Here is a 121,520-nt window from a genome sequence, read left to right as displayed (position 1 = left end):
TCCCACCCAGCAGGGAGCGGTTATTCGGGCAGAAAGGCTGCGGCAGGGTCCTCCTGGGGAATCTCATTAGGATGCCTCGGAAGTCTGCAGACTTGAGCCGCACCTACCGTGAGGCCCTTCAGCTATGGGAAGCCCTTCCATCCTGGGAAGATGGAACGGATGAAGGTCCAGGAGGTCCCTGAGAGCACAGGCTAGCCCTGACAGTGCTGAAAATTCAAAGTCATTGAGACCAGGGTCACACAAAGAGTCTCAAGTTCTCTTGCCAGTGGGTAGAGAAGCCAGGTTTTGTCAGCGTGGCAGTGGGATCCTAGAGACCATTCCCAATGTCCAAATTTGTATATTTCCCTGGGCAGGTACCTTTGCGCTATTAGGGCTCACAGCTTCGGGTTGATCTACTAGCCCATCAGCACCACCTTGGGTTAGTTCATTAGCTTATCAAGGCGTTGTCCTGGAACAGGCTCCTATCTGAGCCTGCCAGGGGCTTGCCTCAGAGGCCCAGCTCTTATCAGAGCTACCAGATGGCAAACCCAAACTTCGTATGATTTCAAATGCCATAAAAATGGCTTTTGAGTTGCACAAAATGGTACAGAAGTACAGACTTTTTTTTTTTTAGTTGTTTGACATCCTCTTGTTACTACTCTTTTATTATCTAACAGCGGAACCCAGTTTTTATTTGGTTTAGTTTTGGTGGAGAGGGTGGCACAAGGCTTCCTGTTGCTTTATCTTTGCCTCCTTGGTTTTGCGGGCACTCGGGGGTTCTACCAGCAAACTCAGTTTCATTCTCACCGGTGAGCTAGGGTCAGTGTTACAAAGGACTCCAATCCAATGTGACACAGTCTGGAGAGGCTCCCCACCATCTGGCAGACCCTCTGCCAGTTTCCCTGACCCTCGGCTTCCTCAGTTGATAGGCATCTCCTGAGAGCCTGCCAGGAGCCGGGCACCAGGTCAGAGCAGGGAGTGTTCTGATGGAAAAATACCAGTCCAAACGTGAGCCGTGTGCAATCCCAGAGGAAGCAGGAGCCCGGAGCCCATGCAAGATGACACTGAGAAAATACTACAGAGATGAGACAAGAAAAGAGAAGCTGGGGTTAGTTCCAGGAGCTGGACCTGGGGACATTCCAGTAGGGAGGACCAGTGGCATAGTCGGCGACCATATGGCAGTGGCTCTCCTGGGTCAGGTTGAGATGAGGAATTGGAGCGGAGCTCACTGGCAGGGTTTGGAGCTGATGGGGTCATATATTGACTTGTGATAGGTCACAATGGCCTCAACAGGGAGCGAGCCTGTACAGGTTGTGTGTGTGTGTGTGTGTGTGTGTGTGTGTGTGTGTGGCTCTGCAGTAGGGTGCTCTCCTAGGGAGTAAAGATTCGGGGGAGAGGCCCCCAACTGAGTACATGCTGGTTGAGCTCAGCAGCTGCACCATGCCCTCTGAATTCCTAGTCCTCCCTGCCTCTCACCACAGCTCTACCACAGTGCCTCGGAGGCAGCTCCATAAAGTTGTGGCTTTTCTTTCTTTCTTCCTTCCTTTCTTTGCTTTGTGTTGGCCTCTGAGGGTTGTTTAAGAAACACTGCTTTTGCCAGGCCTGGTGGTGGCACACGCCTTTAATCCCAGTACTCAGGAGGCAGAGGCAGGTGGATCTCTGAGCATGAGGCCAGCCTGGTCTACAAAGCAAGTTCCAGGACAGCCAAGGCTATGGAGAGGAGCCCTGTCTCAAAAAACCCACTACTTTGGGGAGTACAGAGCTATTTCAACATTGAAGAGATTTACTGCTCTTGCAAAGTACCTGAGTTCAATTCCCAGCACCCACATGGTGGCTCACAACTCTCTGTAACTCTAATTCCCGGGGATCTGATGCCCTCTTCTGGCTTCCTCACCATCAGGAATGAACACAGTACATAGACATACATGAAGGCAAAACAAAAATAAGAGTAAAAGAAACACGGCTTGGCTTTATTTATCTGTTCGGCCGTCCATGCATTTCTGAGACAGGGTCTCCTGTGGCCCAGGCTGGCCTTGGTCACCTTACGTTACGAAGGAGAACATCTGGTCCTTGTGCCTTCATGATCTCAAGTACTGGGGTTACAAATATGCCAACAGCCCCATTCCTTGGATGCTGGGGCTCAAACCCAAGGCTTTAATATGTGGTAGGCAAGCCCTCTACCACGTGTGCTACATCCCTAATCTCTTTAAACAACTGTTAACTGGTTCAAATTCATGACTTTGTGTTTAAACTATTATCAGAAAAGCCCTAACCCTCAGATAGCATTGGTGTGCAGTAGAATTTAGGGACTTAAACCCTGGCACATTGCTGCCACCTGGTGGCCAAATTCCTGCAGCCCCGCCCAGCGCCTCCTGCTACTGATGTGAACTATCAGGTTTTGTTCTGTTTTTTTTTTTTTTTTGTTTTTGTTTTTGTTTTGTTTTTGTTTTTTTCTGTTGAACAGTCACATTACAGTGGCATAGGTTGGTAGAAATCTCATTTTAATCTCCTGCCGCAGCCTCTCAAATATCGAAATTGCAGATATGAGCCACCATACCAGTTCAATGAGCCTTAAACACACACACAAACACACATACTTATTTGCTTTTGTTTTTGTTTTGAGACAGGGTTTCTCTGTGTACACCTGGCTGTCCTGGAACTCGCTCTGTAGACCAGGCTGGCCTCAGACTCAGAGATTCACCTGCCTCAGCCTCTTGAGTGCTGGAGCTAAAGGCATGTTTTGGTGGTGGTGGTGATGGTTTTCTAATGGGTATTTGTGAGTCTCTCTGAATAGCCTTGGCTGGAACTTGCAGAGATCTACCTCAGCCTCCAAGTGCCGGAACTTCAGGCGTGTGCTACCAGACCTAGCTTCAAACTCTTGCTTGTTTTCAAGGCAGGGTTTTTCTTTGTACCTGGCTGTCCCGGAACTCACTGCCTGCATCTGCCTCCCTGAGTGCTGGGATGAAGGCCTGAGCCACTACGCCTGCCCAAACTGTTTTCTTAAAAGGCTCTTCCAGTCTTCAATTCCATTCTTAGTGAATGGGGGGGGGGGGGGTCACAGGGTCACAGGTCACTTGACAATGGAGATTTCGGTTCAAAAAAAATTAGAAAAATATATCAGGAGGGGAAGGCCCTCCTCATTTTACGCTCTAAGCTCTCCGCTTCAGTGACCTGCCCTCCGAGTGGCCATTTCGCAACCTCTGCCCGGACATTCTCATTAGTCAGCTTTTCACCCCGGATCCACCAAAATGTCACAGCCTCAGAAAAGGGCCCTATCCCTGTGGATGACGATCGTAACAGCTCTAGGCACCACGTCCCCTACGAAAGCCCGTTAGGATCAGGATGAGCCAAGGAACGGCAGGAGGAGTGGGGCCGAGACAAGACGCGGACGAACAACGCCTCCTGGCCGGGGAAAAGGGGACAGACGAGGGCCCCGCTAAGCTTCGCAGGGCCGGCGACGCCTGGCACCCTCCGCCGCAGAGCGAGGCGGGGCCGCTCGGCTTCGTTCTGCGCAGCCGCAACGCGGGGGGGCGGAGCGGCGCGTGCGCGGGGAGGGCGGGGCCGACCCGGTCCCCGCGCACGCGCGCGCCGGCCGCGGCGTTTGGCGGGTTTTTTCCCCGGCGGCGCTCCTCGCGGAGAGGCTAGGCGGCGGCTCTTGGGAGGGAGCGTTCTCTGTGACCCGGTGGCTTCGGCCGCGGGGTCTCGTGGCGTGTCCCCGTGGCCTTCCCGCGAAGCTGAGCAGACTTGAGCCGAGGTCCGAGCCCGGCGGCCCCCTCCCGGGTCACCATGGCCGTGTCCACCCAGCAGCTGGCGGAGGAGCTACAGATCTTCGGCCTGGACTGCGAGGACTCCCTGATGGAGAAGCGTGAGTCCGGAACGGAGGGGGTTGCTGCCAAGTGTCCTACGCTCGTGGGGTACCGCTTGGGTCCTGATTGACCGACGGGTGGCATTGCCAGGAGGTGACGTTGGAGCCGTTTGCAGCTCACACCTAGTCATAGGCTGATCTGACTTTCCTCAATTAGAGATTTTTAAAGACAGAGGCTCGCCATGTACCCTGGCTGTCCCAGAACTCACTATGTGGACCCCTGGGCTGGTCTCGGACCCACAGCTCTATCTCCTACCCCTGTTTGCGAGTTCCAGGCATGAGCCACACACCCAGCTCTATGAACCTAACGTGTACAGACTTCAGACCAAGATGCCTGCTGCTTCCGTCTGGATAGGATTATGTTGGCAACGCAGTTGGAACTGTAGACTTTACGCTCAAATCCTTAAGTTCTGTGGAACACCAGTGTTGCCTGACAGTCCTGGTCTGTTCCTGTTTATTCTCCTGGAGTGCTAGGGACTGGTTTTCCCTTTCTCCTTGAACAGCAGGTGAATGTATTTCCTATTTCACTAAGAAAGTAGAAACATTAAAAGCCTTCCAGCCCAGCTTTAATCCTGGCACTTGGGAGCCAGAGGCAGGCTGGTCACTGTACATTCCAGGACAGCCAGGGCTACACAGAGAAACCCTGTCCTTGAAAAACCAAATCAAAACCCAAGAGAAAACAAAACTTCCCTTAGTGGCCTCCTTTTTGTCTGTGCCACATACCTAGAACCTATTGAAATGAAAAAAAAAAAAAAACAAAAAACCACACCCCTACAGACATCACTCCAGGAATTCACCCCCTAAGTAGTTAATATTCTAGTTTTATTTCTTATGTAAGACGTTGAAATCTTTTGACGATTTTGGGCCTCTGGGCTGGAGAGATCCTCCGAGGTTGACAGCACTTAACTGCTTTGCAGAGGACCGGCATTGACTTCCCAGCACCCTAAGGGTCTGCAACTCCCGTTCCGGGGGATCCAGTGCCCTCTTCTGGCCACCACAGGCACTGCATGCACCTTGTACACTTAAATGCAGGCAAAGTACTTGTGCATATAAAGTTTTGATTTTTTTTTTTTAAACCCTATGCCTTTGAAGCTTAGAGGTGTGTTTCCTGCTTTTTTCTGTTGCTCTTGCTGCTGAGTTGCAGTCTCACAGCTGAAGGCAGGCGCCGCCGCAACTGGCAGAAACATGTCTTTTGCCTGAAGTGCTTTGTTGACCCCAAGCCTGAATCCTCTCCTTTCCGGTTACAACAGGCCTCTTCGGAAGGGTTGTGTGTGCTTGATGTATTAGTTTCTCTTCGTAAGTCCTTCTTGTAGCTTTTCTGTCCTCACAAATTTAGGGAACTACTGGGCAAAGCCAGGGATAATGTCTTAGTTTTTATTTTCAGTTATCAGCAGGATTGGCCACTGTTCATTGTTTCCTCTTCTTTAAAAGAGAGAGAGAGAGGAGGAGAGATTTCTCTTTGCACTTTCCTCCGCCGTCGTGCACCAAAAACACCTGATTGGGCCTCTTGCCATGTCTTCTCACAAGACTTTCCAAATCAAGCAATTCCTGGCCGAGAGGCAGAAGCAAAATTGTCCTATTCCTCAATGGATTCAGATGAAACGAGTAACAAAATTATGTCCAACTCCAAGAGAAGACACCGAGGAGAATAAAGCTGGGTCTGTACGGATTCATAGGATGGCTGAGGGTTCATACTAAAGCTGGTCATCGGTCCATCCTGCCAGATGGAGTTCAACATTTGGAGACTTGGTCCTGTCTTAATTGGGGGCGTGATTTGTCCATCTTTCAAAAACAGAGATGTGTATATACTTCATGTGGACAAGTGTTCGCCTGCGAGACAGAGGTGCACCATAGGTATGCATAACCCTCCAAAGCCGGAAGAGGGAGTCAGAGCCAGAGTCAGAGGGAGTCCGGAACCAGAGCTACTGCCGCTTGTGTACCATCAGGAGCACATTTTTGCTGTAGCTTCGCGGCCGCCGCCGCTCCTCGGCCTCTTTTGGATTTGCTTGCCAGCAATTCTCAGCCCTTGGAGATCCATTTTCATCTTCACATGAATGGCCAGGACTCAGAACCAAAACCTCTTCGTGCTGGATGCATTCGTTCCATTGGTGACCCACTCTGTCCTCCTTGAGCACTCTTCATCTTCTATATTGAGGCAGGGACCCCCATCGCTGTTTCAGCTGATCTGTCTAGTTAGCTTGCTTCAGGCATTCCCTGTCTGCCTTCCACACTGTGGGCTTTACAGACATGCTACTGTGCCTCCTGTACTCCTGTCTTCAGGCTTGTGTGGCAAGCACTTTACCTGCTGGGGCATCTCCCTGGCCCCTCGTATTTTACATTGCCAGCCTCTCCCGAGCTCTCTGATCCCTTCCCCCAACTTCTTCGGGCTACATGGCACCTTTGTGTGTCTAAAGTATTATATACTTCCTTGTTCTGTCTTCACCCAATAATGAGCTCCCTGTGAACAAGAACGACTCTTGTTTTTATGCACTGCTCTGCTCCCAGGGCCTGTGGATGCTGGATAACAGAGGTCTGTTTGGCCTGTCAGGATGAAAGTGGTAATAAACGAACCAGGTTCTTACCTATCCGATTTCTCTCCCTACAGTGGCAGAGCTGTGTGTTCAATACAGACAGACTGAGGAGGGGATGGTAAGCGAGCTTATCGCCTTCTGCACCAGCACGGGGAAAATGTACCTTACTTCAGAGATCCTGCACTCTTTTGAACACGAGGTAAGAGAAAATGCAAGGACATTTTTTAATTAAGGACATTCTGCTGATGGAGGTGTGCAGTGTATGAAAAGAGGCAGGCTTTGGAGTGTGACCTGGATTCCTGTTCCAGTGTGGGGTTGGCCTGCGCCTTCCTTCCCTTCTGTGTTTCTTTCTATCATAGTGTCTTTGTGTTTTTGTATGTTTGTTTATTATTGTGCATGTGCATGCACACCCGTGCTGCAGAGGTTAGAGGACAGCTATAAGAAATTGGTTCTAGCTGGGTGGCCCATACCTTTAATCCCAGCACTCAGGAGGCAGAGGCAGGTGGAGCTCTTGAGTTTGAAGCCAGCCTAGTCTGCATAGTGAGTTCCAGGACAGAGTGGGACATTGTCTTGAAAAAGAGAGAAAAAAAAAAGGTGGTTCTCTTCTTTTACTGAGTGGGTTCTAGGATCCAAACTCAGCTCAGGCCATTAGGCTTAGCAGAAAGTGCCTTTCCCCACTGAGCCATGTCATTGGTTCCCTATTTACTATTTCTGAGACTTGGCTTTGTTTCTATTTTCTGTCAGGCTCTAATAACCTGTGTTTTTAATGCATTATCAGTATTAAATGAGGGTGTATATAGAGCTCCTACAGCTGCCTGGTAGATGGTCGGCGTGAAAGAGAATCATAGTTGTGTGTTGTCGGCAGACAGTAAGTTTTAATATTTATTTTATTGTTATTCTAATTGTGTGTGGGTTATGTGCATGAACAGGGGTAGCTGCAGAGGCCAGAGGCGCCACATGCCCTGGAGCTGTAGTTACAGGAGGTGTGAGCTGCCTAAGGTGGGTGGGTGCTAGGAATCAAACTCAGGTCCTCTAGAAGAGCACTCTGCCTTTAACCACTGAGCTGTCCCTCCAGTTCCTATGGGCAAAGCTTTTATTTTCAGTGTGTGCGTGCTTGTGCACGTGTGTGTGATCCTGATCCTGCTGTCCCCCAAATGCTAGGGTGACAGGCAAATTCCACCATGCCTAGCCTGTCATGTTTTTGTTTGTTTTAGAGACAGGGTCTCACCATGTACATCAGGCTGCCCTTGAAGTCAGAGATCCACGTACTTCTGCCTCCTTGTGCTGGCATTAAAGGTGGGAGTGGGGTGACAGTGGGATTGAACCCAAGGCCTCATCCATGCCTGGCAAGACCTCTGCCTTTCTCTGCTTACGTCTTGATGCCTGTTACTTCAAATGGGAAATGCCTTCCCCATTATCAGACTATGGAATAATATATTTACCATCTTCTTCTATTCCATTCCTCAGGTTCTGAACAAAAAATTATCCAAAGCTTGGCACAGTGCCTCCAAAAACAGTGGGCATGCAGGAGCGAGAGACATTGTTTCCATCCAAGAGCTGTATCCTTTTCTGCTGAAAGTCATTGCACCAAGCCACATGTGTATTTTCTAACTTCTCAGTAGTTGCATATACAATTTAAAGACAAAATTTTAAGTTGGGTGCAGTGGCGCACAGCTGTAATCCCAACACTCGGGAAGGCAGAGGCAGGTTGGCCTCTGTGAGTGCAAGATCAGCCTGTTCTTCAAAGTGAGTCCAGAACAGCCAAGGCTACACAGACAAACCCTGTCTCAAAAAACCAATAAAATAAAATACCTAACATTCAGTTTGTCACTTAGTCTCATGTAATTACTCTTCTTGACCAGTGCTTTCAGAATTGAAGCAGAGGAAGAAGAGGAGACGCTTTTGAACTCTTACACCACACCCTCTAAGGTGAGCACGAGGAGTCTAGGAATTGCATCCTACAAGTAACATTCTTAAAACTGTATTGTGGAGCTGAGCATGGTAGTGCACAGTCCCAGTACTTGAGAGGCAGAGGCAGGGGGATCTCTGTGAGTTTCAGGACAGCCTGGTCTCACCAAACAAAGAAGTTCACAACCCCCTGTGATTTTCCCTGCTCAGGTTCACAGTGTGAACCAGTAGTGCGAGCAGAGGAGATGTCTGACGTGGTCCTGCCTGGGTCCTCTCTTTCCTCTTCTCTCACACTTGTCTTCTTGCTTGGTCTTCAGGCATATCAAACATACGCTTGCTTACCTGGTGGCCTCCTGTGCTTACCTGGTGGCCTCCTTTGGGGGTGTGGGGGGCGGTAGGAGGACTACCCTGTTTAAAGTGGCAGCCTCCTGTCTTTTCCTCTCCTGGGTCTATTTTCTGCCTTATTTATCACCATGGACCTTAATTTTGGTCATTTTGCTCTGTCACAGAAGGCCCCTTCGTTCACTGTTCTTTCCCTAGGACCTGGCTCATGATAGCTGCAGATTTAGTGCACTGGAGGAATTTTTGGAAAGTTGCTGGAGAAACCCTAATGTCCTGTTTACCCTCTGCCTTAATCATTCTTCCTAGTGAACATCTCCTGGGATCTAGGAGCGTGGCCAAGGGTACATGGTACATGTTTAGTGTGCACAAGGCCCTGCAGTCCATTCCCAGCGGCCCCTAAAATGTCTGAGCAAATGATCCAGAGCATAGAATGATGCGTGATGCTGTACATCAGAGCTATTTATAATCAAGAAATTAAAAATTACCTATAACCTAGCAGTAGAGGAGGCGTAGAAATTTTCAGAAATTCAATCAGATAACTCGGGGACCGAGGATACAGATTATACCAGTGTAAGAAAATGCATATAAAATTTAAAAGTCAGTATGTAAAATACTGTAAGTTTTATGTTTAAATTAGGATAACTATTTTAGTTTATATATTTAATTGAAGGATAGTAAACTACAATTAAGGAATGTTTAAGACTGGTTTAATTTAGCCACATGGTGGCCCATGACTCTACTAGCAGGACTTGGGAGGCAGAGCTGGAAGGATCTCTGAATTCATGGGTAGCCTGGTCTGCATAGTTCCGGGAAGCCAGGATTGCACAGAGAGACTGTCATTTTGGAGGAGTATACAGTGGCTACTTTAGAGGACCCGTGGGTAAAGACACTTTCAGTGCAAGCCTGATGACCTGGCTTCCATCTCCAGAACCCAGGTAAAGGTGGATGGAGAAAACCAACTCCACCACGTTGTCCTCTGACAATGTCCGTTTGCACCAGGGCACGCACCCTAAGAAGTGTGTTCATAGAAAAATTAAAGATAGAAAACGTAGAATCTAGTTTGAAAACCAGATGCAGTGCTGCACAGCTGTAATTGTGAGGAGGAGACAGGCAGATCAGGAGCTAGAGGCCAGCCTCAGCTCCATAGTGGGTTCAAGATCTGGCTGCTCTTGCAGAGTGCCCCAAGTTCCGTTCTCAGCACCTACACCATCCAGCCTCCCCGGGCACCTTCACCTGCAGGCACATGCTCACGCAAAACACAAATAAGATATTTAAATGAATACATAAAACCACAAATATTTAGAACTCTAGTTTCCAGGGCAGCTTTTCTTTTTTTTGTTTGTTTGTTTGTTTTGTTTTTTAAGTCAGGGTCTAACTGTGTAGTCCAGGCTGGCCCAAAAGTCGGGAAACCTTTGAATTGCAATTTCCCAAAAGTTAGAATTTGAGGTATGAGCCATCACGCCTATCTATGTTAGTGATATTTGTTCTCACCTCGGGTCCCTCTGGCTCTACCAGTTGGTAGCTTGTTGACATTTCTTTAAATGCACCAACAGGAGGAGCCCTTGAGTCAGAAAAGTTTGTGCCTCTGAGATGGAGAAGTTGTGCTGGGCAAGACATTTGTCTTTCCTGTTAATCTCCCATTATCCTAGGCTTTTGGGAAAGTGAGGTCCTGTGATTGGGTTTCATCCTTAATTCTGGACTTATCTTTGGCTTCTATAGATAAGCAAAGGAGTAGAAAAGAAAAGGTTAAAAACGACCAGATGTGACCATTAGTGAGGTGATTGCCGACTACTCCCTCCAAGTATGAGCTCAACCACCTTATCTGCCTGGACTTATTCCAGGCCATAATTTGGAAAATGTGTGGTAGACTTGGCCAAAAGAAGTGTAATGTGGTCCCATCCCTTCTCAGGAGAATGTGTGCACGCAGGTCAAAGCTGTGCACTGCCAAGCTCCCGGTCTTCCCTGAGAGCAGAAAGTGGCAGGGGTGGGAGGTGCCAGTGCAGGTCGACAGTTCAGGCGGCAGCTGTCAGAGTGGCAGGAGTGGGGTGGTCCTGTTGCTGTTGCAGGTCTGTGTGGTCACTGCTGGAGGTGGTCCCTGAGGACCCCAGCCCTGCCCCGTGTCCTTTATTGTGACTGGGATTTCGTTCTTCCTCTCCTTTCTAGGGTTCCTGTAAGCGAGCTAGCAGCGCCCTAGAAACCCCCCTAACAAAGAGGAGTGTCTCTGCCCTCAGCCCACATCAGCTTCTCTCACCATCAAGCTTCTCCCCAAGGTATGTAGCATCATCGATGCAGGTGCCAAGAGAGCCCCGCCCCACCCCCCTCTGCTGACAAGGCAAGCTACGAGTAACTTATTAACAGCTGTAGGAGCGGAGCAGCCGCCTGCTGCGAGCTGGCTGTAAAGCCTGCACTTCTCTTCCTTGTGGAAAATTACTGTTTCGTACAGTAATTAAGGAAACTTGCTTCCCACCCACTTCTCTAGGGCTCCTCTCCTAGATAGGGAACTGATATCTTCTATTGAAAACAGCCTGGCTATTCAGAAGCCCAGGCGTCTGGTGAGTCGGGCCAGTCAGGGCAAATAGGCTCTCACCTGCTTCTACTGTTTGTGTTTACTTGGTTTTTTGCTTTTTTGTAATCTGAACGGTTTTTGAAAGGGAAAGCATGCACCTTTGTTCAAAGCATTGCATAACCTGTTCGTCCCATGCTCAGGTGACAGCTGGTTTCTGAACATTTGTCACTGAGTTTCTTCAGGGGCTTACTTGATACTTCCTCATGGCTGCCGCCCCTATGCATACATCTGCAGAGATCACGTGGGACTCATGATCCATAAATGATAGGTGTCCATTAGAGAGCCCCACAAGTGAGCCCTTGGCTGAGGGGATGTGTTTGTAGGACTGTCCCATCAGGATGGGTCTCAGGAACAGCATCTGAACCGTTTAGGGACATACCAACCTCTGGATCCCTTCTGAACACCAGAATGTAGGCTTCTCAGTTCTGTCACTTCAGAGGCGGTGATGGAGCCTAAAGCAGTCGAGAGCACTTGCTGCTCTTACAGAGAACACAGTTCAATTCTCAGCCTCTACATCATGTCCCCACAACCATTTGTAACCCCAATTCCATGGGCTCTATGAGCTCTTCTGGCCTCTGCAAACACCAGGCACACACACGTACACACAGGCAGAATACTTCATACACATAAAATGCAGATCTTAAAAAGCAGAGGAGCGGTGACAAGCTCTGCAGTCATCGGCCATTGGCGGTCATTACATCCTGAAGAACAGTTTGTTTTCACTGTCCTCTGCCTGGTTCAGCGAGATCTCAAACCTGCTTTCCGAATGAATTTCCTAGATTTGAAAGGATGCCTCTGAAACCTGTGAGGGTTTGAATAGTTGTTGCAGAGCCATTGTGAGGGTTAGGCTTTCTAAGCAGGAAGCCCTTTAAATCGTAATTTACAAAAGGAATCTAAGTTATTTAGGAAGAGGCAGCCCCAGAGACATCATTGAGCTCATTTTCTGTAGCTTGTCTGGTAAGAAGAGGTGTTGGCAACAATTACGATCATGCCCCCTGTGAGGTGAGTTCCTGCGGGGGTTTTAATGTGCTGGGAGTAATGGGTTTCTAGGCCTCCCTATAAGCAGTGTTCGCAGCAGGAAGATTAGAAGCTTCCAAGCAGACCAGCAACACCCATCTGTTCTTGGAGGTGTGGTTCACCAGTCAGAGAGGACAAGGAATTTGTCAGCCTCGGGGTGCTGTGAGGGGCTGCTTGCTCCCTGTTAACTGCTCACTCCTTGCATCTCCACCTCCACAGAGGCAAGGGAAAGTTTTGTTGGTTCTGTCAAACTTTTATTTTAGTGTTGTTTGTGCTCTGCACTGCATTGTGAGTTTTTTTATTTGTTTGGGGTTTTTTTGTTTTTGAGATAGGTCTTATATAGCCTCGGCTGTCCTCAGCATTAGCCGAGGATGGCCTTGAGGTCCTGTGCTGCCTTCACTTTTGCAGTGGTAGGATTGCAAATAAACCATGCCTGGCTTCAATTCTATTATAGGTTCTTGTATGTGCTCAGCAATCTCTGACCCAGTCACTGTTTCAGGATCAAATAACAGCAAGTGACTCAGAAGGAAGGAAAATACTTGAAACTTGTCATTTAGTCAGTTCAAGAGTGCATTTTGTTTTTGCTTCATTTCATTTTGATGGAGAAAATAACCTTTTTATGTTTTTGTCTTTAAACTTCTAAACTTTTGTAGTCTGGTGTTCCTCGGCACCTCATTCCCGAAATTCCTGAAAGGTCAGAGCACGCCAGCCCCAGCACATTGATTAGATCTGTAAGACAGCTTGCTTTTTTCCCTCCAGGCCTCCAAAGCCTCGCCTCGTTGTGTTCCTTGCTCAGGTAGCCACGGCTCAGTAACTCAGACCTGTTCTGCTTCCCCTCAGTGCTACCCCCTCCCAGAAGTACAACTCAAGAACCAACCGGGGAGAGGTGGTTGTCACCTTTGGCTCAGCGGAGGGCGTGTCTTGGTCCGGGAGAGGAGGTTCTGGAAGCGTCACCCTGAAGGCCATAGAGCCTCTCACTGGCACCTACAAATTTATGTTTCAGCAGCTCCCAGATGTTCGAGAAGGTGACTTGCTTTCTCTTGGGGAGTCTAGAGGGTTGAGAGCCCTGTGGAAGGACTGAGAGAGAGAAGGAGCAAAGCCTGGTTCAGCTTCAGCTTCTGAATCCAGAATTAGCCCACTTCCTCGTGGCTGCTCTGTTAGTGAAGGGGAAGGACACTGGGTAATGCTGTAATTTCCCAAGCCATGTGTCACTTCACTGAAGAGCAGACAGCCACCCTACTAATGGGTCCTGAGCTGTGAAGCTCAGCTCTTCCTGGAAAACTCTCCCAGGTTGTCCTTGACTTCCCTGCACTCTACCGAGGGGCTGGGTTTTGGTGGTGCTCTGAACCAGATTAGTAACTGTGTCAGAAAATGGACTGGACAGATGTCCATGTTCCCGGGTCCTATAGAGTGTGACGTTTAGCAGTGTGCTGCTCTTTCTCACCGAGTGAAATGTCTTAATGACAGCACCCTGTTACCTTTGGATTGCAGCTCTGATCTGTAAGATAGAAGAGCTCGGCAGCGAGCTGAAGGAGCATTACAAGATCGAGGCTTTTTCTCCTCTCCTAGTCCCAGCACAAGTAAGTCATTTGAAGAGTCTTCACTACTCCTAACTCCTGGTGTGGACAGTGCTGGCCTTGAACTGAGAAACCTGCCCATCTCCCTGAGTGCTGGCGTTAGAGGCGTGTGCCGTCATGCCCAGCTTACATTATTGCTACTCTTTGAAGTCAGTGAAGAGGCCCTTTTCCACTCACCAGTGTTCTGCTTCAGCACCAGTCTTGCTGGGCTCTGATAAAAATGGGTCCCCCCTGGAAGAAGGCAGGTGTTCCCTAGATTTTCCTTCCTCCCTCTTGGACCAGGTCTCACACATGTGTCTTACATAATCCTTAAGTGTGCTCTTGTCCCATGTTTGTTCCGCCTCCAGGGAAGAGGGACCATACACACACTTTGTCCTGTAGGAAGTTTTAGAGAAATTGAGAGGAAGTGTGGGGGCAGGGCCTCACATGAGGGAAAAATTAGACTTACTCAGTTTTCTCCCAAGAGTGGAAGTCCTACACAGGAAGCCGCTAGGAGAGATTTCAGTTCCGTCTATGAATAACTTCCTGTGGGAGTGGCAATATGATATCCTGCCTGGTATCCGGGCACTTGGGAGCCCAAGGCAGGAGGACTGGGAGTTCAAGGCCAGCCTGGGCTGTGTAGCAAGCCCCTGGGGAGAGGCAAGAGCATGAGGGTACCCAGCGGTACTGTAGCATGGCTGAGGATTTGGCTCTGGACCTAACCTCTGACCTTTGGGTCCAGACTCCACCTATTATTTGACCTTAATGAAATTACACGTGGCTCTGCTGCTTGGTGCTGGGTGCAGCCATGTCTATGTTGCGGTGGTTGTGAAGGTTGAATGAGTCATGTCAGCTAAGAACAATGTGTGGTAGGCTCAGTGACCTATTAATAGCTATGGTTTCTCAGAAGAGCTGGGGGGCCGCAGGGCTGGAGGGAATTCTCTCTGTCAGGAGTGCTCCCACTCTGGGAGCCACTCAGAGCATACCTGTTAGCAGGTGGTGGACCAGACACCCCTGAGGAGCCCTTCAGTGTCAGTGGTGATTTTGTGATCACCTCCCAAATCATACGCTGTTAGGGCTTTTGCTGTGCCCACTCTTATGTTGCCATCTTCCTTTGGCAGGAGCCTGTCACCGTACTGGGTCAGATCGGCTGTGACAGCAATGGGAGGCTGAACAGCAAGTCAGTGATTCTTGAGGGAGACCGGGAACACTCCTCAGGCACTCAGATTCCGGTGGATTTGTCTGACCTCAAGGAATATTCCCTCTTTCCTGGACAGGTGAGAATGGAGCCTTCTGGGATGCAGACCTGGGCAGCGTGCAGTGGGCAGTCCTTTCTTGTTTTCTGTCTCTTGTTGCCATGAGATCGGATTGCATAGGCCCATGATTTTAGGGACTCTTTTTTTCTCTCCTTGCTCTGACCTTAGCTCTGGGTCTAATTGCCAGGGTTCATATCCCAGCTCCACCTCCTGAGATGTATGGCTATGGGCAAGGTGCTTGACCTTCGAGGCCAAGCTGTCTTCATCCACAAAATGAAATACAAATTCTTAACTCATGGGATCGTTATGAGAATCAGGTCGTTTGTATAGAGCCTGATTGTAACTGATCTGTAACAAATGAAGGACTCCATTTGTTTTCTGGGAAATGCCCCGAAGTTTAGAATTAACAAAAGTAGTTTATCTCACACCTCTCCTTTATCTCTCCTATCTCGCTGTCTTGTGTTTCTTGTCTTTCAGGTTGTAATTATGGAAGGATTCAACACCACTGGTAGGAGATTCACTGCCACCAAACTCTATGAGGTACAGGGTGGGTCCCCTTCCCCCATTTTATGTTTGCTTCAGGCTGAGTAAATGCAGTTCTGGAGCAAGAAACTGGTCCTTTTCAGTTTCTGTATGTTTGTTAGTCATTTCTGTCACTAGGATTAGAACCCACCTCCAAGCTCTAAGTTAGCAAACTGTTTCCTCCAGAGAGCCAAGCAGCAGGTGTTTTAATCTGTGAGGCCACACATGGACCGGTAGCATTATAGCGCCAATACAGCCATAGGCCACTTATAAACAGATGACTGTGGGGAAGGCCCATGAAAACGTCATTTATAAAAATGGCCTCATCCAAATTTGTCCTCAAGCTGTAGTTTGCTTGTCTCTGCCCTTCACCGTAGTCTGCTAGAGATTCCCGTGGGATGCCAGGAGAAGTAGCTGGACTCCCTTCTCTCCCATCCTGTCTAGCATGCAAATGGCTGAGGCACCTGCTTTGCATGGGGTGGCCTGGTGTGTTGTGAGAGTCCGTCCGTGGCTTCCATTGCCTGGTCTGTGTAGTCACAGTGAGCTCTTTAGGAGAGTGGCGGGTTCTGTGGGTTGTAACTCCCAAGAGCAAGACAGAGACACATCCCCTGTGGTCCTCACAGTCCCCGCTCCGCATGCCTGTGAGCACCCAGAGCCACCCCTTACCAAAGCAATAGCAGTGGGGGGGACCTCAGCTGGCTTCCCTTCTGTTTCAGGGTGTGCTGCTTCCATTCTACCAGCCCACCGAAGAGGACGGAGGTAAATTTCGGTTCGATATTTTTCTTGCCAACAATGGAGGGGATATAATCACCCCGGCTCAAGGAGGCAACCAGAGCTGTGTGGGAGTGTGACACGCAGAGCAGCAGGGGCACAGCCGATCAGTGGGCGCACAGGCCCTTTCTTCAAGAGCTGCTAGTGGGTCTGAACCTCCTGAGCACTGGTAGTGGTGTTGTCTGGGCTCTGAAGACACAGTGTGACGCCTGACCCCTGCTTAACAGGCATGTGAAGGGCACTTGGGAAAGAGAAATGCTGTACACATCACAGCACAAGCTGGGGACCCTGGAGGAGGCAGGACACTGGTGGGGAGACCTAGGTTAGGCAGCAGCAGCACGCCAGAGTTAATTCTAGCAAGGGTGCTGTGCTGAGGGAAATGTTCACACTAGAGAGCTCTAATACAGAGAGCTCACACACAGAAGTCGGTGCCCTCTTTGTAAGTCTGCAGTTCTAAAGTCATTCCACAGTAAAGGTGTAACTGAAAAAATAATACCTGGCCAGGCATGGTGACACATGTCTGTAATCCCAGCACTCGAGAGGCGGAGGCAAGCGGATATCTGAGTCTAAGGCCAGCCTGCTCTACAGAGTAAGTTCCAGAACAGCCAGAACTACACAGAGAGACCCTGTCTCAAAAAAAAAAAAAAAAAAAAAAAAAAAGAATAAGTGATCTGGATAGGAAAACAAACAAACAAAAATAAATAAAATATAATATTTTGGGGGTGGGATTATCTAGTGCAGTCACATTGGTCCTTATGAAAATGGATGGCAGAAAGGTCGGAGTCAGGGAACAGAAACTTCAGGCTGCTGGCTTTAAAGATGGAGCACGTTTGGCCTCCAGAAGTGTTGCGGCCTGCTGATACCTTGACTTTTGGACTCACAAGTGTCCAGAGCTATAAGATAGTAAATTGTTTTAAAGCCACTAGGTTTGGAATAGTTATTCATTTCTTTATTTCATGTATTTATTCTTTTAAGACTTATTTGATTTTTTTTGTTTGTTTGCATATATGTGTATTGTGTATGAGTGTGTGCACTTGTGAGTGCAGGTACCTGTGGGGGCCAGATGAGGGTGTTGGATCTCTGGGGCAGCAGTTGTAGGCAGTTGTGAGCTGCCTGATGTGGGGGCTGGGAACCAAGCTAGGGTCCCCAGGAACAGCAATAGTAAAGTAACGCTACATATTAGAAAACTTGGGAGACTTGCGGGCAGGGTGGGGGGTTGTGTCAGCCATAGGAAACATCTCAGATAGTGACTTTAAAAACTCAAAAACCGACAGGGCTTAGAAACCTGAGCTTGGGGTAGGAACACTACCCTGGCAGCTTTACTGTCCCTGGAGGGCAGTGTCTGGCCTCCAGCAGAGCCTGCCTTTCTGGGCCTCAGTTCCCCATAGTCTCTCACCACACTGAATCTCCAGATGGTCCCTGACTTCTGCTTAGTGTGAGCGCTAAGTCATCATCTTGATCCCTTCCTTATGGCCACTCTGCTCACATGGCCCAGGGTGCACTGCCGTGGCTCCAGCTTCTCCCTGCCATTCAGTGTTGTGGGAGGGTGAGGTCCTCACCTTGAATCCCCAGACTTACACTCCTGGGCCTCAACTGTGGCATTTTCCTTTGATGGCCCTTCCCCCTCCCTCCACCTAATACCTGTTCTCTCTCTCTCCTCATGCCCTTGCCGTGCGTTTGTCTCAGATTCCGAGCAGACTGTGGTTTTAGTTGCCTGTGGACCTTATACCACCTCTGACAGCACCGCATACGAGCCCCTGCTTGATCTGATCACTGTCATCAACCGTGACAGGCCCGATGTCTGCATCCTGGTAGGTTGCCTGGGTAGCATGTGCAGGGAGGCAGTGGGGGTGGGAATGAAATCGGCCTTAAGGTTTTTAATGGTATCAAAGTTTTTAGGAAACATTGGTCTTTTGTTTTTAAATCTTAGTTTCCTTTCCTTTTGTTTTTTGTTTTGTTTTTGAGACGGAGTCTCAGTATATAGCCCTGGCTGACCTGGAACTCACAGAGATACACCTGCCTCTGCCTCTGCCTCACAAGTGCTGGGATTTTTAAAAATCTGCACCTCTGGGGGTATGTATATACTCCATAGCCGGTCATTAAGTCAAGGCCTGGCATTACTGTCATTCTTCTCTGATTTTATAAGATTCACACTCTGATTCTAAACTAATTTTTTATGACCTAAATACTACCAGTAGTGGTCTGTTGTTTTGCTAGATGTAGAAAACAAAAAAGAGACAGTGTCATTTGGGGCAACCACAGGGGTAACAGGGCCATGGGAAAGCCTCTGAGAACACAGGACTTACATGCTCCTTGGCCCATCCATCTGCTAACTCCCCAGGCTCTCCAGGCAGCTGTGGAGGGACAGGTGGACTAGGACAGGTTACTACTTTTAGACAATTTGTCTAAAAGCCTTTGTAGACATGGAAGATTCTGATTTGTCCTTTGGGTGCTTTTTTCCCCCACCTCTGCTCATTTGCAGTTTGGACCTTTCCTGGATGCTAAACATGAACAGGTGGAGGTAAGTGCCAGGGGAGGGGGGAGGGCTGGGCATTTGCATTCAGCCTAGACTCTTAGTTTTCTGTTCTGGAGTTTATCTGCAGCAGGCTTACAGCAACCCTGTAGCTAATGTGGAAATCGTCACAGGCCTTGTTGAATAAATACCTCGAATTTGAAGGCTTTATTTCAACAGTACACAAGCCTGTCTGGACACCAGGGGGAGGAATTAGAAATGAGTGGTTCCTTGGTCTACACCACTCACTGCTGAGCCAAAACAGTAACAAATGCAGGTGGGCTTCGGCCGTGGGTCCCGGCTGTGAAAGTCCCCTGTGAGACTGACACACTGCCTACTGCACTAAAGAGGCAGAAACAGAAATTCCTTTATGTGGCCACTGCCCAAAGCTCATGTCTTATGGTCCTCTGATGCATAAACCATTAATGGGATCTTGGTCAAGGGCTTGGGCCTCCTATCCTTGTCTCCTCCGAAGAAAAGAACTGAAGGAGTGTTCATCCTAGACTCTCAGCTTGCATGCAAAAGGATTAATTCTTTCCTTATCCGGACTCAGCTCCTTGCAGATGGACAGCCCGCCCCAGGCCCCGTTTTTGTTTGTTTGAGATACTAGAGCCAGGCTGGCTTAGAATTTGGTCTGTATCCTAGGCTAGTCTGGTGCTCACCCTGAGTGCTTGGGATTGCAAAGCATGAGCCCTTTTGCCTGGCTCCCATCTTTCCCGTCGCTACCCTCTGTCTACCCTGAGCCCTTCACGGTCAGCTAACAAGCTTCAGCACTGAGCAGACCTGGCTGCTCTGAGTGAGCCTCCTTTCCTTTCTTGCAGAACTGTCATTTGACAAGCCCGTTTGAAGATGTTTTCAAGCAGTGCCTGAGAACAGTTATCGAAGGAACAAGAAGGTTAGCATTCCAGATGTTGGACAGAACCTGCAACTTTCTAGGTTCTTCCAGGACATGCCAGTCGGCAACTGAAACTGTTTACAAGCCACGGTTGTTTCCTGTCCTTTCTGTCCTTTTGAACTCGGAGATCAGATAGAATTTGAACTTTGAGTGTTCAGACAGTGAGTTAAAAGGCATCTTTGCAGGTCAGATAAACAGACTTGAAAGGACGAGCTTAACACTCTCTCTTCCTTCGTTCTTTCTCTTTACTTCCTTTTCTCACTTCCCCTTGTATAAACTGTTACTCCATGGGAATATTCCCAGGGTGGGGAAGCATTTGATTGACAGTGAAATCCTGAGAGGCCCCAAACCTCTCCATTCGTGAGGAGAATGTTTTGGGGTAAGCCCAAGTTCCTTTCCCAAGTCAGTGCTTCCCCATGGTGGTGGATGGCTGGCTGCCAAGGGTGGGAGAGACTCCAGGGAGGGTGGATCCTCAACATAGCTTGGAAGAGAGGACTGAAAGGCCACAGCACTGACGTAAGTTATAGTGTGTGGGGCCTCGCGGTTCCAGTAAGAGTTTAAATCCAGGAGCAGAGAGGCCCAGGAAGCTGACCCCTCTCTTCCTATCCCTTTCATTGGGCCAGGTCAGAAAAATGGAGTAGTGGGCGGTCTCCTGGGATCTGTTGCCCGTTGCTGAACTCAGTAGTAAACAAACATCCCTGAGGCTGAGCTTTAAAAACAAACCTGTAACAAAGGTGGCTTTTACATGTCTTCCTTCCGCCTTCTGTCTCAGAAGAGATCCTAGGTTGATTAGTTGTAATACAACCTCGTGCTGGCTTCAGGCCTGGAGCTGGGAGGCTTGGGCCCTCGGCTGCTTCCTCCCTTCTCAAATGGAGGGTGACATATACCTTCCCTCTTCCCCCGGGTCTGCTAGGGCCCCAGTTGAGTTTATGAAACCTGGGGGATGCTGAGAGGCCCTCAGAAGATAAACCTCTGGCCGCCCCAAAGCAGGAACAGGCTCTGGAGTGGCACCCAGCACCAGCTGGTGCGTCCAACATGAGGTCGGATTCTGATTTTGGTTCCTCATCCCATGTGCTATTGATAGCGGTGACATAAACAAAGAATAGACCAAGCATTGTTCCCCTGGGGGCCGGTGCCCAGCACCACCAGGCACTTTCATCTGTAGCTAGTGTGAGCTGCAGAGCAGGGGAGCAGCCCCACCCCGCCAGAGCAGTATATAAATGGTGCTGGCCAGAAATGCAGAGTACCAGGCTCTCAGCAGAGCTCGGCAGATGTGCAAGAGCGCCCTTGTAGCAGTAGAGAGCCCTGGTGCACCTCACTGCTCAAGAGACAACAATGAGACCCTCCCACCATGATGTGTGAAGTTGTGCAATGCTGCACATAGTTGGAATTTTCTTCCCGGCCCCTCCCTCTAGAGCAGAGGCTGTTTCCTCCTTAACTATTGCTCTCCTGAAGCTGGTCCTGAATGGCCGCACCTCAGCCCTTTGTACCTTCAGACTTCCATTTCTAGAGCATAAGGTGTCCCTTTCAGCTCACTCCCTGGCCTGTTCAGCACGCTCTAGCGCTCACATGGTGGGCTTGGACAATGACAGTGAACTTGGTGTCAAAGAGATTGTGAATAATATGCAAAGTACCTCTGGTCTCAAGATTCTGATGGTCTGTTACTGCACACTTGTCCCCAGTGTCTGATCACATGTCAAAAGTTCCTGGACGAGGTAGAGAGACGGCTTGCAGAGGGCTGGGAGTTTGGTTCTCTGCACCCACGTCAAGCACCCCCCTGTAACTCCAGCTCCGGGGCCTCTGTACCTGTTTCACAGTTTAAGCACGAGAGGCAGGGGCTGCAAGTGAGAGCTAGGCTGGTTCCAGGCATGGCCTCCCAGCAACAATTTATGCCTGTTTGGTTTACAGTGGGCCCCTCTGCCGAGGACAGACAAGGGAACTAAAGAAGCACGTTTTCCCCTCTCTTGTGTGGCCGTGGAAACAGTTGGCTCACAGCTTTTTTTCTGCACTCCATGCTGTAACCCTGGAGACTCCTGTCCCCATCAAAGGAGCTGCTGCCTCTGCTGCTGCGCAGTGTTTCTTTCACATTAGTTTGCTGAAAAGCAGAAGCAGCTTCACCTGAGTGGAGAGAGAGTATCCCTCTGACAGCCTCTGTCTCCAGTAGACCTGGCCCAGCCCTTCAGAGTGTGAGGGCAACCTCACGATCTGAGCAGTTTGCCTCGCTCCTCCCTGGCTTCACTCGAATCACCTGAGCCATGTGTCGGGACAACTTTATTGCCCACAGCAAACTGTACCCTAGAAAACGGAGTCAGGCTTAAGCTCCAATTCCGATCCTGAGGCTTCCCCCACAAATAGGGTCTCTGGAGCTCAGGCTAGCCGCAAACTCTTGACACCTCTCTGTCCTCCCGAGGGCTAGAATTGCTATGTGTGCCTTCCTTGCTGAGCTCCAGGTCTCAGTTTCTTCCCTTTTCCCACCAGGCAAGAGTTCTCCTCTGCAGTGAGGGGCCACAGAAAGCAAGGGATGGTGTGTCCTGAGCTGTCTGCACCAAATCCAGATGGATGTGTGTATATGCCAGCAGGTCTCCTCTCCCGGGCAGGGCCCCGGGAGACAGTGTCTGGTCATAGCGGAATGTGCTCACCTTGAGCCTGTGGCCCAGTTCTGCTGGCTCAGTTCTTGTCCCTCTTGTGCTTGTATTTTTACAAAGCAGCTCTGGCTCCAACCTTGTCTTTGTCCCATCTCTGAGGGATGTACATCATGAACCAGTGTACCCACAGCCGCCCTTCACCTTCCCTGAACTGCCTCGAGAGGACAAAAAGGTACCTGGGCCCATCTCTGGCCAAGCAAGCAATAGGTGAGGTGAAGACAGTCCTGGTAGTGAGGGCAGAGAGGCCCTGTTAGGAGCAAGCACAGCCTGGCTCCTCAATCCCCAACAGAGGTGTCATGGTTTGCTGCACCATGAGGGTTGGCCCTCATGGTCTCCAGGCCCCAGGTTTGGTGGCGCGGAGTCTCCAGCTGTTTTATGCAAGTGTTCATGTCGGCTCCTTCTCATTTCAGCGAGTGAGGTTTGTGTCAGATCCCTGCAGCCTCTCCATAAATGGAGTAATGTTTGGCTTGACGTCCACAGACCTGCTGTTCCACATTGGGACCGAGGAGATCTGTAGGTGAGGAACATTCCAGGCCAGCCGCAGATAGTTGGCTCCCTGCGCCTCGTCCCTGTCATACTTTTGGATCTATTCCTCCCCCAACCCCACCCCACCCCCTTTTTTTTTTTTTTTTTTTTTTTTTTTTTTTTTTTTTTGCTTTCCCAGTTTATGACTTGAGTGCTCAAGTATTCCTCTCTAGATTTACCAGAGCAGTGACGGTGGGGTCTTCAGAGAACTGGACACCACTGGGCCTGGTGTCTAGGCTGGACTGTCCTCTTGTGTGAGATGGTGCCGGCTCCAGCACTTGGGCCTCCCATCCCCTGATTCCTGGGATTCTTCTTTCCCTCTAAGCCCTGTGCCCTGCTGCCCTGTCCTGGGAAAGAGCCAGCTGCTCTCAGTGTGTCTCCAGGCTAGCCCTGTAGTTGTGTCCTTGCTGTTCAGCTTCTCTCTAGTTGGCTTGAGTCTGAAGGTCCCCCCCCCGAAGAGAACTGACGGAGAAACCTGGTTCTGCCCCACCCCACCCCACCATTGCTCTCTGCCCTTCCTTCCCAAGCTCTTCCGGGACTTCGGACAGATTCAGCCGAATCCTCAAGCACATCCTGACACAGAGAAGGTGAGTGTGCCACCAACCCCGAAGAGCAATTGGATCAGAGCTGTGTCATGTTTGGTCGTCAGGAAATTTTGCCCTATGGTGACAAAACTGGGTGCTGGCCCCTCAAACGGAGGGAAAAAAAGCCAGCCCATAAATATGGCGGTGTGGAAGCTGGGAGTGGGGCCTCTCCCAGGGTTCCTAAATTGGCTCTTTCATCTCTGCAGCTACTACCCACTTTACCCGCCCCACGAGGACATGGCCATAGACTACGAGAACTTCTATGCCTATGCCCAGCTGCCGGTCACCCCTGATGTCTTCATAGTGCCGTCAGAGCTGAGGTACTTCGTGAAGGTGGGTTTAAACTGGCCTTTTTCCAGAGACATCAGACCTGGCTTTCTTTTTCACTCCACCTGGGTCTGCTGAAAGGTACACTGTCCTCTGGGGCCAGCACGAAGGCTGGTTACTGAGGTAGAATGAAGCAAGCAGCACACACACACCTGAGCAGAGAGTAGGGGTCAAAGAACAAGGACTTTGGGCCATGTCAAGGTGACCTGGGAACACGTTGCCCGCCTGTGTGCTTTCCCTGTGGGCTCAGCCAGCAGTACCTTAAAAGAAGCTCTTGATCTCCAGGCCCAGCTGCCTCAGGATCGAGTTCCTCGCAAGGGAGTCACGTGGGAAAACATCGAAGTGTTGGGATCCATCCTGTCCCAAGTCTGGGAGCGTCTTACCCCGCCAGGGCACTGCATTCTTTCTTCTGCCCCAGAGACTCTCCACTTACAAGAGAACATATTTGCTTGAGTGGTTGCCTTTGTTTCTGCCTTCTAAAACGCAGTCTAAGATTCTGACAACGTCACACCCAGCTGAGGGCCTCTAACCCCTGTGTCCTTTCTTTCCCAGGAAATCCTTGGCTGTGTCTGTATGAACCCCGGGCGGCTCACCAAAGGACAAGTGGGCGGCACCTTCGGCCGCCTCTACCTCAGGAGGCAGCCCATGGCTGGGGACGGCGGGGGCAGGCAGGGCCTGAGCGTGGCTGCACAGGTGGTCAGGATCTGAGCCTTCAGCCTGGGTCCCGCAGCCTCACAAACACCAGTGGCCCAGGCATGGCCATCTGATGACCAGACCGTTGGTGCGCCTGACAAGGATCTGGCCATGGGGACAGTACTGCAGGGCTAGGGCCCCATGGAGCTGTGCCTTGCCATGAACCGCGCCTCCCTCCTTGCTTCACAAGGTAGATGGGGTGTCCAGAAGTGAGCCATCTGTGGAGACTGCCTGCCCAGAAAGGCAGAAAAACTTTGCGATGTTCTGTATGAATCAAACATGGCATTTAAAGAAATAAATTTTTTTAGTATAACTGATTTTAATCTACTTTTTTTTTCTGAGTAGTGTCCTAGGAATGTTGTCTATTTGACCTATGTCTAGAGAAGGCAGAGCTTGGTCACACTGGGCTCCTCCATCCAGCCCCTTGGAGCTCTCCCAGCCTTACCCTGCATCCTCCCAAAGTCCCCAGGCTACAGTTGCTGAGGAGGAAACTGGGCTGCAGAGCGAGCAGCTGGCAGCCTGCCCGGCCCTCCCTGTGCCGAGGCTCACATGCGTGCTCTGGTCCCAGCCCCACCTCTCCATCTGGAGGAGGCAGCCTGATGAGCCCTTTGATAGCTAGTCTCTGGCCAGTCTGGCTCTCTGCCAGGTCCAGCAGTAGCGCCGACTTGCCTGTAGCCCAGCGCTCTCAGGTAAGGTCAGGGTTCGCAGGACACCCCCATGCCCCTATATTCTGGTGTTTGGGGAGAGGCTTCGGAGTTAGGTTTCACACGGGCTTCTACCCCTATATAAACAGGCTGTCCTGCTTCACCTGCCAAGGACAAAGTGGGAAAACCCCAGCTGTCAGGGCCTAGGAAGTCTTGACTGACAGAAATGGGACCTCAAAGAGCCAGCCTGGGCTCATCTCTGATGGGAAGAGGCCTCCGGGAACAGGTTGCCCACCATGAGACTGCTTCCTCTTGCCGTCTGTGAAAGTGCTTCGGAGGCTGGGCACGGCGGCCATGCTGACTGGTCTCACTTCATCTTGACACACGAACTAGAGCTATCTGCAAGGAGGGAGTCTCAGTTGTGAAGAGGTCTCCATAAGATAAGCCTGTAGGGTATTTTAGTTATGATTGGTGGCAGAGGGCCCAGCCCATTGTGGGTGGGGCCATCCCTAGGCTGGTGGTTCTGGGTTCATTAAGAAAGCAGGCTGCACAAGCCATGGGGAGCAAGACAGTAAGCAGCACCCTCCATGGCATCTGTGTCAGCTCCTGCCACCAGGTTCCTGCTCTGAGTTTCTGTCCAACTTCTTTCCTTGCGTCAGTGATGCACAGCAATATGGAATAGGAGCCAAATATACCCTTTCCTCCCCAGGTTCCTTTTTGGTCATGATGTCTCATCAATAGAAGCCCTAACCAAGACAGTGGAGCATCACTTTAATCCCAACACGAGGGAGGCAGAGGCAGGCAGATCTCTCAAGAGTTTGAGGCCAGCCTGGTCTATGTAGAGAGACCTTGTCAAAAAAAAAAAAAAAAAAAAGCCTGCAAGGAAAGATTTAGAAACAAGCTGTTGGTTTGGCATGGTGGCGCACACCTGTAATCCCAGCACTCAAGCAAAGAAAGACAGAGCTCTGTGAGTTCGAGGCCAGCCTGGCCTACAAAATGATTCCAGGATAGCCAAGGCTACACAGAAAAACCCTGTCTCGGAAAAAACACACACACACAACAACAACAAAAACAAGCAAGCCCCAACTTGGGGAGCTGATAGCCCTTGTCCTCTGGCTTCTAAACACAGGAAGCATTTAGTGGTCCACTTTGCAAGGTGACTTGTCAACCTCAGAAGTGGCACGCATGAGCTTTTGTGTTTTAACCAAGCCAGACATGAGCTCTCAGCCTGCCCCTCCCTTGCCTTAGAAGCAGGCCTGGGAGCACTAAACCACCAGGCCACGACCAACAAGCTGTAGCTACAGCCTGCTGCCTGCCCACCCTTAGCCGTTATGGGGGTCCATGAGGACCTTCTGGGGAGCTGCAGCATGTATTAATCAGCCTGTTGCTTCTGAAGGCTTGTGGAGAACAGTAATCCTGACCCTGCCCCACAGTGGACAGAGCTCTGGTCTTTTTAGTCTCAGGAAGATGTGCAGGCTTAGGTACAGATGGAGACTTAGTGGGAAGTTTCCAGTGAGTTCAGGGGGAACCCCAGAAGCAAGGGAAAGAGAAAGCAAGGGCTCCCCAGTCACTAGGCATGAATGGCAGCCCAGGACTGTTGCCCGGACCTACGCCAAATGGGGCTGGGGATGATCTGGGAAGGCCAGACAGGCATTTAAGACCCAAACAAAAAGTCTTATGAACCCAGACATGCCACCAAAAGGTTCTTGTTTGCTCTTGTCAGGAAGTTGGTGCCAAGCGACAGCCAACTCCCTTTCCTGGCCCTCACTTAATCTGCATCGCCAGCCTCCTGCAGCAGCTGGCATCCTCAGGGCTCGCCTGTGCGCCTGCGCTTGGGCATACTGGCAATGGAGGGTACAGTCTGGCAAGACCCCATCTGCCTTACAACTTCCTTTGGTGGCATCTTCCCCCCCACCCCCAGGTCTGGTCTGGAGTGTGCCCTTGACACAAGAGCTCAGGGCAAATTGATGGCTCTGAAGAAATGGTTCTGCCCCCTACCCTGGGCATAATCTTCACTCCCAGAAGGAAACTGCCACCCTCTTTTCTTTTAGGCGTGGCTGCCCTTTAGGAGTCAAGAAGTCCCTTCTCTGGGAGGTCAGAGCTGCTGAGGGGAACAAAAGCCCCTCATAGCTCCCACTCGTGGGAACTCAGTTTAGTGCCAGAAGCAAAGCTAGGGAATCGGAGCCATGAGGGGCACCCAGGGGCAGGAGGGCTGGGCCCATGCCAGGACACTGATCCTCAGAACCTTCCATTCTGTCCTGCTTTCTGGAGCCACGCTGGGTGTAGGTTTCCTTCCCTTGACCTCAGGTTCCTCGGCTCTGCCACCTCCCCTAAGCTGAGTCCTCACTTTGCTGGCCCCAGGCTTGGCTGAATCCCTTGAGTTTTTGCACACACAGGTCAGCTCCTCCCTCTGGCCCAGAGCTTCTAACTCCCAGAGAGGACCTCGCTAACTAGGAATAGGGGCAGCTTTTGTTTGTTTGTTTTGTTTTGTTTTTTTTGAGACAGGGTTTCCCTGTGTGGCCCTGGCTGTCCTGAACTCACTTTGTAGACCAGGCTGGCCTCGAACTCAGAGATCCATCTGCCTCTGCCTCTGCCTCCCAGAATGCTGGGATTCCAGGCATGTGCCACCGTGCCCAACTGGGTGTTTTAACATTTTTAGAAATTGTTTTTTAGGATATATAACAAGCTTCCACTTTTGGAGGTTTGAAAGAATATTTATTTGACATGTATGTGCCTGATATGTGTGTGCATCATGTGCAGGCATGCAGGAACAATTTTTTTTTTAACTTTTAAAACTAAACAACTGAGGCAGGTGTGGGAGTGCATGCCTTGAAGCCTAGCACTCAGAGGCAGAGGCAGGTGGTTCACAGAGTGAGTCCAGGACAGACAGGGCTGTTAAAAAAAAACAAAAACAAAAACCCAGGCGTGATGGTGCAAACCTGTAATCCCAGCACTCAGGAAGGCAGAGGCAGGTGGATCACTGTGAGTTTGAAGTCAGCCTGGTCTCCAAAACAAGTCCAGGACAGCCAAGGCTGCACAGAGAAACCCTGTCTCAAAAAACCCTAGAGAGGTGGCTCAGAGGTTAAGAGCACTGTCTGCTCTTCCAAAGGTCCTGAGTTCAATTCTCAGCAACCACATGGTGGCTCACAACCATCTTTACCGGGATCTGATGTCCTCTTCTGGTGTGCAGGTGGACATGAAGATAAAGCACTCATATACATAAAATAAATAAATATATTAAAAAACAAACAACTAAACCACTGGACTGGCCAGGCATGGTGGTGATATGATACCATATATCTGTAATCCTAGAGGATGATCAAGAATCCAAGGCCACTGGATGGTGGTGGTGGCACACACCTTTGGTCCCAGCACTCAGGAGGCAGAGGCAGGAAGATCTCTGAGTTTGAAGCCAACCTGATCTACAGAGCAAGTTCCCGGACAGCCAGGGCTATACAGAGAAACTCTGTCTCAAAAAACAAAAAAAGCTCAGGGCCAGCCTCAGCTACACAGGGAGTTCAAATTGGAAAGGATCTTCTAAGGTCCTGTTTGCTTTAGCGTGTAAGGCTGTAAGGGCAGTTTGAGGCCCCAGAACAATGTAAGCCAGGGGGCTGGAATCTGAATCATGAATCTGTCTCTTCTCATCTGTCATACACTGATGGACTCAGCCACCCCATTAGGATGGCTTGAGTCCTGGGAACCCCAGCCCTGTGCTTGGGATACCCAGAGCATACCCGGAGCTGAGAGAGTGGGACCTGGGCCTAGAAAGGGTGATGTGATGTTATTATCCTAAATCCAGCTTTGAGATAAAGATGTCCAAGAAGACAGACAGACACCAAAGAAGACAGACATCCAACACAGGCTTAATCAACTCTGTTCAGGCAACTGGCCACTGCTCACATACTCTCAATCACCCTGCTCTCTGTGGGAATGCCCTGGAAATGCCTAGGGTCCTAGAGTAGACTGTCCTCTGAGCAGACTGAGCCAAAGCCAGCTCCACATTCCCAGCCCCACCCTCCTGCTCCAGCCCCCAGGCTCCTCCCAGCCCAGAGCCTGCCTGACAGCTGAGAGCCTGCAGCTGCCCTGGCTCAGAGGCCCCTCAAAGGTCTCAAGGACAGCTGCTGCCCATGACCCCACTGACCCTGGTTCCTGGACATTACTCTCTGACATCCCAGCCAGCCCTGTCTCCACTGTCCACTCCACACTCCTGATCATGCCCAGGCCCTCCAGGGCTGTCCCAGAACACCCAGGAGCACAGACATGAGGGGGAGAGTCAGCAGCATGAGAAGCCGGTCTCCAGCCCCCGTGCTGTTCAGAGGGAGATTTCCCACCAGGCAGGAACAGTATTGGGAAGGGAAGGAGGGCTCCCCTCTGGCCCACTTGTCACCCAGAGTCTATTCTGACAGCTCTCTTAGACAGGCCAGAGGTCACCTCTCACAGGACAAGCAGAGATGGACAACAAAGTCATCCCTAACTCCAAGGAGGTTTCTCTTGAAGCCTACCGTTCCCATGAGTGCCCGAGGCCCCGTAGAACATTTCTGGTGACAGAGTTGCCCCTAGGGATATGTGTCACAGGGCTTGGAAGCACCCCCTTATCCTGTTCAAAGCTGCCCTTGAACTCTTGGTCCTCCTGAGTGCTGGGATTACATGGGTGTGTCATCACGCCCAGTTTATTCAGTCGCTAAGGATCACACACAGAGCCTCACTCATGCCGAGGAAACATTCTGACCATTGAGCTACATCACCAGCCTTATTTTCTCTTTTTACATTTATTTATTTGGGTGGGGCCTGTTTGTGCCACAGCATGCATGTAGAGGTCAGAGGGCAACTTGTGAGAGCTGGTTCTCTCCTTCTACCATGTTGGTTCTGGGGACAGAGTCCAGGTCATCAAGCTAGATAAGTGCTTTTACCCGCTGAGCCATCTCACCAGCTTTTTAAAAAAAGATTTATTTTATTTTATTTTAATAATAATAATAATTATTGTAGACCAGGCTGGCCTTGAACTCACAGAGATCCGCCTGCCTCTGCCTCCCTGAGTGCTGGGATTAAAGGTGTGTGCCACCAAGCCCAGCTCTATCTTTATTATGTTTAATTCACTTGGGGGGAGAGGGCTATGTGCATATGAGTTTAGGTACCCTAGGAGGCCAGAGGGGTCAGAACCCACTGGTGCTAGAGTTCCAGACCGTTATGAAGCACCTGACTGTGGAGGCTGGGAATTGTCAGAAGATGCTCTCAGCCACTGAGCCATCTTTCCAGCCATAATCCTGCCTTTAACAACAGAAATTATCACAACTTTCTTGCCACTTAGTTCCGGAAGTGCTCCACAGCCTGTCACTTATGCTAGTCACGCTTGATCCCCAAGGACAAGGACATTCTTGCTCACTGTTGTCTCTCCGTTCAGACAGAGCGCATGGAAACGCACCACCTCTGCAGCATGGGACCACAGTCTCGCACTGCCATGCCTGGCTGGAATTAAACTTCAACATGAGTCTCCTCAGGGGACCGTGCATATCCAAACCACAGCAAGCAGTCTGCAAAATCTATTGCCGACAGCAAACAGCAGAGGCGCCACAAAAGATGGCTTTCTCATTCCCTTCAGAGTCCTTTGTCCCCAACAGTGGGTCCTGCCTACCCTGTGACTTCCATCCGTGACTGCAAGATTTGGGGGATCAGCTTGTCTAAATATTTAGCATTTGTGTAAAAAAGATGAGAGGGGCCTGGGTTACTGGCAATTCTGGGAGTGTTTGTATAAGCTGATAATGCCGTCTTCTCTGGGAGACATGGGTGTCTGGAGGTCAGGGTGACTGGGAAACTGACCCGTGAAACTTGTGAGTTGAGCCACATGAAAAGATACCTCTTTGGAAAAGTAATTTAAAAAAAGAAATCTGAGTCTGGATTTGGCATGGGAATGCAACTTGTAAACCCAGCATTTGGGAGACAGAGGCAGGGGAGTTAATACAAGTCCAAAGCCAGTCTACATGAGGAGTATCTTACTTAGGGTTTCTGTCGCAGTGGTGATGGGACACCATGACCACAAAGCAAGTTGGAGAGGGCAAGGTTTATTTATCTTACCATTATGCATCTGGAGAAAGTAAGGACAAAAACTGAAACAGGGCGGGAACCTGGAGGCAGGAGCTGATGCAGAGGCTGTGGAGGGGTGCTGCTGACTGGCTTGCTCAGTCTGTTTTCTTATAGAACCCAGGACCACCAGCCCAGGGATGGCTCCATAATGGGCTGAGCCCTCCCCTTTCAATCAGGAATTAAACAAATGCCTGATAACTGGATCATTTTTGTTTGTTTTTTTTGAGACAGGGTTTCTCTGCATAGTCCTAGCTTTTCTGGAACTTGCTCTGTAGACCAGGCTGGCCTTGAACACAGAGATCCGCCTGCCTCTGCCTCCTGAGTGCTGGGATTAAAGGCCTGGGCCACCATTGTCTGGCTCAATAGCCAGGTCTTATAGAGGCATTTTTTTCCAATTGAGGTTTCTTTCTTTCAGATACCTCTAGCTTGTGTCAAGTTGACACTAGCCAACACAGTGAGTTTGAGCCCAGCCAGAGCTACACAGTGAGACCTTGTCTCTAAAAAACAAAAAGAATGTCTGGCATTGGTGGCCCAGCACTTGGGAGGCAGAGGCAGGAGGATCTCTGTGAGTTCGAGACCAACCTGGTCCACAAAGTGAGTTCCAGGACATCCAAGGCTACACAGAAAAAAAAAAGAAGAAGAAAAAAAGATAATGATAATTCTGATCCTAGCATACCTCTGTAGGACATCTATTGTCATTCCCAGTGCATCCAGCAACTGTCATACTATCTCTGGCCTTTAGTTATTCAATAATGAGCCTTTACTTCAGTGTCAAGTGACAGCAACCACACCAACGCCCCAATCAAAAACTGAAATTTGTTAGCTAACATAATGGAAAATGCTTTGGGTATGTCTGGGACCAGGAACATAAGCAATGCTATAGATTAATTTTCATGGCTTTGTATTCTTTATTTGGAGGGGAGTGGGGGGGGTAGGTTTTGAGTCGTCCAGGCTGACCTTGAACTCACTAGGTTGAACTCCTGATTCTCCTATCTGCACTTCCTGGGTACTGGGATTATAAGTGTGCCCCAACCCAGGAAGTTCCCCTGCTTTTCCTATGCTGCTCTCACTCTCAGGCAGGTTCTTCCTTTACAGAGGCAGAGCCTGCCACCAGCATCCCTGGCCTTGGCCTTTGGAACCCTCACAGTCTCAGGAAGTTCCCAAGCGGTGTTTACTGTTGCACCATTTCCGCCCCTGGACTGTCACTGTGGCTCAATGTGGCCAAGCACAAGCCTCAAACTCACTTTTAGAGTTTGGGGTGTGGGGTCAGTCACCCTGGAGACTGGAAAGCGGGGAAGCCACCTCTGTAGCTAGAGTGCCAGGTCCCATGCACGAAGAAAGAGCCCATCTCTTAACCCTTTCTCTGTCCTGGTTTGCTTACACTTCCAGGCCACGGTCTATCACTGAGGGAAAGTCCAGGAAGGAACTCAAGAAACCACAGAGGACTATCAGTTGGCTTTGCTATGTAGCCCGGCCCCACCTGCTGAGGGGTTGCTACCACCCAACCAATAGCCACAACAGACCGTGGAAGACATGGTATGCGCATAGGCCAATCTCATCTGAGAAATTCCTGAATTGACATTTCCTCTTCCCAGGTGATTCTGGTTTCTGTCAAGTTGAGTAACTAATACACGTTCTTACTCTGTCCCTCGTCCTTCGCCTTGCTCTCTCTATCATACCTCTCAGTTCATGGTCACACCCTGTTTGTGCCAAGTCCTCTTGGTTTTAGTGTGTCCAGGCTTCCTCCTGTTCCCTGTGAAATGTCACCCTCTAACACCTGCTCCCGCATCCCTTTCCTAGCCCTCCAGCTTTGTCTCTCCACCCCTAGCTCAAGGCAGCAAATCAATCTCTGTGGTTCTTTGTATTGTGTGTGTGTGTGTCTATGTGTCTGTGTGTGTTTTCATAGTGCACATGTGGAGGTCAGAGGACAACTTTTGAAAGCTGGTTCTTTCCCTCCACTGTCCACCATGTGTGTCCCAGGTGTTGAACTCAGGTTTCGAGGCTTGGTGACAAGCACCCTTACTCACTGAACCTTAGTGCAGGCCCCTCTTTTGTTCTTTTGATTCCCAGCCACTGACTAAGTCTCCCTGGGGGTGATTCAGACCTCGATGCTGTCCTGGGAACTGCATGATGTCACATCCATTCTGGTTTACAATCGATATTTATGTCACCTGCGGTTATCTGTCCCAGAGGTTGGGCCCAACTTGACCACTGTGTCTTCTCTAGTCCAGTGGGTCCTGAGGTAAATATCACAGGTAAAAATGGCTTTTTAGGCCAGGCATGATGGCTCTTGCTTTTTCTCAGCACTCTAGAGGCAGAGGCAGGCAGATCTCTCTGTGTGAGTTCAAGGCCAACTTGGTCTACATAATGAGTTGCAGGACAGCCAGGGGCTATGTAGAGAGACCCTGTCTCAAAATACAAAGAACAAAAAAGGTTTTTTAGAATGCATGTTGGCACACACCTACAATAGCACCATTCAGGGACAGAGGTCAGAACATTGAGAGTTTGAGAGCAGCCTGAGAAGGGGAAGGCTTTCCCTCATAATGACAAGCTACCTAAAAAGTCCTAGGCATGGGAAGTCCCGAAGGCAACCTCTGCTGATCCTGTCATTTATTTTCTAGTCCATTGAAAGCCATGGGGCCAAGACACTCCCAAAGGCTTCTGGGAGGAAGTGCCTGGGCTTGTCTGTCCTAGGACAGGACTGTCACCACTCAGAAAAACCCCATGTCACTGGGCAAGAGGCCAAAACTCAAACCTAAAGGAAAGTCCCCAGGAAGGCCCTACCACCCAATTCCCAAAGAGTGCTCGAGGGCAGAGGCCACCGTCTGGGGGTGACTCCATGGGTGACTGTTCATCTGGAACCCCGGAATTGGCTGGTCAAATTCTCTGAAAGGGGGCGAAAAGGGAGGAGGAGAGGGCAGGGTTTGGCAGGAGTCCCGGGGAGGAAGGAAACACAAAACAATCAAGGAAAAAAAAATCTAGGCCAGGCCTGGGGTGGGTTCAGGCAACAGGCACAGCAGGCCATGCTGGGCTGGGACACTAGAGGCTTCCCAGGGGTGGGCACAGCTTTTTCACCACCCCAGACACTCTGTGATCCCGGAGGGGAGCTCACACACCTCCTGAGACCGCCATCATTCCTGCCCCATGCCTTCCCTGGATGCCCCCAAGAAAATTGTTCCTGTCATCTCCCGTCATCCCACCTACCTCCCTGTACTCCCAAGAGGTGGACAGCTGGCTCCCGTACAAGGGAGGGAGCTCCCTCTTGGTCTCTCAATTCTGGCCAGCTTTGGGGGAGGGGACTCTGACTGTTTCCTCCAGGGCCCACGGAGGTCAGGGCCCACGAAGAGAGAGCAGTTTCCAGGAAGAAGTGGCAGGGATGGGAAGGAAGGACTGAGTCAGTCTCTGTGTGGTTATCTCCGTTGGGCTGGACCTAGTGGGCCAATCCTAGGCCAGGGAGGCTGTGGGCTGAGAAGGAAGACAAATTCCTGCTTCTAGTGTATCCACTGTAGCCAGCACTGTCCTCTCTATGCCCCCTGGGTCCTGCCCCTCGGCCACAGCAGTGCCCAAGAACCTACCCAATGGACACATTCCATATCCTAACTGGTATGTCCAACCTGAACACAGGGTCCAGGCTGGCACCCTTACCTGAGTGTCTCCGTGACAGAAATGCAGGCTACCCACGCTGTCCCCAAAGAATCGGGCTCTCCCAGCCTCCACCCCTACACGCACCTAGGTCTTCACACATTGCCCGAGTAGCTGTGTAAAATCTCCAGTTTAGTAACTGAAAAATCGTGTTTATTTATTTTTAACTTTCTTTTGTCTTGAGGCAGGGTATCACTTTGCAGACCAGACAGGCTGGCTTGGAACTCAAGATGTGGCACAGATTGGTTTAGAAATTATGCCAATCCTCCTGTCTCAGCCTTTTGAGTGCTGAGATTATAGGCACCTACCACAGTGCCCAACTAAAAATTCCATTCTATAAATGATTAATTGTGAGACTGTAAATGGCAACGCCAGGTGTGTACGCACGATCCCACCCACCGGCAGTCTCCCAGAGACCCTGTGTCTCTAGCGTGTTCACAAAATGGAGGGAAAGCTACGTGTCCTCCGCAAGCATTTGCCCAGGGCAGGACCCAGGGTCAGGCCATCCTGGGTCAATGGCCAGGTCATTGTCTCCGCTCAGGATAACAGCGAGAGCCAAGCAGCATGAACTGCTCTGGACAGAAGCTGTTCCCAGCCAGGGAGGCAGAAAGCAATCCGCTCAGCAGCGCCCAGCTGCTCTCTACGTGCCCTCTGCAGCCCCGCCCCCACCACCCAGAGCCCTGGGCTGCTTGCTGCCAGCGCAGCCTGGCTGGGAGGAGAGCTTAAGATTTCCCCAACTTCCACACATGTAGCTTCCTGTCTTGTTGCCGGCTCTGGTCCTGGAGGCTGGAATGTCTGGGAACATCTGGATGCCACCTGGCATCTGGTTGAAGGTCCTCATACAGTTTCATCCCGCGGCAGAAGGCACAATGGAGAGCGGGTGAACGGGGAGAGAGGGAGAGAGAGAACATGAGCTTGTACCCTCCAACCCTTCCATAGTTGGAACTAAACCGTTTGTGGGCTCAGAGCCCTCTGACCTAAACAGCCTCCAGCAGGCCCCACCTCCCGGTACTGTTGCAGTGGGGAGTGAATTTCCAACATACGCCTTTCAGGGGAAATAGTCACGAATAGCCCTCACCTATGCTGCAGTGTGTGGCCCAGGTCCCTTTCCTGGACTGTCCTCAGTTTTTCTCTAAGCCATCCAGAGCAGCCCTGACTCACCCCAGGGAGCTGTGCAAGGAGTACACACACCTTCAGTCCTGGCACTCCGGAGGCAGAGGCAGGCCACTCTCTGAGAGTTTGAGGCCAGCCTGGTCTACATAGAGAATTCCAGGCTAGCCAGGGCTACATAGCACTTTGTCTAAATAAATAAATAAATAAATAAATAAATAAATAAATAAATAGAACACACACACAAACACACACAAACAGCAGAAAAAAATTAAATTCTAAACTTCCTTTTTCTTCCCCCCCTTGATCCTGGAACAGATTAATACAAGTTTTGTGGTTTTAAACAACAGGAACTGGGCTGGACAGATGGCTTGGTGCTTGAACTTCAGGCTGCTCATTCCAAAGAGCACGAGTGTGGTCCCAGAACCCAGTGTCAAGCAGTTCTCAACCACCTGTAAGAAGGCCTGCTAGGTGCACACCACCCCGCTTACAGGCAGACATGAGCACGTGATTTAAAACAACAACGAAACCATAGAAATGCACTAACGTGTTGAGTAGGTCAGAAGTCCAGTAAGGCTAAAGTGAAGGCGTTAGCACAGCTGTTCATCCTGGAAGCTCCAGGGCAGAACCTGTTTGTCGTCATCTTCTCCAAATCAGGAGGATTCAGAGTTCCTGGGCTTGGGGTCCCTTCTTTCATCTCTAAGAATAACACCGCAGTATCTTTCTGGCTTGCCCCTTTCCTTCCTTTCATTTTGCAAATCTTATTTATTTATTTATTTATTTATTTATTTATTTATTTATTGGTGTGTGTAAAGGTCAGAAGAAAACGAGTGGAGATGGCTTCTCTCCTTCCACCATGTGAGTTCTGGGGCTCCAGCCTGGGGCCATCGGGCTTGAGGATAACATACTTTAGTTCACAGAGTGCTAATGGAGCATCCGGGAAGCCCTGGGTTCCGTCCTCGGCACTATTCAGAACAGCACGCGAGGGTGCAAGTCTGCAGTTCCAGCACTCAGAAGGCAGAGGCAGGAGGATCAGAAGCCGAACCATTTCACTAACACCCCCCCCCTTTTTTTCTCTTTTTGACACAAGGTCTCACTGTGTAGCCCTGCACAATCTGGAATTTACTGTAGACCAGACTGACCTCAGACTTGAAGTCATTGCCTCTGCCTCCCCAGCTCTCTAACGCTGAATTTCAGGCATGTGCTGCCAGGCCTGGCTTGTGATCCTTCTTTCATTCTTTTGTCTTTTTATTTTTAACGGCCATTGTAATTAAATTTGGTTCGTTCAGGACAATCTTTATTTCTTCTTTCTTTAAAAAAAATTACATTGAATCCACTTTTTTAAATTATTTTATTTTATTTACATTGGTGTTCTGCCTCCATGTATTGTCTGTGTGAGGATGTGAGATCCCCTGGAAATGAAATTACAGACAGTTGTGAATTGCCATGTGGGTGCTAGGATTTGAACCCACGTCCTTTGGAAGAGCACCCAGTTCTCTTAACCACTGAGCCATCTCTCCAGCTCCTTGAGTGCACTTATAAAGAATCATGTAGGGACTGGAGAGATGGCTCAGTGGTTAAAAGCACTGGCTGCTTTTACAGAGGACCCAGGTTCAGTTCCCAGCACCCACATGGCAGCTTACAACTGTCTATAACTCCAATCCCAGGGGATCTAACACCCTCCTTCCAATGCACAAAAAAATAAAATTAAATAAATTACATTAAAAAAGAATCATGTACATGCACCTAAAAATATGTACATGCATTTAAAAAAAATACATTGAAAGCAGAGGCAGATTAATCTCTGTGAGTTCAAGGCCAGCATGGTCAACACAGAGAACTAAAGGACAGCCAAGGTTATGTAGGAAGACCTGTCTCAAAAAATAAATGACACTGACTTTTATGGAGGTGGAGTTCCTGATCCTCCTGCCTCCACCTTCTGAGTGCTGGGATTGCAGACTTGCACCCTGACATGCGGTCTGCTCAGTGCTGGGAAAGAGTGCAGGGCCTCACGCATGCTCTGTAAGCACCCTGTGAACCAAAGTACATGCCTAGCCCAGGACATCTGTCTTTTAAAATCAACTGAGCATCAGGGCTTTTGGACCCAGCTCTCTGGGAGGTTGAGGAAGGAGGAGTGCTTGGGCCCAGGAGTTCAAGCAATCATAACTCCCTTGGTAATTGAAATTCCCTCTTCCCACCTAACAAAATGGTCATAGACTCGGGAAGTTAAATCTTGATCTAGGGGTGCGTGTGTGCGTGATCGGTGTGTGTGAGTACACACCCATGTGTGACTGGGGATTAAACAGGGGGACTAACATACAGGGAGACTCACTGAACTCCTCACAGCTGTATTCGCTAGCCCAGACTAAAGAGGTGCGTGAGTCATAATCCCTACCGTTCTCCCCTCCTTCCTGGCTTGCCTGACACACTCCCCGACCCAGCACCCTTTCCTCCTATACACACACCCCTTTTCGACATTTGCTGTCTGGAAGCCAAGCATCCTGATTCCCTTCCTCCCGGAACTGTCCACCCCTGCCTTCCCTCACTCCTCTTAGCACTAATCCACCTGGAAGGGTATCAGTCTGTAGCTGGAACCTCGAAATTCTTGAGTTTCCCTAAGCACAAGCAGACACTCAACGAATTTACTCCATTTAGCCACAAAACGGAGCAATGAGAGCTTTCCCTCGGTCTGTCTTAGCAACCTTAGGACCTGCCCTTCAAAAACTGTGATCCTGCATGAAAGAAGGACACGCTGCGCTAGCCTAAACCACCCACCTCAGAATCCACCTAGCAAACACAGGCGTGCCCACTCTCTCTCTGTCTTTTCTCCGCGGCCTCCGCCCCCGAATCTTTCTCTCTCCCTCTTTCCATCACTCTTTCTCTCTCTCCTAGGTTAGGGCAAACTCTTCAAAGCGCTCCTAAGTTTGTAAAACGCCTGCAGCCTGTAAAGCCCGACCCATTCCCGCAGAGTCACAGAATACACTTAGGCGGGCGCCTCCCGGGTCCCATTCCTTCCTACAAGGAAACCCATCCAAGGACGTTCAGAGATTTCTCAAGAATCCTCTCTTCCGGCCTCTGCTGGCCCAGTGCTTCTAGCCTAAAGTTTTGATTCCAACACGCACAGCTGGCGTGGGGAGGCTGAGGCTCTGGGAACCCAGGGCTGAGCCTCTGCTGAAAGGAGAGCCCGGGCGGTGCCGCGGTGGGCGGGCCCATATGGGCGGGGGTTGGAGAGGAGCGGCCTGGGATTGGCTCCGAGCCCCGGAGGGCGTGGCTTAGGGCCCAGAGTCCGCGCTGTAAGTTCCCAAGCCCTCCCCAGTGCTCTAGCCTAGCCGTGCAGCGCTGCAGCTTTGCCCGCGAGCCTCAAGGTGAGTTCGGGTTGGGTTTTTGCAGGCCTCTCGTGTCTCTCTGGAGAATCCCAACGAGGGTGGTGCTCGGTTCTGGCCCAGATCAGGTCCCTTCCTTACCTGGGGCCTGGGTGCCCGCTCCTCTACCCGTGACCTGCGGCAGCGCGCAAAGGCGCTGAGCTGTCACCCTCGCAGCTCCTGGCTGCACGCAGTGTTCTGTGCCGGAGCCCCGGGACTAGGGAGCATCCTCCCTCTCGGCTCGTGTCCCTGCCGTATTTTTAGAGGATGGTGAGGTGTCCTCCTATCTTTAGCTGCAGTGCTACTGAAACGGATCCGGGCTGAGCTGGGCAGCGCTTGGCTGGAGACCTGAAGGGGTCGGAGCGGGAACGCGAGCCAGCGCTGAGCAGCCGGACTCCCGGGAGGGCGGGGGCCTGCACGTCCGAAACCTGGATTTGCGCCAAGCAGACACTGGGACCTCGCCCAGGCCGGGAAGCTCGGGCAAGGCCCTTCCCAGAGATCGGAGACCCCGACATGGTCCCCGATCGTTGCCATTCTACTCTCACCACGGTCCGACCCTCACCATGGCGCGACCCAGAGAAAAAAAGGCCGTTTGGGCGATCCACCTCGGGTACTGGGGCGCGCAGCTCCTCGATGGGCGTCTGCTTGGAGCGGTTGTGCTTGGTGGGACCCTAGAACCACGGGTGATAGCAGGGGCGCGCGCGCCACCTAGCGACTATGGATCCTGGCGCTTCTCTGCACTGGGACCCAGAGAGACCGCTAGCTGGACCTGTCAGGGCTGACAGGAAAAGACCCACGCCTGGCCGGGAGGGTTCAGTTTTTGTGCTTGTTGCAACCACTACCTAGGAGGGCCGAACTGCTTGAGGGAGGCCCTGCAGATATTTGATGAATGTCCTTTGATGCGACTGTGGACTCATCTATAATGCCGTGAGGCCTCCTGTTTCCAGTATAGCAATGGGTCAGCTTATTTTAAAGACGCGGAAGGTTAAATCCAATCTTAGAGAGGAAAGGTGCGTTCGTTGCCCAGGGTCACAGAGTCCCAAGTGGAACCAGATTCCGAATTATTCCTCTTGGGCTGGCAAGATGTCTCAGCGGAAGTCGCTTCCTGAGCAAGCTTGGAGATGAGTTCCATTCCCGAAACACTTAAAGATGGAAGGAAAGAACCAACTCCACAAAGTGGTTTTCTGACCTCCACACACATGGTGTACTACACACACACACACACACACAGAGAGAGAGAGAGAGAGAGAGAGAGAGAGAGAGAGAGAGAGAGAGATCATGCATACACTTATACAATAACAATAAATAAAACCTTTTCATTTTTTTCATTTTTTTTTTAGAGGCAGTGTTTTAGTTTTTAAAAGCAGGCAGATCTCAAAAATTGACTGGCCTGGTCTACAGAGTAAGTTCCAGAACAGCCAGGGCTACTCAGAAAAAATGCTGTCTCAAAAAACCAAACACTTTTAGTAAACCTTTAGAGAAGAGGCAAAAGATTACACCTAGAGCTGGGCATGGTGGCACACTTTTTTTTCCTTTTTTTGGTTTTTTTTTTTGTGACCTGAACATTTGACAGGTTCTAGTATGTAGCTGGCTGTCCTAGAGCTCACTATGCAAACCAAGCTGGCCTCAAACTCACAGAGATCTGCCTGCCTCTGTCCTCCAAGTGTTGGGATTAAAGGCATTTATCACCATGTCTGGCTGGGTGGCCTACTCTTAATCCCAGCACTTGGGAAGTGGAAGAAGGCAGATCTCTGTGAGTTTGAGGCCAGCCTGGTCTCCATAGTGAGATCCTCTGTCAAAAAAAAAAAAAAAAGAAAAAGAAAGAAAGAAAAGAAAAGAAAAAAAAGCTCATTGGTTTTGAAGTGTGTATGGAGAGAGCAAAATTTCCATGAACATCTAAATCTACCAGAGGGGATCTGCCTCCAGGAAGTCATTTTCTCTGAGGGAGGCCCGGGGCTGCTGTCCAGGCAATGGGTAGAGCTGGGATGGCTCCCGTCAGCTCCTCCCATTGCTGGAGGAAGCTCCTCCTGGCAGCCTTACCCTAATCAGCGCTCCTTCTTATAGCTCTGCACTTGCAAGCTGGGGAAGTGGTAGCCAAGGGATATGACTATATAGAGGAAGTCCGGAGACTTGACAGTTTCTCTCCTGTTCCCATCCATATCACCACTGGTGTGGTCCACTGCCTTGGAGCCACGTGGACCAGTCTTGGTACCAGTGCCTTCCCTTGCTAGTTGGAAGACCTTGACAAAGTTCCTTAATATCTCTGTAGTTCCACTACATCAGCTATCCAGGAGAGTGCCGGCCCCCACCACCACAAGCCTGAGGGAGTTAACGTGGAAGGGACTCCATGGCAGGCTGGAGTCCCTGGTCCTGTGGTGGCCACATCTATTTAGAGTTGCTGGTTGTTATTCCCAGCTCTTCCCTGGGTGGTTGATGCTGGCCCCACCCTTCCTTTTAGCCTCTGTTCTCCTCACATCTGGATTTGGGTGGGAACATCTGGCTCAGAGTGAGACAGCAGTCAGGGAGGCCCAGTTTGCTGTGGAAACACCCAAGCTGTCTTGGAGCTCCAGTGTGATGGAGTGAGGGTAGGGGAAGGCCTAGTCCAGGCTCCGGGCTAATCTCACCAGTCAGTCCAACTCTCCCTCAGTGCAAAAGAAGGAAAAGCCACCCAGTGCTTCACACTGGCAAATTGGACAGATTAGATATGGTCAGCAGGCTTTGCCTTTGGTGTGGTGGTCAAGGGTAAACTAGTGATAAGAGGCTAAGGCTTAGGGTGTGTCTTCTCCACACACTTAGGGTGTGTTAGCTCTGCTAACTAGACTTAGCTGGAATCTACCACCGGAGAGTCATTCCTTTGTTTCCTGTTGGCTGCAGGTGCTCTGGAGGCTCGAGATGTCCAGCCTCCATGGCTCAGCATGACTGGCCTGGGGCGTCCGGTCTTGGGGGTGGGGTTTCCTGAGCAAGGGCCTGTGCTGTCATGGGAGCAGTTAGGACCGTGCCCTGCGTGCATCCTGCTGCCTCCTTCCTGCCCTTCCTGATCACCCTTAGCTTAGGCAGAGAAAATGGTGGGTACCTCTCATGCTCAGGTGCAGGCTGGCGTAGAGGAGGCTTAGTGGAGGAGGATGGGCTCTTTCGGCTTCAGTCCTGGACCTAGCCCTAGCTGCTGTGTGAGCTTGGGCAAGTTTCTTTGCCTTTTGTGCTGGATTCTGCATATGGACTCAGAGGAGCTTGCAGGGCCCTCCCTACACCAACCTCCCACCAAGGAACCAGAGGCGACACCTACTCTGCTTCCTTCTTTGTTAAATCAGCATGACACGCATTCACAGTGTATTTTTTTTCACCTTAAAAATAGCTTTTTTTTTTTTTCTGACTACATAAAAAATACTTGCATATTAAGAAACTGATGGCTGAGCCAGGCTCAGTAGCACCTGTATTCAGAGAGGCAGAGGCAGGCAGCTCTCTGTGAGTTCGAGTCCAGCCTGTTCTACAAAGTGATTCCAGGATAGCCAAGGCTACACAGAGAAACCCTATCTCAAAAACAAAACAAACAAAAAAAAAGAAAAAAAAGAAAAGAAAGAAACTGGTGATTGGGTTATAGTTGTTTTTTGTTTTTTGGATTTTTATTTGTTTTGTTTTGTGTTTTTAGACAGCTCCTCAAAAAAGAAAATTTGCATTCATATAAAATTCTGAATAAGTGTACATATACCAAGAACAGAGTACAGAGATGGTTAGTGTGGCCCCTGAGCAAAAATGACATTCAACTTTGTGAAGCACCCCACACTCTTCTTCTTCTCCTCCTTCTTTTTTGATTTCTTGAGCCTGGTGGTGGTGGTGCAAGCCTTTAGCCCCAGGAGAGGCAGGCTGATCTCTGAGTTTGAGGCCTGGTCTATAGAGTGAGTTCCAAGACAGCCAGAGAAACCCTTTCTCTCTCTCACACACACACACACACACTAAAACAAAAGGATTTCTCATTTTATTTTATGTGTATGAGTGTTTTTGGCTCTATGTATGTTTGTGTTCGTTTATGCTTGATACCTATAGAGTCCAGAAGAGGGTGTCAGATCACATGGAACTAGAGTTACAGATGCCTTATGAATAGTGTTGAGAGGAAATCCAAGTCCTCTCTTCAATGGCCCTACTGAATAATAATAATTATTATTATTTTAGGAATCTGGGTGTGGTGGCACTCACCTTTAATCTCAACACCCAGGAGGCAAGATACAAATTTTTGAGCTCCAGGCCAATCCAGCTACACAGTGAGTCTCAGTCCCTCGAAAAAAAGGTCTAAACAAGAAAGGAAAAGCCCGCCTGGAATTATACCATTACCAGCATTTTGGCGAACGCCCCTTCACAGACATGCGTCTTATACTTGTGTACTTTATTATAGCAATGGGGCAATGTGTTAACAGACCACTTCCTGGGAACACTTTTCCTTCCAAAGCAGGACCACACACCTTCTCTCTTTCCACCCATTTGATGACCTTCCTGATCCTTTCTTCTGTTAAGAGAGGACCTTATGGGGAGGGCTGGAGAGGTGGCTCAGGGGTTAAGAGCACTGGTTGCTCTTTCAGAGAACATGGGTTCAATTTTCAGCACCCACATGGAAGCTCTCACAACTTTGTGTAACTCCGGTCCCAGGATGTCTGACACACTCAATGTACAGACACACATGTAGGCAGAACACTCATAAAATAAAAATAAAGGTTAAAAAAATTAAAAGCTGAGTTGTGTTGGTGGGGTACACCTTTATTCCCATCACTCAGGAGGCAGAGGCAGGCAGCTCTCTGAGTCTAAAGAGTAAATTCCAGGAGAGCCAGGGCTACACAGAGAAACCCTGTCTCAAAAACAAACAAACAGTGCTGGAGAGATGGCTCAGAGATCAAAGAGCACTGGCTGTTCTTCCAAAGGTCCTGAGTTTAATTCCATAATGAGTCTGGTGCCCTCTTCTGGCATGCAGGCAGAATACTGTATGTATGTATGCATGTATGTATGTATGTATGTATAAATAAATAAGTAAATAAATAAATAAACAACCAAACCAAGCAAGCAAACAAACAAAACAAAAACCATTAAAAAGAAAGGTAGGAAGCTGGGCATGGTGGCACACACCTTTAACCCCAGCACTCAAGGAGGCAGAGACAGGTGAATCCTTGTGAGTTGGAAGCTAGCCTTGTCTACAAAGCAAGTCCAGGACAGCCAAGGCTACCCTGTCTTGAAACAACAACAAGAAGAACAAAATAGGATTCCACACAGGCTGGCGTATAGAGACGGAGGATGGCAGGTGCGCTGGCAGTCCATGCTTTTAATAAAGGGCACCCTCTCGGGGCCGGAGAGGTCGCTCGGTGGTGAGGACACTTGTTGCTTTTGCAGAGGCTGGGTTCCCAACACTCACACGGTGGCTCACAACCACCTGTAACTCCAGTTTCAGGGCATGCAATGCCCACTTCTGATCTGTGGGCACCAGCTATGCACGTGGCTCGCTTACATACTTGCAGGCAAAACACTGATCCACATAAATCTTAAAAAAAAAAAGAAAATTAGTGCCATCCTTTTGATCATGTTTTCACATTTTGCTTGCCTCTCTCCATAGTGACTTGTGGGAACCCAGAATGTGTCCGGTGCTTCTCACTCCCTTGTTTCATTTTGCTTCTCCAGCTGGCATGGCCTCTGCCAGGAGCTCCGTGGCAGCCACCCGAGAGTTTTAAGGTTCAAATGGGGGTCGTAGGAGTCTTGTGATAGCATGTGTTATTTGCGAAGCTCTCAGAAGAATACCAACCACCCAAAAAGCTCTTGTATGCCCAGCTCCATCTCAGTGCAGGGGCTGGGAGGAAGGTCAGACGGATACCATCAGACCCAGCCTGGCTGATAAGGACCTGACCTGAGGGAGGAGATAAAGGAAACCTCCAAGTGGGAAGAGATGGTTCCAGTGTGAGGCAATGACCATTTAGCATTGTTGACTAGACGCCTTTGTTCCCAGCTCTGTGCCAAGCCTGGGCCACAGAGGCAGTTTCCAAAGCCTCCATCCTTAGTTGAATAGGGAATTGAGAGCAATGGTGAGACTCACACACAGCGTGGTCCTTCCTTGTGGCAGCGCATTCTGATGGAGGTCAGGTATGAGAGTGAATGCCCGGGCAGAAGCAATAAGAGCCAGGGATCAGGAACAGGGGTTTGTGGTTTGTGGGGGTCTAAAGATCCACCATTCAGATTCTGGGCCTCCGTTTTCTCTCAAAAGACACTTGGGAAGGGGTGTGGTGCTTTGCGGTTTGTTTGTTTGGTTTTTGTTTTTTCAAGACAGGGTTTCTCTGGGCGGTCCTGGACTCGCTCTGTAGACCAGGCAGACCTCGAACTCACTGCCTGCCTTTGCCTCCCAAGGGAACGGGAAGGCTTAGCAGTATTCTTTAAGACACCTTGGGCCTGGGAAGATGTATACTTCCTATTGGATGTTCCCTAAAGACAGTGCTGATACAGGGAAAACAAAAAACGAAAAAGTAAACTAAGAGGGATGTCTTTTTTTTTTTTTCCATTCTTCAAGATAGAGTCTCCCTACATGTACCAGGCAGGCTGGCCTCAAAGTCAGAGATCTACCTGCCTCTGCCTCTCTCCTGCTAGGATTAAAGGTGCCATCCACCAAGCCCCACACGAGAGTTGACTTTTTTCAAAGTTATTTTTATTGTCGTTGTGTGTTTGTGGGTGAGGGCACATGCCACAGCCTGCACACAGAGGTCAGAGAACAGCTCTCGGGCTTTCACAGCAAGTGCTCTCACCCGCCAAGCCACCTCACCCACCCTTTCCCCTTCATGTCCTTGTCCCCATCTTTTGAGACAAGGCCCTGTGTATCTGAGGCTGGCTTCACAGTCAGAAGTTGGCGTGTAGCCAAGGATGGCCTTGTTCTCCTGATCTCCTTGCCTCTACCTTTCAAGTGCTGACAATACCAGCTGCACTACCATGAATGCGTTCTCGTAGTGCCGGGGACTAAACCTGGGGTCCTGCACACAGGAACTGAGCTACACCCCCAACTCTTTTTGTTGGCAGGGTCTCATGTAGCCTAGGCTGGCCTTGAACTCCTGATCCTTCCGTCTGTGCCTCTTGAGTGTCAGGATTATTGGCATGCACCTCACTTCAACCTAACAGTTGCCTTGTCTGTGGTCTTCCTGTCCCTCATTTATATGTTCCTTTGTTTCAGCTTCTCAACACTGGACTAAGGAGAGAATCTCGGAACAAGAGCAAAACACATCACATCGCTACTGACGAGACCTCACCATTCTACCTCCAGTTCTCCAAAAAGACTTTCATCCATTTGGGGAGGAAGTGGGGTGTATTCACGCACCCTGTCTTTGCTGGTCTTTAACCTAACTTTTTCTAATTCTTTGGGCCGACTCAGATCCCATTTTGCCCTCTAATCTTTGGTTTTTGACAAGCGTGGCCATCAGCCCCCCCACTCCCACCCCCGGAGCCAGTGTGTTGGGCTGAGGGTGTTGGGAGGGTACTGAGGCCTGTGTGCTGAAGTCACCATGTCCACCAAGGTCCCCATCTATCTGAAACGTGGCAGCCGCAAAGGCAAGAAGGAGAAGCTCCGGGACCTGCTGTCCTCAGACATGATCAGCCCGCCGCTTGGGGACTTCCGTCACACTATTCACATCGGTAGTGGCGGCGGTGACGACATGTTTGGGGACATCTCCTTTCTGCAGGGCAAGCTCCATCTCCTTCCGGGCACAGCGGCGGAGGAGGCCGAGGAGGACGGCAGCTTTGACCTTCCCTTCCAGTTCACTCGCACTGCCACGGTGTGCGGGCGAGAGCTCCCCGATGGCCTGTCACCTCTGCTCAAAAACGCTATCTCCCTTCCTGTCATCGGCGGCCCCCAGGCCCTCACCTTGCCCACAGCCCAGGCTCCACCTAAGCCCCCTCGCTTGCACCTGGAGTCACCACAGCCTTCTCCAAAGTCCTCCCCGCCGGAGGCAGGAAATGTGGACGTCTGGAGGATTCCAGAGGCTGGCTCGCCCCACAATGGGATGAGTACTGACCCAGAGGCCGAGGAGCCCTTCCTGTCCCATGCGAGCTCCCTGCTGTCCCTGCACGTGGACCTGGGGCCTTCTATCCTGGATGATGTCCTCCAGATTATGGATCAGGACCTAGGCCGTGTACAGATCCCCACATAGAACCCTTGGCTAACCCGGCAGGTCATCCAGGCTGTGGTGATGCCTAGAGACATCTGTGGATGTGGCCCTGAGTCAGGATCCCAGGTCCCACCTGTGGGTGCTGGCCGGTGGCTGGCATTTTGAGCCTTTGTCTTCTTCCCGCCTCCCAATGGAGAGAGTGTATCTTTGCTTTCATCTCACAGTACCCACGGGGGACCCATGCAGACGCTGCCCCAGAGACTCCTGAGCCTCTTGGGTCATTTGGACCCTCACTGCCAATTGTCCCTTTTCCCTCAAGTGCCTCCGGGGGAAGGCTCTGCCGAAATGGACCCCACCCCCTTCCCAACACCCTCCACCTCAGCATCGTTGGATCCCCTTCCCATGTGTTCTTGCGTCTTGGTCTGGGAGCATGGCATCCATAACCAGACATGTTCTGCCTTGTGACCCATCCCGTCCCCTCCTCACATGACCGGGGTATTCTGGTTGCAATAAAACATGCTGCTGCTGGTAGCTGAGTATCCGTACCCTCGTCCTGGGGTTTCCTTCCGAAGGTGGGCCAGTGGACAGTGCCTACGGGAGGATTCCATAGAGGCTGGGCCTTCCCTTCAACAGGCTGTTCTTAATTCTGCACCCACAGTGAGAAGGAAGTAGAATAGCCGGCTTTGGTTACTTTGTTGAGGTGACAAAATACCTGACAAGAACAGCTTCCGGGGAGAAGATTCATCTTGATTCCTAGTTCCTGGCTACAATACAGTCCTTTACGCTGAGTCCTGACAGCAGGACCTTGAGGCAGCTGGCCAGCTTGTGTCTACAGTCAGGAAGCCACAAGCAATGAATGTAGGTGCCCCACCCACTTTCTCTTTTATTCATTCTGGGACCCCCATCCACATCCACGGTTTTTCAACACAGGGTTTCTCTGTGTAGCCCTGTCTATCCTGGAACTCACATTGTAGACCAGGCTGACCTCAAACTTAAGAGATCCACCTGCTTTTGTCTGCTGAGTGCTGGGATTAAAGGTGTGTGCAACCACCGCCCGGCTTTCGGGGGCCCCGTCTTTCCACCATTTACTAGATGTAGAAGTTCCTTCACAGCCGCCCCCAGAGTGTTTCCATGGTGATTCTGATCTCATCAAGTTGACCACCAAGATTAACTACCACCCAAACCAAGTGTCAGTGGCATACATTGGACAGTGATTTGGGTGTTTGGCTAGGAGGGGCTGGAGAGATGGCTTACTGCGTAAGAATGAGGGCTCTTCTTACAGAGGGACTGGGTGCAGTTATGTGGCGCTATGGCTTGAACCCAGGACTTCTTGCATGCTAGGCTAGCATTCTACCAACTGAGCTATATCTCTGCCCTTCAACTAATGCTATAACATAATTTTTATATTGCAAAGGATTGAGATGAGCTGGTAAGGGAATGGCCACAGGAATGAAGAAAAATTCTGTACTTAGGAGTGGATATCATATTAATAAGACTGTTTTCTGACAAAAAGAGAGATGCAATATACAATTGGCCCTATGTATCTACCTCTCTATGGGTTCTACATTCACAAATTCAGCCAACTGTGGGTCAATATTCTTTTTAAAAATTGCAGGGACTAGAGAGAGCGCTCAGTGGTTAAGAGAATTGGCTGCTCTTCCAGAAGACCGGAGTTCAATTCCCACAACCTTCTGTAACTTCAGTTCCAGGGGATCTGATGTCCTGTCCTGTCCAATCCCCCCTCCCCAACACCAAGCACATATGTGGTGCACAGACATATCTGCAAACAAAACATCCATACACATGAAAGTTAAAAAATTAAAAAAGAAAGAAAGAAAAAAAAAAAAAACCAAACACTGCACCTGAGGACTAGACAGACGTCTCAGTGGTTAAGAGGTTTTGCTGTGGGGCTGGAGAAATGGCTCAGCGTTTAAAAGCACTGCCTGCTTTTCCAGAGGTCCCAGCAACCACATGGTGGTTCACAACCATCTATACTGGGAGCTGACGCCCTCTTCTGGCCTGCAGGTGCACATGCAGATAGAGCCCTCATGTAAAATAAAATCTTTAAAAGCCAGGTGAGGTGGTGCACTCCTGTAATCCCAGCACTCAGGGAGGCAGAGGCAAGCAGATCTCTGTGAGTTTGAGGCCAGCCTGGTCTACAAAACAAATTCAGGACAGCCAAGGCTACACAGAGAAACCCTTTCTCGAAAAAGAAAACAAAGAGTTGTTGCTGCTTTCCAGAGGGCACATATGGAATACATTCACATACACAAAGTAAATCTTTAAAACAACAACAACAAAACACTAAGTGCCTGGTAGTGGGAGTTGGGGTCATAGACAGTTGTGAACTGCCATGTGGGTGCTGGGAATTGAACCCGGGTCCTTTGGAAGAGCAGACAGTGCTCTTAACCACTGAGCCTTCTCTCCAGCCCCGAGACAAGGTTTCTCTGTGTAGCCGTGGCTGCCCTGGAAGTCACTCTGTAGATGAGGCTGGCCTCAAAGTCACAGAGATCTGCCTGCTTCTTCCTTCAGAGTCCTGGAATTAAAGGCATTCACTACCACCATTCTGCACACACCTTTAATCCCAGCACTTGAGAGAAAGAGGCAGACAGATCTCTGAGTCCAGCCTTGTCTCCTTATGTTCTAGGATAGCCAAGTCTACACAGAGAAATCCTGCCTCAAATAAAGAAAACCAGAACAAAACCAATAAAATGAAGGTAAGGCATGGTGATACATGCCTTTAATCCTAGCACTTGGGAGGCAGAGGCTGGTAGATCTCTGTGAGTTTGAAGACAACCTAGTCTACAAAGTGAGTTCCAGGACAGCCAGGGCTGTCCCTGTCTCAAAAACAAACAACAGAAAGCCCAATACAAATAAAAAAATTAAAACGACAGTATAGTGTAGGGATGCTTGACATCATTTGCTGTCCAATAAGTGCCTCTTTATACTTTGGGGCTTTCTTTTGATGATGGTATTTGAGGGACATGGTACTAACGAAGGGAGGCCATTGCTTCTATTCCTAGCTACCTCAGTATAAGGAGGTGCCTGAGCTCCGTGAGTCCAAAACCTCAGGTTACCACTCTAACAAGGGAGCCTCACAGGTGGCTGGTGTCTGACGCACGGGCCTGGAAAGTCAAGACAATGATGTCCTTTTTCTGTGGCTCCTCTAGCCTCTGCCCAGGTCTAGAGTGAGGCTGGATGAGAAAGGCTATAAGGTTGGTACCTTTCTTGCACCCCCTCCCAAACAGAAGAGAGGCCTACCTCAGCACTGAGGCTGCAGGAGAGAAAATGAAATGGCCCTTTGCTCCCTGTACTGTGTACCTCGAGGGCTCTGCCAGGGTCTGTGGCTGACACTCCATGGGGTCGGTAGCCAGGTGTAAGCTTTGGGGTCCCAGTGAGCCAGGGGCCCCCATAGTAGATCAAAAGAGAGTGTTGGGTCCTGGAGCTGGAGTGACAGGCAGTTCTGAGCCTCTGTGCAGGCTCTGGAAAGCTCCGTTGTTGCTGATGTCCTTCAGGTTTTCTGTGTAGCCCTGGTGGCCTGGAATGTGTGGCAATCCTAAACACTGGGATTACAGTACTGTGCCACCATGCCCAGCTTCTGAGGAAATGTATGTGTGTGCATGTGTGCATGTATGTGTGCATGTGCAAGCCAGAGTTCAACACTAGGGGTCACTCTCCGTGCGTGCGTGCGTGTGTGTGTGTGTGTGTGTATTTTCTGAGTTTTCCTTCCAGGCTGCTGGCATCAAACCTGAAAGTCTTAATGCTGGTGGAGGGGACACAATAAGAACTATCTCATGATTCTCACGTGTCTAAAAGGATTCTTTAAAAAGTCATTATTTTTAAAAACATTTATTTCATTTTATGTGCATTAGTGTGAAGGTGTCAGATCCCTTGGAATTTGCATTACAGACAGTTGTGAGCTGCCATGTGGGTCCTGGGAATTGAACCCTAGTCCTTTGGAAGAGCAGACAGTGCTCTCGACAACTGAGCCATCTCTCCAGCCCCTGTCCAAAACAATTTTAAGTATAGCCATGATAAAATGTGTACTGATTCTAAAATATCAAAAGAATCAGGCTGGGGATACATGCTTCTTGGATTTGGAGATATAAGGAGTGGCCGAGAGACCAACAAGGAGAAAGCTCTGAGGACTTAGATAAAGGCTGAATGGAAGGGGAAGGAGTAGCGGGTGTAGGAGGACAAGGAGGCAACAGTCAGTGGTCCATATGGGTTGGCAGGTTCAGGGTGGGTCTCTAAATCTACTGAAACAGAGGTTACGGTGACTTTGGTAGGAGCTATTTCCAAAGGTCTGGTGGGAACAGAATCACTCAGTAAGCAGAAGGGAGGCTTGGAAACAAGGCAGTACAGAATACAAATGGCGAATCTGCTTTGAAAGAGTGAAAAGAAATGGGGTCACAATGGGATGCAGATGGGCTTAAGGGAGTCCTTTTGATTTATTTTTAAAGGAGAAACACGTTTGTTCAGGATTTGTATAACTCGACACTGAAGAAGTAATAAACTGTATCAAACTAGGAGGGAGAGTTACACGAGGGAGTATTTTCAGTGTCGGGAATGTGCTTAGAAACAAGCAAAGGGCTGGGGGCATGGGTCAGCGGTTAAGGGCACTCGTCTCTAAACCTGACAACCTGACTACCACCCACAAAGTGGAAGGAAAGAACAGACTCCTTCAAGTTGCTCTCTGACCCCTACACGTACGGCATGGTTACATGCACACACATACCCCACGGTATTAGACGCACACACACCCAGAGACACACACACCAAAGGAGCGATTTTTTTTTTTTTATCAGTATCACGCGGAGCTGGAGAGTTGGCTCAATGGTTAAAAGTACTGACTGCTCTTCCAGAGGACCGGGGTTCAATTCCCAGCACCCATATGGCAGCTCACTACTGTAACTCTGGGATCTGACACCCTCACGTAGACATAAAAGCAGACAAAACACCAATGCACATACAAATAAATAAAACGTTAACAACAACAAAAAGGGTAGCACGTAAGAGACAAGAGATAGGTACCAGTGACTAGGTGCCAAGGATTAGGTGTACTGCCAGAAAGGTATGGCCATTGTCCGGACGCAAGAGTCAGACCAAAACCGCCTATTCTAGGCGTTTACTCTCCATTCTCTGAGATGGGTTGACGTTTGGGACTGGGTACCCCTCTGACCTTTCTCTACCCTCAGTCAACCCTGTGGCTAATGGTCAGCTAGGCAGGACACTGATGCCCCTTCTAACCCACCTCCGTGGCCTTTTTTCGCTTTACATTTCTCATTTTCCAACCTAGCCCGACCTCCTTTCCGAGGCTCCGCTAAGCGGAGGACGCGGGTCCCCCAGGCTGAGCAGCTGAGCGCGCGCTTCTACAGCCGCGCCTGCGCACTGCGTTTCCTGGGCTCCCCGACGCTCGTTCCCCAGAGCTCGCTCCCGTGGGCCGGTGCGTGCGCGCACCCTCGGGCTGCGCCTGCGTAGAGAGCGGAGGACCGAGTGTCCTGAGAAGGCTTAGCGCCTGCGCGTTGCGAGCTTCGGGGGCCTCCCGGCCTGAGGGAGAGGAGCTGGGAAGATGGCGGCTGTGGTGGAGAATGTCGTGAAGCTGTGAGTGTTCGCGTTTTGCTTTTGTTTCTGTTTTTAAAAATCTCTCCTGGGCCAGGGGTCATGCAAAGGAGTATGGGAGTGGAGGGGGTGGCGCGGGGAGGGACAGGACAGGGAGAAGGACACGGCCGGGAAGTCCTTGCTGTGCGACTCTCGGTAGGGAGGGCAACAGGAGACTCCGGAGGAGACGCGGGGCTTCTTTCGGAAACTTGTGGGGGCCGGGAGGGAGGCACACGAGAGCCCCCGGCGGGCGTCCTCCTCGCGGGCCGAGCCCCGAGCGGAGCTGCGGGCTGCGAGCGAGAGGCTCACGGTCCCGGCGCCTCTCCAGCCCCGCGGAGCCGAGGCCGGAGGCCCCCTGAGGTCGCGGTCCCTTCCCCGCCCACCGCCCTCCCTGGGCTCCGGGCGCCTGGGTTCCCGCCGGGATCCTAGGACTCAAGCAGCCGGGTGACATTGACCGCGAAATCCGGGGTACCCGAAACTAAACGTGTTCTTGGGAGGAATTGGTCCAAGAGCAGATGCAGAAGGAAAAACTTCGGGGAGTGGGGAACTAGACCGGAACCAGACGGCCTTCTAGTTGGCCGGAGCCCCGAGGTGGGCGTCCTCTGTACCCTAGAGGCCATTGTGCGGGTCAGATTCCCAGCAGGACTGAAGTTAACGGTTGTTGGCAAACCCTGGGAACGGGCACTGGCCTGTTAGCCGCGTCCCCTGAGTTAGAGATGTTTGGGGTTTTGATGCGTCTCCTCCGAGAGAATTTTGCAATGGGAATCCGAGAGAGTTTGGAATGGGATGGTTAATGCCCGTTGGACTTAAAGAATGACCTTCTTTTTCTTTAATGGCCACGTTGGGCGTGATGTAAGGGTAGAAAAATTGAAGTGTTGAGCTATCCAGTCAAAGCTTTGGGCTTCTGGATGACAAAGTAAAGGTTTAGGAACTATTGTGGGGGATTTTCGCAGCTCCTCATCTGTCTTTGTCGTGGGCTGAGTCCCAATCGTCCCAAGAGGCCTTTTCTTTTTCTTTTTTTTTTTTTTTTTTTTTTTAAGGTTAAGTTGCTTCTACCCTGCTGCTTAGAGCCCTTTTTTCGAGAATGCTTTCCCACTTCCATTAAGCTAAGTGCCTTCTCTTGTGGCTTTTTTTTTTTTAACTTGCTTTTGGCTTTATCCTGCTGCTTTTTTCAACCACCCCTCCTCCCAACACTATTATCTTTCTTTCTGATCTGCCCACTCCAGTTTCCCCAGCCCTCTTTAGGCTGACATTTCCCTCAATTTAGAAATGAGGCTGTTGATTTAACATTTTTATAGTTCTCCTTCTGGACTCAAATGTTAGTTCTTTGTTATCTTGCCTTTCTCTTTGTCGACCTCCCCTATTACAGTGGAAGGGGAGGTTTTTGTTTTGGTTTGTTTTTAACACAGGTTTCCAGTGAAAAGAGAAATCACAGCTTTTACCCTGGAAATCTTACCGTTCTAAAGGAATGTGCTTGCCTAGGTTTTCAGAATTACATGTTAATGGAGCTCTTAGTGTTGAAAGATGGGCTTACAGAAAATGGAGTTGCCAATGCATTGGTGTAGTACTTTAGGTCCTGGCTGCCCATTTAAATAGAGCATGGCTGTTTGTGCCGCTTTAGCAGCCTTTGGTTCCTGAGTATCAATGAGGCACTATTTGCTTCTCCCAGTTCTAGGTGTAGGAGACTGGACCACCACTAATACATGCCTCCACAGAACTTCCTTTTACAAGGCCTTTGAAAAGCCCTTGGCCTTTTATTCACCCTTAAAAGATGCTTTTCTGGTATTATTATTATTATTATTATTATTATGTGCTTAGGTCTTCTGGTAGCTGACATCACACATTGAAGGCAAGACCACTATCTCATATTTTTCCTTGTGAGAAGACTTCCTGTTTTAATTTTCTGTTTTTCTCAAATATGATGTGATGATTGAAATGGTCTTTTTTAGTGGTCTTATTAGAGTAAATACTAGTCTGAAATAACCATGGCTGCCAACTAGTTTTAAAACTTTAATGAGTTATGTAAGGTGATCCATAGAATTACAGAAGCTTAATTTTTTATTTTTTTTTGCCACAGGAGCCATGAGTTTGTTTCTCCTCTTTTGCTCTCTACACACACTCTACTTTGAAACTAAATGCCTAGTTTTATTTCTACCATCGTTTCCACTAGAGCACTTGCTTCACCTTCTAGAACCTTACCTAACCGGCAGGAGCAGGGACGAGACAGCTCAGTTGTTTCTCCAAGCCATCTTCAGCCTCCTTGCTCAGACTTTGCAGCCTTTACCCCCCCCTGGGCTGGTCCTCCCTTCCATCTGACTTGCATTGTCAGTATCAATTCCCATCAGCAGAAACAAAGGAGCTGCTGCACTCAGCCTTGTTTATCCAATTTTCCTCTGTGGTAAGAACGCGGCTGCCTCCTAAAGGCGAGTAACTGTGCCCGCTCTCTTCTGTGCTGTGCTCTCCAACACATCTGTACCTTAATTACAGTCATTACTGCTCATTGAATCGAGTCAGGCTGTACTTGTAGTGTTGCTATGTGTGGTGTGTGTCTTTCTCCATTTGCTGGGAACAAGCGAAGCCATGCAGTGGTCTCTTGCGATTGCTCAGTTAGAGTCCCCATCAGATTCTACATCCGGGCTTGTTGATGCAGCTTCAGCTGCAGGTATAGGCACAGAGGACTACTCCTCCTGCTTAGCCCTACTTTCTCCATCAGAATCCTGGTAGGTCAGAGCTCATCTCGCCTAACTGCCCCAATCTATAGGAGAGAAATAGAGGTTCATACAGGCTAATTACATGTCCCTGTCTATGTGGTGACTAAGCCAAGCCAGTCTTTTTACTTCCAAATCCATCCTGATGTGATTTAGACATCTTCATGGGTAATAGGATGCTATGGGAAAGATGTCTCCTCTGCCTTCAGAATGCTAGCTTTTTGAAGGCTAGGGATATAGCTCAGTTGGTAAGAATACTTGCTTAGCATACATGAGATCCTGGCTGGTTCCCCAGCACCACATAAAACTGGATGTGGTGGTGCATGCCCATAACCACAGCTCTGGGAGACAGAGGCAGGAAGAGCAAAAATCCAAGGTCATTGTTGACTGCATACTGGATTTGAGTCTAGTATGAGCTGCATAAGCCTCTATTAAAAAAAAAAAAAAAAGGTTGAGTATTTGTCTAGGATATAACTCAGTGGTAGAATACTCTAGCATTTAGGAAGCTCTGAGTTTGAGCCCATAACAACAAATATGTTGATTGCTTGCTTGCTTGATTGATTGATTGATTATGAGTGATTGATTATAATTACAAGTCTTTACAGTTAGTTTACTCTCCTTTACCAAAGCAAGGTTGGGTGATTAGACATGCTCAGAACCACAAAACTCCTGACTGTAGTTTCCTATCTTTTATTTTTATTTTAAGATTTGTTTTTGTATTTTATGTGTATGAGTGCTTTATCTGCATGTATGCCTGCAGGCCAGAAGAGGGCACCAGATCTCATTATAGATGGTTGTGAGCCACACCATGTGGTTGCTAGCATTGAACTTAGGACCTTGGAAAGAGCAGCCAGTGCTCTTAACCACCAAGTCATCTCTCCATCCCCTATCGTTTCTTAAAGCACTTAAGGAATCCCATTCAGATTTTAGATTGTCTCTTCCAGGGCCAGAAAATTCTGGGTGTCAGCTATGTGACAGTTAGGAAGGCCTTCGATGGTCTTTAGTGTAAACAGGTTTTCTGTTAGTAATAGCGCTTAGTAAAAGCTTTGAGGAACGTGGGGAATTTCTCCCCTGGAACACTGCAAGTTCTTATTCACCTGTGGATACATGAATGGTCATATCCTGTGGCACCCCTCAGCACTGTGCCTTTCTTTTCCCCCTAATTACTTTTGGATTGTTTGTACATGAAGAACATTAAATTTTTTTTCAATTTTTATTTTATCTGTATGAGTATTTTGCCTATATGGATGTGTACCACATGTGTGCCTGGTGCCTGGTTCCCTAGAGGTCAGAAGAGGAAATTAGATCCCTGTAACGGAAGTTAATTGATAGCTGTGAACCACTGTATGGATTTTGGGAATCAAACCTAGGCAGGGCCTCTACAAGAGCAAACACGGGGTCTCTCTATAGCATTGTCTGTCCTGGAACTCTCTCTGTAGACCAGGCTGGCCTTTAACTCAGAGATCCACCTGTGTCTGCCTCCTCAGTGCTGGGATTAAAGGCCTGTGCATCACCACCATCCAGCAAGAACAGGTGTTCTTAACCACTGAGCCATCTCTTTCTTATTTATTTGTTTTTTTTTTCATTTATTTATTTTTGAGAAAGTGATGCACCATGTAACTCTGGGTGGCCTAGAACTTGCTCTTTAGACCAGGCTGGCCTCAAACACACAGTTTCTCCTGCCTCTACCCCCTGAACAGCGGGATTAAAGGTGTGCACCACCAAGCCCAGCTCAATAATAGTTGTTGTTTGTTTTGTTTTTAGTCTCATGCGGTTCAGGCTGTCCTTGCTATCTAGCTGAGGATGACTTCTGCCTATACCTCCCATATGGTAGGATTACAAGTGTGTGCCACCATACCTGGCTATTTTGGGTTTTGAGGCAGAATTTTGCTATTTGTCTCAACTGGCCTTGAAGTCAGGGCAATATGTCTGCCTCTGTTAGAGCCATGTACCTATGCCTAGTAAGAGTTTCATTTTTTAGAACTGAGTAGCATTTTGTGGAATGGATCTACTAATAGTATGCTAGAATCTTGTGATGAGTCCTGCAGACCTTGTGTGTCCCCCGCCCCCAGTCTGTCAGAGGAAGTTGATTTCTACAGTAATGGCTGCAGCTCAGGATGCTGAGGTTAAGAGAAGTAACATTAACCAGCATGAGTTGGACACATGAGGACCACAGAATGAACAATTCATTTCTTCCCTATCCCTCCCTCCCTCAGTACTGGCAGATTGAATCCAGAGCCTTGTGTGGGCTGAGCAAGCACTCTACTGCAGAGCTATTTCCTCTGTTATTTCCACTCTGTGTGGATTAAGATTTAAGTCTGACTTGGGAAGCTGAGGCAGGATTTTCACAAGTTCAGTACCTGAGCTGCAGAATGAGAGAGACCTTGTCTCAAAACAAATATTTTAAAAGGCTTATGCCTGATAACGCACACAATAAAATCATGTGTTACCATGATTATTACCCAGGGCTCTGGCCCAGCTCATAGTAACTTGTCTTGCCTTATGTGATGGCTGAGTGAAGGTTCTTATGTCCTTTAAGGCAGAATAGGAGGCAAGTAAACGAAAAAAGAGTCTCCCAGACTCCTGAGCCTTCTAGAGAAGCAGTTGACAGGGAAGAGGGATGACTTGGCGCCCACACATCTCTGCTTTATCTTCCTGCAGCCTTGGGGAGCAGTACTACAAAGATGCCATGGAACAGTGCCACAATTATAATGCCCGCCTCTGTGCTGAGCGTAGCGTGCGCCTGCCTTTTTTGGACTCACAGACCGGAGTAGCCCAGAGCAATTGTTATATCTGGATGGAAAAGCGACACCGGGGTCCAGGTAAGTTGCAGTCGGCAGGAAAGGTGGTGCAGGAACACAAGGAAGTGTCTTTTGTCACTTAGGAGATGGGGTAGTGTGACAGTCCCTCTCCTGCTCACACTGGTAGATGAATGTGGTCTTGTGATAAGAAGTGGGGAGGATACAGCAGCAGCACCTTTGCTTTCTGGAAGCCTTTGAAGCAAGTATGATCTTCCAGAAGACTAAGTACAGCTGTGGCACTTCCGCTGACATCTGTTTGTTTTTGTTTTCCATGAAGTATCCTCCCCAGCCCCGGCTCACATGTTCTGTATCACTCCCTTGCTCTAGAACTTAGTAGAATTCTCACGCACAAAATATTTGCTATTATTTTAGGGCTTCATTGCTCTTTGTTTCACAGGATTGGCCTCTGGGCAGTTGTACTCCTACCCTGCCCGACGCTGGCGGAAAAAGCGCCGAGCCCACCCACCTGAAGATCCCAGACTTTCTTTCCCTTCTATTAAACCAGGTAGGGGCTTAGGATGTCATAGCTCCATTGCTAGAGTCCTCCCCCAGCGTGCCTAGGGTCCTGGGCTGATATCCACCTTGATATCATGGTATCACCTTGATATCATTATGTCAACTAAAAATGGTTGTGTATTCCTACATAGTAACACCATTGAGGAGGTTGAGGTAGGAGGATCATAAGTTCAGGGTCATTCTCTGCTACATAGGGAGTTAGAAACTAGCCTAGGCTACATGAAAGCCTCAAAATAAAATACATGAAATCTCAAAATAATATGGACTAGAGAGATGTCCCAGTGCTTCTTGTGTGAGCATGAGGACCTAAATGCTAATCTAGCGTTCATATAAAAAGCTGCGTGTGTCCAGCATGTCCCTGTAATCCCAAAACTGGAGTGCAGAGATGGGCTTGCTAGATGCCATTCTAGTTCAAGGTTCAGTGAGAAACTCCAAGGGAATAAGGCACAGTGTGATAGAGCAGGACATCCAATGTCCTTTTCCAACATGCGTGCCCACATCTGTTCATACACCATGCAGACATACACCACGGACACACATACAGCACCAAACTTAATAAATAAAATAATCCAGAGTAAGTAAAAAACCAAGTAAGGGGCCCACTTCCTAAGCAGGGCCATGGTCTACTGGATGACTAGAGGCTTGTGGACCACCTCTTACTCCCAGGCTCTGTGTTAGATCTTGCACATACTATAGTTTCATCCTTCAAAGAACTCACTGTCTTAGGAAAAACAGGTAAATAGCTGTATTCCAGTGCTGGCTGAACAAAGATATATTAATTTATAGAGAACAGATGTGGCTGACTTTGACTAGGCCCCAACAGGTGGAGACTCAGCTTCAGTCCTCCTGAGTTTGCTTCATTCTGTCTTATTGCAGACACGGACCAGACTCTGAAGAAAGAGGGGCTTATCTCTCAGGATGGCAGCAGTTTAGAGGCTCTGTTGCGTACTGATCCCCTGGAGAAACGAGGTGCTCCAGATCCGCGAGTTGATGATGACAGCCTTGGCGAGTTTCCCGTTACCAATAGTCGAGCACGGAAGGTATGTTATCCCTATGGCTGGAGGACTTCAATAATGACCAGCCTTTGCTTTCTGGGTGGGGAGGGTTCAGACAGTGAGCAGAACTGAAGCAGATCTATAGGAGAACACATGCTTGTTGGTGTGTAAGACCTAGCCTAAAAAGTGAAAATAGCTGAAATGGAAGCTGAGGCTGCCCTTTCAGTCCTGTGGCTCTACTGGCCACCGGCCTGTTCTGTCTAGTTTTTCACATTCCTTTCCCTTTTGTCAGTACAGGCTCGCTTACTCATTCTCTCCTACAAGGTTTTGTTAGAAACTAGATGCCTGGTGTTACGTAGATGAAGCACACCTGGTTCACACTTACCAATTGGGGAAGTTAATGCTAAGTTTAAAGATGAGAAGAGCCACAGATAAGCCAGGTACTGTGCTAAGTGTTTTTCCATAGGCGTCCTCCTGGACAGCCTTATGAGGTAGGTCCTGTGGTTCCCATTTCACGGGCAGGGAGACAGAAGCAAAGCAGTTAAGACTTCCCTCAAGGTCACACAAGTAAGCAAAACTTATTTAAATTAGAACATAAATGTTGGAAGCAGAGCAGGCAGGACAGGGCATGGCTTCCTGGGGTACCAGGGAGAGCTTTATGGAAATAGGGTGTTTGGACTCTGAGAGATGAGGGGACAGTCTTTCTAGACTAAGGGAGTGACTTGAAGAGGCACAGAGGAAAGAAAGCATTCCAGGAAGCAGGAATGGGATTGCAGGGTGAAGAGGGAGTATGGGTGAGGGTAAGCCCCTGAGAAGCTTCTGGGTAGTTCTAAGTGGCTAATTCTACATTGCTCTTTGGGATGTGCTTGACTTCTGCTCATTCAAATCCTCTGGTCCACTCAGCGAATCCTGGAACCCGATGACTTCCTAGATGACCTAGATGACGAGGACTACGAAGAAGATACTCCAAAGCGTCGGGGAAAAGGAAAATCCAAGGTGAGAAGCCAGGGTGTTACCTGAAGGCTAAAGCAGACTGGTTTATGGAGGCCAGTCTTTTTTTCTTTTTGCCTTGTGGCCTAGACACCTTAGTGAGGGAGGGCATCATGCTTTTTGCTTTTCTTGGCAGAGTAAGGGTGTAAGCAGTGCCCGGAAGAAACTGGATGCTTCCATCCTAGAGGACCGGGACAAGCCGTATGCCTGTGACAGTGAGTGCCTCCTGAGGGCAGGGTAGCTCTTGCACTGGACCCAGCTCCTGCTCTGGATGTGTGTGGGCGGGGTCATGTTCTTTCACTGAATGATAAAAACAAGCCTGGGTTTTTGTCCTGCCTGCCTACCTGGCCTTTGCTTCATTGTGGGTGGGATGTGCATGCTCTGGGAGAGATTTCTGTGGCTCCTGGGGTGGGAGGATGAGGGAACTCACAGCAGGCAGGGTTGGCCTCATAGTGGGCAGCATCCAGATCCGCTGACCCATCAAGGCAGGGCACAGGGGGCCAGCCCTGAGGGTTAGTGTCTGTCCTCTTTCCCTTTGCTTTGGCTTACCCTACTTCCGTGCCTCCAGCCTGAAGCGCCACTGCTGGGGTTCTCTCTTACTTGCTCTGTTTTCCTGCTGCTGCTGCCCTGTCTCAAATGTATCAAGGCCTTCTTCTCATGACTTTTCTTTCTGTCTTTCAGATAGTTTCAAACAAAAGCATACCTCGAAAGCGCCCCAGAGAGGTAGCTCTCTCAACTTTTCAGACTTATGGTTTTCCTGTCCCTTTTCCCTCTTCCCTTGTTCCTCCTGCCTTTCTCATTTCCTGTGATGCTAGCTTTGGAATCTGTAGCGGTATGAGGTACTGTTGCGGAATCCCGGTTGTGCATTCTCAGAGTCCTCGATGCTGTCTTAACCAGTGCTTGTCTCCCACAGACTTAGTCCTGTGGCCACTTGGCCTAGTATGTGGGGTAGCTCCAAAATCTTAACAGAAACCTATTGTGAATAGATCCATCTGACACTCCCCAAAACAGGTGGTCGGCCAGTGTTTCCACCATCATATCACAAACTCCTCCCTCCCTCCTCATTCCTTCCTGCTGGCCCCCTTGCCCCTCTTGGTGTCATTACTCAAGATAAAATGCCGTGTAATCTTTCCTTGCTGGTTGGCACGGGCTGGGCAGGCCACTAGTATGGGAATGTATTTGTTTTTTTTGGGCAAGTTAGCCTGGCTGCTCAGTTGGTAGTTGTTCCCCAAGAGACCCACCCATAGCCCTTTGTTCATTTGGGATTGGTATATACAGGGTGGCATGAGTATGCCTCATTTACACAGCAGGAAAAGTCTGATATCTCCTTGTTACCTTTCCCTTTTTGCTATAAGGCAAGACTGTAGAACTTTCCTCACCTGGAGCTCTCAGACTGTTGCTGTTTGGAGCAAGTTGATGTAGTGTGAGCTAAGACTTTCCAAAAGCCAACCTAGAAAAATGTTGGTACCTGTGGGTTTGTGTTTTAGTGTGGAAAGAAGATCCCAGAAACTAGAGAGGTCCAGGGCCTAATGCTCTTGGCTAAAGGGAAGGGGCCAACACTAAAGCTTGTCCCAAAGTAGAGATGCTGGTGGTAGAAGTGTTTCCATGGGCCTCAGTGGAGCGTCAGAGCTTGTCAGAGTGGGGAAATAGTGCCTTTGTGTCCTAACATCTCTGCAATCTTTCCACCCAGTTTGTGGAAAACGTTACAAGAACCGACCTGGCCTCAGTTACCACTATGCTCATTCCCATCTGGCTGAGGAGGAAGGAGAGGACAAGGAGGACTCCCAACCACCCACTCCTGTCTCCCAGAGGTCTGAGGAGCAGAAATGTAAGCTGAGGTGTCAGGGCAGGAAAGCAGGAGAGGAACCAGCCTGGTTAAACATCCTCTTTGTAGGGAATGTGGGGTAACCCAGAGTTCACTTGAGCATCATAAAAATTCTCTTTTTTTTTCCCCCACAGCAAAGAAAGGACCTGATGGATTGGCCCTGCCCAACAACTACTGTGACTTCTGCCTGGGAGACTCAAAAATCAACAAGAAGACAGGGCAGCCTGAGGAGCTAGTGTCCTGTTCTGACTGTGGCCGCTCAGGTACCTCCATCCTCAAAGAGCAGGTTGCACTCATGCCCAGGAAACTCTTGGCCTGCTTACTTCAGTGCTGTCACAGCCAGGCAGCCTCCCTTACCTATGCCCCACCCTGGTTGCCAGCCACGTGTTTGACTCACCTCCCCCACAGGGCACCCGTCCTGCCTGCAGTTCACCCCTGTGATGATGGCAGCTGTGAAGACCTACCGCTGGCAGTGCATCGAGTGCAAGTGCTGTAACCTCTGCGGCACCTCGGAGAATGACGTGCGTGCCATGCCCCAAGCCTGCCTGCCTCTCCCCTTAGCTCCCTCCAAAGCAAGCTTTCTGTCAGAACGCACATGCTCCTCCCTAACCTCCCCCTGAGAACTTTACACTTGTTAAAAAATTGTGTCTTGAGCACCAACAGTCAGACAGTATTCTTTGCTCTCAGGTCACTGAATAAGACAGAAAAGTTTATGCTTTTCACAAAATTTGGGTACTTGGGGAAGAATTTTGTATGATATGCCTTGAAGAAAATGAAACTAGTGATGTGCCAAAGAGTTAACTGGATACTGTTGGAGGTTTATAGTTACATTTGCTTTTGGAGGAAGTGAGATAGGTGCTGGAGCCAGTCCCAGAAGGTGTGGGCAGTCCAGAGGCCTTAAGGTAGTCAAGTTGCCTGAAATGAGGCCATTGTTACTCACTAGAACCTGTGTCAGGGAGGTGGATCAGAGAGGTGGGTATTGCTTGATGGTTGGGTCTAGGATTGGTTGCAGACAGTGAGGAATCCCAGAAATTGACCCCAGGACCTGGTACACATTATGCAGGAGCGTTGCTGATGAGCTTTACCCTGTGCTTGGACCTTGGAGATGTTGTCAGAGGCTTTTTATTAGGGGGAGTGATATGTTCTGTCTTATCTTTTCAGAAGATAACTGGCAGCTTTGTGGAGAAGAGATTGTAAGGAAACACCAGGCTTTGGGACCAGTTAGAAGCCGGATAGGTTGAGATGGACAGAGACTCTTCTCAGCTGCTACCAGTCCCTCTTGGAAGTAGCAGCAGTGTCATAACCTAGGTACATAAACTGTTGGACCTGTGTTCTCTCTCCTTCCCCTCTGCAGGACCAGCTGCTTTTCTGTGATGACTGTGACCGTGGCTACCACATGTACTGTCTCACCCCATCCATGTCTGAGCCTCCTGAAGGTAAGTGGCCCAGAGCTACTCAATATTTTATTCCAGAGGGATCCACAGCATTCAAGTAAAACATTGACATTGAGATTTGTGACTTGTTATATAGATCTGTAATTGTGTAGTTTTCAGTATTCTTATACCCAGAAACATAGATTTTATAATCAAGTGATGTATTATGGATTAAAACAAAAAATTAGTGGAGCTGGAGAGATGGCTCAGCAGTTAAGAACACTGAATGATCCTCTAGAGGACCCTGGTTCAATTTCCAGTACCCGCATGGCCATTCACCATGGTCTGTGGTTCCAGTTCCAAGGAATCTGACACTCTTTGGCCTCTGCAGACAGCAGATATGCATATGGTACACAGACATCCATACAGACAAAACACCCATACATATAAATTTAAAAAAAAAGAAGAAGAAGAAAAAGAAAAGGGTAAAAAAAAAAAAAAAAAACCTTAAGAAAAGTTAGTAACTCAGTCACCTGAGCTATAAACACTGAGCCTTTCTGCCAACACTTGAAAGCAAGATACCTTGCCTTGGCTCCTTTCATATACTTTCCTAGCATTTTAGTTTAAAGAATTTAGTGTTTGTACTTTGTCATTGGTGATACAGATAGTTCTCAGCATGAAGAAAATGACGTTGAGAAGAGAACGGTCACCCAAGTTGTCTTCCTAGTTGGTTAGTCAGGGAGAAACTCCGTTGGCAGCTTAGCTGACATCTACACTTCGGTTGTAGCCCTTCCATGCTGGTGGATCATTTCTTCCCTAACCCTTGCCCGTTTGGAGGGAGTTGACCCTGGAGCCTGGATCTTTCTGTATCTTTAGTGGTTTACTTTAATAATTTCCAAGTTTGTGGAAGTGCTACACCACCACCAGTGCTGGCTCCAAGCAGTAGTTGGGGTTTGTTGTTGTTGTTTTTCTTTTTTGGGGGAGAGGGTGGGAGGAGGGTTGAGACAAGGTTTCTCTACAGCTTTGGCTCTAGACCAATTTGTAGACCAGGCTGGCCTCAAACTCAGAGATCTGCCTGCCTCTGCCTCCCTCAGTGCTGGGATTACAGGGGTGTGCCACCACGCCTGCCTCCAAGGACTGGCTCTTTTCCACAAGTCTCCTCAAGCTATGTTCTGTGCCTAGTGCCTGCCTCAAAGGTATTGGTTCTCAACCAGTGGATCTTGGCCCTTTTGGCTTCTGTATTAGATATCTTGCATAGCAAACATTTACATTATGATCATAATAATAGCAAAATTATAGTTATGAAGTAGCAACAAAATAATTCTATGTTTGAGGGTCACCACAGCATGAGGAACTGTATTGAAGAGTCATAACGTTAGAAAGGTTAAGAATCCCTGCCCTAAGGGGTAACTCAGGGGCTTGTCTAGGAAGGCCGAGTATCCAGTAGCGCTGCTGTGCACCGATAGGAGCCAGCCTTCAAATGGGAGTAGTTTACCGTGTGCAAGCCGACTTGTAGTGTAGGTCAGACTGCTGTCAAAGAGTGAGGCCTTTAACAGCTGCCGGGGCGCACGGCACTACTGCCATGCCACGTCTCTAAATCAGCTCTGAAAGGGGTAGTGTCCTGTGTTTTGTTTAATTATCAAAGAACACTTTAGAGACAAAACTCACGGACAGCTTTCCCATTGACATTCTGTGAGATGCTGGAGTGATGGAGAGCTGCAGGCCAAGCACTCTTCTTACTGGAACATCGGCAGACTTCTGCTGTAGGTCATGGTTGGCATAATATACCTTATGGGCCACTTCCACCTATGCTAGTTCATATAGCTTGCAAGCCAACTGTGGCTTTTTAACATGTAAAAGTGAGTTTTTAAAGGAACATGAAGATAGGAGACTATGGCTTAGAAAGCTTAAATCTGTAACATCTGTCTGGCTCTTTGCAGGAACACTTGTCAACCCTTACTCATTGGCCTTAGGATTAGAAAGGCCCTTTTACATTTTTGTGTTATTTTATTGTTGTGTTTGTTTTTGTAGCACTAGGGATAGAACTCAGAGCCTGTACATGCGGGGCTAAACACTACCGCTAAGCTGTATCCACAACTCCTAAAAAAAAATATATATATATATATATATATATATTTTATTTATTTACTTATTTTTGGCTGGAGAGATGGTTCAGCCTTTAAGAGCACTGGCTGCTCCTTCAGAGAACCTGGGTTCAATTTCAGAACCCACATTGCTGCTCACAACTGTCTACAACTCCAGTTCTAGAGGATCTGGCATCTTCACACAGATATACATGCATGCACCTAAAAATAAATAAACCCTGCCTGGGTGGTGATGGCATACATCTTTAACCCCAGCACTCAGGAGGCAGAGGCAGGCTGATCTCTGTGAGCTCAAACACAGCCTGGTCTACAGAGCAAGCTCCAGAATATTCAGGGCTACACAGAGAAACCTTGTCTCTAAATAATTTTTTTTTTCTTCAGCAAGCTGGTATGATTGAACCACAGCACTTATGTAGAGGTCAGAGACAACAAGTTTTAGAAGTCAGGTCTACTTTCACCATGAGTTCTGGGAATCAAACTGAAGTCATCAGGCTTTGAGCCATCTCACAGTCCCCACATTTGTATTTTTTGTTTTGAGATAGGGCTTGCTAAGATGCCTAACTTTGCTGTGGGCTAGCTCTGTAGCCCCGGTAGCCAGCCCTTACACTTGCAGTCCTGTCTCAGCTTCCAGAACAGCTGGGTTAGGCTCAGTGCAGTCATATGTCTTTAGAGAACTAATAAAAAATACTTCCTCTGGAGTACTATCTAAACCACATACATAAAATTACGCTTATAAAATTTAAATATTAAAAGCTAGCCAAGTGGTGGTACCAAGGCTCTAATCACAGCACTCAGGAGGCTGAGGCAGGCTGATCTCGTGAGTTTGAGGCCAGCCTGATCTATAGCACTAGTTTCAGGTCAGTCAAAGCTACAAAGAGAAATCCTGTCAGCCGGGAGGTGGTGGCACACACTTTTAATTCCCAGCACTCAGGAGGTAGAGGCAGGCCATCTCTCCAGGCCTAATTCGTGGTTTTGAAGACCAAGAAGTTCTGTCAGCTCAGGATAAACATGAAACTGCTGTGGCAGAACTTGCCCTGTCCTGCCTGGGTTGAGGTCTGATGAGGAAGAAGACAGTGGATGGGATCTTTGTGGGATCCACCCTGACCCCTCTACTCCTCTGTAGGAAGTTGGAGCTGCCACCTGTGTCTGGATCTGCTGAAGGAGAAAGCATCCATCTACCAGAACCAGAACTCCTCCTGATGTGCCACCCAGCGCCCCACACATCTAAGGCTGTTGCTCTCCTCTACCTTGGTTTTCATTCCCCTTCTTCTTCCTCTTTCACGTGGTAGTGCTGCCAGCCTGCCTTTGGCAACAGCACAGGGAGGTGGCAGCCCTAACTGCCTCTGGCCCCAAGCCCTCAGGGAGTAAGGAGCAGCACACTGCCCCAGGGCTGACCTGTGGGCCCAACTTCTCTCTGCTCTCCAAGAAGTGCATTCACTCTGCTTGCCTTGGGCCCAAGTCCCTGGTGATCACAGGGTTCAAATGGGATCCTCTGAGAAGGAATATGAGAGCAGCTCACTGTCTCAAGCCTGGCCTAGGCTCCCTACTCTGGTTTCCAGGGTATTGCCCCAGAGGTGAGCCAGGCCAGGCCTTTGCTGGGAGCAGCTAGAGTGAATCAGGCTGAGGTGGCACTTGCCAGGACCTTTTCATACCCCTTGTTCTGCTTCCCTTTGCCTCCTGCCAAAGCAGTCCCACATCCTCTGTCAAGCTACATGGGGTTCTGTGCTTGAGCTGCGATGCTCTCAGGCACCTCCTGGTTCTGCCCTGTCCTGCCCAGTCCCACAAAGGGACAAGCAACTTCAACCTGTGCTTCCTGTGCTTGGCTGGCGTACTCACGGGTGCTCTCTGGCAACCCAAACATTTTCCATCCTCAGAACTTCCCATCCTCTGCCTCCTTATTCCCTTTGATTTTGTGGGGAGAGGGACGGTGTCAGGGGGCTGTGCCAGCAGCTTGGGGGCCACAGGGAGAAGTTGGATAATGTGCCTGTTTTTTAACTCGATAAAAAAAAAAAGCCTACCTCCAAAATCCCCTTTTTGTTCTTCCTGGACCTGGGCATTCAGCCTCCTGTCCTTAACTGAATTAGGAGCCTCTGCCTCCTGCCTGTGTATCCTGGCTCTCAGGTCACAGGGAGGTCCCCTTTCCATGCAAGCTAGCTTGCAGCTGGTAAGGTCTTCACACCCTGATTTTTCTGTTTCCTGCTTAGTGGCACTGACATTAAGTAGGAGGGGATAGTCCATGCCAGGATACTCTGGAGTGGCCTTCCCCCTTGGCTGTGGGCAGGCCCTAACTGTTGTTTTCTGCAAAGTTAAGGCCCCCTCCTTCCATCTTTAGTTCCTGTATTCAGAACATTAGTAAAATAAACATTTTTACAGAGCTCTCTGCTGGATGGTTTGTCTACTGAATCGTTGAAAGGCCATTTACTTTCTTAGGACAGTGGGTTTTTTGAAAAACGGAAACATTTTTTCCCCAAATCAAAGTTTTTGCTAAACTCCACCATGCAAAGCAGCTATTTAATTATTTTGCTAGTTTTGTTATGTAAATTCAAGTTTACAGCAATTATGTCAGTCATTTAAAATGGGCCCAGGAGCTTGTTTGTGGTATAAATGCAAAGAAATTAAAGCAGGACCTGGAGAGGTGGTTCAGCAGGGAAGAGGAATGCTTGCTCACTGTTCTTGCAGAGGACCAAGTTCAGTTCCCAGCACTCAAATCAAGTGGTTCACAACCACCTGTAAGTCCAGGTCAAGGGGGATCTGATGCTTCTGTAGCTGGCTCAGCCCTCTGCACTTGTGCATGTACCCACCTGCTCACCCATTTCCATACATACAAACCAATGTCGTCATGGAGCAAGGAAAGCTTTTGGACAGGTGATGAGGGCAGCCAGCGGGAGAGTATCCTCAAATCTTATCATCTGGTGTACCTTTCATTGCCTGCAGTATTGCTAAGCCTGTGCAGTGCTCCAGGGCCAGAACTGTCCAAAGTGGAGCCTTCCAGCATGCCCAGCAGACAGTGACTTCTTCCAGCCAAACCAGTACTTTGTTACGTAGTGGATCTTCTATAGTTCACTTGAGTATGTATTGACTTTTTCAGAATGTGAGCTAGCTGTGGTGGCAAAGTACTTTAGACCCAGCACTCAGGAGGCAGAGGCAGGTGGATTTCCTCACTCAAGAGCAGATCAAGTTCCAGGACAGCCAGGACTACATAGGGAGATCCTGTTTTAAGAAAAAACTATTTGTATGGCAATGTGCACATTACTGCAAAGGCCAGAGGAAGGTATCCGCTAGGGCTGAAATTATATGAAATTTTGAGCCACTGATGGGGGTGCTAGGAACTGAGCTCTGGTCTTTGTGATGGGGGGGGGGGGGGTGTTTTGTTTTTAATGAGTGTTTTGCCTGCATGTATGTACCGAGTACATGAGAGAACATGGAACTGAAGTTAAAGATGGTTTTGAGCCACCACCTGCTTGCTGGGAATAAAATCCAAGACTTGGGAAGAACATCCAAGCCTCTAAATGGCTGTGCCATGTCTTCAGCTCCTGAACTCTGGTCTCTTGGAAGAATGCTGCACCGAGCTCTGTCACCAGCCCCGGTTATAGAACTGGGTGACGGTTCAGCCAGTAAAAGCACTTTCCATTCAAGTCTGATCACCTGAATTCTGTCCCTGAAGTCAAGGTAAGACGCTGGGTGCTGCCTTGTATAACTCATCCCAGCACTCCCAGAGGGACATGGATTGGAGACAGTCTGCTGGAAGCTTAACATCCAACTGGGTTGGAGGATGCCACACTGCAAACCCCAAAAGATATTCCTGTACAACATTCCACAACAATACCGAGGCATATGTGTGTCATGGCTTTTTAAAAGATTTGTTATTTATAATACTCTGCTTGCATGTGTGCCAGGACACTAGAACAGGGCACCAGATTGCATTATAGATGGTTATGAGCCACCATGTGGTTGCTGGGAATTGAACTCGACCTCTGGAAGAACAGCCAGTCCTCTTAACCCGGAGCTGTCTCTCTAGGCCTACACACATACTTTTTAAAAAGGACTCAGGCACACAGACACACACAGATATTTGATACTGCTTTGTTTGCTGTGTAGCCTAGGATGGCCTCAAACTTGTGATCCTGCTTCACCCTCCTGGAGTGCCGGGAATAAAGGCCACCAGGCAAGGTGTAAGTGTGTGTGTGTGTGTTTTAAAGTTAAATATGTGTCACCTGAAGTGTCTTCAGATTTTTCTAGAATATGCTGAGGTAATTGTTGCCAATTGAAAAGAGACGGCTCAGTGGTTAAGCGCACTGGCTGTTCTTCCAGAGGACCCGGGTTCAATTCCCAGCACCCACATGACAGTTCATAACTGTAATTCCAGTTCCAGGGGATCTCATACTCTCACATACATGCAGGGATAAACAAAATTTTACATACAGTAAATATAAAAAAGAAAATCTGAGCCCTGGCCAGGCATGGTGGTGTGCCAGTAATCCCAGTACTCTGGGAGGCAGAAGCAGATCATCTCTGTGAGTTTAAGGCCAGCCTGGTCTACAAAGCGAGTCCATAGGTGAAACCCTGTCTCAAAAAGCCAAATTAAAAAAAAAAAAAAGCTGAGCCCTGGGCTGCTACTGCCCTCGGTAAATCAGCAGAACTCTTTGGGCTGGGATCTGAGACGCTGCCTGTCTTTGCTATGTAGGCTTGGAGCAGGCAGTTTTCCTTGGCAGCTGAGTAGTCTTTTTATTTTTTATTAATTACAATTTATTCATTTTGTATCCCAGCTGTAGCCCCCTCCCTCGACTGAGTAGTCTCGAGGGCCAACAAAAGAAACGTGCATACGAGACCACTAAAAGATTTAAGAGGAAGTGGTAGGTTCGCAGAAGACACTTGGAGAGAAAGACATGGTGGGTTCAAAACTATGGAAAAGACAGGAAAGTGGGACCCCGGCTGTTTACAGGGTGGAGAGGTTAAGTTACCTGCCATAGTTCAGGGCCAAACGTCACAAAGCAGGGAAATGCCCTAAGAATTTAGACCTTGCCGTGAGGCACCAAAGCCGGAGGCCACCGCTGTCCATGGTAACTAGTTTTGTGACTTAAAGCTTACATGCATTCATTTTCTCCTTTCATCTTGTTTCCAAAACAATTCCGGGAAGGCCTGTGTCCCTGTTTGGTAACCCATGGGGATGAGGTCGAAGCCACCTGGGTCACCGCGTTGGCACGCCCGTCGGCGAGGCGCTAGGGCCAGGTCCTCCCTGCCGGACCCTTGCTCCGGCTCCCACCCCTCCGCGCGGGAAGCTCCTCCCCCCGGAGGCCGGCAAACCGCCACTTCCACAATGTCCAATCAGACGCAGCTGGGGGCGGGACGCGTTGCCGCTGACGGCCAATCAGGTTTGCCAAGGCGGGGCGGCGGAGGGGCCGCGCCGCGCTTTTCCCAGCCCTGAGAGAGCCCGCCGCCCGAGCAGCCCCTCGGCTTGCCCTGCCCTCGGTCGGGGTCGCCGCCCCTGTCCCTCTCTGGTTCTGCCGTAGCCTAGGACACCGAGGCCTGGGAGCCTGGCTGGGGCAGGGACTGGAGCCGCGGGACAGCGCCTGGAGGTGGGTGCGGAGAGGGGTGGGCGGGCGGGCGGGCTAGGTCGACGCCTGGGTCCGTCTAGCTGACCGACTAGGGGTCCAAGCGGGGCGAGCCGGGGCGCGGAGCCCAGCTCTGGCGCTGCTGTGTCCTGGCCGCTGCTCCCTGCTCTCTGATATTCCTCCAGGCTACCACCCGACAGAGGACACTCCTCCCATTTTGCCGCCCTCAGCCTCCTCACCCGGTCGCCCTTTGTCGCCTTGGCACCTTCACTCTCGACCCTGCCCTCTACTCCCCTTCAGGCTGGACCACTGACTGAGCCTTACCACCCAGCCTCGCCAGCACCAAATTGGACTAGCGCCTTCAGACCCCATCTATCTGGCTTTGTCATCTGTACCATCTCACCTGTTCACCTCAACTCTGTCCGTTCAGTCTACCACCCGCCGTCATTCTACAGCCTCATCAAAATTCAACCCAGGTCTTCCTCCCTATCTCCTCCTGAGTCTACTCCCCGGTACCCTGAATGTCCCCTACACCTGCCCCGCTCAGCCTCAGGCCTCTGTGTTGTCGCTCCTTTGTTATCTCTACAGCTGTCTCTGGGTTGTCCTTATAGCTGTCCCTTGGCCTCTGTTCATCCTTCCACCCCGTCAATACCAAACCCCAGCCCAGAATTCCCTCTGCCTCAGACCAGAGACACCTGCCAGCTCTGTTCTGGCAGTCTTCCTGGTGGGGCCTAGCCCTCCTCCCTCAGCCAGGTCATCCTCTTTCTCTTTCAGCTGGTCTGGTCTCCCCTAGTTTTCTGCATTCTAGCTGACCGCCCTGTCCTCTCGTGTCCTGTACTCTTCTCCGATCCCTCCTGCCCTCAGCCTATGGCACCCTCTCCTACTCTTCTCCCCCAGCAGGTTCCCGGGGAGTCATGGAGCTGAACACCAAAAAGAAGCTTCATGCTCTGTCCCTGGCTGAGAAAATCCAGGTGCTGGAACTCTTGGATGAGTCCAAGATGTCCCAGTCAGAGGTGGCCCGGCGCTTCCAGGTCTCCCAGCCCCAGATCTCACGTATCTGCAAGAATAAGGAGAAGCTGCTGGCAGACTGGTGCAGTGGCACAGCCAACCACGAGCGCAAGCGGAAGCGTGAATCCAAGTACAGCGGGATCGACGAGGCCCTGCTCTGCTGGTACCACATTGCCCGAGCCAAGGCCTGGGATGTAACGGGGCCCATGCTACTTCATAAGGCCAAGGAGTTGGCCGATATCATGGGCCAGGATTTTGTGCCCAGCATCGGTTGGCTGGTCCGCTGGAAACGCCGAAACAATGTGGGTTTTGGGGCTCGCCAGGTCCTTGTCCCTCTGTTCCCTCCTGAACCACCTCCTTCAGGGCTTCCATCCCAGGCTCAGCCACCCCTTTCCCTTAAAGACTTCTCACCAGAAGATGTTTTTGGCTGTGCTGAAGTGCCCTTGTTTTATCGGGCAGTGCCTGGCAGAGTATCTGAATGTGATCGGTTTCAGGTAGTGCTGTGTGCCAACAGCAGAGGCACAGAAAAGCGAAGGGTCTTTGTGGGTGGGCTCCAGGCCGCTCCAAGATGCTTCTTTGGGGTCAACAGTGAGGCACTACCTGCTTCTTATCACCCTGACCTAGCCATCCCCTGGTCAGAGTGGCTGGCACAGTTTGACCAGGACATGGGACAGCAGGGCCGGCAGGTGGCCTTGCTGCTGGCTGCCAGAGTAGTGGAGGAATGGACCAGCCCTACTGGACTCCACCACGTGCGACTCCTGCCGCTCTCTGCCTCCAGCGACATACCTTCTCTGCCTAGCTCTGTGGTTTTGGCCTTTAAGGCCCATTATCGTTACCGCCTGCTGAGCAAACTGGCCGCCATGCAGAGTGCAAAAGAGGACAGCTCACTGCCTGAGGCCAGGGCCAGCATCACAGTTCTGGATGCTCTACATATGGCGGCTGCAGCTTGGGCCAGGGTGCCTCCTCAGCTCATTTTGAGCAGTTTCATTCAGGAAGGGCTTGCTCCGGGCAAAACACCACTGTCTCTGGACAAGGACGCTGAGATGTCACCAGTCCCTAGTGGGCTGAGCCAAGAGGAGTTTTCCCACTTTGTCGACCTGGAGGATGAGGACCCAGGACCCAGAGAGTGCAAAGAGGAGATGGGTACTGAAGATAGAGGGAGGGAAGAAGATGGCGTTGAGTCCCTGCCCACCAAAGCTGATGCCCTGAGAGCGCTGTGCACCTTGAGGAGGTGGCTTGAATGCAACAGCACGTCTCCAGAGCTCTTTGAGAAGTTCTATGACTGTGAGGTGGAGGTGGAGCAGCTCTGCTGTCTGTGAGGAAGCATGGCTACCTGCAGTCTCCCTCTCCTGTTTCCCATGGAAACGCCTCTCCAGAGGCACACTGGCTCTTTCCTGTGGAAATAGTGTGTGGAGGGTGTGAAGGGAAGGAATTTGGGACATGACGTCAAAGGTCAGGAAACATTATTCATACCTAGAGTTTCTACAGTTGGGACCTCGAGAGTGGGGATCCAGGCAGTGTAGCTGCTAGGCCCCGGTGAAAGTTCTAGGTCTTTGGGGGGAGTTAGTCTAAATAGGGTAGAACCTGGAAAGGTGGACTTCCTGACAGCGGCCCCATCCCTTGAATTTTGTGTCAAAACCAATTTTGCTTCTGGAAATAAAATGTTTAACCAGAAAGGAGGTCAGAGCATGGTTTCTCTGTTTTCTTCCTTCCTTTTGATACAAGGTCTCATGTAGCAAGCCTCGAACTTATGTGTAACTGAAGATGATTTTGAACGTCTTAATATGCTTGCCTTCCTCTCCCGAGGGCCAGGATTATAGGGATTTGCCAGCATACCCTGATTTATGTGGTGCTGGGGAGTAAGCCCAATGTAGGCCTTCATGCATGCTGAGCTAATATTGTATCAATTGAGCTAACTGCCCCTCCCCCCAAGGCATGGATTACATGAGAGAGAAAGACTCCTTTATACATGGACCCTCTTGGCCACATTTATGAGGAGACAGGTCTCAGGATGATCCAGAAATTTGGCAGCTCTTATCATTTCGGTGTCAGACTGTGTATAGTACAGTGGCCAGAGACAGGCCGGGGAAATAAAGTCTGGAAGTCATCCATTCATCATAGTTTTCCATCCATTTGTTCATCTCACCATAGTTCCTCCTATGTGGCAAGATTGCCAAAGTGACATCTCTGACAAGCAGGACCAGAAGGCAATGACAGGCTTGTGTAAGGTGCTTTGGCCCCACAAAGCCTAGGGAAACCCTGTAGAGGTGAGCTCTTTTTGTTGTTGTTTGTGGGGGAGTATTGTTTTTGTTCATGAGACAGGATCTCTGTGTACAGGCTGGCCAGAGCTCCACCTTCCTCTGCATCCTGAGTGCTGAGATTAAAGGCATGTGCCACCATGCCCAACCTTGTTGTTTTTAAATTCTAATTCTTGTGACTGAGGGGTGGGAGGAGCACGCATGCGCATGGCACACTTGCTAGCACATGTGTATGGAGGACAGAGGACAACTTTGTGGAGTTGGTTTTCTCCTTTCACCTCTGTGTGGGTTCCGGGTATCAAAGTCAGTTCTCTAGGCTTTTGTGGCAAGTGCTTTTACTGCTGGGCCCATCACTGAATAGAGAGAAAAGTGGGAAGGATGACAGGCCAAAGGTCAGCAAGCGCAGGACAACTGGGGGTGAGGGAGCGAGCGCCTGAGTGTGGAATGTATGGAGGCGAGGTGTTCTGAGAGCCGCCAGGAGGTTGAGCAGCTAGTGATCCTGTCCCAACAGTGGCTGGCTTTGGTGTTTACAGTGCGGTGCTGTGATGTGAGTCTTAACTGAGGGCCATTTGAGGTCTAGTGCTCTGACCTATGACCAGGTCACTCACTATACGGGAAACTTGTTTACACTGGCACACACCCCGTGGCTCTCGTCTGCTTCACGTCAAGTTTATCAGTCGGCGTGGCCCTGGGAGCTGGACCGCGTCCTCCCCACTGAGTGGAAAAGGCATTCTGGGGACACTGGATGCTGGTGTGACGTGTAGGAGAGCAGGTGCAGATCCGTTCATTCAGTCAGTCAGTCCACTGGGAGTGAAGCCAGGCCACCAAGCCCTTTTGTTTTTGTCTCTTTTTTTTTTTTAATTTTTTAAGATTTGAGAGGTTTTGTTAATTTTTTAAAATATTAGGCATAGGAAGGTTTTGCACACGTCTGTATGTGTACCACATTTGTGCTTGTTGGAGGCCCTGAAACTGGGGTTATAGATAGTTGGTAGCCAGGTCCTCTATAAGGGCAACCAGGGCTCTTAACGCTGCCCCTCCAGCTCAGCTTCCCATCTCACTACATGGAGGAGCGCTGGCTTCACAGATCCCATCAGGCTTCGCGTGTGTTCTAGCACCTGAGTGTCCTTACCACTGCCATCTCCACAGCCCATCTTTTGCCTTTTAAAAAAAAAACAAAACAAAAAAACATTTATTACACATACAGTGTTCTGCCTGCATGTATGCCTGCACATCAGAAGTAGGGCACCAGATCTCATTTAGATGGTTGTGAACCACCATGTGGTTTCTGGGAATTGAACTTGGGACCTTTGAAAGAGCAGCCAGTTCTCTTACCCTCTGAGCTATCTCTCCGGTCCCCATCTTTTGCCTTTTTAATTACAGCTGTTTCTAATAGAGGTGATGCAATGCCCTATTATAGTTTTCACTTCATTTCTCTTATGATTAATAATATCGAGAACCTTTTAAAATCTCTGAGTCTTTGTGTTTGACCCAAGCTAGACTTGATCATCTGGCTAGTGTCTAGACTGGTAGGTTACATGTGTGTACCGCTATGCCCAGCTCGTTTTTTGCTTTTTTGTTTGTTTGTTTAGTTGGTTGTTTTAGCTTTTGTTGTTGTTTAGAAACCTGTGGAACACATCATCAGTGGAGGCTGAGTGTAATTGCTTCTTCTGGACACAAGATGTAAAAATGTGATGTTAGCTGCTCAGAAGCTGCCTCCAGGGAGCAGGAACTCGGTTCCTCGTTCCCTCAGGGAGCCAGACCTTATCGTCTGTGGGAGAGAAGCAGTTTTCTTTTCCTCTTGCTGGTGGCTGGAGGTTTTTCAGTCTGCCCTTTTACTGTGGTAATTCCTTGAGGATCTTGGCTCGGTTTCCGAGTCTTGGACTTACCTTTTCTGAGACCTAAGAACTTGAGGGCTAGTGTGCTGTTCCTAGGTTTTCTCATGGCTTTGTGTGTCCCAGGTTGTAGAGACAGCACTTACTCCAGGAGGCAGCCCTGGCCCACAGCCTTGCCTCATGTCCCTGTTCCTGGGAATGTGGGAAGTTTCCTCACTCCTGGCTCAGTAAGCAAGTCTTTCAACTATGTATGTATTAATTACCTGGAGTTTAGTTGCTTACAGAAGATGGCTCTGTTAGATGACTGCTTTCCAGAGAGGAAACGAGGAGACCAGCATTCATTCACTCATTTATTCATTTTGTTAAAACATTTTTATTTCTGAGACAGGATCTTGCAGCCTAATCTGGCTTTGAACTTACTATCTAGCCAAGCTTGAACTTCTAACTTTTTGCCTCTTACCTACTTAGTGCTAGAGTTATAGGTGTGTGTCACTATGCTCCATGTAAGCGATACAGGGGATCAATCTGGACTTTTTGCAGGCATGGCAAGCACTCCATCAACTGAGATGCATCCCTAGACTCTCACTACTGTTTCCCCGACAACCCTCTATGCAGCTCTAGTTCTGCTGATAGGCAATAAGGAGTGGAGTGTCTGCTCCGTGGAGTTCATTAGAGAAACAGATATAATGAGGATCACACGGCAAAGGCAAAGACACTCATGTGAGGTGAGCATGTCATCACAGACCAAGGAAAAGGAGCTCTCAACCTGTGGCCCACACCTGCAGCAGCATCTGGACACTTAGGGGAGTCTACAGCCTCTTGCCCTCCAAAACCCTGCTGAGCCAGAAACTCTGAGCTTTGACTCAGCAAGCTCTACTGGAGCAAACAGGTGCTTCTGAACCATTGGTGCAGCCCAAGGAAACATATCTTGAAGGAGCCAAGAACTGAACGATGAGGGGGAGATACAAACCCCATGAGAAGAGCATGTGCGGACATCTTGTGGTGGGACAGACCCAGACGTGTTTAGCAGAAGCATGGTAGGCCACTCATCAAGAGCAAATGTCTAACGGCACCCCCTGCTGGAGGAAGGAACTCGGAGAAATGGAAGTCATGAAAGAGTGCACTGGCTGTCTGGCTGTCTATCTTTTAAGACAGGCTTTCTCTGTGTAGCCCTGGCTGTCCTGGAACTCACTCTGTAGACCAGGCTGGCCTTGAACTTAGAGATTTGTCTGCTTCTGCCTCCTGCATGCTGGGATTAAGGATGTGCACCACCACTGCCTGGCTCTCAGCCATTTTTAAAAAATATTTTTATGTTAGGTGGTGGTGGCACATGCCTTTATTTCTATTTTTGGGTTATTTGTTTTTGGCTTTTTGAGACAGGGTTTCTGTGTGGCCTCGGCTGTCCTGGATTCGATTTGTAGACCAGGCTGGCTTCAAACTCACAAAGATCCATCTGCCCCTGCCTCCTTGGGTGCTGGGATTAAAGGTGTGTACCGCCTCTCTCAGCCATTTTAAAAAATATTTTATGTTAGGCAGTGGCGCGTCTTTAATTTAGGCCAGAGCTACAGGGATAAATCCTATCTTGAACTCTCTCCAAAAATGTTTTTGCTATTTTTTTAAAGATTTTATTCATTTATTTTATATGTGAGTGTTCTAACTGCTTGTGTGCCTGCAGGCCAGAAGAGGGCATCAGATTTCAGTATAGATGGTTGTAAGCCACCATGTCGTTGCTGGGAAGTGAACTCAGGAGCTCTGGAGGAGCAGAGAGTGCTCTTATCTGCTGAGCCATGTCTGCAGACCCTTTATTGTTATTTTATGAGTAGGGGTTTTCTGCCTTCAGGTATTGGTGTGAGGTATACCATGAGCATGCAATTCCCACAGAAGCCAGAAGAGGACACCAGATCTCTCAGACCTGGAGTTACAGATGGGTGTGAGCTACCCTGTGAGTACTGGGACTTGAACCTGGGTCCTCTCGAAGAGCAGTCAGTAATCTTAAACACTCAGCCATTGCTCTAGCCCCTCAGGCAGTTTTTAATCTAATTTAGCAATTGAGATGGGTATCAGACAAACGTAAGGAAGGATGTAGGTAAGAGACAACTTGGAGAGCGGCCAGGCCATGAACATGGGGTTTGGAGGTTCAGTAGGCTTGTGTGCAGTGGGAGCAGAGACAGGAGGGTGTCCCCGGTACTGCATCAAATGAAACTTTATTGCATGCACATTCAAGAGACAGAAGTATAGCCTTGCCCACCAGACTCGCACAGACCAACTCAGAGGAGCGAAAAAGTAACCGTGAAGCACTGCACACAGCTGTGACTGAGGTAGACAGGAGGGCTGGGTTGCTGGGCACCCCACAGTCAGCACAGAGGGTCTGGGAGGGCCCCAGAGTCAGAGCTCTGCCTCTCAGATCTTGGGGGAGAGTGGGCCACTGGAGGGACAATAACAACACGCCACAGCACTCTGGGCACATGAGGGACCACAGCAGGAAGTGACAAGAGAGAGGAACACCTAATGGGCAGGACAGCCAGGAGCTGGGACCTGGGTTTCCCTGAAGGTAATGGAGAGGCAGAAGACATTCTCCTGGCCAGGGGGATGGTCTGAACCCCAGGGCTGGGCGGGGCCAGGCCAGTGGACTGGTCCCTTCAGTGATTTATTTATGCCTCGTGTGTGCCCCTGCTTCCTGGGAAGCATCCCTTGTGGTGAGGTGGGTGGGAATGGGTGTGTCTTGGAGTCTGCACAGGACCAGGCTCATTGGTTTCTTGCACTTTGGCTCCATAACTCTTTGAGTGATACAAGGCACCTCTTGGTTTGTACCTGCAAGCTGGGTGCTTTAGCTTGGCTTTCCAAGCTGCTGTCAGCCATGATCCTGCTGTGGAGTTGCTGGAATCGCCTGCCAGGTTCATCTCCACAAGCGCAGAAGATATTCGTAGCTCAGGAAGGTGGCAGCATTGACAGGAAAGGCACGGGCACTATTGAGGGTCATGCCCTTGAAAAAGACCCCTATTCCCTCTTGCTGGAAGCTGCTTGCCATACAGTCCAGCATGCCCCGGTACTTTCTCCCTTTCAGCCCGTCCATCTGCATCCGGGACTTGATCACGTCGAAAGGTGTGGCTGTGATCCAGGAGGCTATGCCTGCAAAGCCCCCTGCCACCAGTACTGTGGCTGAACCTGGGACAGAGGGAGCATCTGAGTCAGACCTTCAGCCCCTCCCTGGCCTCTGCTGTATCCCCACCCCACCCCATCTCAGCACACTTACTGGGATTCTGGCCTTCTGGTGTATACTGACGACAGAGCCCTTCATAGGTGACAAAGTACATTCCCAATGTCGGGGTGTCCCTCAGCACCAGGGCCCACGATCCTCTGAACAGTCCCTGGGGTCCTTCTTCTCTCAAGATGGAGGCTGCACAGTGCACAGGACCCCGGTATCGGGGTTCAGAGCTCCTTATCTGCATCCTTGGCTCTGTCTGGTTTTGTAGGCGGACTTTGATGAGGTCAAAAGGAGCCAGGCAGTAGGCCTGTGGAGAAAGACATGGAGGGAATTGGGTGGGGATTAGGCTTGGGAAATACAATCACAACAGGACAGAGAGGCTTCTGCCACCAACTCCTAGACTCTCACATACATGGCTGGGTTTGGCCAACTGTCTGGGTGCCGTTGAGAACAAGCTGCCCTCCTAATTATCAGGCCTGAAAGGCTCAGTAGTGGGCCCTCCTCCTGAGCTAGCAGGCACAGGCACTCAAGGACAAGCAGGAGTGGGTTACTGATTCCAGGGAGGACACATGTTTGCAGTAGCTGGGGCTCAGGAAGGGTTCAGCAGGGGCTGGGGAGATGGTTCAAAGGTTAAGAACACTGGCTGTCCTTCCCAAGGTCCTGAGTTCAATTCCCAGCAACCATGTGGTGGCTCACAACCATTTATAGTGGGGTCTGGTGCCCTGTTTTGGTGCTCAGGCATATATGCAGGCAGAACGCTGTATAAATTATAAATAAATCTTTAAAAGAAAAGGGGGGCAGGAAACAGTAAGGAGCTAATGCTGCAGGTGAAGGAGGTCACCTCATTGGCATTGTTCTAAAACAGACCCAACATCATAGAGTCTCCTGTCTCCTTCCTTCCCTTCTGCTTCATGACTTTCTGAGGCCCCAGGCAGCCCTCCCTGCCTCTGACCAAAAAGGCTTGTAAGGGTGGTAACAGGTGGGATTTGGTAGGCACTAGATCCCCCAAACAGCCAGGACACAGATCTGGCGTGGCACAGGACTGAGCTGGGAGGATGTGGAGAACAGAAGATCACCACACCAGCGAGGTTTGAGTCTGGGATGTAACTCTGTCAAGCAGCTAGCTGACCAAGGTGACACATGCCTTTAATCTTAGTGGATCTCTGTGAGTTCAAGGCCAGCTTGGTCTACATAGCAAATTCCAGACCAGCCCCTGCTATACAGTGAGACCCTGTCTCCAGAAAAACTGGGAGAAACTACTGAAGCTCAGATAAGGTTCTAGCTGGGTGTGTTGGGCTGGTGCCTGTAACTCCAGAAGCTTTGATGAGAGGGGTACGAAGAGTTCAAGGCTAGCCAAAGCTCCACAGTGAGTTCCAGGCCAGTGTGGGCTACCTAGAATGAAACCCTGTCTCCGTAAACCAGTCCTGGGGGGCTGGAGACATGGCTCAACAGTTAAAAGCACTGGCTACTCCTCCAGAGGACCCGGGTTCAGTTCCCAGCATGCACATGGTGGCTCCATTTGTTACTCCAGTTGCAGGATCCAACACCCTCTTCTGGCCTGCGCTCCAGGGCACATGGTGTGCAGACATGCATGCAGGCAAGGCATCCATACACATCAAATAATAAATATTTTAATTTAAAAACATTAAAAAGGGAGCTGGAGAGTTGGCTCAGCGGTTAAGAGCACTGGCTGCTCTTCCAGAGGTACTGAGTTCAATTCCCAGCAACCACATGGTGGCTCATGACCATCTGTAATGGAATCTGATTTTCTCTTCTGGTGTGTGTGAAAACAGAGCATTCATATACATAAAATAAATAAAAATTAAAAAAAACATTAAAAAGAAAACCAAAAGCAACCAGGGCTGGAGAGATGGCTCAGTGGATAAGAGTGTATACTGCTTGTCCAAAAGGCCTGAGTCTGGATCCCACACGGGGTAGCTCACAGCTGCCCAGAACTCCAGTTGCAGGGGATCATATGCCCTCTTCTGGCCTCTACAGGCAGAATTTAAATTTAATTTTAGAATTAATTAAAAAAATTTCAAAACTCACAGTGTCACGTACTGTCATCCTAGCCTTAGGAGGCGGAGGCAGGGTCCTGGCTGAAGCTGACCTGTCACTGGTGTGCCCTTGTTGTCTGTGTCTGGCTAGAAGCATGTGAGTTCAGCTCTAGGCCTGGTCGGTAGCAGAGGTGCTGGCAGCTCACTGGTGGTGGGCTTTAGCGGGTACAGGCCACACGGCAGGCATGCAACTGCCTCAGCTGTGGATGGAGCCCCTTTGTAACAAGAGGCCGATGCTCCTCCCACCACCTGCCAGCAGGGCTGAGCTGAGGCCATTTTGTGGGATGGGAACCATGGGGCCTAAAGAGTTACTGAGCCCCTAAGCAGGGCGGCTTCAACCAGGCCACAAGTAAAGTTTGTGCCATCGGCTGCCAGCTCTTGCCCCTTCTTCCCACTTCCTAACTGAAACACGATTGGCTCCCAGACCCTGTTGACGGATGTCCCAGGCTTCAAGCAGGTTCTTCAACCAGTCACCATGTGTGCCCTTAACAGTCCCTGGTTCTGCTTTTCAGAGAGATGAAGAGAAGGTAACTGAGAAGTGGAGTCTAGCTGGGCCCAAGTCAGGCCGCTTTCCAGTGGGTCGCTTCCTGTTTTTGAGGGGTATAGGCCTCCACATTTAAGAACTATGTGGGCACATCTCTGTATAATAAGGAACATAAAGCTTGGTTGGGCGGCATATAACCATAATCCTGCAATTTGGGGAAAAGACGAGAGGACTATTAAAAGTTTGGCGTTAGCCTGATCTACAGAAGTGACTTACAGGCCAACCAGGGCTACATAGCAAGATCTTGTTTTGAAAACACTAGAGGGAAGGGGGGTTGGAGAGATGGTGCAGTGGTTAAGAACACTCACTGAGGGCTGGAGAGATGGCTCAGCTGTTAAAGGCTAGGCTCACAACCATAAATAGAAGAACAGTCACTGCCCTTGCAGAGGACTGGAGTTCAGTTCCCAGCACCCGCCTGGTAGCTCAAAAGCATTTGTAGTAACTTCTGTTCCAGGAGATCCAACACCTTCAGACCTCTGCAGCTACTGCACCGAATGGTGCATATGCATATAAAAAGCAAATTTTAAAAAATAATAAAAGGAGGAGGGAGAAGAAGAAGAAGAGAAGCCAGGATTCTCTGGGGTCTCTTTAATCATTAACCTCTCAAGTACACACCCTGACTTTGTCCTCTTGCTCTCTGCCCTATGAAGTATCAGTGGAATCAGGGCAGGTACCATTAGAGGGTAACCCAGGAGCCCATCTGGGGTGTAGGATTGAACTGGAACCTGTCCCTTTGTCCCTTTCTGCTCAGACACTCCCTTTAGATCAGGTCACCTCTGGGACCTGGAAACTCTTCTGGTCTCCATCACACCTCATAGGAACCTGGTCACTACAGTGCTGAGAACAAAGACCAAAATAAATGATGGCAGCGACTCAGTGACTGGTCGACCCTTTGGCCTGTGACCTGTAGCTTCAGGCAAGGCTCAGAGATTATGGCTACAGAGTGTGGCAGGCAAAGGCCTAGCTGAGCAGGTAGGGCAATCACTAGGACCACCTTAGGATCACTTCAGGTCAGAACTCAGCTCTACTGGGGACAACAGTTCCTCAGGGTCAAAGGTCACCATGCCGCCTAGGCTTCCCACAATTCTGGGCTAGTAGAAGCCTCAGAAAGTAGGCAAGCCTGACAGAAGGCATTGGCTCTTTCTACCTGGCATCTTCTTTGCTCTGTCCCCCAACTTTCTGCTCTTTGCCCCCCTGGTCTCCATGACCTTTCACCTCTGGGCATGTAGCCTGGCAAGGCACAAGATGGCTAGACCACGGCCTTAACAAGCACGGCTGGGAGTCCCTGGGGGTGGAGGGTTCAGATCCATCGCTCTGCCAATGTGCATTCATCACGACATCATCTCACCTGCAGGAGGCCCCCAGTACAGCCTGCTATGAAGATGTTTGTATAGCTGGGTGGCTGGGCCCGCCGCTCCTGGTGGGAGGTGGCTGTGAGCGCCAGCAGCGTGTTGCTGTACACTCCGAACAGGACGGAGTTGACCAGGGCTACGCTGGCAATGGGGAAGCTCATCCCCTTGAAGAAGCCCAGGACCTGCAAAGTAACAGGGTAGCACCGTGAGAGGAACGCTGGGCTTTCCTGTCCCGCTGGCAGCTCTCGCCAGGGGAGCTGAACATCACTTTTGTCTACGCCCTGATTCAGGCAGACAGCAGGTATAGGAGGCTGTGAGGACCTCGGCTCCACTTTTGGGGTGCTGAGTGACTGCCAGGCACCCTCAAAGGCTGACGACTTGGAAGCCATTAGCAAGCAAAAGGGAACAGGTGCCGCCTGCCCCGATAACCCCTACACCAGGAAGCGGGCCACCTACCGACTCATGATGGTAGGTCTTCACCACGCAGTCCACAATGCCCTGGTATGTGTTCTGGGTCTGTAACCGCACCTAGATGGAACAGTCCTGGGCATGTGAGGCAGATGGGCAAGCCGGGGCTGCTCCCACAGTGGCGGCCAGGTCACCCACGCGGCAGACGCTGGCTGGCACACCAGGAGCCAACCCGCTTTGCCAAGTCCAGCCTGCATCACCCGGGTTCCAGCCAGGCCAGCTGCTCCTCTGGCACCTCCGCCTCACTCACCTTTACAGTGTCAAACGGGTGCCCCAGGACCAGGCCTACAGCTCCTGTGATGGCAGGAAGAAGGTGGGAAGAGTGAGGGCTGTGCGCCAAATCTAGGAAGCAAGTCTGTGCTAGAGCAAAGAAGGGGCCAGGCAGGAGCGGGAAGGCTGGGAGCACTCAGACATCCGCCACCCACGTTCTTGGGGCTCCGCAGAGCTTCCAACCGCCCTACCCCACCACACCACACCTGGAACTGGCCTACAAAGGTGCTGGGACAAAGGAGGGAGATCTCTGGGGTCACCGGAGGACACACACACACAGTAGGAAGGAAGAATGAGCTGCAGCGCTGTCCCCAGCCCTGGCTGTGGAAGAGGAGGCTCTAGAGCAGCGGCTCTCAACCTGGGGGTCTCAACCTCACTGGGGGTCGCACATCAGATATTTATGTTATGATCCGTAACAGGAGCAAAATTACAGTTAGGAAGTGACAACCAAATAATTGTATGGGGGGGGGCACCACAGCATGAGAAAGTGCACTAAAGGGTCAAAGCATTAGGAAGATTAAAAACTGCTGCTCTGGAAGGCTACCATTGCAGCCTGCGTCAGCTGGACCTCTGCCTTCCTCTCAGAGTTCTGTGGCCTTGAATGAGAACAGGGCCTGCCGGCCCCTTCCTCCTGCCTTCTGCCTTGTCACAATTATCAGTGCAGAGCTGGGAGCCCTTCTGTGCGTCCTTCCAGCCCCAGGGGAGAAAGCCACCCACTAGCTAGTCTTATTCTCCACAGAAATGCTGCTTCTGGGGCCTGGAGAGCGGCCAGGGACATCACCCGGGGCAGGTTCCTGGTATCCTTTCTCAAGGCCCGGGAGTGCCACCCATTGCCAGGTAGGGCAGATTTCCAAAGGGGAAGTCAGGACAGCAGGTGAGATCAAAGGCGAATGTGCTGTGGGCCCCTCACACTGGTCTGGGAGAAGGGGCTTAGGTGAGGCAGTTCTCTGGCAGCATAGCCTTGGGATGTGGAAGTATTCCCTCCTTGCTTCTTTCCTGTCTGCCTCCTTGGCCATTCCCTGAAGGCTCTTAGGACAGCTGGCTGCTGCGCGCTTGCTTCAAAAGAACAACTCCTCTTGACAACCCATCCTCCTGGGAAGTGACCCACCCATAAAGGTGATGTGACAGAAAGAAGGAAAATGTCTCACCGGAGATCCAGCCGGCCACAAACTCCTCCACAGGCATTGTATAGGTTCGGGTGGGAACTGGTGCTCCAGGCAGGGCCGCCGAGGAGACTGTTGCGAGTACGCTTCCCCACCCCCTTTCCGAACCCGATAAACCTCCCACTAATGTTTAACCCTGGCTGGAGGGTGAGTGGTGGCCCAGTGCCCAGACCTCAGGCAACCATTAGCGAGAGTGAGCCAATGTCAGTGACCCTGAGACTGAAGAGGCCTGAGAAGTATGGAATCTCTAGGGGCAGGTTGACAGCCACAGCTAACCTGAGTCCTGTGCCTGGATGGTGACAACCACGCTGTGTGACAGAGGATGGCAACTGAGTCCTGGCTTGGCAAGCGTCTCCAAGACTGCCCCAGTGAGTAGGGATCAGGGCCCTGCCTGACCAGCAAGTTTATAGCAAGTTCCCATTCATTCCCATAGAACCCAGGCCTCACCCACCCTGACAAGCTGTGAGGCTGCGTCAAGTCAGAACGTGGCCACCAGGTGGCAGTCCTGGGCCGCAGTGGCCTGCAGGAGCCACCTGAGCCTAGGGCGGGAGGAGAAACAACCCGAAAAAGAGGGCCCGGCCCCCAGAAGTGACTCACCAGGCCCTGAAGCCTGTTTGTCTGCTCTCTCCAGAGTTGTTTACAGGCATAAGTCAGAACCGCAGCCTCCTCTTCCCCAGGGGAAGAACAATGGGCTTTTGACTGTGTGCTGGCCGGGCGCTACTCCGTCCAAACCAAAATCCTGCTCTCCTGGCCTGTGCCTCTGCCTTGGGATGATGGAGCAAGGAGGCCCTGAGCAGATGCCGGGGCCTAGATTTTGGAACTGCAACCAGTAAATTTCCTTTCCTTAAAAATCAAAAAGTAAGAGACAATCTCTTCTACACTCTCCGAGCCCTCCTCACAGTACCGCCCTTCTCCTCTGACCTCATGTCCTGCTTCCTGCTTCACTGGGGGAAAAAAAAAGAGCTCTCAGCCCTGAGGCCCTAAAGCCGACTTGGCTTTACTTCCTCTCCCTGGACAAACTCTCTCTTGTCTCCTTCAAACTGGGGCTGAAACATCACCTTCCTAGCGAGGCCTCCCAAGTCATCCCGGAGACAATTGCAGTCACTGGCAGTCTGCACCTCTCTCTCCCAGGGTCTTCCTCTCCTTTATCCTCCTGCTTGTCTCTGCCCTTTTATATGCAGCTGTCTTATATTGGCTTATATTGGCTGTCTGTGCAATCAAGGGCCTGTGGCTGCTTTATCCACTTACGTGCTTAAAGGATTAGAGGATGTGATACAGGCTGGACGTAATACTTGCTAATGAGTGATGAATGGGTACATGAATAGGAAGGTCAGGGATAGCATCAGTGGCAAGAAGAATGAAAAAGCCCATCAACAGAGGAGTGGACAAAGACACATGGGACATATACTCAATGAAGTTTTAAGGTACAGAGGACAACAGAACGATGCCACTTGCAAGAAAATGGATAGAAATAGGAGATCACCATGCTCTATAAAACAACCCAACCTCAGAAAGACCATTTTCACATTTTCTCTCATTTGCAGAATCTAAAATTTAAAATGTAGGTGCTGGAAAGGTAGCTCAGAGGTGAAGAGCACTGTCTGCTCTTCCAGAGTTCCTGAACTCAATTACCAGCAGCTGATGCTAGCTCCCAACCAGTCTATCCTAGGATCTGATGCCCTCTTCTGGCGTGTAGGTACATGTCCTATGTAAAATAAATACATCTTTTTAAAGTCATTAATCAGTTGACTGGTGTTTCAGAGACTAAGAACATGCATATGTTTGCCACAGCACTCATCTGGAAAGCAGAGGACAGCTTTGGGGCGCTGGTCCCCGCCTCCCACGGTGGGTGTTAAAGCAGTTCTTTTTTTATTCCTCACGCTGAACGGGATCTGCCAGCTTTCAGGTGACTCATCTCCTCCCCTGAATTGGCTGCAGAAGTGTTGTGGCTCCAGGTACCTGCAGTCAACCTGGGTTGTCAGGAATGGGGTAGGCACGCTTCCTCACAAAGCCATCTTCAGATTCTAGAGTAAGTGTACGTACGCGTAATACACATGCACACACGCAGACATACGCACACGCACGCACACATCCCCCACAGGACAGGAAAATAGAAGGGAGAATAGATGGGGAAGGAAAAGACCAAAAAGTGGGGAACAAGAGGCAGCGATGAAACGGCAGAGAAAGATAAAAGAATCCCACATTTTTCTCTCAGGTGAAGCTCAGAAGTAGACTGTTTGGTTCACCTGTGCGAGGTCGTGGGTTTAACCCTCAGCACCACACACACACACACACACACACAGAATGTTTAAGGCATCCAGCATACATAAATGGTAGCTACTAATCCTCTTGATTCCATTCATAGAGCCCATAACCCCCAGGAAAGGACTTGGCCCATCCAGCACATAGTAGCTAAGCAGGAACTGAAGGTGTTCCCCTGTCATGGTTCGTATCTCCTACAGCAATACTGTGGCCTTTTGTAATATGTGCTATTGTTATTTCGTTTTTTTGTTTTTTTTGAGACACAGCCCAGGCTGACTTTGCTGCTGGCTGCTGATCTTCCTGCCTCCAACATCCAAGTGCTAGGATGACAGGCATTTGCCACTATGTCTGGCCCACCTACTATAGTTCTGCTTGTTTTTTGCTTTTCTCAATACAGGGTCTCACCACTTAGCCCTACCTGCCTCTGTCTCCCTCTGCTGGGATTAAAGATTCGTGTGCCTGCAAGTTTGGCTCTAAATGAATTAAATTAAAAAGCTTAACAAAACAAAAACAAACAGTGAAGACAGGCCAGGAGCTAACATCTGCTTTCCAGCTAGGAAACCAGGTGCAAAGAGAACCCACGTCACCGTTGCTCCTGATCTCCAAGCCACTGTTGCCACCTGGAACAAGCTCTGGTTCACGTGACTTGTGTATGGCCCATGGACTTGTTTTTCTCCACACATTCAAAGCCATAGGCACACACATGGTTGGGCACACATATGGAGGTTTGTCAGGACAAAGCGGTGAAACAACTTTGGGAACCACAATGCCTCTTCGTAGCCTAGAACCTCGAGATCTTGGAGGCTATGTGTCTAACACAGCCAGGCTTATGTGGCTGCGCCCTGGAAGGACAGCAAGTCCTGGTGTTTCAAACGTACACAACAAAATTGGAGGGTGAAAGGGATTATTGAGAGCCATTTAGTCCAATCTTCTCACAACACAGATCTAGAGGGCAAGGGACTTGTCCAGGGCCCCGACTCCTGTCCAAGATCAAAAGCCAGACGTCCTTCGGGCCTTCAGGACACTACCGGGAGGAATCAACACCATCCAACGCCCAACACCCTGTGGGTCCCAAGCAAGCATCTCCATTTCAGAGAGGGGCCCATCAAGTCACACGGAGCGGTAGCCGCACAGCTCGCGCCCTCGTTTTTGGTTTTCCTGCATCTTCCCCACATCCTATTACAGAGCAAGGGTCTTACGTATGGAGCAACACGGGTCGTTCAGGTAGGTGGCTGGGCAGGGGGAGCTGAAGACGCAAGCGACTCAGGTGTCAGGGGCGTGGCTAGGCCAGGCTCCGGCCGCAGGCTTTTGGGCACGACCCAGCTTGGGGCAGGAGTGTGTAGGAGGGGCCGAAGGGCGAAAGGCGAGAGCGCGCGTGCGCCGAGGCTCTGCGTTCTGATTGGCTCCCTTGGCCGGAGAGGCGGGGCCTCGGGTCTGTGCTTCCTCCCGCGGCAGCTTCCGCGGTGCAACGCCCGCGTCCGGACCCTCCGCGGGAGCCGGGGTCCCACCGGTGGTTGTGGTGGTGGGCTCAGAGCTGGAGGCCTGACTCGGGTGGCATTCTGGCGTGAGGCAGTGCGTTCTGCGACCCTGCGAGGTGAGAGCGTGGCCACACCCTGCCCGGGCCCCCTTCCTGGACGGGGGCGCGCCTTGACTTGTCTGAGCATTCCTTGCGAGCGACCCCTGTCCCTGACGGTCACCTCCCTGACCCGGTGCCGTCCGACCTGCACTCGACAGAGGGCCACGTCCCACTTTCAGTCTGCGCACTTGATCCCTGTACACATATTAAGACTTGGAGATCGAGCCCGGGACCCGTTTGCTTCTTGATTGAGAGCCTGAGGAGGCGCCGGGACACCCATTAATTGTCTGTCGTTCCTGTTGCAGATGGATGGGGCCGAAGGCAACGCGGGGCAGCCCGGCCCTGCGGAGCGGTCCCACCGAAGCAGCGTATCCTCCGTGGGAGCCCGAGGTAGGTCTCTACCCTTTTTTTTTCATCTCTCTTGTACCCGTTTTGGTCCCAGCCCCCAGCCCTGGGGACGTGGCTCCGGTTTGTCTACTTTGTAAGTGTTAATCTTGTAGTAAGTGAGAAATAAGATGTGATAAGGTGCGTCAAACTCACAGATGTCAGAAGACCTAGCTGGGCTCCGTCACTAGCTCAGTGAGCAAGCAATACACTTTTTTTTTAATTTTTTTTTTTTAATGTGCATTTGCGTTTTGCCTCCGTGTATTTTGCTACGAGGGTGTCAGATCTTGAAGTTACAGACAGTTGTGGGCTGTCATGTGTGTGTTGGGGACTGAACCCAAGTCCTCCTGGAAGAGCAGTCAGTGCTCTAAACTGCTGAGCCGTTTAGCCAGTCTCCCAACCTTCTCTTGTTTTGAAAATGCATGTCTTCAAGTGAAGACACATGAATGGGAAATGATACCACTTTCTTTGTTCCATTTCTTTTTGAAAACAGCCCTTTGAAAGCAGGGATTCTCTGCCTCTTCATTTTATTAGTGGGAAATTGAGCCCTAGAGAAGGTTGTTAAGTCTCTGACTACTCGAGCTGGCCAAGGTGATCATGAACTTGAGCCTTCAGGGCTTAGCTTTCCTGCCTGTAAAGTGGACCTGAACCTCAGACTCCTGGAGGAGAGTGAGCTCTCCAAGTAGCTATTGCAGCAGATGAGACCAGAGTCTGAAAAGCTTCTCCAGTATGCTGTGTGCCGTGCCCAGCTTCACTGGATTGGTGGCGACCCTTTGAGAAAGGGTTATTAACTGCTTTTTACAGATTTACGATTGACACAGAGACTCATCAAAGTCAGTCAACAAGCAGACAAGAGAATGTGGGCCTCCAACTCAATGCTCCTTTACTGTGCCTGTGGTTCAAGGATGGGGAAATTTGGGTCTGGCCAACCTGATAAGCATCTTCCTTCGTCTCTGTCTTCAAATAGGAATCCAACTTGTTACCAGAGGACTGTAGTCGCTGTTTTTAAATTCTAATTTATTTGGGGTTCCTAAAACTTCTACCTCCCTTCCAACCCCCCAACCTTAGGTAGGAGAGAAAGAAAGTTAGAAGGGAAAGGGGACATAGACCTCTTTACTTCTTCCCGCTGGGTAGGGTCATCTGCTTCTTTTTGGGGCAATACCAATCTCAGTTATCTGGTTATCCAGCAGTCCAGGTAACCAGCAAACATGGCAAGTAGTCTTCTCTCTTCTGTCTCCTCCAAGCCACTGTACCTTCTCACTCTGGCTTCTTGTATGTATACCCTCCAGGTTCTCAGAACCAAACTAACTCTGGCTGGACATGCAAAGACCACGTCCCTTTCTGGGCTGAATGAGGCTGTCACCAGCTGGCATAGACCAGTTGATATGTTATCAGCCATGGACAAATTAAGGCAGTCCCATATCCCACACTTAGGATCAAAACAAAAACATATTTACATAACATAACTGAGTTTTTAAAGAAAACAAGTCTTCCACTACAGGGAACATGTGGCTATTTGAGTTTTTTGTTCTTGCCTAGCTGCTTAAAGCTATCTACAAAAGCCACAGTATTGTTCCTTAAAGTTTCGAAGAGTCTTAATGAAGTTGAGATCTGGAACCTGCTATAACCCAGGGTGGCCTTAGAAATTCTCATTGTCCTCTTAGTCTGACCCAGAGTCAGAAGGTCACTAGTTGGCCTCGCTCCCAGCCTGATAGGGACCTGTGACCTCAGGATAGGTTACCCTGTCCTACTTCTCCACCTGAGAAATATTATTGGAAACACAGCAGTATTTGGTGCTGCGGAGGAAGGGAGGTGTTTTTTATTACCTTAATTTGATTGAGCCTTAGGGGTGAAATGGGGCTGGTTCCTGGGCCATAGTTTCTGGGTATGTTACATTTCAAGAAGTCCTTAAAGGCAGCACATTTATTTATTGATTCTTTTTTTTTTTTTAAAGATTTATTTAATTATGCATACAATATTCTATCTCCATGTACATCTGCGTGTCAGAAGAGGCACCAGATCTCATTACCGATGGTTGTGAAGCACCCTGTGGTTGCTGGGAATTGAACTCAGGACCTCTGGAAGAGCAGACAGTGCTCTTAACCTCTGAGCCATCTCTCCAGGCCCCTGTATATTGACTCTTAAAATTACGGGTCTTGCTGGTCGTGGTGGTGCATAATCCTAACACTCAGGTGTCAGAGGCAGGATGATCTCTGAGGTTGAGGCCAGCCTAGTGTACAAAGTGAGTCCAGGGCAGCCAGGACTCTGTTGTAGAGAGAAACACTGTCTTGGGAACACACAGACAGACAGAAGAAACAAACAAACAATAAGCCTGGGTTTTGCTATGTAGCCCAGGCTAGCCTAGAACTTGAACTCCTCCTGCTTTAGCCTCCTGAGTCCTGGGACAATGCGTGTGTGTCACCACACCTGGCTCTAAGCATCACTGTTAATGAGGTCTTGAGGGGGGTGTTGTCAGTGTAGCCTGGGTGGTGATAGGAGCGAAGGGTGGTAGCGAGCGCCTGAAGCGTGGGGCCTCAGCTCACCCTGCCCGACTTGTCTTCCAGTAGCAGATGTGCTGGTGTACCTGGCCGATGACACGGTAGTGCCCCTGGCTGTGGAGAACCTGTCCTCCACCAGTGCCCATGAGCTGCATCGTGCAGTGCGTGAAGTCTTGCAGCTCCCTGACGTGGCCCTGGAGGCCTTCGCACTCTGGCTCGTCTCCCCTCTGCTGGGTAAGGTCTGCCAGTGAGAAGCCTAGTGGGGCGGCGAGGACGCTAACTGGCACAGAGAGAGGGCTCAGCTGCCAGAACCCATGGCCACTGCCTGTCGGGTGTAGACAGGACCTGCGGTGTCCCAGAGTCCTGAGGAGGCTTCTGGCTGCTTTGTCCCTGCCTTGTGTTGGTGCAGTGCTGCGGGAACCCTGACGTTCTGAAGCACAGGAGGGCCCCTGCTTGCAGAGCTTGCAATCTGGGCCTCGCCTGGGGAGGATAACCCCAGGGTTTCCCCTTGACTCGGGCCCCTCCTGCAGTGTGAAAGCCTGAGATCTGGAGGGGTGGGCCGCTGATGTCAGGACTAAGCCACTGTCAGCCTCTGGAGCGCATGCTGTGGCTGGCGGTGGGGAAGCATGGAGACATGGCTCAAGGAGCGGCCCTGAACAGTGACTACCTTGCTGAGGTGTGGGCTTGCACGAAGAGGAACATTGCTTTTCCGCATGGGGCCTCCACCCTACCTGGTTTCTGGCCCTGTGACCACACACTTCCTGCCCTTGTAGGCCCCAAAGTGGGATGGGAATGAAGACAGGGTTTTATAGACTTTATTCAGGCCAGTGAATAAAGTCCCTCATTATGATCCCTGAGTCTGTTGACATGGAAAGGGAGGAAAGGAGGCTCAGTGTCATCACCTGGGGAAATAAACCAGTGCTGGCACTGGGAATGTTTTCAGCTTTCCTTTGAAGCTGGGCATGGTGATGTAGGCCTGTAATCCCAGCACTGGGGGAGGCAGTGGCAGGCAGATCTCTGTGAGTTCAAGGCCAGTCTGGTCTACAAAGGGAGTCCAAGTCGGTTAAGACTACACAGAAAAACACTGTCTCAAACCCCCTCCCCTCAAAAAAATTCCTTTGAGGGCCACCTGTATGGCTCAGTGGTTAAAGGTACCTGCCCTGAAGCCTGATGACCCTAGTTTGATCCCTGTGTGATGGAAGGAAAGAACCAGTCCTGCATGGAATACTATGACTTCCACATTCATGGCCACACATGCACACACAATAAAATAATATTGATACTACTGATAATTTTTAAGTTGAACATATACCAAAGTATACTTTAAAAAAATTTCCTTTGAGGATCAGGAATACAGCTCAATAGTAATTTGCCTACTCTGAGTTCAGTCCCCAGTCCAGAAAACAACTGTAATCTCAGCACTTAGGGAAGCAGAGGCAGGCAGATTTTTGTGAGTTCGAAGTCAGCTTGGTCTACAAAGTGAGTCCAGGACAGCCAAGGTAAAGAAAGAGAGAGAGAGAGGAAGGAAGGAAAGGAGGGAGGGAGGGAGAAAGGAAGGAAGGAAAGAAAAAAGGAGAAAAGAGAGAAAAGAAAAGAAAAAAAAGAAGACAACAGCTGAGCAGTGTGGTGGCACATGCCTTTAACCCCAGCACTTGGGAGGCAGGTGAATCTCTGGGTTCAAAGCCAGCCTGGTCTACAGAGCTGGTCCAGGATGGCCAGGGCCACACAGAGAAAAACCCTGTCTTGAAAAAACAAACAGAAAACAAAATAATCACTATTCTCCTTGTGGAGGAAGGGGAATACTCTCAGTATTTTGAACAGGACAGCCTGGGTCAGGCTGGGAGTGTGTGTGTGTGTGTGTGTGTGTGTGTGTGTGTGTGTGGAGGGGTTGGGGGAGGAGGTGTCACTGTTGGTACTTTCCTTTCCCTGGGGTTTCTGCTTCTATCCTGTGGGAGGAGCCCCAGCCCCCATCCTTGCTCCTCCTTCCCCTCTAGTTTCCTGCTTGTTGCAGTGCAGGCTCACACCCACACTGGGCCAGCCCCTCCTCTGCCCTCTGAGCCCCTGGTCAAGGCTGTAGAGAGCCTTGGCTGTGTGGAGAGCCGGGGATCTCAGGTTCTAGTGGGCGGCCCCTGCTGTGCCACAAGAGGCTTCTCAGTGCTGTTAGGCAGCTTGCTCCTCCTCCACTTTATTCATTCCCATTCCCTCACGTTCCCATAGCCTGCTAGTGACGAGAGCTGAAAGCATTGCCTGTGTGGTAGGACCCATTCAGGAGAGGGCCTGAGGCTGCATACACTTAACACCCACGGTCTTCCCAGGCTGGGGTGGGCGTTCTCTCTCTCTCTCTCTCTCACACACACACACACACAAGGCAGAGCCCTGAGCTGCCCTCCCAGCTGTGAGCGCCTGTGCAAGCAGAGGCTGTCATGCTCCTCATTGTGGTGTGTTTGGTCTTCTCCCCATCCTCTGCATGGAGCTGGCCCCAGGAGCTGTTACTTGGATGTCTTACTGGGTGGCTGGGGAGGAAGGCCCCACCTAGACACCTCAGGCTGTGGTGTTGGGATAGGCCCACCCTGGTGGCAGGATCTCTGGGACTTGGGGGTGAAGGCAGGAGGAACACACCCCTGTCCCCAGGTCTACCGACCCACACTGTATTTTCTTGGTGGTAGGACAGAGGGAACCAGACCCACAGGGTCCTCCAAAGGACTCAGAGGGCTTTGCCCTCGAGTCAGATGTGTGCTGAAGGGAGTCGGGAAGCTTCGTTCTGGTCCTGTGTAGCCACTGTGTGTGTACCTGGAAGGTTGCCATCCTTTGTGGGCTTCAGGTGAAATGAGTGATCTTGTTGCTCATAGCCCTGTCTTGTGAGCCTGTGGCTAGGGGGAGAATGGTGAAGGAAATGAAGCTGCGGACCCCTTCTGGGACACTTGGGTCAGAAATAGGACAAGAGAGGCCTGGAGCTGGATGCAGAGGTTGGACGGAGGTGGCCAGAGGCAGGAAGGCCACCTGGAGGCGGGGGCTGCTGTCTTGCCAAGAATCAGGGTTCAGAAGGAAGGTCCAAGTGGTCCAAAAGCCATTGGCATCTGGCTGGCAGAACAGAATACTCAGCCATTAGTGGGGACGGAGACAGCTAGAGGGAGGTTATTGTGTCAGGAGACTGGCAAGCATGAGGTGGCATCCTCACCATGCTTCTCCACACATCCCTGGGTGAGCCCAGTACCTCACCTCTTAAGGGAGCATCTTGGGTCACCTAGTTTGCAGGGCCCTGATGCACAAGCTGGATCTGTCACTTGCTGTAACTTGGGACAGATGAGCCAACCCCCCTGAGCCTGGTTCCCTGCAAGGTAGAATGGAGGTCAGGGTTGTTCCAGGGCGAATGCGCTTACACAGTTTTGAGTGGCTCTGGGCCTGCTCGTTTATTGTTGGCGTGGCTGTCTTCATTGTTGGTGGACGGTATGATGGGCGGCTGGGCACCGCTGGCCTGGTCATCCTCTTCATGGCCATCTCCTCTCTTGTCTTGCAGAGGTGCAGCTGAAACCCAAGCACCAGCCCTACAAGCTGGGCCGCCAGTGGCCAGAGCTGCTGCTGCGCTTCACCGACGCCTCGGATGATGATGTAGCCATGGGTCAGTGTTGCCGGGGCAGGGGCTCTATCTGTCCCACAGTTTGTCAGCGACCTCTGACGGAGAAGGCCCCGAGGGGCATCTGAAGGGAGCCTGGGGAAGGTGGGCGAGGAGGGGCTGTGAGCAGAGCGGCACTGTGCGCTCAGTCACTCCCGTTCGGGAGGGTTCTCGCCATGGAGAAAGTGAGGTTGGCAGCTGGGGTGTGGGACATCTAGGGCGGGGCAGGGCAGGGTGGGGCTGCGTTATGCCAGTGGACCAGGAACTGACTCTAGCCCCTCTCTCCAGATGAGCCTTCCCTTCAGTTCCGAAGGAATGTGTTTTTCCCAAAGCGTCGAGAGCTCCAGGTAAGGCAGAGCCCGGGTAGTGCCACCGATTTCCTGCATGCCCAGCACCCAGTCCCCAGCCCCTAGAGACCTAGACAGTCGAGCCTTGGCCAGCTGCTCTGAGCCATCATCTTCATGCCACACCGGCCTGCAGATCCATGATGAGGAGGTCTTGCGGCTGCTCTATGAGGAAGCCAAGGGCAACGTGCTGACTGCTCGGTACCCTTGTGACTTGGAGGACTGTGAGGTGCTGGGTGCCCTCGTGTGCCGTGTGCAGCTTGGGCCCTACCAGCCCGGCCAGCCTGCTGCCTGCACTCTGAGGTAAGGACAGTGAGGTTTGAGCTGGGCACCCAGTGGGAAAGCTGCTGTGCAAGAGTCTATCTACAAGTGGTGGAGATAGACTGCGAGGTGGGCAGTCCCGACCTTTCCCTCCATCACAGTGGAGACACACGTGAAGTGATGTCTGAAGGGGCCACAGATACACGTGCGGATAGAGGACCATTTCTAGCTGCATCTGCAGGGAGCTGTGCGCATCCCTAGAGCCACAGCCAGGAACTGAGCTTGTACTGAACCCCAGCACCCACTGACCGTTCAGCTAAACTGTAAACTCCAGGAATAGAACCCATTACCATATGCTTACAAGCCGCTGCTGTCTGCTGCTGCGTTCTGTCTAGAAAGGTGACAGTTGAAAGTGGGTGGCGCACACCTTAATCCCAGCGTTTGGGAGGCAGAGGCAGGAGGGACTCCATGAGTTTGAGGCCAGTTTGGTCTACAGCGTGAGCTCCAGGCCAGCCAAGCCTTTACAGAGAAACCCTGTCTTAAAAAAAACAAAAAAACAAAAAGTCCACCTCCGTGGAGGTGACGTGGAGGTTTAGAAGGGGCTGAAATCTCAGCACTTGGGCGATTGAGACAGGATTACCATAAATTCCAAGCCAGCATGGGCTAAATGTATAGGGGGGCATGGTGGCGCCTACCTCTAACTGCTATAAACACTGGGATCGTGGAAGCAGGAATATCAGGAGTTCAAGGTCATTCTTAACTACAGTAGAGTTTGAGCTCAGCCTGCACTACATGAAACTCTGCTGCAAACTAACAAAAATTATGACTGACTCTGGTGACTGTAAACTTGCACTCCAACCTGTTTCTAACCTGGGCTCCTCGTTTCCCCAACCCTGCAGCGAGTGGTAAAGTCAGCAAAGAGGCATATAGGGCCAGCAACCCTCTGCCAGTGACTGATGTTTGGAGCCTGGCAGGGACTATCCTGAAGTTAAAGCCCCCTGAAAGCTTGCAGCTGAGCTAAGGCTGATGGCCATGTCTGGTTTTCCTGGGCCTCGCAAGAAGCGCCCTTCAGGAAGTTCTTTTGTTCACTCATGTGACATGCGATCCCAGATGGTCAGGGCGTCCTGGGCTCGCTCGGCTGTGCCCCTGACCCCGTTCTCCTTCTTGTCATTCAGCCCTCGTCTTCTTGGCCAGCATGAGCCTAGACATGTTACTCCCTTGTGGCCAGGGGCTGCAGCAGCTGTCGAGGAGGAGAGGCCCCTCTTTCCTTCCACAGCTAGAACCCCCAGGCTCCCTCTCGTGGTGCTGATTCCAGGTCCGCCCAGAGGAAGGAAGTACAGTGGCCACCATGGGCTGCAGCTGTGTCCTGCCTGGACCCACCATCAGCCTGCCCACACCCGAAGCTGAGAACAAGCTTTTCCATGACAACTGGAGCTATTGTTCCAAAGCAAAAAAGACTTGGGTAGGGAGTGGGCCACACACGGTCATGGGCACAGCTGCCCTGAGAAGGGAGGGCAGCCCTCTGGAGTTCCCCGCGCACCCAGTGACTCAGGCTAACTAGTACCTTTCCCTTTTCTTCCCTTGAAGCAGCTGCCCTTCCCCATGGCCTTTGTGTTTGGGCCCCAAAAGCCCCAGTAGGGCTCCCCTGAGAAGGTGATGCGGAGGAGGTTTACCAAGTTAACCTGAAGCCAGGAGCCCTGTTGGGCTCTCTGTGTGCCTGTGGGTCCTGTGGTCCTGTTGTAGACTGGGCCTGTACAGATGCTGATGTAGTCTGTTGGAGTGGTCGGTTCTCTGCCAATAGGAGCCCAGGTGGCCTATGGTGGAAACGGTCATGCTCGAGCTGAAAGCCTCCCTGTCTCGTGTCCCTGTTTTCTGAGTGAATGGGACTTTTTCACCCAAAAATGACATGGATGGTATGATGCTTGGTGTTGGCTACATTTATGTCAACTTGACCCAAGCTGTCATCCTCTGAGGAGGGAACCTCGATGGAGAAGATGCTGCCAGGAGATCGGGCTGTAGGCAGGTCTGCGCAGTGGACCTGGGGCCAGGCCGCGAGCTCTGGCTGTGTAAGGAGCACGCGCCGTTTCCCGGGAATCTGTGATGAGCTGCTTCAGTCATTCTTACCTTGCTGAAGAGAACACTGAGAATGTGTCTGAGTTGGGGTTACTGTTACTGTAATGATGCGCCATGGCCAAAGCAGCTTGGGGAGAAAAGGGTTAATGTGGCTTACACATCCCCAGTCACTGTCCACTGAGGGAAGCCCAGTCTGGGACTCAAACCAGGTGGAACGGAGACAGGAGCCGATGCAGAGGCCGTGATGAGGGTGCAGAGGCCGTGAGGGTGCAGAGGCCGTGAGGGTGTGCCTTACTGCCTTGCTCCCCATGACTTGCTCAGCCCGCTTTCTTGTAGACCCCAGAACTGGCACCACCCTCGGGGGTCTGGGCCCTCCCACATCCCACTAATTAAGAAAACACCGTACAGTTGGATGTTTTTTCTTAATAGTTGGATTGTATGGAGGTATTTTTTCAATTGAGGTTACCTCTCAGGTGATTCTACCTTATGTCTCATTGACATAAAACTAGCCAGAACAGAGCATCACACCATCCATATCACTTTGGGTGGAAAAAGCCCCATTCTTTCAGAAAATTCATCCAGCCTCAGAACATGGATGATGTTGTGCTAGCTGCTGCAGCCAGGCTGCTCCTCCACCTTTTTCTGGCTTCGCACTCTGACCTGAGCACCTCCCAAGCCCCCTGCCCTCCCCCGGTCCTGAGTGTCAGCTAGACCTCACTTGTTGGGAAAAGGGTTCTCCGTGGTTCCCGGCATGCACTGAGTGCTAAGATGGTGAAGCATGGTCCCAGTGACCCCCTGCCTGTGCCCTCTGTCAGCCTGGAGCACTCCCTTGTGTTTCCTGGGTGGAGAATGAGTGCTGACGGCGGGGATAGGGATTGTCTGGAGCAGCAGGAGAGAGCAAGATCAGAGCGGGGCCTGTCCTCCCCAGTCCTGGGCCCAGGCTCGCAGGGCTTTACTGTTTTAGTGTCGGCAACTGTTACTAGGAACGGGTGGCATCTCTGTCCCTACGCTGTGGACAGGCAGGTGTCCATTGTCGGTCTCACAGCTGGCTCTGGCAGAGACAGTGCTTCAGAGCCTGGCCACACCTGCTGCCTGGGCTCCCCCGGGAATACTCGGGGTCTCTTATCCCCTCCATGAGCTCCCTTCCTCTGGGAACCCCATTTGTCTCTTAGGGCGGAAGAGCATCCACCCCCAGCTCAAAGGTGGGCCTTGCATATCAGGCAGGTTTGTTCCCGAGCCAGGCTGGCAGGCCACTGCTGGTTGAGAGCGGTGGCCGTCTCTCTGCAGTCTGTGTTCAAGGCCTTTGCCACTCCCCACTGCATAGCAGTGGCCTTGGTGCAGTCAGGCCTTGAAGGTCTCTAAGTCCTGCCAGCTGCCAAGCCTTGCCTACCTTGTGAGCTTGGTACTTACACCCCTGGAGGGACCATCACTACCCATTTTCTTTCCCCTGCAGGGAGAAGTTGGACTCCTTCCTCCCTGCCCACCTCTGCAAGAGAGGCCACGGCCTCTTTGCTGCCTTCCGGGGCCATGGGGCCAAGGCTGGGCCAGGCGAGCAAGGCCTGCTGGATGCCTATCGCCAAGTAAAGGAAGCAACGACAGGCAGTGACAGTGAGCATGACACCACCTTGGGCTCCTATTATCGAGCCTACCTCGTCAAGTGCCACGAGCTGCCCTTCTACGGGTAAGTGTCCCCTCTCTCTGTGTCCTCCAGACTGGCTGCCCAGCCTGACAGTGTGGCATCCTGCATTGACACTGGTCCCAAGTGGCCTACCTCCCGTCTCCAGCCAGGACTCCTTCATCAGCCCTCTCCTCCACTCGCCACCCCGCCCACCCCTTCAGCTAGTGCTCTCGCTCACTCACGGTGTGTAAGGAATTGTTCTGTCCTGACGGGCGTGCCCCACAGAGTGAGGACCTTCTCTTCAGAAAAACAGGTCGAGGACCACTGTAGCCATCAGCCAGGGGAGGAGAGGAGGCAGGGACAGTAATCCAGACACCGATGGTTTTCCAGACTTGCAGCCTGACCGTTCACTGTGATTCAGGCTGCAGGGGGGCAGGTTCTTTACAGCGGGAACTTGGATTTGCGCGTGCCCGGGAAAGGTGCCCATTGGATGAGTGGTGATTCCATACAGGCCGGGTTCCTGACTGAAAATGTTTGGTGGATTGTTTCAAGTCCGGAGCCCTGAGGAATGGCCAGGGAGATGGGTGGAGGGGAATAGTACGGAGGAGTCTCTGCGGGCTGGATGCTGAACACCCCAGTCCTGCATCTTCAGGGGCACGTTTGCTGTGCCCTGCAGAGCTCATCTTTGTGCTGTGGATTGGCCTCAGCCTGCTGGAGGTGGCAGAGTAGGGTAGAATGAAAAGAAGTTAGACACCATCAGTGTGCCTAGCTCTTACAGAGTTTTACTGGGCAATGGAGCCGGAGGTGCGGGCTGAGCAGGAGCCAGGGATTTGCTGTTTTTTTACAATGGATATAGTGATATTGTGTGTGTGCGCGCACGTGTGCACACGTGCACAGATGTGCTCACTAATGGGCAATCCAGGAGTGAGTGAGAAGTTGACAGAAGTGGAGGTCTTCTGGCAGCTTCAGTTTCCTCATCAACAGAACCTGAGAGCTGAGAAGGAGTGTAAGAATTTCCCCAGAAGAGGGGCGTACGCCCACCTCCAGTCGCCTCCTGCCTGGAGAGAGCTGGCTTTGACTTGGGCTGTGGCTTAGACAAGTGCAGGAGACAAGAGTGAGCTTCAGAGTAGGTGGCATCATGGCCTACCGGAAGCGGCTGGGTGCCTTGCCACCCTGAAACCACGTCACCCCTTCTTAAGCCCAGAAGCCACTACCCTGGGCAGCTCCCGCTTCCTGAATGACCCAGCAGTCCCTGCTGCTGAAGGACTTTTGCCATGGGTAGTCCTGGGGACTCCACCTGACCCCTCTCCTGAGGCCCCTGGCTCCCTCATGCAGCTTTCCCCGTCTTCTTTCCTGGTTCGGGCTTTCCCTCTGCCCACAGTGCACACCCTGTGCGGTTACTTCCACCGTGTCAGGCCAGTCTGACATGGCCAGTCAGCTGTTAGTGCTTCCTGTTTCTGCCTCCCAACCAGGGCAGACTTCTGTTTACCCTTCAGGCACCCAAACAGCTTCAGCTCGGGTACCCAGGGGAGGCCTCCCGTGGGTGCTGGGTGCTGGAGGGAGCACCTGACACTAGTCTCCTCTCCAGGTGTGCCTTCTTCCATGGTGAAATCGACAAGCCGGCCCAGGGCTTCTTGCATCGGGGTGGTCGAAAACCAGTGACCGTGGCCATCAGCCTGGAGGGTGTGCACGTCATCGACAGCAGGGAGAAGGTACCGCCTCGATGTCTGGCTCCTCAGGGTAGGGCAGAAGGGAGAAGGGATCGTGCCCCTACCATCTCCCTTCTCCTAGGACTATGGGCGCCCTAGGAATAGCATGGCGTAGACTGTGTAGGAGGCCCTGCCTTCCTCTTGCCCCTCGAGTCATGCTCATGCATTCGAGGGCCTTGTGTGGGCCTGTTCTGTGTCTGCTCCTCTGAGTCAGGCACTCCATGAGGTCACAGGAGCTGGAATTCCGACTGAGCGGGTAGTGTCTGGCAGCCCCTTGCTTCTCCTCCTGGCCAGTGTGGAGACTGGCTGGTCACTTTCCACAAAGACTCCTGCCGGGAGCTCCCTGGGCGGCAGTTGCCTGCGTCTGCACCAGCTGTCAGGCCGATTCCCTGACCATCAGGGACCTGACAGCTGGAGGGAAGCGCTGAGGAGTCTGGGTTCCTGCCCTCATACAGGAAGGGATGCAGGCCTCGCGTGGAGGTCTGGGGCTCCCAGCAGTGGTAGAGTTCTTGCCTTGTATATGTTAGGCTCTGGGTTCAGCCCTCAGTGCCACAAAACAGGAACAATCAATATCTTTTCACCCCAGCGGAGGCAGGCATATCTCTCTGAGCCCAAGGCGAGCCAGGGCTGCATAGTGAAATCCTGTCTCAGAAAGGAAAATAAATCTGTATGTCGAGGAAAGCACCCTGGTCAAGTGTCTGTCAGGTGCAGCCTGCCTAGGCCCAGTGGCAAGTAGAGTCTGAAGCTTTGTTCTTTGTCCCCCCTGGCCAGCATGTATTGCTGGGCCTGCGCTTTCAGGAGCTGTCGTGGGACCACACATCCCCCGAGGAGGAAGAGCCTGTCCTGTGGCTGGAGTTTGATGGTGACAGCGAGGGCACGCCCGTCAACAAGCTCCTGCGGATCTACTCCAAGCAGGTGAAGATGTGATCATACACGCTCGCACAGAGGGGCCAGGCCCAGGTCTCCGGATCTCAAACCACGGGAGGCTCCAGGGCCCCGGAGGGAGAGGTTGCAGTGCTGCCCTGGCCTGGGGAGAGCACTGCCCTGGGGAGCCCTGACCTGCTCTGGGACCCCACACCACTAGGTGGCAGCTGTAGGCTGGACAGCTGTCCCTTGAGGACCTTCCCTGAGAGGACAGCTGAGGGGCAGGTGCAGAAGCCTGAGTTGCTGGATTCATTCTTTCCGCCCACATGCATTCTCCTCCTGTGCCCCGGCAGCCGTCCCTGCTGAGAGCCTTTCTGGGGTATTCTTGCCCCCTTTCTTCTTTTAGCACGTAGACGAATTCCAGGGAGTCCTGTCTATGAAAACCTATGTCCTCTCCCCCTGGTCTTTCAAGAAGTTGCGTGCTAAGCAGCTAATAGAAACACAAGTTGTATTCAGCCCTTCACACGTAACGCGACAGCCCCTGAGAGCGGCTGCTTTTCACTAAGAAGCACGCTTTTCAGATTCGTCAGCACGTCTGTTCATGTGCTGCTGGGGAGCAAACCAGGGCCATACACATTGGGCAAATCCTCTGTTACTGCGCGACGCCCGGCCCATCCATCCCCTTTATCGTTGCCTGGTATTCAGCTGCACGGGTGCACAGCTCACTTACCCACTCAAGAGCATGTGAGTTGGTTCTTCTGTGACTTTGGCCAGTAAGCTGTATTGACTGTGCATAGGTTTTATGTGGATATAGATCCTCTCTTTAAATGTTTTTTATATGCATCAGTGCTTTACCTGATGATACGTCTTTGTTAAGGTGTCAGATCCTCTGGAACTGGAGTTACAGACAGTTGTGAGTTGCAGTGTAGGTGCTGGGAATTGAACCTGGGTCCTGCTGGGAAAGCAACCAGTACTCCTAACCGCTGAGCCATCTCTCCAGCCCCTGACCCTCTTTTGTTAACATCATACTAAAACCTAGGAGTTTTAATTAGATCTCAATTTCTGGATTGTGCAGTGAGCATGGAATCCAACTTATTGGAAGCAGCCAGCCTGTATCCCCGGTGCCAAACTGCTAACTGTCCTGTTTGTTGCTCTCACTGGTGAGCACGGGGTGGTGTCGGGTTTTGTTTGCTGTGGTCATAGCTCAGTTGTGGGCCACTGCAGGCTTCGTTTGCGCCCTCCTAGTGACTAATGATGTTAGTTGAGTTACTGTCTACAGATCTGGGCAGTGTCAGCACAGCTCAAATCACTTGTCCTTTTTCCCCCCCTTTTGGTGTGTGTTTCGTTTTGAGACAGATTCAGAGAAGGAAGGAAGACAGGCCAGGGAGATGATGGTTCGGTGGGTGAAAGTGCTTGCTGCATGGGACTAAGCGGAGTCAAGAGTTTTGGATCCCACGTAAAAACCCAAATACAACGTGGCCTGCACCCGCAGTGCCCTCATCCCTGTGGGGAGATAGGAGATGCAGACAGAAGAATTGCCTAGAAACTCATGGGCCGGCCAGCATGGGTCGCTGGGCAAAGCTAGAGATGAGACTCTGCCTCAAGCAAGGCAGAAAGGAAGAATTAACGTTCAAACATTGTAGGTACACACATGCGCACGCATGCACACACATGTACACACGTATGCATGCGTGCAAATTCATCTTTTAAAAATGAAAGACATGAGAAGAAAGTGGCTGGAGGAACAGTCCAGGGTTAAGACATAAGAGAGGACTTGGGTTTGCACCCTTCACCCCCATAGTGGCTCATAGTTTCAGGAGACCAAACACATTTCTGAGGGTAAACACTCAACATACGAAACAAAAGCAGATCTTTTTAAAGGTTTATTTATTATTTGTATAGTATCCTGCCCGCGTGTATACCTGCAGGCCAGAAGAGGGCACCAGATCGCTTTATAGATGGTTATGAGCCGCCTTGTGGTTTCTGGGAATTGAACTCAGGAGCTTTGGAAAACACCCAGTGTTCCTAACCTCTGAGCCATCTCTCCAGCCCCAAAATAAGTCTTTAAAAAAATGAAGACTGTGTCAGATTTGGGGGGTTCTTGGTCTTTGCAATGATTACGTGTGCTTTCATCAGAGCATTCCTTCTGTGGAATCTGAGCTACTTACAAGCCATCTGAAGCCAGGCAGCACACACCTGTAACCCAGCACTGAGCTGAGGCGGGCAGGCGGGAAAAGCAGTGGGTTTGCTGCCGTACATCCCTTAGCCTGCAGTTCTGGTAGGTTCCTGCCACTGGAGCAGCTGGTTATGTTGTCTGAATGGTGACAGCTGGGTTCTCCCCGTGGCTGTCCGCTCAGGAGTGGGGGTGCTGACTGGTGGTGGCTGTGCTTTGATTAGGCATGTTAGGGCAGGGCCTGTGGAGACGGAGGCCTAAACTCTAGGAGCTTGCCCACTCTGCTTTCCTCCCCAGGCTGGGCTGGGTGCTGTCAAGGCCCCAGGCATCACTGGACAGACAGCAGGGCTTAGACCAGTGTCTCCATCCTCATGCAGGGCAGGCACACAGTAGGCGCCCAGTAAGCGTGTTTTCCCACATCTGAACGTGAGCAGAGCCTCAGGCTGCTGTCATGGTGCTCAATGTGCCACTAGATGTTTGCCCACTTGCTGTGCTGCCAGGGCGTTTGCCACTAAGGTATCACGTTAGAACTGCTCAGAGGAAGCCACCCTGGCTGGCCAATGATCTCACCCTCTTCCTTAGCCAAAAAAAAAAAAAAGCCAGGACACAGGCAGCTTTCTTCAGCCCAGAGAGCTCGCCCGTCGATGGGAGCAGAGGTCTAGAGGCCTGTTCCGCACAGCCTTCCTAAACTGTGCCTCTGACTAGAATGACCACTTTTTTTAAAAAAGATTTATTTACTTTACTTATATCAGTGCTGTCACTTGCATGCCAGAAGGGGGCATCAGATCCCAGTATAGATGGTGAGCTATCATGTGGTTGCTGGGAATTGGACTCAGAACCTCTGGAAGAGCAGATGGTGCTTTTAACCACTGAGCCATCTTTTCAAACCAGACAACCTCCCTTCTAGGCCTCACCTCTGAAGTCATGTCAGGGAGACATCTTGGTTGCCCTCTGGTCCCAGAAAGCCTGCCTGTCCTCTCCTCCACTCCCCTGCCACTTGTCTCCACCAGGAAGCAAAGGCTGTAGGGCTGTGTGCCTGATTGATGTCTCAACAGTTGCTGCTACGTGTCCTCACACCAGCTCCCCTCCCCTCCCCAGGCCGAGCTGATGAGTGGCCTCATTGAGTACTGCATTGAGCTGAGCCAGGCCGCTGAGCCCGCTGTCCCCCAGGAGAGCGCATCTGGGCCCCAGGAAGCTCCCAGCCCTTCTCCACCGCCCACTCAGCGCCCCAAGCTGCGAAGGCAGGGTAGCGTGGTGTGTAGCCGGATTCAGCACCTCTCCACCATTGACTACGTGGAGGACGGTAAGCCGCTGCTGGTGTGTGTGGCGTCACGGCGTGCATGCGGCCCCCTTGCTCACAGGAGCACCACAGTGACTGCAGAGAGCGGGAGAAGCGGGAGCCGGGCCCTCAGGGATATCTGTCCCTTCTTTTTTTTCTTTTTTTTTTTTTTAAGATTTATTTATTATGTAGAGTATTCTGCCTGCAAGTATGCATACACACCAGAAGAAGGCTCCAGATCTTATTAGAGATGGTTGTGAGCCACCATGTGGTTCCTGGGAATTGAACTTGGGACCTCTGGAAGAGCAGCCAGTGCTCTCAACCACTGAGCCATCTCTCCAGCCCCCTGTCCCTTCTTTCTCCTGCACTGACAGACCTGTCCATTGCAGCATCTTCCAGAACAGGGAAAACATGAAGACTTTGGGGGGGGTTGTTTTCAGAAACAGGGTTTTTCTGTGTCACCCTGGCTGTCCTAGAACTAGCTTTGTAGTCCACATTGGCCTCAAATTTGCAGAGATCCACCTGTCTCTGCCTCCGGAGTGCTGGGACTAAAAGTGTACACCACCACCACCCAGCAAGACTGTGTCTTAAAAAAACAAAACAAAAAGATTAAATGTACTCGAAATTGCATCTACAGCTCCACCTACACAAATGCTCTGCCACTGAGCTTCTGTCCCTAACCCAAATGCTTCGTTTTTGAGCAGTGAAACTATATGTTAAAGAAAAGTGAGAAAGCTCCCTCCCGAGTGGGAAGGAAGGAGGCTACTCCCTCCATTATCTTTGATTATAGCTGTAACATATACATCTATAATCTGTAAGTATATTCCAAGGCATAAAGGGTTTGGGGAGGTGAGGGACTGGTGAGATGGCTCGGCAAGTAAAGGGACTTGGCCACCAACAAGACCTGAGTGCCATCCCAGAGCGCACTGGAGGAAAGAGAGCGTGAACCCCACAGCGTAGTCCTCTGACCTCACACCTGCCTGTGGTCCCCCAGCACACACAATAACACATTTTTGTTTGTTTCTTTGACACAGATTTTCCCTGTGTAGCTCTAAGCGCTCTGTGTAGACCGGGCATGCCTTGAACCCAGAGATCTGCCTGTCTCTGTTCCCAAAATGGTGGGATAAAGGCTTGAGTCACCTTCCCCTCCTGGATTTGTATTCTTTTAGGCATGGTCTCTCTAACCTAGACTGGACTCGAACTTGATATATAGCTGATCCTCCTGCCTCTACCTCCAGAGTGCTGAGAGGGGGAGGTGGCTTGGTGGCGGAACACCTGCCTAGCATGCCTGAGGCCCTGAGGCCAGCCCTGGTGCCACAAAGCCAAAACAAAATTTACTTGTTAAATTATTGTGATCAGGATGCTGAAGTGGAGTTCTTCACAGTTGATGGCTTCTGGCGGGGATGGCCATGGGAGTTTGGCCATGCTCCAGTGAGCATGTGGGCAACACAAATTGGACTTGGGTTTGTTGATGTTGTTGTTGTTTTTTTAAATTCTAAGGACAAATTTTATTTCTACAAAAAAAAAAAAAAAGGCAACCAAAACAATATAAAACACATTGAAAGGATATTATTGAGTTAGCTTCAAGTGGAACTTGACTCTGGAAAGGCTTTGAGTCCAGAGAGAGGGGAAAGGCCCTCCTGTCCCTGGGCTGCACCAGCAGCTGCTCTGAGGAAGCAGCAGCGTTACAAAGCAGAGGTTACCCAGGCTGGTGGTGGTTGTTTTTAGTGGGGTTGGGAGGGTAGATCCTGGAGGGATGGGAAGTAAGTGTGCTCAGGATGCAGTGTATGAAATTACCAGGTAATTAACAAAAGCATTGCATTGGGGGGGGGGGATGAAAAAATTAATGATAGGAAATAGGTACGTAAATTTTATGTATATGAATGTTTGCCTTCATATATGTATATACATGGACCGCCTGTGTGCCTGGTGCCCACAGAGGCCAGAAGAGGGAGCCAGATTCCCCAAAGCAGGACAGCCATTCCCAATGAATGGTTGGGAGCTGGCATGTGGGGTCTGGGAACTTGGGTCCCCTGCAAAAACAAGTGATCTTAGGAACCCAGCTCTCTAGCCCCTGAGATGTTATTTTTAAAGCCAGATATGGTGACTGTTTGTAAGCCTAGTTAGAACTTGGGAGGAAGAGGCAAGAAGACGCGAAGTCCAAAGCCACCCTGGGCTACATAGCAAGTTCTAGGCTAGCCACCCTATGTAGGCTATTTATTGAAAAAAACAAATTTGTGTTTTGTCTTGTCTTTTTTTTTTTTTTTTTTTTTTATAGGATTTTTTTGTGTCACCCTGACTGTCCTGGAACTCATTCATAGAGCAGATTGAGGTGGGAGGGGGGGTTGGATTTAAGCCGGGCATCATGTCTCCTGCCCTTAGCCCCAGCAATTCAGGACTGAGGTAAGCAGATTTCTTGAGTTTGAGCCAACCTGGCAAACACAGTGAATTCTAAGCCAGATAAGGCTTCATACTAGACCCTATCTTTTTTAAAATATTTATTGATTTATACACATGAGTACTCAATCTACATGTATGTCGGCATGACAGAAGAGGGCATCAGATCCCATTACAGATGGTTATGAGCACCATGTGGTTGCTGGAAATTGAACTCAGGACCTCTGGATGAGCAGCCAGAGCTCTTAACAGCTGAGCCATCTCTCTGGCTCCAATATTCATTTATTTTTTGACTTTAGTCTGTTACAGACCATCTTCACTCTAGCTCAGGCTGACCTGGAACTGGAAATGATCCTCTTGCCGCTCACACACCTGGCCTTACCTTGTGTGTAGTTGTGCCTTTGTGTGTAGTGTTTGAAGGGTACTCACTGTGGATTCTGTAAAGGGCCTGTTGTTGGAACTGGATGTTTTTCCCCATGAGTTGATGAGTTTAGGGATGTGAGCAGGCAGACCGGGGTGTCCCTCCATATGGTCATCATGTCCTGACTAAAGCCACTGCCCTTCATCTTTTGTTTGGCTTCCCATCGCCAGCTACACTTAGTGAAAGTCACTCAGAAGAGCCGGTCTAGAGCCATCCGCCAGCCTCTGTCTGGGATTGCTGAGGATGACCATGGAGTCCTTATCCTGCTCCTTGATGGTGGAGCCTGGGGTCGGGTTTGGGGGAGACAGTCTCAGCATGATGACAGCTCTGATGGGATAGCACAGTTCAGACTCCAGAGAAGCCGGCCCAGTGGAAGTGGAGCCTCCTGGGGCCTGGGCCGCCCACCAGGCACCTCTTCTCAGCCTGTTTCTCTCACCCTCACAGGCAAGGGGATCAAGCGGGTGAAACCAAAGCGCACCACATCCTTCTTCAGCCGACAGCTCTCCTCCAGCCAGGGGAGCTACACTGTGGTACAGCCCACCGATGACAGCCTGGAGCAGAGCTGAGGGAAGCCCTGCCTGGCGGCAGGACGACATCTGGGTGTCCTAGACCTGGACAGGCACTGTCCCCGGCAGGGCCATGCCGCATTAGGCTGAGGCCGTGCGCCTGTGTGGGGTGCTGTGCAGGGTCTGTTGGTGTTTCATACCATGGAAAAGTGACATCCAAGCTGTCCCTGAACCTGGACTGGGCAGAGCTTCCTTGAACTCCAGGCCCACTGAGACCCCGCTGGCCCTCCTGCTTGACCCCAAGTGGACTGTCTTCTCAGAACTGCTGGCAGTTCTCATGGCAGGTGACCGGAGTCAGAGCTCAGGACCTGCAAGTTCAGGTCCTGGGACCTTGGTGACCTTACCTTGCATTCCTTCTGCCGACCTTCTATCCACACTGCCAGGACAGGATGCCTCCTTCTCTCCCGGCGTATGCCGGGACTGGAGGGAGCGTCTGCAGGCCAAGCCGAGTATATGGGCTGTCTTTCTGTCTGCCTTTGTTGATGTCTGTGCTGAATTGTGGCTGTCCTGGGACGTCCTTTTCCACACAGGAAAAGCCCTTAACTTCCCTGGGCTGGAATGGCTCTGCAAACACACCTGCCAGTCCGCTTGTTTTTGTGTGAACTGGGTCTCAGGGTTAGATTTTGTCTTGTCTCATCTGCTTTGAGTGGATAAAGCCTGGGACCTGGCAACTCAAAGATCTCCCTTGCCAGCACCAGCACTGCACTGTGGCTTCCCTGAGGACAGCCATAGAGACTCACGCTGCCTCTCCCCCTAAGGCTGTGTAAAGGAGACCCCAGCTCTATCCCCCCCCACACACACCCCCCAGCAGCCTTGACTGCTCTTGGGAGGAGCTGGTCCAGGGAAGGGTGCTTTCCAGGCCCTTGAGCCCCTCTGTGGTGAGTACACAGCTCTCAGTACTTCCTGGGAACTCCCACAATGCCCCCGACACACCATGCTTAGCTTGGTGTGCTCAGTGGGAAGCCACAGAAATGCAAGCCCACATTTCTCCAAAGGAAGGCAGCCCACCTGCCTAGGGAGCCCCAGAGGTCTTGGCAGCAGAAAGGAAAGGCTGGCCTCACCGCCTGGAATGGTGTGGGTGGTGACACCTGCCGCTTGTAGTCGGTCCTCTTGGGGCCACGTGCCTTCTCGGAGCTACCAGCCCACTCTGTTAGCAACGACCTTTTGGTTGTCTCTGCTCTTGATGGCTCAGGTGCCTTATGTGCGCGTCAGGAGGTGGATGCGTGGGTATGCAGACTTTGTTCCTACTTGAGCCTTTGAGTTTCCCAGTTACCACTGTGCCTTAACCCTCAGACAGAGCACTGTTCTACTAAATGCCTTGTGTGTCCTGTCTTTCCTATCACTTGATTAATAAAATTAGCACCTACCACACTTTGGAATGGCTTACAACATGGCATAGGCAGAGTGTGCTAACCGCGTGTGTGTCCCTCCATACAGCCATCCTGTGTCCCTGTACCAGGACTTCCCCCCAGCCAAGTACTCTTATCTGGTAGCTCCCAGGCACCCTTCTCAGAGTCTCCACAGGAGCCCGTGGTCTGCAAAGACTTGAGCTCATTGGGCCCAGGAGCAGCTCCTTTGCCATCTTCTGGTCTCCTGGGTCCTCCTGCTTAAGTGGCTGTTAACCACAGATTGTGTGGAAACACCTAGTGTGGAGGACAGGGACAGCACCAGACCTCCCCACCCAACCCCACCCCCAAGCAAGCTTTGGAAGCCTCAGTGATGTGAGCTTTGTCCCTGTGGGATAAAGGCCAGAAATTGCAGGTTCAGCTTCACACTGAATGTTTTCAGATTTAAGAGGAAGACAGCCACGTGTCCCTGAGGCACTGTGATCTTGCCACCGGGGCCTGTCACCTGTCATGCCTACCTAACAGCTAGAGTGATGTTCTGGCCCTCTGCCCGGCTGCTGTGACTAAGGTGCCACCATGACACACAGACAGGGTCCCGTTCTTTTTCTTTCAGGCAAGTTGGCTGAATCAAAGATCCTGGGTGCTTCCGTGTGCGCCACGTGCTGGCAGCTGTTAGCAATAAGTTCCTTAGTGCCGTAGACCTCTGCATCTGGGGAGCTGAGAGCAAGGATGGGCAGGACCACACCAGTGGCCTGGGCCAGCATGACAAGGTGCCTGGTACCCCTTCCTCCTACTCAGGCCCTCCGTACCCTGCCACGAGAGTCAGTTTCCTGTTGTAATCACCATTATCCCACTGGCTCAATCTAGGTATCCAGTGTCTCTGTACAGACTGGACATCACAGTCTCAGTGGGCTCAACAAAGGTGTGGGCAGACAGCACTTCTTGAAGCTCTGGGGCAGCTGAACTCGGTTAGCTTCTGAGGACCATGACATCCCTTCACTCCTGGCTCCTTCACTAGACTAGTGATGGCAGAGTCCTCGGATTACACACGCTGACCCTCCATTCTCTCATCTTGCTGTGACATGGGGCCTTGTGGTGATATAATCCAAGGTGCTGTCCCAGTGGTCAGCAGATGGGTGACTCTAGTTGCCTTTGGCCATTTTATTGATTACTTGTCTTGTTTCTGGGACAAAATACCTGACAAAGCAGCATAAGGAAGCAAGAGCTTGTCTGGCCCCATCTCGGGTCCCACCCGTCCCCATTGAGGGAGCTCAGCAGCAGAAGCTTGAAGCAGGTGAGCTCTGGCGCTCAACTAGTTTTCTCCTTACTCCTTATGGGGATGGCAGTGCCCACCTTTAGGGTGGGATCACACACATGCCCAGAGGTTTGTCTCTTAGGTGATTATCGATCCCGTCAGGTTGACAATGCTGACCATTACAGCCTTGTAACCTGGAAGAACTAAATACAGAATCCACGGTGCAGAGGCTCCTTGGAGGTCATCTCTCTGCCCATCAAATCTCTCTCCCATCCTCTGTACTGCCTGGATGTTCCTCAGTGGCCCCACCCCCACCCCTTTTTTTGAGACAGGGTCTTAATTCACTTACATAGTGAGTTCCTGAGTAGTCTGGAATTCACTGTGCAGACCACTGTGCTCCCCTCAAACTCAGATCAGCCAATGTCTACCTCCCTCCGTTGGGGTTAGAGGTGTGACACCACACCCAGCAACCAAACAGTCTTACTGTCTCTGACTAGGCTTTGTCACACTCGCCACACTGGCTGCCTTGCACAGGGCCCAGTGGCCCAGTGAGAGGATCTGGCCATGTGAAATTTCTGGTCCATGGTTGCCTCAGCTCCTTCACAGAACCATGGCAGAGCCTGGCTTCGGCCCTGTTCAAATTCCGCCCAAAGACCTAGTCAAGTCCAGTGGGTTGATGGCTCAAGAGCAAAATATGTCTCCCATACACACACATACCATACAAAGACCATGACTCTTTCTGTGTGCCCACTTAATGGCATGGAGGAGAATATTGTACCCACCCTGTCTTTGTACCCACTAGCTTTGCCTTGGAGGGATGCTGAATGCTAGGGAGAGCTAGCTACCTGAGGGTGTGGGGCCCATGTCAATTCCAGGCACCCTTGAGATAGACAAAGGGAACTTGGGGAGGACTCTGCATGGAGAATTGTAGTGAGAATTCAGGAATTTTGATTTCTTTAAAAATAAGCTAGGCATGGTGTGGTGTATGCCTGTAATCCCAGTTCTTGCGGAGGCAGAGGCAGGTCAATCTCTGTTGAGTTCAAGGCCAACTTGGTCTTCAGAGCGAATCCAGGACAGCCAAGGCTACACAGAGAAACCCTGTTTCACCTTTGTGTATTTTACATGTGCCTGCCTTATGCCCAAGAATAGGGCACTGCAACTGTAGACAGACATGGTTGGGAGCTGCCATGTGGGTGCCAGGAACTGAGCCTCTGTACGAGTAGCCAGTGCTCTTAGCTGCTGAGCCATCTCTTCAGCCCTGTCCCTTTTTTATTTTTGAAACTGGGTCTCAATAAATTGCCCAGACCGGCCTTAAACTCTTGATGGTTCTGTTAGCCTCCAGAGTTCTGGGAGGACAGACATGACCTACTATGCCTGACTTCAGGCTTCAAAATACTTTTCAAGGAGACTGCAGTTCACTGGGTCACAAACACCCTTAAGCCCAGCACTTGGGAGTTCAAGACTGCAGAGTTCCAGAATAGCCATAGCTACACAGAGAAACCCTGCACAAAGGAGTAGAAATGAAGAGGAGGGCAGAGATCACTACAGAGAAAAGACAGCCTATAGCCAAGTTGTCCAGGAGAGTAACAGTCAGCTTTTTAGGATAAGTGAAGGTCACAGGTCACCAGAAAAATGAGAGACTGCACGCAGGACCCTGTTGACAAGTGAGGTAGCCACATCCAACATAGGACAAAAGGAAGAGAGGTACTAGAAAAAGGATCAGTGACCAACACAGGCGTCCAGGAGGGCATCTACCCCTGTCCCATCCCCACCCCCGGCTCAGCTTCAAGGTAAATAGAACAGAGGTCATGAGGAAAGCCTGGCTTTGACCTGGAGCCTGGCAGACACAAACAGCCTGGACCCAAGGGAAGAGTGCATCTCAGGACAGATTCTCACTGCCCATTCAGCCTTTGGGAAGTCCCTGGCACCTCCACCCTGTCCAAACCCATCCCACGTTTCAGGGAACACAGGTGGGTTACCCAACTGCATCCAGAATTGAGGTACAGGGCTGAGCCTGGGCTCTCCTGGGTTCTGTTTTCAGCAGCAAGGCCATGCCAAGGGGTGGAGGTGACCTTTTCTTGTGCCCTCAGAGGAAAGGCAGGTTCAGCGGTGACCAGCAGGGGGCAGCAGAGCCCTCCCCTTCCTTCTGAACTGCGCCATCATGAGCCAGCAACTTCTGGCCCAGCCCAGTACAGGCTGCCAGGAACAGGATGTGCCTCCGAGGACACGCTCACACACCCAGGATTAAAAGGAGAACATTCACACAATAGGTCTGTGTTTTTAAAGAAGCCAAAATCCTTTAATTTTCACCCCAATTCCCCATGCAGAGTCCTCCCCAAATCCCCTTTGGCTATCTCCAGGGTGCCTGGAACCGACCTGGGCTCCAGACCCTCAAGGTAGCAACCTCTAGCATTCGGCCTCTTATTTGTGGCATCGTCTGCCTCCACTGCTGTCAAGGCAGAGCCGGGGCAGGCCAGGCTGGGGTACACTGCTCACACACACGCTGACTCGATGGCCAGGATCTTCCTCCTGCCCTGGGTTTCAAGTGTTCAAGAACCAGGACCCAGAATCCATGAAGTGGATTCTGCTTTGGAACCTGAGGTGGGCAGATCTTCAGGATAATCACTTCTCTCTGCTTCACCTGGTTCCCACAGGAACTGCAGTCTCTGGCCCCTGCACACCCACCCCACCCCTTCCTGATTCCCAGCTGTCAGTCCTCTCTACACCCTTACTGGGCGCTCCAGCTAGTTCACCTTGGGCCTTGTGGCTGCTGGGTAAGCATTCTACTACTCAGGAACTCCACTGCTCTTTTTTTTTTTTTTTTTTTTAAGATAGGGTTTCCCTGTGTAGACTTGGCTAGCCTGAACTCACTTTGCACACCAGGCTGGCCTCCAACTCAGATCTGCCCGCCTCTGCTTCCCCTCATACTGGGATTACAGGTGTGAGCCATCACGCCCAGCTTGGTCCCAGCTTTAAATTATTTTACATGATTTACAAGGAAGGACTAAAGTCCCAGCCCATCTCTGGAACTTCTGTTACTTGCCACGGCGTTTGGGTGCTGGTGTCAGTAATGACCACTGACACCCTCGGCCAGTGAGCACAGGCCTGCCGTGTGTCGCGATCAGCAGAGGGTTTTACGCCGCCCCCGTGCAGCAAGCAGAAGCCCTGGCTCTGTGGTTGTTAACACATGGCTGGCACTCATACCAAACAGATTGTAGAAGGACCAAGCACAGTCTAGTTCACCAGTGGGTCGGGTCCCTGTGGTGGCAAGCGCCTCCTGGGCTGAGGACATTCCCTTTTAAGAGTGCATTCAACTGGTCCTGGAGAAGGAGGAAGGGGTTTTGGACACCAACATGAGGTATGATCAAATGTGGGCAGATGACCCCAGAGGGACGTGCTGCCGGGTGGCCTGGGGGAGGAGGCTGAGAATGGACACACAAGGCAATTGGAGGAATGCAGGAGAGCTGGGCCTCACTGGTGGAGCATCAGAGGGGTCATGGGGTCATGGAGACCCAGGGTAAACAAAGCCTGTGGGATGGGCCCCCAGTTCCATCCGCAGGGACACGGTGACAGAAAGGTGAGCTTGGAAAAGGTTCAGGAAGGGGGGTGAGCCTGGAGCCCAAGAACCTAGAGAGCAGGGACCGGGTACACAGGGACTTGTCAGGAACACAGTCCTGGGAGCTCTGGACAGAGGCTGACGTCATCTGCGTTATTTTCTGCAAGTCATAGCCTGAGGCCTAGCTGAAAAGGGAGGACACACCCCAGAGCCCAGCAAAGGGCATCTGAGATGAGGAACTCACAGACCCCAATGTGCCCAGGAAAGGCAGGCTCCCACTCCTGAGCACCCTCCTGCTGTCTGAGGACCCCTCTCCCCCTTCCTGCCTTCAGACCTGAGGGGGCCAAGGAAATGAGCTCAAAGAAGGCAGACCTCCTTGGCCTTGCCACGGAGCACCCTGTGGTCACCTCCAGTGACCTCTCCCTCAAACCCCTTCTGCTTACATCCGGTCCCCAAAGCGCCCCTTCCCCCCCCCCGGCCACCCCAGTCCTTGAGCCTCGGGTCCTCAGGAGCAGAGCCATCACATCATGTGCTGTAGCTGGCCTGAGGTCCTTGTTTGAGTCTGTCTGTAAATATTTACCCAGGGCCTCACAGGATTCAGAGAGACCTTTGAAAAATGGAAACTGAGAAGTGACCCACATTGGGGCCTGCATCCTGCCAGAGCGCCTGTGGGCCCTGTGATCTAGGACACGCTGGACAACAGCCCTGTCCCACAGATCAGGTGGGGGTGGGTGGGCACTGTTTTATAGCCAAGGGGCTGACTGAGAAACTTTGTGGTCCTGATGTACAAGAGCAGAGGGTAAAAGGTGGCCTGGGAACCGCAGGGTGAGACCTGATTCCATAGAGACAGTATGCTTCCGGATTTGTGAAATGGGGGGAGGGAAAAGCGCCCCACCCTCCCCACCCCCACAGGAAGAGCCTGGCAAGTTTGGGGGCAGGGGCAGGTTCTTTTTCTGCTCAGGCTGCTGCGAGGCCCCCGGATCAGGACAGAAAGGCTTCCTGCCAGCTAGCGGTGACTGTGCAGTTTCCTGAGCCACAGGCTCCGGCCTCAGTGCGGAAAGAAACAGCCAGGCTGAGGGGGAGCTCTGGCACCAGGCACAGCCCAAGGCAAGCTAGAAGGCCAGGAACTGGACCCATGAAGGATGGGGGCTGGAGTTGAGTTCCGGAATAGTCTCTAGTCGTGGCAGCAATACTGGCCAGGTACTTAGGGCACATTTAGCTAGAACACTAACCCTTTCCAAACCCTTCTCACTATGTCAAGTGTTTCTGTCGGCCATCTTGAGGTCCTTCCCTGCGTCCAAGTTTGGAAACAACAAGGCGGAGCTGACTTTCAAATCAGATGGGGCAAAGGCGGTGGGGAACTGCCCGTGTCCTTGAGAAAGGGCTCGGAGAGTGGGCCGCGCCTGGAACCGCAGAGCTGGCTGGAAAGAGCGTACCCAGGCGGGCGCTGCAAGCTGTCGCGCCCAGCCCCACCCAAAGCCTTGTTTACAGCTTGTTTTGATCCGGGGACGTCTGCGGCAGCAGTGGCCGCCCTGCCCCTGTCCTTGAGCAGGGTGGAGCTCACGGTGTTAGAGGGAAGCAGGACCCAGGCTTAGAGTATGTCCACCAACAAAGGGGTGGGCACGGCACAGCCCCGAGGCCGCCTCACCGGTCCCCTCACGTACATCCAAAAACCGTGTCTTTAAAGGCCTGGAACCTCTGAAACGGCCCTATTGCCCTTGAGAACTGGGGCCGGTCCCTGGGCAGCTGCAGATCTGATGGTACACCCCAGCTTTATAGAACGCTAGGTTCTGTGTGGTACCAACTAGGCCTACTCCTACTCGTTCGAAAAAATGTCTTAAGAGTGTACGACTGATAGATGAGGGAAGCCGTGAGCCCACAGCTAGAACCCCACGGGGCTGTGGAGGCGGCTCAACAATGTCTAAGCCCCGACTTCACAGTTAGGGCCTGCAAAGTGGCAGGAGGCCTCTCAGGCTTGGTTTCAGAGCCGCCTCCCGGCCTTCTAGAACATTTGGACAAACAACTCCTGTTCTCTCAGGCGGTCACCACCACCCACGCCTCGAACTGTGGCCAGAGTAAGAACAGAGACAAAGACAGGCAGAGTGGTAAAGGCCTGTCATCCCAGCACTAGAGAGGAGGAGGCAGGAGGACTGCCACCAACTCTGGCCCGGTACGGGCAAGTGTGAGACCCTTTTTAAAAATAAATAAGGGGGAAGGGAAAGACTGATAGGGAGGCCTTGGCGAAGGGTGAGGGGCAGGAACCTACGCGGCCTAAGAACCAAGCGAAGCAGCCGCCGGGAAGCGAGCCAGCGCTTGCCACATAATCAACCTCTGTAGCGCGGGTCACATGAGAGTCACCAGTTTTCCGGGAACGGGGGAGGGTGCAGTCGAAGCCCGGCCCGCCTGCAGATTCCATCTGCCAGGGGCAAGGGAACATTCCCCATCCCCCAGCTCCCCTCTAGGTTGCTAAGGGAGGCTCTCGACACTGGGTGGTTTTGTTTGCCGTGTGGGCGGTGAGCCCGGGAGACTGCGGGGCAGTCATTCTGCCAACTGCCTTTCTCATTCGGCTTCCTTGAACTGTACTTCTACTTTTTTCTCTTTTCTTTTTTGGGAGCGGTGGCGGCGGAGGTAGGCGGCTCTAGAGCCTAAGAAAGGCCTCACAGTGGTGGTAGGGGGCTTTCAGGCTGTCCAGGCCCCGCACTGGCACCAGCGGTGACAATTCCCCTTTTGAAAACCCTCCCCAAACCTCTGGCCCCTCCCCGCTGAGCTCGGGGAAAACGCAGAGGTTTGCGGACAAGGTGTCCTTTTGGCCGGGCCCCACCCCGCGTGGACAACCAGCCTGGCTCCCCCAATGGTCGTTCAACCCGGCCCCCACCACAGGCCAGAAGCTGTCGCAGGGAAATGGGGCTTTAAAATACCACTCTTCTCGCCATCCCGCACCCGAAAGCAAAAAGATTAGAAAAAAAAAAAAACAACACCCCACTTTTCTGGGCTGGGCGTCCTCTGCAACCACACACAAATTCGCAGACTCATTTCACACGCCTGAGCTTCGTACTAAAACCTTGCAACCGCCTTTCTTCTAACCCCACTGACTACCTCGGACGCAGGTCCAGAGTCCCACTCCCCCATCCGTGGACCGGGGAAGGGGCCTGGGAGGAGAAGGGAGGGTTGGGAAGGGATGAGGAAGAGGCGGCAGCTGGGATACAGGGCGAGTAAGCAGTAATAAATAAATAAATTCATTAACAGCGCCCCACCCTAGCTGCTGAGCCGGTCCTCCCCCACCCGACCCTGCGGGCGCCCGCGCTGACGTCACCCTCCGAGCAGGCGGCGGCAACGCCCGAGGAGTCACGCGCCCGGGCGCGCCCCGCCCCGGCGGCGGACGCGCCTCTGCAGAGATCCCTCCGCCACCCGGTGGAATTTTCCAGGCGCCCTGCCGGCCCTTCTTTCGGGCCCCCGCGGGGCGTGGTGACCTGCAGCGACTGGTATTTTTCCTTCCGCCCTGAGTCAGTGTGCTCCCCTCCCCCAGCCCCCCGCCCCGGTCGGGCCTGCCCACCCCAGACAGCGAAGGGCGTTTGTCCCTGACGGTATTCACCTCCCGGATACCATCTTCGGGAATGTCCTTCGTCCCCTGACGCCCTGCCAAAGGGGCGAGAAAGGCTCGATGAGCCATCTGAGGGAGTGGCCGTCGATGGAGGCCACGACCCCGCCCCTCGTGGGCTGCCTTGGCTAGGTCGGGGAGGAACTTTTTTTTAAGTGTCCGTGGAGGAATCGTTCCGTTGAGTAATGCCCGGGTGACGCGACCCAAGACTATAAAAGCAAAAGTTGTGTCCCCCCACCTGCAGGAGTTAGTGACAGGAAGGGCTGGCGCTTGGCTGAGTGGTGGGGAGGAGGTGGCTAGTTGAGGGCTCAGAGAAGAGATGGCAGAGTTAGGGGCAGCCACTAGGGTTGGGGTGCGAGAAGGGAAGCTAGCTAAAAAGGGGGCTAGTGTTTGGGACAGTGGACCAGTGGAAGGCAGCTTCCGTAGCGCCTTCCACGATCCACACAGGGACAACAGCCTTCGAGACCAGGCTGTCCCTGGGGTCTTGGAGCGGGGCCACTTGACCCCCAGGAAGGCACAGTTTCACGGGCTTACCTAGCCCACTGCCTAGCTTGAATTGAGTGGCAGAGTAGAAAGTCTGGAGACGGGTGGACCCGGGCCCTCGAGGCCTTGGACAGGAAAGGCAGGCAGTGGGGGCAGAGCTAGGCGGGCCGTGGGTCGGCCTCGACCTTGGCGAGACCAGCAGACTCCTTATTTTCCAGATGAGGGGTTGTGTCCCTGCGTGGGGATGAGGCCTGGTCTAACGGAAAGTGGACTTAGCTTCGCTGGGCACACAGCTGTGGCCCACGGTGGTATGTAACTTGGGCTTGGCCTGACAACACCCAGTTCTGGGTGAGAGGAGTGGGCTGTAGAGGCGAGTTGTCTTTACTCGACAGGTAGGCCAGGCCCAGGGACGGCTGAGATGGAGGGCGCGCGTCTTGGGCTGTATTGACCACAGATTTATTTTTCAGATCGCACTGCTCCCCTCTGGACTTCCCCTAGGTCCCGTGGTTCCTTGATCGCACCTACTCCCCTCTGGACTTCCCTAGGTCCCGTGGTTCCCTCTTCTGTGATCTCCCTCTTGCCCTACTGTTCCCTCTAACCCTGAGGTTAAGGATTCACTTAAAACCTTGGCCTCTGGGTTATCTGGTAAGCCTCGGGAAGGTGTAGATCGGTGTCACAGGCTCGGACTCTGGTGCTTTGGTATTCACTGGTAAAAGTGCAGGGTACCCTGACCGGGTGGGGAGGGTTGGGGCTTGAGCCTTGGGTGGGTGACGGCTGTGCGGTCACCAAATGCCTCATGGATGTGGTTTATTGCTATAGTGTTCATCATGCCAAGCAGATGGCACCAGGAGGAATGGAGCCCCTGCCAGTGTGAGTCGTAGCAGTGCAGGAGGGCAGACCCTGGCGGAGACATCGGCCTAAGTTGATGCCCTACACAGTGAATTCCAGAGGCTTAGGAGGTTCCGCTCCGCCATGTGTCCAGGCCTGGTTCAGGAGGCCAACGTTTTAAGTTCAGATCAGCTTTCGGGGGGGGGGCGGGCAGAGGCTTCCAGCTGGAGGGGCTGTCGGCTGTGAATGTTCTGGGAGCACCATTCTCCGGATTCGGGAATGCCAGCGGCACCCCCCTCTCCTGGGGGGGAGAGGCGTTCATTCGGCTGCTGCATCTTCTAAACCA

The 121,520-nt window shown here is 51.0% G+C and overlaps 6 protein-coding genes and 1 long non-coding RNA gene across 17 annotated transcripts in view; 6 read left to right on the top strand and 1 right to left on the bottom strand.

Annotated features, from left to right (window-relative positions):
• Nucleotides 1-3,537: 3,537 nt before the first annotated feature.
• Pola2 (DNA polymerase alpha 2, accessory subunit) lies at nt 3,538-24,811 on the top strand. Of its 3 annotated transcripts, none has more exons than XM_060384861.1 (18): nt 3,538-3,844; nt 6,450-6,574; nt 7,843-7,934; nt 8,247-8,304; nt 10,789-10,895; nt 13,049-13,233; nt 13,700-13,788; nt 14,886-15,041; nt 15,498-15,560; nt 16,259-16,301; nt 18,000-18,124; nt 18,796-18,834; nt 19,647-19,720; nt 22,426-22,537; nt 22,776-22,882; nt 23,418-23,477; nt 23,681-23,807; nt 24,354-24,811. In XM_060384861.1, exons 1-18 carry the CDS (start codon nt 3,766-3,768, stop codon nt 24,507-24,509), a joined length of 1,797 nt encoding a protein of 598 aa, XP_060240844.1. In that variant the 5' UTR covers nt 3,538-3,765; the 3' UTR covers nt 24,510-24,811. The 3 variants fall into 3 exon arrangements, with proteins under 3 accessions (XP_060240844.1, XP_021494176.1, XP_060240851.1); XM_021638501.2 differs by having other exon boundaries at nt 3,539-3,844; nt 22,429-22,537; XM_060384868.1 differs by lacking the exon at nt 3,538-3,844 and adding an exon at nt 3,861-4,350.
• Nucleotides 24,812-39,223: 14,412 nt separating this feature from the next.
• Nucleotides 39,224-47,992, top strand: Cdc42ep2 (CDC42 effector protein 2). Its single transcript, XM_021638447.2, has 2 exons — nt 39,224-39,336; nt 46,517-47,992. The coding sequence occupies exon 2, from the start codon at nt 46,845-46,847 to the stop codon at nt 47,487-47,489; it is 645 nt and encodes a 214-aa protein (XP_021494122.1). The 5' UTR covers nt 39,224-39,336; nt 46,517-46,844; the 3' UTR covers nt 47,490-47,992.
• Nucleotides 47,993-52,919: 4,927 nt separating this feature from the next.
• On the top strand, nt 52,920-68,736 carry Dpf2 (double PHD fingers 2). 4 transcript variants are annotated; one of them, XM_021638422.2, is made up of 12 exons: nt 52,920-53,051; nt 58,418-58,578; nt 58,955-59,062; nt 59,950-60,113; nt 60,972-61,064; nt 61,195-61,273; nt 61,740-61,781; nt 62,749-62,886; nt 63,018-63,146; nt 63,292-63,404; nt 64,238-64,319; nt 67,485-68,736. In XM_021638422.2, the coding sequence occupies exons 1-12, from the start codon at nt 53,020-53,022 to the stop codon at nt 67,559-67,561; spliced, it is 1,218 nt and encodes a 405-aa protein (XP_021494097.1). In that variant the 5' UTR covers nt 52,920-53,019; the 3' UTR covers nt 67,562-68,736. The 4 variants fall into 4 exon arrangements, with proteins under 4 accessions (XP_021494097.1, XP_021494098.1, XP_021494099.1 ...); XM_021638424.2 differs by lacking the exon at nt 52,920-53,051 and adding an exon at nt 53,134-53,204; XM_060384847.1 differs by lacking the exon at nt 52,920-53,051 and adding an exon at nt 53,314-53,516.
• A 125-nt stretch (nt 68,737-68,861) lies between these two features.
• Nucleotides 68,862-74,607, top strand: Tigd3 (tigger transposable element derived 3). 3 transcript variants are annotated; one of them, XM_060384826.1, is made up of 3 exons: nt 68,862-71,937; nt 72,214-72,389; nt 72,814-74,607. In XM_060384826.1, the coding sequence occupies exon 3, from the start codon at nt 72,828-72,830 to the stop codon at nt 74,238-74,240; it is 1,413 nt and encodes a 470-aa protein (XP_060240809.1). In that variant the 5' UTR covers nt 68,862-71,937; nt 72,214-72,389; nt 72,814-72,827; the 3' UTR covers nt 74,241-74,607. The 3 variants fall into 3 exon arrangements, with proteins under 3 accessions (XP_060240809.1, XP_021494175.1, XP_060240806.1); XM_021638500.2 differs by lacking the exon at nt 72,214-72,389; XM_060384823.1 differs by lacking the exon at nt 72,214-72,389 and having other exon boundaries at nt 72,811-74,607.
• Nucleotides 74,608-79,196: 4,589 nt separating this feature from the next.
• On the bottom strand, nt 79,197-89,670 carry Slc25a45 (solute carrier family 25 member 45). 3 transcript variants are annotated; one of them, XM_060384817.1, is made up of 6 exons: nt 89,532-89,670; nt 84,888-84,931; nt 84,626-84,697; nt 84,166-84,351; nt 80,265-80,523; nt 79,197-80,176 (listed from the first exon to the last, which is right to left on the bottom strand). In XM_060384817.1, exons 4-6 carry the CDS (start codon nt 84,328-84,330, stop codon nt 79,908-79,910), a joined length of 693 nt encoding a protein of 230 aa, XP_060240800.1. In that variant the 5' UTR covers nt 84,331-84,351; nt 84,626-84,697; nt 84,888-84,931; nt 89,532-89,670; the 3' UTR covers nt 79,197-79,907. The 3 variants fall into 3 exon arrangements, with proteins under 3 accessions (XP_060240800.1, XP_021494194.1, XP_060240803.1); XM_021638519.2 differs by lacking the exon at nt 89,532-89,670 and adding an exon at nt 86,056-89,491; XM_060384820.1 differs by lacking the exon at nt 89,532-89,670 and adding an exon at nt 86,668-89,488.
• A 109-nt stretch (nt 89,671-89,779) lies between these two features.
• Frmd8 (FERM domain containing 8) lies at nt 89,780-111,479 on the top strand. 2 transcript variants are annotated; one of them, XM_021638433.2, is made up of 11 exons: nt 89,780-89,926; nt 90,214-90,298; nt 92,860-93,024; nt 96,308-96,409; nt 96,692-96,750; nt 96,884-97,050; nt 100,535-100,762; nt 102,288-102,411; nt 103,180-103,323; nt 106,544-106,748; nt 109,987-111,479. In XM_021638433.2, the coding sequence occupies exons 2-11, from the start codon at nt 90,214-90,216 to the stop codon at nt 110,106-110,108; spliced, it is 1,401 nt and encodes a 466-aa protein (XP_021494108.1). In that variant the 5' UTR covers nt 89,780-89,926; the 3' UTR covers nt 110,109-111,479. The 2 variants fall into 2 exon arrangements, with proteins under 2 accessions (XP_021494108.1, XP_021494107.1); XM_021638432.2 differs by having other exon boundaries at nt 89,781-89,926; nt 92,857-93,024.
• Nucleotides 111,480-118,387: 6,908 nt separating this feature from the next.
• LOC132654596 (uncharacterized) overlaps nt 118,388-121,520 on the top strand; it is a 20,541-nt gene continuing 17,408 nt past the window's right edge. The window contains exon 1 of the long non-coding RNA XR_009592228.1: nt 118,388-121,520. This exon is cut by the window's right edge and continues 12,481 nt beyond it. This is a non-coding gene — a long non-coding RNA (uncharacterized LOC132654596).

Source organism: Meriones unguiculatus, chromosome 1 (assembly GCF_030254825.1).
Source record: "Meriones unguiculatus strain TT.TT164.6M chromosome 1, Bangor_MerUng_6.1, whole genome shotgun sequence".
NCBI lineage: Eukaryota > Metazoa > Chordata > Mammalia > Rodentia > Muridae > Meriones > Meriones unguiculatus.
Note: the sequence above shows the minus strand (reverse complement) of the source record. Positions and strands in the feature narration are given on the sequence as shown.

Bases quoted from the DNA above. Each gene is read 5' to 3' on its own strand.
- Pola2 (XM_060384861.1), top strand. From the start codon at position 3,766: ATGGCCGTGTCCACCCAGCAGCTGGCGGAGGAGCTACAGATCTTCGGC. The intron at 19,721-22,425 runs GTTAGCATTCCA...ATTTTTACAAAG, and splicing joins GTTATCGAAGGAACAAGAAG to CAGCTCTGGCTCCAACCTTG. The intron at 22,883-23,417 runs GTGAGGAACATT...TTCCTTCCCAAG, and splicing joins GGGACCGAGGAGATCTGTAG to CTCTTCCGGGACTTCGGACA.
- Cdc42ep2 (XM_021638447.2), top strand. From the start codon at position 46,845: ATGTCCACCAAGGTCCCCATCTATCTGAAACGTGGCAGCCGCAAAGGC.
- Dpf2 (XM_021638422.2), top strand. From the start codon at position 53,020: ATGGCGGCTGTGGTGGAGAATGTCGTGAAGCT. The intron at 62,887-63,017 runs GTAAGCTGAGGT...TTTCCCCCACAG, and splicing joins GAGGTCTGAGGAGCAGAAAT to CAAAGAAAGGACCTGATGGA. The intron at 63,147-63,291 runs GTACCTCCATCC...CCTCCCCCACAG, and splicing joins TTCTGACTGTGGCCGCTCAG to GGCACCCGTCCTGCCTGCAG.
- Tigd3 (XM_021638500.2), top strand. From the start codon at position 72,828: ATGGAGCTGAACACCAAAAAGAAGCTTCATGCTCTGTCCCTGGCTGAG.
- Slc25a45 (XM_021638519.2), bottom strand. From the start codon at position 86,092: ATGCCTGTGGAGGAGTTTGTGGCCGGCTGGATCTCCG. The intron at 84,932-86,055 runs GTGAGACATTTT...CTGCCATCACAG, and splicing joins TGTGGCCGGCTGGATCTCCG to GAGCTGTAGGCCTGGTCCTG. The intron at 80,177-80,264 runs GTAAGTGTGCTG...CCTCTGTCCCAG, and splicing joins ACCAGAAGGCCAGAATCCCA to GTTCAGCCACAGTACTGGTG.
- Frmd8 (XM_021638432.2), top strand. From the start codon at position 90,214: ATGGATGGGGCCGAAGGCAACGCGGGGCAGCCCGGCCCTGCGGAGCGG. The intron at 93,025-96,307 runs GTAAGGTCTGCC...CTTGTCTTGCAG, and splicing joins GCTCGTCTCCCCTCTGCTGG to AGGTGCAGCTGAAACCCAAG. The intron at 103,324-106,543 runs GTGAAGATGTGA...TCCCCTCCCCAG, and splicing joins TGCGGATCTACTCCAAGCAG to GCCGAGCTGATGAGTGGCCT.